The 117500-nt window shown below is 34.8% G+C and overlaps 2 protein-coding genes and 1 long non-coding RNA gene across 7 annotated transcripts in view; 1 reads left to right on the top strand and 2 right to left on the bottom strand.

Annotated features, from left to right (window-relative positions):
• Positions 1-6935, bottom strand: part of LOC125650408 (mortality factor 4-like protein 1) — a 27000-nt gene extending 20065 nt beyond the window's left edge. The window contains exons 1-3 of one of the 2 annotated variants that reach the window (XM_048878701.2): positions 6736-6935; positions 5007-5053; positions 2956-3023 (exon numbers count right to left, since the gene is read on the bottom strand). In XM_048878701.2, coding sequence (XP_048734658.1) covers positions 2956-3023; positions 5007-5053; positions 6736-6763 — 143 coding nt within the window. In that variant the 5' untranslated portion in view covers positions 6764-6935. The remainder of the gene's footprint in view (positions 1-2955; positions 3024-5006; positions 5054-6735) is intronic. The other variant, XM_048878703.2, reaches the window with a different exon arrangement.
• Positions 6936-15582: 8647 nt separating this feature from the next.
• Positions 15583-84611, bottom strand: LOC125650404 (protein PALS1-like). Of its 4 annotated transcripts, XM_048878687.2 has the most exons (17): positions 84419-84611; positions 83782-83818; positions 75632-76088; positions 48940-49049; positions 44564-44624; positions 37328-38272; positions 34685-34971; positions 31894-32043; positions 31405-31480; positions 30892-30977; positions 26008-26097; positions 23471-23673; positions 22728-22840; positions 22201-22362; positions 21870-22072; positions 21132-21248; positions 15583-18479 (listed from the first exon to the last, which is right to left on the bottom strand). In XM_048878687.2, the coding sequence occupies exons 3-17, from the start codon at positions 76077-76079 to the stop codon at positions 18300-18302; spliced, it is 3231 nt and encodes a 1076-aa protein (XP_048734644.2). In that variant the 5' UTR covers positions 76080-76088; positions 83782-83818; positions 84419-84611; the 3' UTR covers positions 15583-18299. The 4 variants fall into 4 exon arrangements, with proteins under 4 accessions (XP_048734644.2, XP_048734647.2, XP_048734648.2 ...); XM_048878690.2 differs by lacking the exons at positions 48940-49049; positions 75632-76088; positions 83782-83818; positions 84419-84611 and adding an exon at positions 44994-45526; XM_048878691.2 differs by lacking the exons at positions 48940-49049; positions 75632-76088; positions 83782-83818; positions 84419-84611 and adding an exon at positions 44770-44903.
• Positions 61039-64868, top strand: LOC125650412 (uncharacterized). Its single transcript, XR_007360987.2, has 4 exons — positions 61039-62610; positions 62812-62878; positions 63604-63733; positions 64531-64868. It is a non-coding gene; the product is annotated as an uncharacterized LOC125650412 (long non-coding RNA).
• Positions 84612-117500: the final 32889 nt, after the last annotated feature.

Below are 117500 nucleotides of genomic sequence, written 5' to 3'. Positions count from 1 at the left end.
TCTCAGAGGATATTTTCGAAATCTTGCAAAGCATTGGAAAAGATCGATGTCGGAAAAATTTCTAAATTCAAATAGTTAAGGGGAAGAGGGGGTAAAAACTCGTAAGTTTCTGTCATCCGACATCGATTACACGTTAGTGGGGAAAAAAGACAACTGACTTTAAAACCACATAATCATACATTTTAATAAACGTTTAATAGTTTCAATGTACACTTTCATTTGTTTTACTTGTTAATCGATTAGTTTCAACATACTTCATATTTAGTTTTGAATTGGGGGGGTGTGTGTCTTGGTGAGAACTATGCGAACTCAGTTTTCTCTAACATTGAATATTTGATCTTGCCCCTAAAATAATTTGTCAGATTAAGTAAGGGCTGTTCCAGAAATGATCAAATGGGGGGGTCGGGCGGCAAATGATATTTTTTTGTGTGGGTGGTCGTATTTTTTCATATTTTAATTGGTCCGTGGTGGGATTGTTAATAAAATATTTATTATGGGTAGTGGGTAGTTTCTATTGTTTTATTTTGTGCCACGTGGGTGTTGAGTTTTCAGAATATTTTTATTGTCGCTCTTGTCATGTTGGTTACAAAACGTCGGAGGGAAAATTGAAAACGTGCTTTCGAAATGCTGCTTTCGAAATCGAAAGTAACATAGAACTATTCAAGTTGTCGCTCTTTGCAGCGCATAACTTTTCCATTCCGGCACTCTTCAAATTAGAGGTGCGTTTAATAGGGTCCCTTTGGACGTGATGGCGGCGAACTCTGTTCTGTAGATTATTACACAGTTTACAGTGCATCGATTTTGGGAATATTTTGAAACCAATAGGTATTCCGTTTTCTAATAAAAATAGGCAAACCTTAGTTGATTTATACGAGGGTACCGATGCGTTATATTTATCAGTCGGTGTGATGGTGATATAGAGGCCTCCAGGCGCGGGCTCCATTAGAAGACGAACGATTCGTGGAAAAACATATCCATACCCATTTCATGATAACAGCATCGTTTGGACTCCCAATCTTTCCAACATTCCCGCCATAGATGCCTTTGATTGTTGATGTGACATCGTTTCTTCAGAACTACTGTGATACAATGTTGCACAGGCATTACCGCGTCATTGACTAGAATGTTTGTCCCGAAAACCTCGCGAGATTTGTACCGTTTTCATTTTTAAAAATATTTTTGTGGTGGGTCTGGTTAGTTTTTTGTTTTTTTTTATTAGATGGGTCATTGTAAAATGAGTTTATTAATTTGATGGGTCATGGGGTAATTTTTTATTTTTTTTTATGGGTGCTTGGTATATACAAAAGGTGCCTCCCGACCCCCCCCATGTATTTATTTCTGGAATAGCCCTAATAAGATCAATAGATATTCTACTTCGAGAAAACATTTATTTTCAACACATGGCATGCTTTGATGTCTTTTGCTGTTATATATACCCACATTTTCGTAAGAAATTCGGAAGTAACCATCGCTAGATACTGTTAATTGAATGAACAACGGCAAGTTCTGTGAATTCTAGCAAAAACTAAATTCCCCAAACCACCCCTCTCCTGTACATGTAACACATTATTAAAGAAATTCAGCATTTCGTTAGCATTCTATAACGTCATAATAAACCACAGCAAAGCCAAAGGTCGATTGTTAATGTTGCGATACTGGCGTACCTTTGAACCTATATCACTGGTCCACCCCTAACTGTATGTCCATAGGAGTTTGAAATTTTATCAATAAAGTTAATCAAATGTACTTGATTGACCAAGCCTTGAGCTATGGTCAATCACGTATATTTTATTAACTTTATTGATAAAATTTCAAGTTCCTATGGTATGTCCATGATTGCGATTACCCGTTGTATGAACGCGACACTCGCTTCGTCAATATATATATATAAAGTCTCTTTTTTGGAAGTAAATTACAGAAAAAACTCTAAACACTTTGTTGAAATATTTCGACTGTGTTACCGGTCTTCTTCACGAAAACACGACTGAAGAAGACCGGTAACCCGGTCGAAATATTTCAACAAAGCGTTTAGAGTTTCTCTCTCTCTCTCTCTCTCTATATATATATATATATAACTGACTCGGCCTAAATTGCAATAAAATCAGTAGCAAAGAAATTTTCAACACTTCGTTCGTGTTCAGACCACAGGGCCTCGTCACGAATTGACCCTCTCTATTCAATATTTACATTTATTTGTAAATATAGAATAGACGATGTCAAATTTTAAAAAGACAAATATTTCGTGACGAGTCCCTGTGTTCAGACGAAATATGCTTCTCTTGGATTTTCTTTGCAGTTTCTTGAAAGTAATTTCCCTAAAAATTTTCTCGCAGTTCTACAAATTAAAGACACCTTTGGTACATTGTCAGGGGTACAAATATTTCTTCTTAATAAATTTTGTCTGATTTCTCTATTAATACACACTTGATTTCTTTTTAATTTCATACTCGATTAACAAAAGTACATCCGGTGTCAGCTTCGTTGGCGACATTTTCGGTGTAAAAGTTCCCATGATTGACAATTTTATAACGTGGCCTTTGCGACGCCTAATTTCTCACTGATTTTACCATAAAATAAACCCTCGGCATGTAATTTTAAAATCTTTTTGGTATTGGTTTTCCCTTTTCGCAGTCTCTTCCATCGTGCTAAAAGATTATGTAATGACACGCTAGTGTAAAGACACGTGTGACCAATTCCCGCCCCTTTAAATATTGGTCCAATCGCAGTGAATGTTCTTTCCTTAATGCATCAACATTGACAGATTTGTTTTGAAACCAACTATCCGAGACCTCGAATGAACTTGAGAAGCTGAGTCGTTCACACTTACTGTAAATTCACAGTAATACACTTTCTTCCTTTACTCCCTGTTCTTATTGTAGTGCATAAAATTGTTAATCCATCCATTTATATCACTGAATTCTAAGAAACCTTCGATGTCCTTAAGCAAAATCTTACTTTTTGTTCCATCCATTGTAGTGGATGAAGTACTGGTTAACTTTGTCTTTGACTTCAAATTTGACACACTAAATAAAAAACAGCATCATATTATCTAAAATTTCTGAACATTGCATGGTACTTTCAAAGGTATTATTGAAAATATTCAGTATAAAACAAGATGTGTTTGTGACATATTGATGCCCGTTTGGCAGCAAAGTTGATAATGGCCAAATTTCAAGCTTTTCAAAAGTAGGTCAAACCCCAAGGTCAAGGTTAATGTTTTTTAAAAAAACATGTCAAACCCCAAAGTCAAAAGATCAAAAGCTTTGCTACCTAAAACAGGCCCATGGGCCACATCGCTCACCTGAGTCACCTTGGCCCATATCTAAAGATTTTCACTACATACTCGCATGTAAAACTTTGATCCTCCGGGGGCCATGATTTTAATAAACTTAAAATCTGCACTATGTCAGGAAGCTTTCATGTAAATGTAAAATTTTCTGGCCCAATGGTTTTTGAGAAGATTAAGATTTTTAAAGATCTTCCCTATAGATTTGTATGTAAAACTTAGAGTCTTAGATCCCCTATAGTGGCCCCACTGTACCCCCGAGGATCATGGTTTTCACAAACTTGAATCTGCACTATGTCAGAAAGCTTTCATGTAAATGTAAACTTTTCTGGCTTGGTGGTTCTTGAAAAGAAGATTTTTTAAAAATGTTCCCTATATATTCCTATGTATAACTTTGATCCCCTATTGTGGCCCCATCCTACCCCTAGGGGCCATGATCTGAACAAACTTGAATCTACTTTATACCAGGAAGCTTTCAGGAAAATCTTCACTCTTATGGCCTAGTGGTTCTTGAGAAGAAGACTTTCAAAGTTTTTCCCTATATATTTGCATGTAAAACTTCGATCCCCTATTGTGGCCCCACCCTACCCCAGTGGTCACGATTTTAACAAACTTGAATCTCTACTATGTCAAGAGGCTTTCATGTAAATCTCAGCTCCTCTGGCCCGGTGGTTCTTGAGAAGATTTTAAATGACCCCACCCTGTTTTTTGCATTTTTGTGATTATCTATCCTTTGAAGGGGGCATGGTCCTTCATTTGAACAAACTTGCATTCCCTTCACCCAATGATAACTTGTGTCAAGTTTAGTTGAAATTGGCCCATTAGTTCTGGAGAAGATGATTTTATTATATATCAGCATGTAAAACTTTGATCCCCTATTGTATCCCCACCCTACCCCTGGGGGCCATGATCTGAATAAACTTGAACCTACTTTATACCAGAAAGCTTTCGGGTATATCTCCACTCTTATGGCCCAGTGGTTCTTGAGAAGAAGAGTTTTAAAAAATTTTCCCTATATATTCGCATGTAAAAAAATTGATCCCTTATTGTGGCCCCACCCTACCCCCGGGGTCATGATTTGAACAAACTTCAATCTCCACTATGTCAAGAAGCTTTCATGTATATTTCAGCTTTCTGGCCTAGTGGTTCTTGAAAAGATTTTTTAACGGCCCCACCCTATTTTTGCAATTATCTCCCTTTTGAAGGGGGCATGGTCTTTCATTTGAACAAACTTGAATCCCCTTCACCCAAGGATGATTTACATCAAGGTTGGTTGAAATTGGCCCTGTGGTTCTGAAGAAGAGGTCGAAAGTATTAAAAGTTTACAGACAGACGACAGACAAAGGGCGATCAGCAAAGGTCACCTGAGCTTTCAGCTCTGAGCCTCAGGTGAGCTAAAAAAAGGTCTTGTCACAAGGAATACACATATGAAATATGAAAGCCCTATCACCATCCATTCAAAAGAATGTCAAACCCCAAAGTCAAGGTCAAAGATTTTGGTACCAAAAGAAAGGTCTTGTCAAAACAAATAAACAAATGAAATGTTAAAGCACAACCACCATCCATTGATGATTTAAAAGTTATGGCCAAGGTTAAATTTTTTGCGGACAAACAGACAGGCAGACAAAATACTATATGTCCCCAAATCTCTTATTACAGGGGCAAAAAGCCCCCTATCCCCCCCTCCCCCCCCCCCCCAAGAAAAGAACTCCATACTTACCTTAGCTTCATATAGCAAAGGACCATGAAAGCAAAGCACTTTCTCTCCTGCAAACACACAATGAATGAAAATTTGAATGTGATGAAAACTCAGATACATATATCAATATATCATTAAAACCAGTAGCTTTGAACTTTTCCTCTAAAGTTATTAAATGAATAGCTGTGACAGAGCAACACAAATGTCACTGCCCAAGGGCCTGAGTTATCCAAATGGACACGTGTAATTATTTGACCTGTGATTTATCTATATCCCAAATGTCCACACGTGACTGAGATAATCAGCAGAAACTGAATTGTTTAAAAGTCTACATCTAATGGGTATAACTCTGCCAAAAAATTATCTGACTGGAACCATAATGTTACTTGACCTGCATATTCTCATTATGTATCTATATCCCATATTTCAATTCAAAATGTCCAAGTAAGACTGAGATAACTAGATATCATTGTGATGGCAAACATAATAAATATAACATCATTTGCTAGGTTCAATGTCCATAACTCTTTTAAAAAGAGGTCAACAAAGTCCAAACTCATTTGATCTGTAACCCATCTGCGCTAGCCTCCCAACTTCCCCTACAGTGTTATCTCGCTAAAACGCGATTATCCCTCTTTAGTGAGAGTAAATATATCCCGTACAACCAAGGAAACACCCATGAAGTACATCTCTTCTTGTTTCACGTGAGAAGAAGAAAAAATGCTGAAATGTCTGATACTTCTGCAAATATATAATTCAAAACAAAAACACTCATGATGTGCACTGGATTTCAGCCTCCTTTCCCTCTTACGCAGCAACATTGATATGAAATTTCTTGACTGTGTTCTCAATTTTATAGAGACAATTCGCTTTGAGTTGATTGTGTGTCGCACTTATTCAACATTGCACGGAACTTGCCATTTTTTCAATAAAACCACCAAAACACCTCTTTATAGTAATGTTACTTTCTCACTAAAGTGGGGTAATCGCATTTTAGCGAGGAGATTTCAGGGAAGTGTTCCCAACCTGTTAATAAACACAGAGTTGATGGTAATCCGAGATTCCTCCGACGCTTTCCCCCCTTTTATATTGTGACAGGTGCGGGGGAGAGTCAGAGCGGACTCCAGATTGAAAAAGTAGAATTCAGCGACACCAGCTGGTGTCGCTTCTTTAACAACCTCTTACAACTTTATTTCGCGGATCTTCCTTCTAAGACACGAGGAGTCAGTTATCGGAAGACAATTCTACAAATAGATCATGATTAATACGATGCTATCCTTGTTTAAACGGCCCTAACACCGACAAATGAAGCATTACTTGAATTAGGTCACCGCCTCGCCATTCTATTTCTTTGCGAATGACGTCCGCACATAAACACACAAAATTTCATCGTTTAAACGGCGATAGCATCGTATTAATCATGATCTATGTGTAGAATAATCTTCCGATAACTGAATCCTTGCGTCTTGGAAGATAGATCCGCGAAATTCAGTTGTAAGAGGTAGGTAAAGCAGCGACACCAGCTGATGTCGCTGAATTCCCACTATTCAATATGGAGTCCGCTCTGACTCTCCCCCGCACATGTCACAATATAAAAACGGGGGTAAGAGAAAGAGGAATCTCGGATTAAGTTGATGGTTGTGTCCGATTGTATGTTACCTTTACTTTTATTCCAGATTTCCAATGAATAGGCCTATGGCCAATTAACTACAAAAACACACTTTCAACTTTCATAAAATATGCAAATTACCTTCTTGGAATTTCATTTTAGGTGGCATGATTGAGAAAAAACAAAAAAATTATTTTACCGCGACTCAAAATAAATGGGTTTAATGCGAAGAACGTCACATCCGGCTGTGTAAAATGATTATGATACAAAACCATAGTTGAAACTATGCATATCCCGGGTTAATCTGATTACGATGTGCATGAAAAAAAACCCTCAAAAAACCAACCAAAAAAAAACACGATACAGTTTTTAAAAAATATATTTAGAGGATTAATTGAGCTGTTCAGCTGGCGGTATTCTCCCCACATATATGTAGTTTGTTTTTAAGGTAGCTCCATCCTCGTGTGACTTATCAATATTAATGGTTAAAAGTGGAAAAACTTTATTAATTTCCACTCAATATAGTTTAATTTAATTAATAACCAAAGAAAATGTATATGTTGCCATCTTTTTAAAGATGTCAGACATACAAAAACAGATGTATACATCAACATCAGAAAATCACACATTTACGTTAAACAGAATAACAAAAATAGACAAAAACTTGTTGAAATGACAAAATTTAAATATCAACAGTTTCAAAAAACTACTAATTCATAAATATGTATAGATTAATTGTGGATATTAGGGAAACCAATGTATAATAGACATCCAGTAGAGGAAATTCCAGCATAGGAGTTATTGCCCTTGTCAACATTTTTTAAATCATAAATAATTGATTATCTATGGAAAATATAAACTTTTTCAGTATCAATAGTTTACCAGATTTTTTATTATATCCAGTGAATAAAATTCCTCAGAAAGATATATTTCTATCAGGCACAAAGTTTAAATTATTAAGATTTTTGCAAAAACCTTTGACATCACATACGGATCGATCGACCTTAATATAGATCAATATAATGGATATTTTTTCCAGCGATCCTCTTCAGAGATATGGGCCTAGCCTACACACAAGATGTATTTTTTTCTCAGTACTCGATCATGAAGTTAATGATTAACAGGCATGGGCGTAACATCAACGGTAGCACAAAAGCCCGAGCCTACACGAAAGCCCGGGCCTATATACATGTATACACAAAAAGTCCAAGGCGGCCCATGCATGGTTCTTCAATGAGCGGCGAGTTCACTACACCGGTACAGAGCCCCAGCAAAAATAAAGTTCAATAATTGTTCATGCATATTCAACATTTTCTGTACCCTGGCATTACTCTTAATTATGTTCCCCAAACAAAGTTTGGGAACATATTGTTTTTACTCTGTTTCTTATTATTATTATTATTATTATTATTATTCTTTTTCTCCGGTACTTTTTTGTCCGGTAGTGTTCTCAGAAACCACAAAAGGGATCGATATGAAACTTTCCAGGATGATAGTATAGCGTTTGTAGATGTGCATAGTGATAGTCATTTTGTTTGCACGTGCATGCACGCGCGCGCACGTGCATTGCAATTTTGGTACAAAAAATGGAAAATCAGAATATTGAAGGAAGCGATATAAAACCTAAATAGGATGATAGTATATCATTTGTACATATGAAAAATAATAGTTATTTTGCCAGCACGCGCACGCATGCGCGTGCACGCGCATTACAAAATTTGTACGCTAACTTTGGAATCAGTCTAACTTTTTTGTTGTTCATTGAAATGGCTTGAAATTCATATCATAGGTAGATATTGAGACCCTTAACTGATTTGCATGGTCAAAATTACCAATTTGCACGCGCATGCACGTGCGCTTCATTTTGATTGGATAATGCTAAAACGTTTGTAACTATCTTATTTATGAAGCGAATGAGATGATATTCACAACATACGTAGACAATATGTGTATCTATATGTTGGTGTAACAAAAAATGCCAACGCTCACGCGCATGCGCGTGCAACGTTTTTTAAATGTTCAATTTTTAAAGGACGATAACGTTTTTGTTTTTCATCAAATTCTATTCATATTAGGGGTTTAGATGTATCTTGGTACTCCTTACAAATTGCTGTGGTTAGAATGACTGCTCAGCACGTGCATGCACGTGTGCTGATTTCTGATTGGACGATTTTAAAATCGCAATAACTTCCTTATATTTGGTGGAAACGTTATGAAATTCATACTGTGGGTATATGATACAAATGCCTGTTGAACGACATCAACAAAAATTCGGAATCATACACGCGTGCGCGTGTATGCACGTGCAACGCTTTCTTTCATTTTTTGGTACTGAAATGACCATATTGAATGTACTACATGTAATTAAAGGCTAAAATAAAATGATTTTTTCCTATAGATTCACAAGGACATCACTTTTTAATTGGGGGAGGTTTGGGGAACATCTGTAACGGTCCCCGTTACAATTAGAACTAGTTTAATTTTCATTTGTTTTGCGACTAGGCTAAAATCAGGGGATTAAATCGTTCCCTCAAGTCTGATTTAATATGAATATAAATATAGCCATCTTAAGGTATTTTAGAATGCTTAAATCCATTTTCGGTAGAGGGCTTCGCCCCTCCCCACCCCCTGGGCCCCCTAAAAGGGCCCTGCCCTGGATCCGACCCGCTGGGACTTTAAACAGTCCTCAGACCCCTTGCCTCTTGGTGCAAAACTTCTATTAACCAAAATGCATACACAATGCTGAGGTTATCCTCATTTTTTACTATGTTATATTTCATATTCATATTCATTACATTACAAACTATACTTACTATCTCACAGACATTAAGCACCTACACAATGGCAGGGGTGTAGCTTCCACTGAGGCAACCGAGGCAGCTGCCTCGGTAAAAAAAAAAAAAAACACCTTTTACGTTGTTAAAATGTCGATAGCTTCTGGGGGGCACAGCCCCCCAGACCCCCTGCCTCGGTAATATTCGAACCCAAGCTACGCCTATGAATTGAATTTCGCAAAAACTTTGAGAAATCCTTGGCCAATGTAGTGACAGTCAACCCAAAAGCGTTTTGGAAGTACACCAAGTCCAAATTGACAGTTAAGAGTGGAGTTAGTTTAATAAGTTTTTCTGTAGCGTATTCACCAAGGAGGACACTGACAATATACCAGATATGGAAGACAGATCAAAGGAGAGCAGCCTACGGGATACAGAATTACAGAAGAATCTATTCTAAAGAAACTTCAGAACCTCAAAATAGACAAATCATGTGGACCGGATGAACATCACCCGAGAGTACTAAAAGAAGTGGCTCAATGCATCACAACACCGCTACGGATAATATACAGGAAGTCCCTGGACACTTACCAGCTCAGTGGAAGCAAGATCAGGTTACGCCAATATTTAAAAAAGGAGACAGGAGTACACCTGGCAACTATAGGGCAGTCAGTCTAACGTCAGTAATATGCAAAGTGATGGAATCATTGGTAAGGGAGGCAGTGATGAAACACATGGCAAGTAATGATCTGTTTTGTGATGAACAACATGGTTTTGTTCCTGGCCAATCTTGTATGACCCAGCTGTTGGTCTCTTTAGATGATCGTACGGAGGCCCTCAACAGAGGAGATCCACTTGACGCTGTGTACTTAGATTTCCAGAAGGCGTTTGACACCGTGCCACACAAAAGACTCGCATAAGATCCAGAGGTATGGGATTGATGGTAAAATACTAACATGGATAACCGATTTTCTGAAAGGTCGAACACAAAGGGTATCAATCAGTGATCATACGTCGAGTTGGTCGAGCGTAACAAGTGGAATACCACAGGGAAGCCTGCTGGGACCAGTACTGTTTGTCATCTTCATAAACGACTTGGCTGATGACATCAGTGATGTTGTGAGTAGTGTAACTCGTATCTTTGCTGATGACACTAAGGTATATGGCCGAACATCTATGGTTCTTGGTAATAAACAATACAATTACCATCTATTCCCTGACAGGGTCTGATTCCCGAGTTAGTAGACCAAAAATCCAAGTGTTTTCAGACAAAATGTTCTACATATGCTGCAAGTTATCATCCTAAAGTAAAGAGGCTTCATTTTTAAAATCCATTGAGAACACTTGCAGACCATAAAAGTATCCAGCAAACGTGTTAGAGTTTTATTCTCATGGGATCTAAAGTTGGTCACTACATCTTGGCAAACCTGAACTAAAATTGGGATATGTGGAGAGGAACGATTTGGTACATAAACATGCAAGGGGGGGGGGGGGGGGGCTGGGCTGTATTTTCATATGTTGAGCAACAAAACATATATATTTAATGAAAACACCATTTTAAAGTCTAAGAAGATCAGGTTATCAGATCAAAGCAAGGAGAACGCATATTCATCAAAATACATACTGTAAACATATTTTCTATCATACATTTGGGGGTGGGGTGGGGTGATAAACTGACCTTTTTATTGTAATTGACAAAATTAATACGGTTTTTTAAAAATCGGTGATAAAATACCCCTGAATATAATAGCTATCCCAAAAATTATGAAAATAAAATCTATATAACTTTACAGGAGTAAGGAGAAGTAAAAGAGATAGAGTCTAATTAAAACCAGACCTTCAAGCGGACATAGAAAAAAAAAGCGGAGCGAGATTAAAGGCCTGGTTATAATCAGACCGAGGATGTAAAGAAACCATTACGCAAAATGCTCTGCTTACAAATCACCTTTGAGTCCTGCGTTTTAGACCACTCGACCAGCTTCCTTACAATACTATTTATACACGATATACCATCTACAATGTAAGGGACTTGGAATATCTTTACAAAACGCTATCATTTTGTCCATCATTAGTGGGTCATTGCTTCATAATTTTGAAGACCGTGTAAAATGTACCTTTTAGTTTAAAATGTCTAGAAGCATCTCATTACAAACAAATGGAGAGTCGACCCACACACGTTGACATTTTACCAAACTTGACTATAAAATTGTCAGATTTGACAATTTCACATTCCAATATTTCATTGCTCGGGGTCCCGTGGGGATCCAGGCTAGAATACGTCCTCAGTATCCCCTTACTTGTCGTAGGAGGCGACTAAATGGGGCGGTCCTTCGGATGAGACCGCAAAAACCGAGGCCCCGTGTCACAGCAGGTGTGGCACGATAAAGATCCCTCCCTGCTCAAAGGCCATAAGCGCCGAGCATAGGCCTAAATTTTGCAGCCCTTCACCGGCAGTGGTGACGTCTCCATATGAGTGAAATATTCTCGAGAGGGACGTAAAACAATATTCAATCAATCAATCAATCATTGCTCGGGTGTTTCATTTACAACCTACGGTAAATAATGCATACTAGTACACTAGTACTTAAAAACTGATTGACGAATTAATTCTAAATCTTTTTGAGAGTAATGTTATTGTCATCTTTCCTATCCATCCACTCGTAGGTACTTTTCTCGCCTTGTTCACCCATCTTCTTTCTGTTACCTGTATTAATATGCTATTTGTCATACCCCCTCCCCGATGGGGGTGTTGAATTGGGCTGAACTGACAACTCTATTCTGTATAAACCCAAGGCGTTACAGAAACTGCAACAACATCATCTGAAAACAACATGGTCACAGAAGAGTCCTCTCGGGTCTTTGGGAAGCCAGTGCATCGACAACTTTTTTGACGACCAAGGCCAAGACCAAGATAGGGACCTGCAACATCCGCATGCAGAACCCTATATGAGACTGGAAAGAGTGCACAAGTGAGCAGAGGAATGCACAGATACAACTGAAAGAGACTTGGCCTGTGCGAGACCTGGAGAACAGGAACAGGAGGCACTAGACTCACAAGTGGAGACACCATCATTTACTCTGGATTGGAAGACGACCAGCCACAAATGCATGGAGTAACGTTGCTGATGACACCCGAAGCAATAAGGGCACTGCTGTCCTGGCAACCAGTGTCACCAAGGACCCTTATTGCAGGATTCAACTCGAAAGGCAGGAAAGTTACCATCTTACAGTGCTATGCTCCCACAAACACAGCAGACATTGATTTGTGGCCGAGAAGTTAGAGCGTTCATCCCGCATGTGCAAGGTCGGGGTTCGAATCCCGGCCGCGACAGACCTAAGTCGTTAAAACAGGTAGTGATAGTTCCATCGCCAAACGCTTGGCATCAGGTGTGAATGGCACGGGTCCTCAGAGATGACCTTAAAAACGGATGACCCGTGTCACAGTAGATATGGCCCGCTAAAGAACCCTCACTGCTCAATGGCCGTAAACGCCGAGCGTAGGCCTAAATTTGAAGCCCTTCACCGGTCTTGGTGACATCTCCATATGAGTGAAAAATTCTCGAGCGAGACGTTAAGCAAGATACAAATAAGAATTTCACGAGCAAGTGCAACACTGGACAAAGCACCAAAGAGAGGTTTGAAGATCCACACGAAAGATCTGAATGCAAACGTGGGATCAGATACCGCAAACCAAGAACTGATCATGGGCAGACACGGAGTTGGAGAACAGAATGAAAACGGTGAGTTCTGCACTTTCAACGACCTAGTGATCGGAGGTACTCTACCCCCCCCCCCCCCCAAGACCACATGGATTTCCCCCTGACGGCAACATCGAAAACCAAATTGACCATATCACCATCGCTAGAACGTGGAGAAGCCTGCATAACGTCAGGATGAAGCGTGGGACAGACACAGCATCGGATCACCACCTGGTGGTAGCAACACTCAAGACAAAGCTGCAAGCCTATAATTACCAGACAGACAGACCATCACACAAGTTCAATGTGCTCAGGCTAAAAGAGACTGGAGAAGAATTCAAGGCAGAGCTAAAGAACAAGTTCAGTGTGCTTTCCCAGCTACAAGAGGAAACAATAGAAGAGCAGTGGCAAAGATTACAAGAAGTCTGGACAACAAGCAACCCTAGGGCAGAAAACAAGGAAACACAAAGAATGGTTAACACAGAGACATGGACACTGATCGCCGACAGAAAATACCTAAAGGGCCAGATCAACCTGGCACAGAATGAAGAGAAGCAAGAGATGAAAGCACGCTACTGGGAGGTGAACCGAAAAGTAAAAAGAAGTGCGAGGAAAGAAAAGAGAAACTTCACCAAGGATCTGACTGAAGAAGCAGAAGCTGCAGCGGGACAAAGGAACATGAAGAGACTATACGAAATCACCAGAACACTCTCGGGTAAGACGGGCAACTCCAGCCGACCTGTCACCAGAAGCACTAAAGGCAGACATCCAGACTTCAACCGAGAAGCTATACCCACTCGTACGCAAGATCTGGGAGCAGGAGAGAGCACCGGAAGACTGGAAGAAAGGACACTTTGTGAAGCTGCTAAAGAAAGATTTGTCATCCTGCAACAGCTGGAGGGAAATTATGCTGCTATCTGTTCCAGGGAAAGTTTTAACAAGGATTATCCTTGAGAGGTCGAAGACCATCTTTGACCAAACACTTCGGCATGAACAAGCAGGCTTCCATCAAGACCGATCATGCATTGACCACATTGCAACACTGTAGATCATAACCTAGCAGTCCCGAGTGACAACCCCCCCCCCCCCTACAGTCTTAGTCTACTTCCAAAAGGCCTTTGACAGCGTCGACAGAGATGTCATTTGGAGATTGATGTATTACTTCGGCTCTCCACTTAAGTTCGTCACAATCATCAAACAACTGTATGAAGATGCCACCTGTCAAGTCTTCCATGAGAGGAAGCTGACAGAACCCTTCACTGTACAGAATGATTCAACACAAATGTGAAGTCTATCCTATTATATGGTTCCGAAACTTGGCGAGTTACAAAGACCAAAACTTTTGGAATAGGACAGGTGGAAACCACTAAGTGACCATGCAGAGAAAAGTATTTAATATCAATATGGTCATATGTGATGTTTCTCAATAATATATAATTTGTGGTTATATTTCATGCACAATTTACTTGCATCACATCTTGATTCTAAAAGAAAAAACAGTTTGGGGTTTCAAGTCTGTTTTAGAGTTAGCATATTTTGATAGTTTTTGGTTGTGGCAAATACATGTAGAATCAACTCTTACGTGTATATATGGACACTACTAAATATATGCAAGTTATTGTCGTAAAGAAGAGGAGAAATTGAAACCTGGGTGACCCAGGACCCTTCCATTACTAGTTAGATGATCTAACCACTACCCGAGTTAACCAGGCAAATATACAAAGTATAGCAATATTACTACAATATAAAAATTAAGCCCATTTCAGAAATCATGACAACTTTTCATATTGAGATAAAAACAGTTTTAGATAAAAATGTTAAGTCACACATGACCACCTCTGGTCTGCTCTCTCAGTATGTGAATTGTCACCACTGAGTGATAAAAAAAAAGTACCTTGGTACTACCAGGCTATCACTAGGAGAGAAGTGCATTAGTACCTTGGAATTCATCACTGGACAATAGAAGAGTGCCTACATGTAAGTGTCCAAGATCCACTGGATGAGAGAAGAAAAGTACCTAGGTTGACTATGATTTTACATTTGCTTCACATCTATATGAAATCTGTGCTGAACAGAATTTGAATCCTGTATCTACCAACACTATGACTATGCTGAACAGAATTTGAATCCTGTATCTACCAACACTATGACTATGCTGAACAGAATTTGAATCCTGTATCTACCAACACTATGACTATGCTGAATAGAATTTCAATCCTGTATCTACCGACACTGACTATGCTGAATAGAATTTCAATCCTGTATCTACCGACACTATGACTATGCTGAATAGAATTTCAATCCTGTATCTACCGACACTATGACTATGCTGAATAGAATTTCAATCCTGTATCTACCAACACTATAACTATGCTGAATAGAATTTCAATTCTGTATCTACCAATACTATGACTGTGCTGAATAGAATTTCAATCCTGTATCTACCGACACTATGATTGTCCATCATGTCACCTTTCCAAGATTATCTCTCGCTGAGATATTAACCACAACACCTCACATTGAATATCACATTCATCTTTAATATCAGGTAAAAATATTCTTTTGAGAAGATACACATTTACATATACATGGAGTAAATATTTAATATATACAAAATGATTATACATAATGATTACAGGAGGGTCTGTTTACCTGCCCTCTTGGTTTCACATTTATAAATCTATATATAGCACCATTGTACAGTATTAATATTGAATAGCATTTCTTTGCAGCTGAATCATTGAGGTATCAGTCTAAATATTAGAACAATGTTGAAATTTGCTAGAGAAATCACTGTCATAAAATTGAAAAGTAAAGAAAGAAATATTTTGTTTGCCGTTAGAAATTAAAGAAGAAAGAAATTTTTTTTAACTTTCGGTCATAACAACATGGTACTTCTTCAGACACACAACCAAGGGAGTTATACATGAATGCCTGTTTTCCCATCATATATGTTATATACATGCATATGTTTCAATCCTTGTGTTTACAATTCTGTATGTCAAATTACAACTGAGTTTATACACATCATCTTAAATATACATGCATGAACTGAGACATCCTTTTGATTTTCTAACATAAATACTTTTGAAAAGACTTGAAGCATAAATATACATTGTTGATACAGTTGTACATACATGCATAAGCATTAACTCAAAATATTGTAATTCAATATTAATGTTGTTAAACTGGATTAAATTTTGTTGGATAACTATATAAATGTAGTTAAATGATGGTGTGATATGTAATATTGACTCAAAATTTACATAAGATTTCTCATCAACCTGCTCTTAAGGATACACATGACGTTACTCAATATATAATTTTTTGTGACATTTCTGGTGCAATTCACCTCCATCCTATCTTGTTTCTAGAGAAAAACTTTGGATTTGTTTTAGAGTTAGCATATTTTGATAGTTCCTGGTTGTGGCAAGTAAAAATGTAAAGTCAGCTCATTGGTTGAATACATGGACATTACTAAGTTATTGTAGCAAAGAAAAATCTTTGGATCAATAGGGAATCGAACCTAGGACGGGGTCCTTGCAGATCTAGCCAATAAGTTAACCAGGCTGATATAGGAAATACGGTAATATTACTACAATATAAAATTTAAAACTATTTCGGAAATCATCAAGAACTCTTCATGTAGAGATGAAAATATTATTTTAGAAAAAATGTCAAAAACGTCACATATGACCTTACACTATAAAACAATGTGGAAAATTATTTTCCTTTCATAAAACACATGGTTTTGATCACTGAAGCTGATGCATGCTGCATAAGAATGGTGGCTATTCTTCTTCCACGTGTCCATAAGCAAGAAATAATGCTGACTATTGGAAGACTACACAGAGAAAACTGAAACTTGGCACAGAGTAGTTTGTGGTCATGCAAAAATTACACATTTTGCATGCAGATGTTCAGACATGTATCTGGCTTAACATATACTTATCACTATTTTGTCAAAAATACATCTTCACATCTTTTTTCTCCACTAGACATGTTAAAACTCTCCCTATTCCATCATGAAGATCAAGGTTTTGAAGTCTACCTCCCAATCTACTATTACACAATTACAATCTCACAGTATGCAGCTATACACACCTTTCATTCTCACATCTCCCTCCCCCTCTAAAATTATTGAAAACTGTTGAGATATGTTTATCCCTTTGAACAATGCCTACAGCAGAGTACTGTTAAGATAAGTCCTGCTCTACTGTACACAGGGACATCATGTTGTATCATACAGCGATAGTTTGTTTAAACTGTCTTACCAGCTGACTGGTGATAGAATTTATTTTTATATGTAAAAATGGCCTGATTAATGAGAAAATGTTACAGATTCTATTAAATCTTTTAAACAATCAGTTTATTAATGATAGATCGTAATAATCAGACATTAAATGTCTCAACTTCACATGGCATGTTGGTAGGTGTACATGTACTTAATCATATTATATTTCATCAATAAAATTACAAGACGTTTTCATTTGAAATTAGTTTGACTGCAAGTTCATCTTCCTATGTTAAATATAATATGTTTTCGGTTGAAATCAAGTTCAATGGAATCTCAATGTGAATTATGGAAAATTTACTCCAAAAATCTCATTGAGAGGCCACATAATCAGTCTCCACATTTTGCAAGAATATACATCTGAATAAATTTGTTGAAAGCTGGGGTTTGAAGGTTGATGCTGTGCAGCACTGAATGTTCAGAAACAAGGGAATGATTCAAATGATGACATGCCATACAATTCTGTGGAATGTCACATAAAGTGGAATATTGCAAATACCGGTAAACATGTTGAATAATTTCTCTCTTTGATTAAGATGACAATGATTTTAAGTACAAATCTTAATATTCTGGAACTGTTTAATTATGAATCTATGGATATTAACATTTTCTAGAATATCACAAAGTTCTGGTCCTGACAGTACTCTTTTAATCTAATTTTGCTGTCACACCTATGATTAAAATAAATTGATATGACAATCTATGTGAATATGATCTTTGATCATGCATACATTGAGGATACTCTGTGATAATTCTAGGATGTGAAGAGGAAAAAAAAAAGACTAGCGGTTGTTTCTGTAAAACACAGACCCCCTTTTTTGTCTCAGAAATTCCATGCTCTTATATCCTTATCACAAATTGCTCTCACAACAAGCCATCCATGTCCTGTGTCATAAACTGGCCACCAAATGAAACAACCGATTTAAGTTCCAATTTCAGTTACTAGCTGTCCACCCACTGAAGCGGAACCCACTGCGGTTCCACTTCCAGTCGATTAACTTCGCTCAACAGTTCACTGTAAGCACGGTCCATATCCTGGTTGACAAGAATATAATCAAAGAAATGTCCATATTTTTCCTCCATCTCTCGAGCACGTTCAATGACATCTTTCAACATATCATCCTACAAAAGAAAAAAGATATTCCTCTAAAAGATGTTCAAGAATCAACTAAAGTAATTCAAATTACACACTTAAATCCACTTGCTTAGACTGCTACACATGGATAATAAAGACATATCTTCATATATATTTGCTGATTACCCTATCACGCCTGCTAATCGATCAATTGCATAACACGAGATTATGTATAAAAAATCAAGAGATCGATTTCCGGTTATGCAATCGATACCCAAATTTCACAAGCATAGATGGTAAGTTGTCTCGATGCAAGCAATTGTTGAGATTTTAATTAAAATGTAAGAATGTGATTCGATGAGTTATTCTATTGTTTTATACTCTTATAAAATGCAAAGGTGGTCGATTAGCAATGATTTTTGTTCTGAAGCGGGGGTCGGTAAAGCGAAAACGCTGTCAGAAAATCGTATTTACCGATAGGAATTTGTGTATATTTCATTTTAAACACAAGTGTCAATGCTCACCATTAGTTTGCAATATTTGCGACCTTTGCAGCAAAATTTGAACTTTGATTTGTGTATTATTTAGCAAATATACGATGAAAATGACGTCTCCTATGCAAGTGATCCAAAAGTTATGAAGGAGAATTTAGGTTATGCATAAGAGTAAGAAAAAAAAGTTTCAAGTCTTAATTTAAGTTATTTAAAAGTAACGGTTAATGTTTTTATGAACTTTATGAACTAACCTTCAGAGATTTTCTAAATCAAAGTACAAGAAATTGATATGTGAGTTGAACTTGTGAAAAATTGAAAGAAAAAGAAGATTAATTAATTATTGAAGTAATTCCGCTTTTATTGTGTGTACTTTTTCAGTCCATCGGTTCAAAGTACATGTATACTGTGTACAATGAAAGCAACATACTTTATTCATTTACTTTTTACTTCATAAACTGTATTTATTTTTGGTAAAGAACCCTATGAAATTTAATGTGTATTCTGGAGACTCGGGCATGGTATGCAGTTAGTGACAGTCTTAGCCTTTAACCCCTCTGATCATCATTAAGGGCCCAGGTAGTATTTAGCATGTCAAAGAAAAAAAAAAGATCGTAATCACGATGCACATAAAAGGTGAAAAAACTTAAAACTTCGATTATATGATAATCGTTTTTTTTTTTGGTTTTTTTTTTTTACCTTTTAATTACAAATTGTTGAATGAAAAAGAAATATTATGTGGTGTTAAGATGTGAATCTACTAGTTTATAAGCAATACAAAATCCTTTTGTGGTTTCTACATGTTGGGCTGGACAGATCAACTTTGTGTTACCTGAAAAGTTTAAAATTAAAGAAATCTAGACTTTCTATAACAATATAGATTGTTATAAGTTTAAAATTCTTAAATTTAGCAGTATGATTTAAGCTCCCCCCATCTTAGTACTAGTGTTACAGCTACAAAAGAAACCTGATTTTTAGGATATTTAATATAGTCACGCATAAATACTCGTGCCGAAAAAATGAAATGAAGAAGCCTGATTAATGAATGCTGTATTTGTAATCAGAGTTAGTAAAATTATACACAAGAATTAATATTGCCAATATCTGTTAAGGTTTCAAAATCCACAGACCTTATATTTCAAACAATATTTATATAAGTATCAATACATTGATTAAGATGCAATATATCAACAGTACTACATAGTAATACCTACTTAAAGTATATTTCACTTAGATTATCTTTACTAGTCAAAGTATATTTAAGAACAAAAGACAACTTACTTTGAAGTGTCATAAATGATGAAAATCCATTATATACATTGTAGAAATATTGAGTGTAAAATAATATGGAATTTTAGTTTCATTCACAAGCAAAAAAACAACAACAAAAACTGTTGGAGGAATGTGGTTGCAAATATGAACTAAAGCCATTATTAGAAAAAAGTGATTGCCAAGAGTTAGTCTCAGAAATGATCTTTGTATATGGCACAAAAGGTTTTTTTTTCTTAACTCTCATGCATAACCAAATTCTCCTTCATAACTTATGGATCACTTGCATAAACGACGTCATTTTCATCGTATATTTGCTAAATAATACACAAATCAAAGTCCAAATTTTGCTGCAAAGGTTGCAAACTAATGGTGAGCATTGACAGTCATGTTTAAAATGAAATAAACACAAATTCCTGTTGGTAAATACGATTCTCTGACAGCATTTTTGCTCTACCGACCCTCACTTCAGAACAAAAACCGTCGCTAATCGATCACCCTTGCATTTTATAAGAGTGTAAAACAATAGAAAATAGAATTACTCATCGAATAACATTTTTACATTTTAATAAAAATCTCAACAATTGCTTGCATCGAGACAACTTACCATCTATGCATGTGAAATTTGGGTATTGATTGCATAACTGGAAATCGATCTCTTTTGATTTCTATACATTATCTCTTGCTATGCAATTGATCGATTAGCAGGCGTGCCTAAGTTTTGCAGGGTTTACTTTTACTGTAACTGTCAGTTTCATAATTGAATTTAAAAAAAAAATCAACTTTACAAATGGTTAAAAAAAAAATTTTCAACTAAAGAAAATGTCAAAGGATCTATATACACGTGTATAAAACACCATCAATAAGCAATCACATGGTTTCATATTTACAGACTGTCTCTGTCCAACTTCAAAATTAACTACATTTATATTCTCTTACCGATACGTTGTTGTCTGGGTAGAAAGTTTTCTGCATTTGGCGAAGTTTCTCCATGTTAGGTGGATACACAAATACGATATAAGGTTTTAAATCTGATGATTTGAGAACCTGTAAAGACTGTGGAAAAGACACATATGAATAAATATATATACTGAAAATCTGTTATACATGTATTTCACAAAGCCCCCCCCCAATGATCTTGCATTGTCAGATTTATCAACAAGATAGAATTTTCACAAGCATTACCAAGTATAGATACAAAATCTCATCAAGACAGCCAATGAATTCATAGGAAAATTTAATTTTTCGTGAATAAAAGGTGATTCACGTACATTATCCTAAAAGATGATATATAAGAAATTAAAAGGCATCACTCTTAACACATATTGTAAGTTAAGAAATACAAATACATGCTAACTTTATAATCTCTAGGGGAATGATTCCAAAATTAAATCTGGTCTCAAAAACCATATTAAAACTGAGAATACTGAAGTCTGAATTTAAAATCCAGCTAACTTATGAAATAAATTTCATAAACAAAGAAAATAATTCAGTATATGTTTGCATTTTAATTTTTTTTAATAAACCTGCAGTTTTTTAAACATATGTGTTACATAAATCTTAAGGTATACGTAATCAAAATTTCAACTTAAGTCTGTTCTCAGTTTATGGTCCTGGGGTCTGGACTTAGTACGTGTATTTGAATTTTTATTTGAAAACATCTTCAATTTCACATACCTCTGGGTGAAGGTTGAGAATGCAGATCTTCCCTGTATTGATAACTTGACGGACAGCGTCTAGACTTGTCCCATACAAGTTCTTCTCATGTTCTCCATGTTCCACGAACTTACTGCTGACAATGTCTGCTTCAAACTCTGCTCTTGTGACAAAATGATAGTCCTTTCCATTCACTTCTTCACTTCGAGCAGGACGACTTGTATCTAAGGGTACAATAAATTCTTTTGTATGAATGCAATCTCGTAGGTAAAGTCAATTGAAGGAAAAAATGACAAAATGTATGGGTATAAACTTTACCTTACAATGTCTGAAATTTGCCTTAAAAACTTACGAGGAACTGCGGCTGCAAATCTGTCAATATCAGATTCCATCAACCTTGACCTCAATTCATGACGACCTACATTTGGAGGACCAATCAATACAATTGGCCTCTTTCTGTTGGGTTGTGGGTAGTACAGCTCCACTTCCTCATATGTTAAGATTTCCTCCGTTTCTGGAAAATGAGGAAACCTAGATGCATTTGTAATTAGCAAATTCCTATTATCGGTACATGTGGCATTGGAGAGGTTTTGTCACAAGGAGAACATTCATTAAATATAGAAGTTCTCTCGGTTATCAAACCCATTTACATATCAAGGCCCTCTACCTCAAGCTAATACTAATTCTAAGGCTTTTAGCTACAGATGAACAGACAGACTAAACAACATCTATGTGCCCTGAATCTTTGATTAACTTAAGAGGACATAAAAACATGTGAGAAAAGTTATAACTCTAGTACCCTTTCTTGCATACTCACTTCTATGAGACTATGACAACTGAGGTAAACGAAATTAATATTTTGTGGTTAATGCTACATACCATAAACAGATTTACGTTTCCTTTTCTTGTTCCTCTGCCCACAAGAACATGTTTGACTTTTCTTCTTGTTTTCCTTGGCCTCATTTTCTAACATTACTTTATTGCGTTCCCTCCTAAAGAATTTGAGAAATTAAAGAAGTTCAAATAGACACACTATGGCTTATTTATTAGTGGAGGGTGGGGGTGGAAGACAATTTCACCATAACTTTTTCAAAGTTTGTTGCATGTTATGAACTATGCAAAACTAATACATTTTAAAGGTGAAAATTCTTGTTTTATCACTATAATTCATAATTTTTGGAGGTCCACACAAAAAACATTCTCTTACATCATGTGATCTAAATATATATTCAAAGTGCAAGTCAGCATGAGAAAAAACAACTCTTTGAATTCCGGATGTTATTCAATGTGCAGTTTGAGAGCAAATCAATAAATTGAAAATGTTTAAAATTTCTGCATTGCTTTGATTTCTATAAATTTATCGGTAAGTGTTTCAAAACACATCACTAAAATGTGGAAAAATAAGTTGTAGTGTCTCTTTTAGAGAGCAGGTATGACAAGGGATTTCCTGAGATGTATGAGATAAATTTCCAACACGAATTCCCAAACCGATGTAGATTAATAGGTTCTTCTAAGTACAAATCTAACCCTTATTTGAATCCTCAGAATTTGAATATGTGTAAATTCTTTCTGTACTGATATTGTATTGATTTTACTGATCATAGATATATGTATACACATACTGCTCCTGGAATGTGCGACTTGGAATGAGTCCTGCCAGTGACTGGTGTTCCTGCTCCCCCTCCCGATAAGCCTGCCACCAGTTGGCATCCTCTGTGCTGATCACGTGAAGAATGTCTCCCTTCATGAAGGATATTCCAAGCTCTCTACAGGGAATGTATATATCTTCTTCTGGGTCATAATTGAAAAGAGCTTTTACATGGATCTGGAAAATGAACACAGAGAATAAATGCAAGGTTCAGCACTTCAATGAAATGTTTTCAGCAATGTGCTATAGTATACAGCTTTCTCCACTTATACCGAAGTCCCTAGTTTGAAATATTGCTTATTTTGAAAATCCCCAGCCTCAATCTGTCATTTTCTTTGCATTAGAATAATAGTTAAATTGAAATCGCTTACATCGAAATATCGCTTATCTTGAAATCAATCTGCGGAGTTGATAATGTGTTGTTTGTGTAACTGTTATATTCAAGTCCCCCTAGACAGTTGTCGTCACTGTTGGTGACATTGCAAGTACACAGCTGATTTGTTTTCATTGCATTTTTTTTTTACCAGAATAAAGTAATAGTGGGGTATGCACACTCTTTTAACAGCTTGTGGGCATGATTGTTTTTGTGAAAATGGCCACCATGACCCACCAAAACGAAAAACTTTCCCGTTGGACACAAAATACGAATTATAAAACCCAATACATAAGAATTTAAAGTCAACACAACAGTGTGTTGAAAATTGTTTTTGCAAGGCTAGTTTTATACTAAAGTCCTAATAACATCTGATGCAGATGACAATGGCTTTACATATGACATGCCACTTGCTGAACTTCACGAATTTTTACAAAAATGTAACCTGCAATCAAACTCGCAATTTGGAAATTGAAAAAACATGTATAGAAGCTATATAAAGTCAATGACAAAATTTTCGAAGACCTGCAGGAAAATGAACTATTCCCTGATAAAATCAGTTCAATATAAAACAAATTGGCTAACAATAAACCCCCCCCCCCCCAAAATCTTTTAAAAAGTAGACTAGTAAATTCATTCTATCATTCAAATGTTGTAAATTTTGTAATGTGATAAATTAATAGTGAACGAGCAGAGCTGCCAACATTATAAAATGGAAAATAGTAAGGCGGGGGTCAGGGGGTCTAGGCGGCCCCCTGCCGCTGGAGATCTTTTATGAATAAATATGTAACCTGAGCAATTTTAGGCACATTTCAAATCCAAATTTAATAAATTTTGACATACTAATTGTTATGCATTTTACAACTGCAAAAGATTAAATACATCTTTTATTGATTTTACTTTCTAAAATTTGTGTAAAAAATATTGTTACATTAGTATAATATTATATAATTTTACAGTCACTGTGTCAGTTATTCTGGCAAGTTTTATATATATATATATATATATATATATATATATATATATATATATATATATATATACATACACATTGTATATATATATATATATATATATATATATATATATATATATATATATATATATATACACTGTACAATTTTAGTTACTGAATCAGTTATTTTGGCAATTTTTTTTAATGTCATTTTCGTCGCCATGAGAAATGTTGAAGTTTGTCAAACAGATTGTACACTTATACAGACTCCCCCTTTCTGACTTTGAAACGAATATACGTTTACAGTGTATTTGCATATTGTTCTTTGAATTTCTAGCTCCATAAGGTTTTCTTCTTTGGGGGAGTATTGTTGTTATTTCCATCAACACATGCTTTACGTTTAGTAGAAGCTGTCATATTGTTTATTTCAAAGCATTAAAATGATCGAGACTCTGTATAGATATAGACTATGCAAACAAATGTAGTAACGACTATAGTTTGTTTATTATAAAAGTAAAAACCAATGATGGACAGCTATAAAAATTTCGAAATGTCAAATAAGCGGAAAATCGGAAGATGTACAGTAAAATCGTAAGGCGTATTTTCTGCCCTAAAATTGTAAGCCTTACGCGAAAATCGTGAGGGTTGGCAGCTCTGCACGAGGCAATTGGTACAGGTTTATATTTTGTTTTTATAATTGAGATGTAAAACAAAGTTTCCAACAAGACTGACATTTTCAATTTCACTTATTTTGAACTTTGGTTACATTTAAAAAAAAAAATAAATGTTGGTCCCCTGAATTTCAGTGTATCATGAGCAAGTTGCATATAAAATCAGTTGATTCTTTTAACGAAGATGGCAGGCATCTTTCAAAAGCATTATGCATTCTCAACCTTATTTCTAACGAGAGCTTGCAACGAGCTTTTCCTATAAAGTCCCAGAGTGACCTTGACCTTTTGACCCCAAAATCAATTGGGATTTTCCTCTCAATAACAAAGCTACAAGTGAAGTTTCATATCAATCGAGCAAAAAATGTGGCCTGTGGAGTATATACATATATCACACTCACCCACACATGAAAGGTACCGTTACTATATCCCCTCTCACAATGAATTGCAAGCAGACAATCACATTCATTTAATAGCTACTACACACTATAACAGAGTTGTATTTCGTGACTCACCATTTCATCCTGTTGGCGAGGTGAAGGCTTAGGGGTATAGCTGCTTCCAGCTGGAATGATCATGAATGTTATAGTCCCACTCATATTGGCCTGAAAAAAATTATCAACACATGTATTCACTTCATCAGATCTCCTTCACAAATGTAGGTTAAACTCCTTTCAGCTGTTTCTTGCGCTGCTAATGCTTATAAATGACAAGGTATGCATTGCGCAAGTACCACTATTCACCAGTTACCAACTATTGCTATTTTGTGTGAAACATCACATACACTTTACTTTACCTTGGCAATTCACAGAATACTATATCTGAATATTTGCGAAAATTTAGTCAATATACAATATGCATTTGTGAATTTCATATTTCTTTCTGCGGGACATTTTAACATGCTGACCTAATATGCCAGTTTCGAGATTAGAGTTCTCCTGTGTAGGTGGTGCATTTAGTGGAACTTTAGATCCTTAAGTAGGACAGAGTGGATCTTACAGTCAGTGAAAAAGATGATAAAATGTATCAAAACCAACTTCTCAATTAAATACTTAATGTAGGAAATATAAAATACTATATAAAAAAAAAATGATTTCCCAAAGTGGGAAAATAAATACAATGCCATATTTGCAAGTAAAATCCTAGATATGATAGGTAGGTGCAACAAAATAATTTGATATAATAAGAATTCCAAGCATTTAATTACTCCTTGAATACTTATCATTCACTTTCATGTAGTTTGTGTATCAGTCGAAATCAGGTGATGAAACTGTGTATGAGAAACTTACTGAGCACATTCACTTATGCAGTGGTGAATATTTGTCCCACTCCCGCATGTAAACAAGTTGTTTTGCGCCTTACTATGTATGAGAGTTCTCCAAAGGGAAATAATTCAGATATATCTTGAAACCAGCGTATTCTTTAACAAAATCTTAAAACTTCTAACTTGTGTGCAACAAAACCATAAAGTCCAGTTTCATGTCATTTCTTGCAATTTGACATTAGAAATGAAGTATTTCTGGGGTTTTCTATTTTCAAAATACTGAGCACATCGGAGAACAGGATTTACCTTTTCAACATATAGACGTACATGTATCTAAAGTAACGATATAAACCCTGTTATTCAATGCACTCTGTGTTTCTGGAAAGGAATACATGTTCAATGCAAAAATTCGAGATTTTTTCATCCAAAAGTTAAAACAAATTCCCCAGAAAACTAATATCAAAACTAATATCTTGGGATCACTAGCATTTCTCTAAAAATACATATGTAACATGCGTCAGAAAATTATGCATGAACTTCCATAAGGAATGTAATAGCAAAGTATGTTTCTAAGATAATAACATAAAACTTGGAGCAAATTACACTTATACTCTAAAGCAAAGCTCATACTGCAAAATGCATCCATCCAATATATTTAGAACTGCAGTAGTAATCAAACAAAATATTAACATTCAAATAAACCATTCTTTGGTTGAAAGATGGCTCTTGATAGTATTCTTTTGGCATTTTCTCTAATATCCAAGAACATTAGTTCTAAGAAGGTCTGTTAAACATCAAATTGAAGAAAAACTTCACTCTAACAAAGTATAATTTACTTAAGAAATATATTTGGCACCAATACCATAGAAACATTTACACCAAATTTGATGACCCTAGACCCTTGACCATACTGACCCTGCCCTTGACTAGGAACCTCTACCCCTTGGGTTGTGAAAAATCACAATTTTGGTACATTCCTTTCTGCTTTTCCAAAATATAATTTATATTTAATATAATATCAGCAAAATTAAAGAAGAAGTCTTTCAAATGATCAAGAAATTTGATTACTATGACCATTTTGGCCCCATCCTGGTACCAAAACCCCTATCCCTGGGATTGGATCATGAGATTTACAATTTTGATAAAGGACTACCTTCTTCTACATATCCATTCTACATATAGTTTTAATTTCGTATCAATAGCATTCAAGAAGATGTTATTCAAAGTTTTACACTTAAACAAAATATGCTAAGTTTGGCCATACCCTGGAGTCAGAACCTCTACCCTGGAGATCATGAAAATAATTTTGGTAGAGGCCTTCCTGCTCTACATCACTATTCAATTAGTTTTTCTTACAGATGTGCGGTTGTAGAGAAGATGATTTTTGAAAACTCTGTTTGGCAGTTTTTGCCCTACCCCAAGGCCCCAGGAGTTTTAAATTTACAATTCATATCCTCCTTATCCCAAAGATGATTCATACCCAATTTGAAAAGAACTGGAAGAGCAGTTATCAAAAAAGTTTAAAATGTCCAATTGTTAACACACAACGGACAACAAATGATGATGGACGCAGTCCAATAGTATTAGGCTATACGAGTGACTCAGGTGACCTAAAAATTCCCATAACTCCATAATGACAAAACCAATAAATCTGAAAATTGAAAGAGGTCTCCACTTTTCCTCCACCTACTCCAAGTACTAGGTATAAAAGTTATGAAAATCTTCCCAAGGAAAACAAGAGGTACTGTGAGCAATGCTCACTAAGAATACCCCCCGCTTACCTCAATCTCCCAAAGGGTGTTGGTAATAGCTAAAACTTCAGTATTATGATCCAAAAGGTATCTAGGAACACAGCATCTCCATGCGATGAAAAAAGCCATTAAAGAATTTAAATGGAAACCATATTGCTACTTTGATGTCCAGAGCGTGTGACCTTTGGACCCCAAAATTGATAGGGAACATCTTCATCCCATGGGTGGTCCATATGTATGATATGGTGACTGTAGGTGGAAAGGACAACGCTTTAGAGCCTGGAAACCATATTGCTACTTCAATGTCCAGTGCACTTGACCTTTGACCTTTTGACCCCAAAATCGATAGGGAACATCTTCATCCCATGGGTAGTCCATATGTATGATATAGTGACTGTAGGTGGAAAGGATAACGCTTTAGAGCCCGGAAACCATATTGCTACTTTGATGTCCAGTGCGCTTGACCTTTGACCTTTTGACCCCAAAATCGATAGGGAACATCTTCATCCCATGGGTAGTCTATATATATGATATGGTGATGGTAGGTGGAAAGGATAATGCTTTAGAGCCCAGAAACCATTGCGTCTACAGACGGACGGACAGACGGACTCCAGTATACCCCCCCCCCCCCCCCCCCCCCACAACTTGTTGCGGGGGGTATAATTAAGCTATCACGTGCTATAAAAAAGTGCTGATTGACATACCAAGTGCACCAATCAAGTTAAAATGTGAACTGATTATGTATTTTTCTGAGAGGGAGGTTGTGACAAAATTTCAGGGCAATACCTGTGTTCATAACAAAAAAAATCTGGAATACTGTTTTACCTACTTTTACCTCTAATTTAAAGAAACTTATATTCCACCGTAAGGAAACTTGTGACTAAATTTCAAGGTAATATCTGTATCCGTAACAAAAACAAGGTTTTTCTTATAAGTGATATGACCTTGACCTTGAAGAACAAAAAGCATCCTCCACTTTGAGGAGTATGTGCACCAAGTTTAACTGTCCTAGTCCCAATAGTTCAGTCTGTATTCTGCCTACAAGTTTTTTTTATTAACTGATACTACGACCTTGACCTTGAACCTTGAAAAACAATAGCCCCTCTCATCATGTTGATCAAATGTACCAAGTTGCAGGAGATTTTTTGACAGGCGCAAAATCAAACTGTGTGTTACAAATGAATTAAATTATATAACACTAATATCATTTTCCAACACAACAATTGACCCAAAATTAAACGTTGGTGACCTACTCAATCCTCCCCATTGAAAACCCATTAGGAAGGTCAATCTAAGTTGCATGGTTGTATCTTGAGTACATTAATCAAATGCATAACTACAAGTATGAGGCCCCCTACCTGATCCATAATTTGTGTTCCATACAAAGCATGATGAAGAAAGCTTTCAAACTATCTAAATGCAAATTCACAACTGAATCCTGCCACCAGCCATTGTATTGGAAACTATGTAATTGTGATACAAAGTCAAAAATTGATTTTCCTTTCAAATAACGCCTGTTCAAGATGGCAGCATTTGAAACAATCTAAATTCTGAACTCTATTTGCTGGCATAATGTAGATTCTTCACACTTCACTCTCTGGAAATGATGTAGCTTCTTTGCAAAGAGGACAAATCATCAACAATAGTGAGAATTCCAATTATATTAAACCAGGCTAGACATGGAAGTGACAAATCTCTTCTGACAGAAATTAATCAAGCTGTAACAATGGTAGAGATAACTGATTGTCACATTAAATCAATCAACAGACAATAACTGAGTTAAAAAGGATGGAAGATCATGTTCCTAAAGGGCAGAAGTGTAGTGCCTTGACTTATATGTACATAAATTTAAAATATTCAGTAATATATGAGTGCAAATTCCTGTAAAATCATTGATTTTTGGGGTTGTTATTGGTTTTATTATTTTTGTAATATGGACATACAGACAAATCTTAATCTTCCACAATCAAGAGTAAATAAATAAATTTCATATTTGAAAATACATGAGGGTATGAACTGCATTGCTTCATGCCGGAATACTTTTCATGAAGCGCTTCATGAAGAATGCGAGCGTGAAGTGGTGCATATCATACCCTCATGTATTTTCAAGAATAAAATTTATTTCCTAAATAAAAGAATAACCACGAAATTTTGGCCACTTTTACAGCGTTATGAATGGTCATACAGTCACTGCACTGCAAACATACAATAAAAAGTTCAGTGTAAATAGAAAAGAATTGGAAACTAGTTTTATATCATACTTATTTACGGATTTCTCATTCAGAGAACTTCTGTATTACTATAACAGCAATGCTATGCATTGATGTCATGTCCATTATTGCTCAACATCTTTGATTCAGCATAAAACTGAATCTGATACTCACCAGTAAGTCAGACACATCATTGATATTTTTCCCTCTCATATCTATTCCATTTACTTCTAGGACTTCATCTCCCTCATGCAGTAGACCTACAGTAGTACTTTGCATCAGATTACAATGAAAGTGCAAGTTACACGCACTTTTAACCGCAATGAATGCAATGTAGCATCATACTTTATGCATTAACTGATTTTAAATGTTTTCCTATCCCAAAACAATATTTTTCAAAAATATGCTTTATTGGCAAAGTTTTCATTCATTGTTCTTTGACATTCTGTACATGTTCAAATGAGTGCATTTAAAGCTGTGTCCATAAATATGAAATGTTGCCAGCATGAACACACTGTTGATTTTAAACAAACAGTCAGATTCATCTGTGTACATTTGTCCATTTGAAATGTTTAGAGGGCTCAATTTGATGAAAATCAGCTCCTCGATACACCCCTTAAAAAAGCGGATCCTGGATCTGATTTTAATCAGATTGTTAGAGGCTGTAAACATGATCTGAACACTAACCACTTTTCTCTGCTGTTCCACCTTTAACAATCCTTCCAATGATAACAGCATCTCCATCATTGCGAACAGTAGCACCCTATAATAATAATAATATTCTGATATCATTAACAGTAGAACACTTCTATTTTACAAAACTTTATTGCAGCAAGTTTGAAGTAAGAGATTTACCAGTGAAACATAATTATAGCAAATGTTTAGTTTGGTCATCACACTGTATATGTGTAAAAATATTCACAAAGAATCTTGTTTTTACAGTAAAATGACTTCACATGAATCTATGTAAAAATAAAAGGTGATTCACTGTACTACAAAACTCGTTACAATCGTCACATGACACTTCCTACTGTTTCTTAATTGTAAGACAAGCATTGACCAACAATTTTTTTTTTTCAATTTAAATTTTAATAATGAGGAATTTAGGGAAAACTTCAAACATTAAAAATCTGATATGACTACAACATAGCAGCAACAAATTGATTATGAATTTACCAGAGGTTCATTGGTCTTCTGAAGTTCAACGATTCTGACACTGTCCTCGCCATAGGTTTGCATAGGATATTGCTCGAAAGCTTCATCTGGGAGATTTGTCACAGGCTTCAGCTGTTGTGCTGCCACTAAATCATGTGCTCGAAAAAGATTCTGAAAAAAATGATCAGTAAATTGCTATATTAAACAGAATTTAGAACATTACCATTCTGAGTCAATACATTATTGTGCTTTAATAGATCATGGCATATCAATATCTACTCAAATTTCAATCCATTCAATCATGGCATATCAATATCTGCTCAAATTTCAATCCATTCAATCATGGCATATCAATATCTGCTCAAATTTCAATCCATTCAATCATGGCATATCAATATCTGCTCAAATTTCGATCCATTCAACCATGTGACAAGAATATTTTGGCACAAATGATGATACACTTTTTTTTAGTCTGAACAAGCGAATTCAAAGAATTGTGGTTACCTGCTTAGAGCTTTTTACATATCGGGGCAACTATTCCTTTAGGAATTAATCAAATGATACTGTCACAAGGAATATACTGTATAAAGGGAAATATTCGTCCCCATTTTATTTTAATATCTTATCTTATTTTATCTCTTATCTTTCTTTTAACTGTGTCTGGGCAAATTTAAAACAAGGCATAAAAAAATCTGCAAGTGTAGATAGGCCATAATCATCCTGTATACAGTACATATCAAATTTATATGAAGCCATAAAAATACTGGGTATTCGTAAAGTTAAGGATATGAAGCTACTTCATGGATACAATTGCTAAATTCAATGAACATCACATGCATTACAACAGTTAACTATATAAAGGTCAGTACTGTGAAGGGAATGTACAACCCACTGTAACTCGATCAGACATGGTAGTCCGAAGACCTAGTGATTAATTACTATACTAGCTCCACTACTGTCTCTCCAACCTAAGCATCCAAAGGCATGGAGTAGAATCAAGAAATAAAAACACTAGAGTGTGTATAAGAGATTCATAGTGGCAGGCCTAGAAATTAATAAAATTTCACTGCCTTAAACCACAAGATTCATATTTGCCACAGTTCAAACTTCATTAATTTACTGCACTATCAGACCAGCGGTTTAACAAGAATAAATAGCCTGATCAATTCTTTCACTGGCCATGGGCAACCAGGCCAAATTAGTATGAAACCTTTAAAGCGAAAAACATTATCAAGGAATTGAACTTATAAAGAGTCTTGCTTGGTGCATCACGGGAAATGGAATGTTAAAATTTACAGGAACATATTTTCTCTGATGAAAGTACAATTATCATAGCTAGGTCAAAATCAACATGCACGTTTGTGTTTGGTGAAAAATGATAAAAAGGATGGAAACCCAATTGATGTTCAATTGCTCATAAGGCAACACGAGAACTGACATAGTGATGGTATGAAGGTGAGCATTACAATTTCTTGTAGCGAGACAGCAATATCATTGTTGCAAAATAGAGCTTGTGGCTTGAAATAGTTTGGCATTTTGAGTAAGTTGTTTGTTACCGTATTTTTTAGGCCAATAATTCTTGTGAACTTCGTGTAAACTATTTTCTACTCGAAAACTGTTCATGAAGCTGACTTCTTTGTAAAGACATGCATCACCAAAACAAAATTGTTGCTGATAAAACCAAGAACTCCAAGTTCCTTTTCAAGTTTTGATAAACATTATCAAAAGAGGATTTTTCACACTGGAAATTAACCACAAATAGGTCAGCATGCTGAACAATAATTAGAACTTAGTTCAACCAGTAATTAAACTCTGAAATTTCAAACAAGTGAGAGTCTGGTAAAGATTCATGATATCAGTTGTGATGTCATAATGAGGCTTAATTACCAAATCTGATTGGCTATAAATAACACACTACAAAAATTGCTGGAAGTTTCAAAGAATAAATTTGAATTTATCTTTGAAACTAAAAGATTTTGTACATCAAATGTTTGACTAGTATAGCTGACAAAAACAATAATTTTGCAGTGCTGTCAACAACATAAGGATAAACTGTGCTGTACACCATTTTAACAAAATTGCAGGAGACTAAAAAGAAGTAGGCTGCACAGTTATTCCTTCATCATATTTTCTTTAGTATCTTTAATGAAGGACCATATTATAAATAAAAGATTTCTAGGTATCATCACTGCACGATACCTCCAATTTAAATACACATCTGTTTTCGAAGACATCAATATTAAACAATATGAAACTTTACTACACCCACTATAGCGATTACAACAGTTGAGTCTTTATAGGTATCACACTAGATCTGAAGTTTATGGAAACTGCTAAGCATCTGATTGAATGAGACAATTACTTTACAGTTATATTGCAATTGGAAATCAAAGGTAATTAGGATCCAAGGTCACCTGATGAAATATCAAAGGTACTACTATGTGAGTGATTCTATTCTAATTATTGCAATTGTTCTATTCAATTAGACTTGAAATTTTATTGATTTATTTACAAAACCTGAAAAAACAAGTCATAGAATTTTTTTCTCATGAATATTGTTGATACATTTGTATGTTGTTACTCTCAATTTTGCAGAAAAGACACATAAACTTCCTTAGTTTTATTTAAAAGGTAATTCATATCTGTCTACCAGGAAATTAACAAAAATCTGGATCTAAATACACATATATCACCAAGCATTGATTTCAAAAAGCATCTGCCTTAAATTTCCTGATCAAATCCAAACAAGACAAAAAAATGTCACCTTGATTTTGTTTAAAACTTTTCTTTAGTGCCTCGTTACAATACTCACTCTGAAGCCCGGAGAGGAAAGCATTTCTAACAGATCTAAGGAATATGGAGACTGGGCATTTTGCAGCTCCTCCATGACCTCACTGGAAGTCTGATACGCATCCGTGGCCTCAGGTTTTGGGGGAGGAGACAATGTGGTGACACTGACCAGTTTCCTATGGATATTGACTGCTTGTTGGAACTGTGGATTTTGGAAGAGACTGGTCAAGAAAGACAACTCATCTCTTTCCTCTGCAGCATTCAGTTTACCACGTAGCTTATTCAGACATGAGGTAATATCTTGTGTTCCTGCAGTACACAAGGTGGTATAAATTTTTAAAAAATAAGCCATTACTTGGCTTCATCAACTTCGATTTGCAAATAAATACAAGTAATTCAATAAACAATTTATTAAAACATTTTAGTACATGTACTCAACATTTCCTTATCTCGATACATGACCTACTGTACCATCTTCAATAAAGAGACATATCTATAAAAAACAAATACACAAAAACATAACTACATGTAGGTCCTGTTGTAGCATGGCTGATTTTGACAAACAATATTTAACCTTGAATTTCCACTTGTCTGGGTCACCTAAATCTTTAAAATATATCCTTGTTTGCCAACTACCATTCCGTATTATAAATTTGTGTACATGGGTAGGTAATATTTTGTTAAACGAAGAGTTTACTGTTAATGGTTACTCCAAATTGGCTCAACACATTTGCTATCTCTTTACTTTAAACTGAAGAAACTATTACACAAATTTTGATAAAAATCATTGTAATGTAAATAAAAAAGCAAGAAGAAAAAAGCATCTTGCATGGGGAGTTTATTTCTGTTGGTTGAATGAGAGCTAACAAACAACTCTAAATTCTGGCCCTAAATATGAAGTTTTATTTCGTACAGTACAAAATTTATGATAAAAGTTTATCGCAATTCACCTTTGAATTAGAATACTTTGGCCGATATAGTATTGCGTTGTGTGACAACACAATTGAATCTGTTTGTAATACAATTGCGAAATGCAACAGAAACTCTCATTGGTCCATATGTATAAGTCCACCCAAATTCCCTTATACGGGAGTAGTCAGCATTTGAAAACATGACGGCCAGATGGAAACAAACTTCAAAGGAAGAAAGAGAAAAAGTTGTATTCTTGTCTCATAAATTTAATATCAAAGAATTCCTAACATATTTTCCTACTATACTTGTGTCCAAACATACCTTCAAATATTTATTATAGCCCCATACAACCCAAACACTCACAGCTTTTGATGATTCCGTTCGTTGACGTAGCATTGTTACATGTAGGTAGCCAGTCAATTTGAATCCCGGTTCATTTCCATACTGGCACAATAGCGTCTAGATGTGAACTATATAATACCCCACAAATATTCTAGCTAAATATTTTAAATAATATATCATCCCAGTTCCATTAAATAATAATTATTCAAATAGCTAAACTCACGGCAATGCGGCTCTCATTAGTCTGGGCGGCTGTGCCGGCCGGCCTCCATCTAATGGGTTTATGTAGCATTTTCGTTAATCAAGAGCTTATTTACCTTTACAAAAACTATATGTTTTAATTTCTATTAATTATTCGTGTTGATAATAAATGAAGAGCGAATACATAATTTGCGACCAATTTTATGAATAGATACCAATAGCAACAGAGTTCGAATTGACCGGCTACCTAACATGGCTACGTCAACAATTGAAATCATTTGAAGCTGCGAGTTTTCGGGTCGTGTGTGGCTTTAATGAATATTCGAAGGTATGTTTGGACACAAGTATAGTAGGAAAATATGTAAAGATTTTTTTATATTGAATTTATGAGACAGCAACACAAGAATACACCGATATCAGGCCTCAACCGTGCGCAGCTTTTTGTGACCCGTAAATCGAAGGTTTTTTTAAGAGGTGGATCTGTAGCTCTCTGTTCCGTCATAATATTTTTTCAGAGAGCTACAGTTTTCCAGCTAGTAATTTTCTAGTCTGTCTACCTGAATTTGCTCGAGAAAGTGGGCAGGCTGTAATCGTCCAATGAAAACTCTTGATGTATTGCATCAAACATGTCATTCAAACTGTTCAATCGTCTCATTCAATTGTGTCGTCACATGACGCAATACTATATTGGGTAAAGCGTTCTAATTCAAAGGTGAATTGCGATAAATTCAACTTCTTACCATGACAAACAACTTTAATAAAACATTAAGTTGAACATCTCATTTAGCTAAAAGATTACACTGTAAACACAGAGACAGGTTGATTGGATATATATAGAAAGCATATTCAATGTTTTGTAGTTGAATATGGAAATTATTTCACTCGTAAGACAGGATTTTTTTTTATTTTCACGAGTCTTAAGAGTGAAATAGATTCCACATCCAACATCAAAGCACTGAATTTTCTGTTTATTATATTTTCTTTGGTTTTAGAACATCTTTATTTCAAATCTTAAAGGATGTATAGTAATACACAACATAATGTCAAAATCAGTTAACATGATGTCACACACAATCAGTTAACATGATGTCACAATGTTATTTTCAATGCAGTGAAAATAACATGTTATTTTCATTGTAGTAAAAATAACGCTATTTTCATTGCAGTGAATTATAGTATTTCATTGTTGAAAATGTAATAAATAGTATACCTAAATTCTTTTTCATGTATCTGTCCTTCTCTGAAGCCCTGGTGCTTCCAAAGCCATCATCCAAGTTGTCCATTTCATCATCATTTTCCTCAAAAGCTGTGTTAACCACGCCCTCAACATTCTGACCTTTGCTCTCCAAAGCCTGTAATTTCTTTGAGCCTCGTAATGATGTGCGTAGAAATTCCTGCTCCCTGGCGATACGACTTTCCTCCTCTCGCCGTTTCCTTAAATCCTCCTGATGTTTCCGTAACCGTTCCAACTGATCAGGAGACACAGGAGCATTCTGCTGTCCATTAGATATCACTTCTGTTTGTGACTTACCATCTGGTAGTTTTTCTATTGACTTGTTCGGTGTGGAGGGGTGAGAGTATGGGGAATGGGAGGCAGGGGGTCTGGGATGGGACTTGACTGTTGCCTGAAAACCATCAGGACAGTCAATGGCCATCTCCCTGTGTGGACCAGGGTCATCCACCTCAAATGAGTTATCATAGGGATAGTTCTCAATATAAGGATGATTGAAGCTGTCGTCCTGTTCATGATAGTAATGTAATTCCTCCTGTGAATGATTCAGTGAGTTCTGACTCCGAGCGTTCTCTATGAGAGGAGTCTCAGTTGTGCTATTCCTTTTGGCCTTGCTGTCTTTACGACCCTTGTCACCTTTACCTTTCTTTGTCATTTCTTTTTCACTGAAACCGTTCATCTCCACTTGCTGTAAGTGACCATTTCCCACTGGTTTGCCTTTGGTATTTACAGGCATGGAGGACTGATAGATAGGATTACTGTCAACCAGACTTTCTTCTGATGCTGTATTTTGATTGCCTAGGGCCAGTTTAGTCATATCAAGAGGAACAATCGTGTGAGTTTGGGACAGTTTCTCCAGCCTCTCTTTGGCAGCATCTTCAACGGCTATCATGTAAGCATCCTGGACATTTTCAAAGGATGAACCTAGAATACATACACAGAAAGGTAAAACTCGCAATGTAAACAATTAACTTTCCATTTTAGATACACCACTAGAGAGGTGACTAGCATACAATTTACATATCAATTTAACAAGGTCAAGTTGACGCCTTTACCAAGGAATTACTCACAGATTCCTGTAAGCATTATTTAAAATAGCCTGAATACTTTACATGAACATTAACATGCTTAGAAATGGTAAGTAAATCAATATTTATTTATAAGGTATGATATGAGGGCTAGATCCTTGTAAAACATGGGAAATGGCACTGGCTCTCTGACAATAACAAAGCAAGCTTTAGATCTATGCCAGAAAGTTTTAAAATTCTTAACAAAAATAGTTTAAATGAAAACAGTCGGATCACAAATTAAGTATCACTTTTAAAATACAGTAAGGAATCCACAGTAATCATGGCCACCTTTAGAAACTTGATCCTGAGCTTGTGGTTGACATAAACATAGAATTTTTCAAGCAGACGCACTTACAAAAAATTGGAAGATGTTCTCATCAATTCATAATATAGTTTTGAAACAAATATAAAGCCCTGTGAATCTTGTCCTCAAAAATCTTTGATGGATAATTGACAAATAGTTCCATTAAATACTGACAACTAATGCATTTTGTGACTAATTTTTTTTGCTGTGTTTTAGTTAATCTGGTCCAAAAAATGACAAGTTATCTAAAACAAAATCTGCCGTGACACATTGCATACTCTAGTGTGACAGCCTGCAGGCTCATTGTTTACATGTCATTTAAACAAATACACAGTTTGCCTGAACCAACAAAGAACAGCAAACATATTTCAAAATATGACTGATCATCCCCCACCGTTTTCCTGAAAATTCTGAAGTACTGCAACTCCATCATTTAAACGAGTTCAATCAATACTAAACTGAATTAGTGGCATGAAATATGTCTCCATTATTGAATCTTACAAAATTATGCCTTCAATAAATTACACGCCTCTTCTGAAAGTAACCTTTCATTTTCCTCTGGCAGTTTAATGAAGCCAATTTAAACTTAAACCTGGCAACAGAAATGTCAAAAAAAGAAAAAGACAGAAGGTTAATTTTTGGTATTTTTGGAAGTACAATATACTCCTATTTTTGCAGCTACAATTACTTACAAAGTGTCAGGCTGTTACATCCCTGCACTTTCCCCACCAAAGCCACATACATTTAACCACAAATCAACAAGTTCAATATCCAAGTGTGTCAGAATATCTCTCAGAATTCGGAGAAGAAGTCAAGCCTGGTGATTAATTCGTCTGATCAATAAAGTGTATTTAGAAGTGTATAGTTATAACAAATTACAATACACGTTTTCAAAGTCAGAAGGGCAGTCCTTAGCTGCTCCATAAAAACCTATTACAAAAGGGGTACATCTCAAAAAACAAAACCTGTAATTTGATCTTGGCAAAGAATTATACTACTGTACATAACTCTGCTCTACATCTTTTTAAACAATCTTTTGTTAAAAGAAACCATAGGAATACATGCAATCTTCAAAACTAAATTCCACTACCTCAATGTAAACATTATATATACTTGTTTCCATTTAGTACAGCACACAAAATTCCATCTAAAAATATTCTGAAACATTCCCCAGGTTTCCTGTCAACTGCATGCATTTGTACCTCCACTAAAGTTTAAAAGATGCAGAGACACTTTTCTCTCCCAAGTAAACAGATAAGCAACTGATAAACAGCATCAAGTTACCACAGAACACCTAAATGATTCATTCAGTACCAGCTTTTACATGTATTTAAAGTATAATCTAGTGTCCCAAGGTAATTCTCATGACAGCAATGACACTGCAGGTGTAGATCTGTTTAGTTATATTGTGCTATATGCATTTCATTCATGTGTGTAATGAACAATGAGAAATATTCCCTATAAATATGACAATGTTGATATGTGCAACACACAAGCATTTACCAATAAAACTTGGGCATCCTACCATGTACTTGACTGCAATATTGTACAGTATCTAATATATATCAATTTAAGGACACGATTATGCCATTTACATTTGTACCTCACTTCCCCTTATAAATCACTGGATGAATCATATTATAAAATTATAATTAAACAAAATACATTAAGCATACATGTGTAAAATAAATATGCATTTAATTTTCTATATTATATAAAGAAATTTCTTAAAATCAACCTCTGAAAACCAGCTATCCTCAAAATTGGTCAATTTTGGAAGTCCCGGTCAGAATATCATACATTCTTTACACAGTAATTTTCACTGAACTTTTTAAAATATAAATTCCCAGACCACAGATATGCAATATGCATCTGTCAATAAAACTGGACATAAATGATGCAAACACCATGCATTCATTCAACAATTTAAATTACCACTGCAATTGATTTATTATGTTACAAAATTAAAAATGCAGATTTTTTTTTTTAAATTGTAGAGTGAATTAAGAGTAATCAAAATAACTTTGACATTACATGCCTGTTAATGATGCAAGTACCATTCTGAGGACTGTCAGTTTTTTAAGTCATCCAAAAAAAAACAACAACAACAAAACATCTTTGATGTCAGAGTATTTATGATTTGTATGGACTGACAATTTTTTTTTTTACAAGAGCATGATGCTCATTTGCAAAATACATCCATTGAATATATTCAGTAGTAATCAAAGAAAGGATAAACACCCAAACAGACCATTCTTTGGTAAAAACAAGAGGCTCATAGACCTTAACAGCTAGTCACTTGAGTATTATTCAACAGCTTTATCAAAAAACATGTTAATTAGTAAATAGTTTCCTTTGCTTTCCAGATTCAGTTTTTAGTAAAGAGGCTCAAAGAGCATTCTTAAAAATTCCTGTACAATGTACTAGATTTTTACTACCTGACCCCCACTCCCTAATGCCTTGATAACTATAGTCCAGAGGACATGAATTCTACAATCTGGTTGTAGTCTTCATGCTTCATAAGGATGTACATATAAATAATATTTTACCACAATATATTGAAGATGATAATTTTACTACCTACTTAAAATGTTATCACCACCTCTTTAGCTCTGCCCTAGAGGTTGCGATCCGAGACACAAGGATAGGAAATATCACAATTCTATAAGAGAGCTACATGCTTTTTATAACCATGTACACAGTATTTCTTCACAAAACAAAGAAGTAATGAACAAGATATTTAATTATCAAATGCATTTCACTATATATCCATTTGGACCCCACCCTAGAGTCTGACCCCCGGCCCAGAAGTTACAAATTTCATAATACTGGTAGAGGGACCCATGCTTCAGAGCTATGCATATTAGTTTTTCCTTCAAGCTGTGCAGAAATATAAGGAGATTTTTAAAGAATTAATGCACTTTCATTATATGAGTTATACAACTCTGTCTGAGCAACAAGACCCTTAACCCAGACATCACGAATTTCACAATTGTGATACAGATCTCTGTGTTCTTTACAACCATGCATATATATTTTTAAAAGAAATAATGCTTTTTCAATATTTATATGAACCACATAAACCCAACCTAAGGTTAGAACCCCGATCCTGGAGCCATAACTTCCACAATTTTGACATCCTCTTCCTGACTATACACATATCCCTTTAAAATTAAGGTTTTGACCCCACCTCTCAGGCCCCAGGTCATATAGATAGTGAAAACGCATTATTTTTTCCCTATATTGATACTCCTAGCCTTATTTAAGTACTGTTTCTCTCTCGGTTTAGGCCTACAGAATTAACCCATGTAAAGGTTTGACCTTGACATTCAAAAATACTACACTTTCTCCTCTAACCATTCAGAGAACAAGCATGACAAGTTAGATTATCCTAGCCTTATAAGTATTGGTTTTATCTGATCCACAAGGTGCTGATAGATGGACAGACACAATGTGTTATACTATATAAACCATCTATAACAAGCTAACAAGCATATAACAAGAGGCCCACAGGCCTTATCGGTCACCTGAGTATTAGTTAAAAGTATCACTAGTGCCAGGGGCTATGAAACCCTATTCTGCATATCTAAGCTAAATTCTAATATTTAGCAATAGTATAAAACAAGATCTATTCTTAAAAACTTAAATGCTCTCAAAAGTGCCTATAGTGATGAAAGGATTTACATGATATATGTAACATTAACACGATGACAAATTTGGATCTGCCCTAGAGTAAAAACCCTAAGGTTAAAAAATTCATAATTTTGGTACATCCTTTCCTGCATTTCCTAAATATGCAGTTAGCATTAATAATTATACCATAATGGCAAACATAAAGAAGTCTTTCAAATAATAAAGACCATAATCACTAATGATTATGGCCCCACCCTGATACCAAAACCGTTATCCCCTGGGATCATGAAATTCACAATTTTGGTAAAGGTGACCTACTCCTTCTAAATATCTATTTAGTTTCAATTTAGTGTCAATAGTAGTGATGGGCAATCGGACCAAAAACCATAATCGATTATAATCGGAATCGGCATTTAAGTGTTTTCCCCTCAAAATACATAATAGATTGAATCATTAAATGTATGGAAACAACATTTGAATTCTTCTTTGTCGCATTTGTTCACAGCTGAATAAATCAGAATTTCAATAAAGGAAGTAATGGAATTTATCTATAATCTCAATGTATCAAAGATATCAGAGATAGGCTCCTTTATTTGACTGTTGGATGCCGTTGTTGTTACTGTCCTTCACATCTCCCGCCATTTTGTTTGCTTATTTTTGATCGGGTTTGACATACAGCAAATAAAATTTGAAAAAAGTTGAAGTGATTTCTGGATTTCGTTTGGTCAACGATGTCAGCAACTTTTATTTTGTAATTGATTAGTAGCATTGTAGGTCTCTGAACGACCGACAATCGATCATTGGCGACAATCGTTTCATCACTAGTCAATATAGCATTAAAGAAGACATCATTTAAATGTTTTATACATTTATACTACATAATACTAGTAGTAAGTTTTGGCCCCACCCTGGTCTCAGAACCTCTACTCCATGGATCATAAATTTTAAATTTTTGTAGACCCGCCTTCTTACACTCTTCTTACTCTACATCACTATGTATTTAATTTTTCTTACACGTGTTATACATACAGACGGTGGAGTCAACAGGTGATCAGAAAAGTTCACTTGAGCTTTCAGCTCAGGTGAGCTAAAAGTACTGATTAGAGATTGAAATACACGACATTCCATGTTAATTTTCATAGCCCCCAACCATTGACCTTTCATTTTGCTTGAACTGAGAAAAGTACATCCAGTTGTAAATTGTTGAGAAATTAACACACTGGAGTTCCAAAGGGTTATCACAGAGAAAACAGCAAGACATGTAAATATATCATTTTGCGAATGAATATGTTGAAACTTCTCAGAATTTACCAAATTCTCAACAAACTGGCCATCCATTTAAACTAGCCATCCCATTCAGTCCAGCAGCTGACCAGTTTAAAAGTTTTATTATATATTTCAGAATTCCCCTTTGGATTTATACATTGTAAAAGTATCTTACAGTCGGCAATTTGGGTACAGTCTTAAAATGGTATTTAAAAAGGTGTAAATATCAATTCAACACCTCGTTAAATCAATCTAAGGTACAAATTAGATCAGCTCTATAGTTCTTTACAAGGAACAATTATACTTATCAGTATGCACTGTGAATGATAGTTTATAAATAATTTGTATTGAATTTCTTTGTCCATGGTGAAAATGATATGAAATCTAATACTAAACATCCACAATTACCCCATTACAGACTTTTCAAATATCATATGAAAGAATTTCTACAAAATATTTTTGGTGGCTACCTTGAACCTGCCTTTTTGGAATTTTAATTCCCAACCTATGTTCCTTAGAATGAGAATAAATTATTCACACATGGTAGAGATTAATAATACAAGAATCAATAATGGTCATAAATAAAACTTTGAATCAATAAATGGACCTCTCCTCAATGTCCACTGGGAAATGTCTTTGTAACAAATTATTCTCATACTATTGTACAACTTAATCAGTAGCAGGCCCAACATACAGAATGTATGCACCATTATTTCTTACTGGGGAGGAAGGTATTAATTATCTATAACACCAAACATATTAACTTTAATCTGACGGATGTTGTATGTAAAATCATGTCCATAAATGATAACATGCACACATATACCTAATAACCTCAACAATACATAAGTCACCTGATACAATGAAAGGTATACATGTATGTCTGTGGGGAACTAGAGAGCCCAGGGCAGGTATTTTTAAAAAAAAAAAAAAAAAGCTTACCTCCTGATTTGTTGTTTTTCCTTCTTTTGACCCGTAACTTTATACACCTTGTTCTGATACACTGCAAATGTAATACATATAAAAATACAATACAAATTTATTGTCTGATAATGACACAATCAAACAATTGACCACAAGTAACAATTTTAGACAGACACAGCGTGAATCACTGGGATAGGCCTGGTCATCAACAGGCCTATACTCACCTGCCAAAATGTAAAGAAGCTAGGTGTCCACTGGGTTTCTTATAACATTGAAAATAAATAATGTTCACCTACAAAACGTACTTAACAAATCTGTACAGTGCTTAAAACTGATAACCGCATACAACATTCCATTATTTTGACTAAAACGACGACTCATCGGTGCATTTCCGACTAGGAAGAAAAAAAGAGATCACCTGGCCAGGTGTGACAACTTTAACACTTACCTGAGTAAGAGTTCAAATCGTGAAAAATAAAATCCAAACAGAGAGTCTTAGATACACAATACAATATTTTTTTAAAAGTACAGTATCAAATCCATAGTGTCCTTCTATTCTCGTTGGGGGGACTTGCATTTAACACCTATAAATATGCCAAATATTCAAGATGGCAGCTTAGGTCATAAGTAGGTCACAAAACATGGGGCCCCTTGTGTCAAGTAAAAATAAAAACATTCCATGCATGAATGATTGATCGATGAAAACCCATTGATGCATCACAATCATTAATAATAAGATAATGATCTGATCACTTGAGCCAACAGAGGCCACCAGCCAACTGTAAATTATACCACGTTGTGTACAATGGAAAAAAAAAAAAGGTGGGAGTTGGCCAAGTTTAATATTAACATTGTGTTCATAAGTATTTCTTTGGTTATGATTAAATTTTGACTTACAAGTGACAGTTCCACTTCAAAATAAAAAAAAACTATAAAAACTAGAGACCCATGAGCCTTAACAGTCACCCGAGCATGTACATTTTTAGTGTTACCTGCATGTATCACTGCTTTTTGTACTAGATGATAGATACATTCAAAACTCATACACAATTGATAATTCACAATTCTCTTATAGGAAAGTCAATTTTACCATAGTGAAATGCAATTTTCTATTTGAACTCTAAAAACACAATGCTCAAAAAAGTTGCACATAGTTTGTGTACTTGATGTACAGGAATAAAGAGAATTTGTTAAAATTGTAAATATATGATCAATACAATCTTATTCTGACCAGGAGTTACTTTTTAACCACGAGACACAGGGGATTGTCATGAATATTTTGTGTGCAGATCTTGTGCTTGATATTCAGGGGAAAAAAAGAAGATTTTTATAGATTTCAAAAAAAAAAAAAAAAAAAACATTCTGTAAGAAATGCATAGCAGTACCTGTTCCCTATACTAAACCCAAGCTAAAGGGTCATGACAAAAGTCCAACTTGATCAGAAATAAAAAGGCTAGAAGACTGACTTAGTCTCACCGAAGGGTCCTACCAAAACCTTAAATTAATTCATATATTACATGAACTAGTGCCAATGACACAGAATATAATAATATTTGTAATGACAGAGTGGAGTGATTATGTTCTTTTCCCAGATCTGCATGTTTATGTTTTAGTCGATAGGTACATGTACAACAAGATATAAAAACTTAATTTAAAAGAAGGTTCTAGTTGTTGTAACCTTCACCTTTGAACTAATGACCAATAAATCTATAGGTTTCTTTCTGTAGTAAGTGAGAAAGTTTCCCAGTTATAATTACATTCGGAAGGTCGGTGGTCTCTTCCCAGGTATATTGTATCTGGGTTCTCTCTTCCACCAATAAAAACTGGGCGCCACCAGATAACTGAAAAATTATTGAATGTGGTGGAAAACAGCCAGCCCCCCCCCCCCCCCCCCCCCCCAAAAAAAACCCCAAACAAACAAAAAAATCAGCTACCTTTGTTTTGTTAAAAACTGTTCATTGACAAGAAATTAAGTCAAAACAAGTGACAAGCAGACAACCAGATGGACAGCTACCCAACATCTATAGGTGTCTTCCTTTGATAAACAACTACCTTTCTGTTAGGGCTGGGTATTGTCTGAAAATTTTGTATTGCGATATTTCTTGTGATATATATTGCAATATTTTCAATAGGAACTAAAATGATCTTTTCTTATTTAGCAAGAAAATAAATGGCCTCCATCAGTCACGTACCTCAACAATCAATTAAGAGTTATGGTGGTGTGATACAAGGTTATAAAATTGAAACAATTAATAAATTTATATAATTTTAGCTGCACAAAAAATATGAAATCCACCTTATGATGACTCACAATAAAAAGCTCGTTATTGCTACTCTTACTAAATCAAAAGAACCTTCACTGATGAATTCACATTAAAACACTTTTTACTGAGAGGTTGACTGAAGGCATCCGTACGGACCCTTAAAATCTAGTTATGGCCCCTGAAAGTCTCCAATATCTGTGTTTAATTATAAGCCTACATATTTTACTTTAATATATCTAAAGACATTGGACCACTTGCATAAGGCTCAATGACCTTTGACCTTCAAAATGAGGTCAAGGTCATCATCAAAATGAAATTTACCAATTTTGAAAGCATTTCAAGATATTTTAAATACAATGGATGTTATTTAACCCTATATAGACCGTTAGATCCTCTTCGACAACAGTTAATTACCTTCCTTTTGATACTTTATGTTTTAACTTTGATACTTTAAACGAACATTATTTATGCATGGTACCTATATATGTGTTATGTTTGTTATTACATAAAATCCACGGAATTTTATACCAGCAGTCCTAAATTGTGTAAGCTATTTTCATGAAAGCAATATGCAACTCAGAAGCAAAATTTCATACCCACAGATCAAACCAAAAATGATAATCCATGAAATTATGACTGGAATTAAATACATTTACAATATTGTCAATACTTTGAAAGATAATCAGCTGGGGTTTTCAAATTCTGGCATCCGTTTCACTAACCGATCATAGATCATAAACATGCTAAGTTTCCATTTGTGTCTACGTTTGCGATTGGTTAGTGAAAAGGCTGCCTGGTTCTTATATCTTTGACATTGAATTTGATGCCAGGTCAAGGTCATCCATTGTTTTGATGCTTTTTAAAAATAAGTTTTTTATACAAATTCTGCATTTTCAAAGTTTAGATGAAGGTCAAAGTCATCAGTCCTTTACAAAGTCTTTTAAACTTTCTTTTAAAACAAAAAGCTTTCTATCACTTTTGAAACCTAGCTGAGAGAGTGGAAAGTGAACAATTAAGATTACTAGTTTATGACTGTTTTAGTGCAGATTCCCTCCAGGAAGTTTTATTTTTGAGGCCACAGTGGATAAAATGTTGATTGATTGATTGTATTTTGTTTAATGTCCCTCTCGAGAATTTTTCACTCATATTGAGACGTCAACGGCGTGGATAAAATTAACACAATTTGTAAGATACTCTGGATATATTATAAAAAATATTTTGCCCACTGGCTTGTACAAAACTTCTGGTAAAAAATTCAAAGAGTAAAAATCATTTTAATAGTATATTATTATCATACTTTTAAGTGCAAAATTTAGTTTTCTGTACCATAGACAACTGGTCTACCACAATTCTAAATTCTAGAGACCCGACTGATTTACTATTGACTAACAAGAAAGAAACAAATACAACTGTACCCTTAATTTTTATTGTATTATTTATTCGTATTTCACTTCATTCATAACTATAGAGACAGATTTATCATTTAATTTTGAACAGCAATCATTCACAACACTTTTAATTATTCTTTGGTGATATTTGGTAAGGTCTAACTCGAGTAGTAGTGGAGGCAATTATAACTGAACAACAGAATGTCAAAAAATGTGTAACTGTTCCGTAGACTGTTTATTAGTTCACTCTATTGACTAAATCCTTCATCAGTACAAAAGTGGAATTAGGAAATTCTGTCGAGGGAACACGATTCGCTGGCTTACCGAGTCCTACACAGTGAAACTTGTTCCAGAAGTGGAATTTCCCTTTCCCACAATGAAGTATTATTTTTATCACATTTTACCCACAGTTTAGTTTCGTACATTCTTAAATTTATCATCTTTGAGAAAATTCAAAATTATCAAAATCCTCATTTGAAACTTCAATGCAAAGACTAATTTGACAGGCAGAAAGAGCATACCCAAAAACTGTTTACACTGTGTTAAAACTAAAAAACTCAAGACTGTCCCCAGAAAGCTACATCAAATCAAGAACAAAACAATACATTTTGCTTTGATGTAATATAAATCATCAAAAATATATGACGTCATTATCAATTAGATCGCAGCAATGTAAAATGGAGAAATCTGACCTGGTTGTCTTACACTTGAAAAGGCTGTCTTACACTGTTACATGTAGTACCTTATGTATGAATGTGATGACTTCAGCATGGGTGCAACTTTCCAGAGATCTTCCATTCACCTCTAAAATTTCATCCCAGATTTCCAAGTCAGCTCTATCTGCTGGGGATCCTAGGGAGAAAAGCCCACACAGAAACATCAATCATATATATATACATTAATACACTGACGCTAAATCAAACATGAAACAGACTAGAATGACCTTAGTGAATACTCTAAACAAGAGGCCCCTGGACCTTAATGATCACCCACATATCACACAATGAAGAACTTAAGTATATAAGATAAGTGTTGCATGTTGATAGTGATAAAGTGCATCTTTAGACTCTGAGAAATGGATTTCCTAACCTTTTAAAACAAAAACTAGACAGAATAAAAGCCAACCTTTGTAATGTTAACAAACAATACAAACAATAGGATGCAACTTCCCCTTTCAAACTATACCAAAATGTTATGGTTTCCTCCTCTGGGGCCCAGCACAGTGGGTCACAATCTGTTTTTGGCCATTACACATTTTTTAAGTTATGGCTGAGGAAAGGATATGAGCTTCTAATGTCACAGTTCATTATAAAGATATATTATCTGAATCAATATATTTAAAACATTTTTACTATTGACATTTTCTTTGACCTTTTTCTCTGGTCATAGATCAACCTTTGTGCTAATTATGAGTTTCTTAATATCTCTCAATAACTAAACTATAACTTAGTCTAAGCTATGGTCCTGACAAATATCTGTAAGTTTTTATAAATGGTGACCTTGACCTTGATCAAATGACATTGGTCCAGGAACATGTAACACTATTGTCAAGTATATGAGTTAAATGTTCAAGGGTAAAGAGTACTGTATTTATTAAGATGTAAATGCATATTCAGTTCACATTCATCCAGGGGCTTTGACAGATGTCTACATTCTCATTAAAAGAATGCACTAAGTTTAGTTGCTAATTTTCAAGAAGTAAAGAAGAGGATTTTTTAAAGACCAAACCATCTTCATTTCCCTCACTAGAGTCTGGACCCCTGATCCAAGGGCATTGAGTTTCACAATTTTGGTTGAGGCCTCTATGTTCATGCACGATCATAACTATTAACTTTGTCTCTTAGATATTCAGGAGTAGAGAAGATCTGAAAACATTTAAAGTAATTCCACCCTCCTGTGATGTCATCAGATTTTGCAAAATCAATGATTTTATCTAGATTTATGCATGATAGGAACATAATTTTGTTGGAGTCTTTTCCTGTTATAAGTTATTGTAAAAAATCTTGTTAAGAATAAAATATTTCAAAAGTAAATCTTGATAAGAATAAAATATTTCAAAAGTCTAAGTTATAGATGAATAATCAATGATACATTTAAAAATATTGAATCCAAGGGCAATAACTCTGTTTCTATTGATTTCTTTATCAAGTCTATTATGCAATGATTTCCTTTAATTTTTACAGATATTTTCTATATTTTTGTGAAGATACAGTTTCATGAAATTGTTATGAATGCTACTATATCATCATAACCAGTTTGTATGGAATTTTAATAATGCTCTTTAAGGAAAATTGTAATTTTCTGACGGCGATATATGATTCTGTTTATGTACGTCTGATCTCTTAAAAAGTGTGATGACCTATGTATTTTATTTGATAATTTGTTAGTTTTAACTCTAATGAATGGAAATAATTTTAATCTTGTATCAGATAAAACTGCAAGTATGGATTGAGTTACTTTAATACAATTAAGGTAATCATTCCTAAGATCATCAAATTTTTACAGGACATTTGTCCTTTAAAATTTATACCTTCATAGAACCAAAAGGAAATTCACTCATCCAAACTAGACATCACTGTGCTGACTATAACATCACATAAGAGTTCTGTTTTGTGGCATTATTTGCCAAGTTCAAGATCCATAGCTCTTTCAAAAATAGGTCAACATGACCCACGTTAATTCCCCTTGATCTGTAACCCATTAATGTAAGATCATGTATAAATTTTCAATTCCTAGCCCAGAAAGTCTGGAAAATGTCAAATCCCTGATATTTGCCAAGTTCAAGGCCCATAATTCTTTAAAAAAAATGTCAGAAAAGCCCAAACTCAAATTCAATTTGTAACCCATAGATATAAGTTCATATATATATTTTCAATTTAATAGTTGCAGGGATAGTAAAAGAAAGTTTGAAAAAGCATTTGCACAGACAAACAGATGCAAAGTCTGATTATCAATAACCGCAGGGATAGTAAAAAAAAGTCTGATTATCAATAACCGCAGGGATAGTAAAAAATAAGTCTGATTATCAATAACCGCAGGGATAGTAAAAAAAAGTCTGATTATCAATAACCGCAGGGATAGTAAAAAAAAGTCTGATTATCAATAACCGCAGGGATAGTAAAAAAAAAGGTCTGATAAAGCATTTGCAAAGACAAACAGATGCAAAGGCTGATCACTGTAGGGCACCTGCCTATTGTGGGACCCTAATAAAAACTCAATAACATATGCTTTAATTCATTTACATTCCCTTTCATATTCATATAAAGTATCCATAATTCAGTCTTTTCTTTAAATTTGTCACAGTAATAATCATTATCATAATTCTTTTTTTTAAAAATCTCATTAAGTGCAGAAGCTTTTCATCCTCAAAGGCATGATCTCTTTATCTTTCTCCCCCTCCCTCTTTCTGCTTTTTTTGTAGCTGCATGCAGCATACAGTTGAAAGTTTTATGCATTGTGGAGGAATGCTACACCAGAGAAATTTGATATGGATGAAAAGTGGAGGATATGTACAACAATATTTTAAAATTGAGAACTTTCAAATTGAGTTTGCTTAGTCAAAAAATGCAGTTTTAGTAAAAACTAATCAGAGAAAAATTAAAACCCCTGCTGAATTTGAACCCACAATCTACAGTCCAACTGCAGCAGACAATGTGCTAACTTACTAAGCTACTCAGCTAGACAATGATATATGAAATGAATAGACAAATATTGCTGATATCTATATTTTCATTCATGTTTTAATAGGAATAAAGTCTGATTTAGTCAGCCATTATGAAAAAGTAGAGTACCGATCCTTATGTACTACTGTCTTGTCAAGAACTGCCTATATTTGAGGATTTGAACACCCAGTTAAAAATATTTCTGTCCCTTTATGCAACTCTTCAGTGGAATTATTCCTGAGATGAGAAATGCAAACAAAACATGTCATGTAAGTAGCACTAGCTGTCCTTGAATTCCAACCATTTGCGACCATTTGTCCAATTCTGGTTGAAAGACTAGACTCCATTATTTCTGCATCCTTAGCAAAGATACTGTATCCTTTCTTTTTTTTTTTTTGTACAAATCAACAAGTCTCCATCTTTTTTCTCCTGGGACTACCCCTTTGAAATAATTCAGATTGAACATGGCACTGTACTGCAACAGTTCTAGTCCCTATTATAGCAAAATCAAATTCACTGTCATAATGACAGCCGTCAGATTTGCAGGTTGATAAAATAGGGAACCAGTTATATTACTTTGTTTCTGTTGTCAGATTCTTCTCTGATTCCGTGGCCATAAATTTCACAGCTTTTGTTCTCCATGCTCAATGTGACTAGGAACTATAAGAACTCAGTTTGTTTTCTAAATATTCAGGAATGGAGTACAGAAAAAGATTTAAAAACATTTAATGCACGTACCTTATTTATATGATCCATATAGCTTTGCCCTGGGGCACCTATTAAACTCAGAAGCCTTGACTTTCATAATTTTAGCAGAGGCTTTTATGCTCATTATCAGTACATATGTATATGCATTTAGTTTAGTTGTTTAATGTCAATAATATAATATTTTTTAAAAGAATGCACTTTTAACTATAAAAGCCATATATAGCCCCAGCCTAGCACAATAATTCATGACCCAGTACCTAGCAATAAATTTCACTGTTTGGGTACAGACATAATTACTATATACTCACTATGTTTAATGTCCTGGCGTCAATATGATTTTTAAATCAATGATGCATTTTCACTATAATATGAGCTATAGTCCCATTTTAATTATCAACAGAATCCTGACCCAGGGGCATGGAATTCGCAATATTGACAGAATTTAAGCCTACTTATTCATCATGGCTATGCACAGTTTGTCTACTAGATGTACCGAAGTAAAGAACGCAATTTCAAAGATTTTTTTGAGGTTTTGACCCTCAGGAGCCATGGACAACAAAATTTACAATTAGTGTTGACCTTACCCTATATGTTATCAACCAAATTTGGTAAAAATTGGTATAGTGGTATCTGAAAGGATGTAAAAAATGTTCAAATGTTAATGCACAACAGATAAAAAATGGATAGGTCACCCGAGTAACGTAAGTGACCTAAAAATAATTTGTATAGTAATAATATTACACAACCAGTTACATTTCAAAGATAACATAATTTTTTATCACAAGAATACCACAAAACAGAGCTAAGACCCCTTGCAACATGACCTGATGACCCACAAATCAATTGGAATCTCCCTCTCATATCATCTCTAAACCAATACACCTATCAACCAGTAATTTAAATTATCCCCCTTTACAGGATCAGCCAACAATCAATTGGTAATAGCCAAGTTTTTCTTTTTTATCCTACCAAATGTAAGGGGTCATAGCTAATTATCAAGTTTTAAGGGTTGCCCTATCCTCAGTCATTATTGTAGTTGACTGCAATTGATGAACAAGAGGCCTTACTCTGGGGAAAATCAAATTTACAATTTTGGTAAAAGACTACCTGCTCTATCCATTTAGTTTCAATTTAGTATCAAAAGCACTAAAGATAATGTAATTTAAGTGTTTTACACATAAACACTATATAACAAGTTTGGCCCCGCCCTGGGGTCAGAACACCTACCCCGGGGATCATGAAATTTACAATTTTGGTAGAGGCTTTCCTGCTCTACATCACTATGCATTTAGTTTTTCTTAAATGTGTGTGGTTCTTGAGAAGATTTTTGAAAATTTGTCATTTTGGGGCAGTTTTTGCCCTGCCCCAGGGGTGCAGGAATCCTGAAATTTACAATTTATGTTCCCTTTGTTCCAAATATGTTTCATACCAAATTTGAAAAGAATTGGAATGATAGTTATCAAGAAGAAGTTAAAAATGTCTATTGTTCACACATTTAATAACTGAACATTTTGGCCCCACCCGGATACCAAAACCCCTACCCTTGGAATAATCAAATTTACAATTTTGGTAAAGGACTACCTGTTCTTTCTAAATATCTCTTTACCTTCAATTTAGTATCAATAGCACTAAAGAAGATGTAATTTAAGTGTTTTACACATAAACACTATATAACAAGTTTGGCCCCACCCTGGGGTCAGAACCCCTACCCCGGGGATAGTGAAAGTTAAAATTTTGGTAGAGGCCTTCCTGCTCTACATCACTATGCATTTAGTTTTTCTTACATGTGTGTGGTTCTTGAGAAGAAGATTTTTGAAAATTGGTCAATTTTGAGCAGTTTTTGCCCCACCTCTAGGGCCCCAGGGGTGCTGGAGTCCTGAAATTTACAATTTATGTCCCCTTTGTCCAAATGATGCTTCATACCAAATTTCAAAAGAATTGGACTGGTAGTTATTAAGAAGTTAAAAATGTTCAATTGTTAATGCACGACGGACGACGATGGATGAAAACTAGTACGGAAGTTCCGAGTTCTCCAAGAGTTATTTCCCTTTGTCGAACTCTTCCATAAATTATGACGTAAAATATGATGACAGTGGGTACATTTGCTAATTACTATCGTTGTATTATTTCGTAAAAGATGATATCCAGAGTTTCTGAGACCATCCTATCTCAGGGGAAAGGCAACTTTAGTGAGTTTATGAGTATTGGATAACAAAATGGCTCTAACAAATACTGTTAATTGCCATCTTTCTTTGATAAAAGCGTCACTCATGTAGAAGAGGAAACGAATAATGATTTAATAGCCAATTTGATGATCTTATTCAAACAGATTATGCTTGATATGGCCAGAATATACATACCAGTGATTGATATAAACAAAAGTTACGCTTTTATTAAATCGTACGTAATCGTTATGTACAATGCCAGTCTACGATATAATGTATACATTGTGTACCCACCATACGTCATAAAATGCGAAAGAGTTCGACAAAGGGAAATAATTTTTGTGTAACTCGGAACTTGCGTATTGCAATAGGTCACCTGAGTTTACTCAGGTGACCTAAAAAACTAAGAATTGTTTTAGCACACTAAAACTGATGTCTCCCCTTCCATTTTCAGTAGTTTTTCAAAAACATTTTTAGGATTCACATTCAATATGGAAAATTAAGAGTTATGGTACACAACAGTCACCTATATGTGCTTCAACCAAGGAACAGTGTTGTGAACATATATGATAGTAAATTAAACTTACCAACATACCAAATATCAAAATCCTAGATTTTCCATATATATTTATACGTAAAAATTTAATCCCTTATTTTGGCCCCATCCTACCCCTGGAACCGCGATTTTAACAAATTTGCATCTGCACTATGTCAGGAAGCTTTCATGTAAATTTGAACTTTCCTGGCCCAATGGTTCTTGAGAAGATTTTTAATTGACCCCACCTTATTTTTGCATTTTCGTGATTATCTCCCCTTTGAAGGGGACATGGCCCTTCATTTGAGCAAACTTGAATTCCCTTCACCTAAGGATGATTTGTACTAAGTTTGGTTGAAATTGGGTAAGTGGTTCTGGAGAAGAAGATGAAAATGTGAAAAGTTCACATACGGATTGACAGACAAAAGGAGATCAGAATAGTTCACATGAGCTTTCAGCTCAGTTGAGCTAAAAAAAAGTTATGGTCCGGATGACAAAAATGCCCCAAAAATTCTATCATTTGACCTTTACATAAAATGTCAAGGTCAAAGGTAATCAAAGATGGCAAGCAGCACACTGTCTTATATATATATTGTATACCAACATACCAAATATCAGAGGCCTAGCCCCAAAAATTATATTATTTGACCTTTACATAAAAGGCCAAGGTCAAAGGTCATCAAAAATGGCACACAGTGTTTGATGTCTGTCAAGTAAAGAATTCTCAAGATATTAAGCGGACAATATCTTCTTAGGTCCACAACAGAATGATCCTTGACCATATGACTTCAAATTCAAGAGAGATGTCATCTACTCCTTACAATGTACCAGGGTACCAAGTTTAATGTCTGTTAAGCAAAGGGTTCTCAAGATATTGATTGGACAGTATCTTAATTTTTATGTCCAGTGTGACCCTTGACCATGTGACCTCATCAAGCATAGGGTTCTCAAGATATTGAATGGACAGTATATCTTTATGTCCAGTTTGACCTTTGACCATGTGAACTCAAAATCAATAGGGGTCATTTACTCCTTAGGATGTACCAGTGTACTAAGTTTGATGTCTGGCAAGCAAAGGGTTCTCAAGATATTGAGCAGATAGTATCTTCCTATGTCCAGAGTGGATTGACCTTTTGACCTCAACATCAATTGGGGTCCTCTTTACTCCTAAGCAACCCACCCACATATGAAATATCATTATGATCAAGTGAATAGTTCTCAGATATTGAGTGGACAACATGTGGTCTATTGACTATTGATATATACAAATGCAAAGCAATATGCCCCTCTTCTTTGAAGGAGGGCATAATAAATCACATTATTAAGCAAGAGATACATGTAGTAACACAATCTCATCTACTCCATCTAAGTGAATTGTTAATGTTTTAAAGTAATGACACATTTTTCCCCATCAAATCAAAAACCCACTTTAAACAATTAACGGAAAATGAATTAAAATGGACGAAGGGCAAAACTCAGCTTTCATAACTATAGCATAATACTATGCCAGCAGGTCCAAAAACATTTTTCTATAGGATAGTCTATTCTAAGGTGATTTAGGTTTGTTGTTTATGTAATACAAATGTCACGTGATATTAACAGAAACTAGATAAATTGTAGCAATTTCATTAACCAAAGAAATTCATTTTGGTGATTTTCTAGAATTCCCTAAAGTCACTGTGCAATCGCAGGTGAGCAGTCTGAAAGCTCTCCTAAATACTATATGGAATCACATAGCCTGTTCCTGTGGGGATCCGGGTTAGAATAGGTCCTCGGTATTCCCTTGCTTGTCGTAAGAGGCGACTAAATGGGGCAGTCCTTCGGATGAGACCACAAAAACCAAGGCCCTGTGTCACAGCAGGTGTGGCACGATAAAGATCCCTCCCTGCTCAATGGCCATAAGCGCCGAACATAGGCCTAAATTGTGAAGCCCTTCACCAGCAGTTGTGACGTCTCCATATTAGTGAAATATTCTTGACAATATAAATATTAAACAATATAAAAAAAAAAATCAGAGCCTGTAGTTTGACTTGTGATGTCAGTATTATTATTTACTGTGATATCATCAATGTGAAATCATTCTGGCATTGTGATGAATGTCATGCAGCAGTGAGTGTCCAAGAGTTAGGTGATAGTAAAAGTCCAAACATTTGTCATTATAATTATCCTACAATAGTAATTAAACATTTCTCTGCTTTCCCTCTAAACAATCAACACATTGTCATATTAAATGGTTGACTTCCTTTTGAAACAAATACCAGCAATACATGTATATACAGCGGGGGATCACTAATGCCTAGCTGGGTAGCTCACTGGGTTAACGAGATGACTGCTGATCGGTAGATCATGGGTTCAAGTCTAGCAGGGGTTTAAATTTATTTTTCTTTTTAGATTATTGTCTACTAAAACTGCATTTCTAACTAAATAAGGTAAATTTGAAAGTTAAATTTCGAACTATTACTGTACATATATATATTCTCCACTTTCCATTCATATCAGATTTCTCTGGTGTATTATCTCTCCTTAGCTATGTCATGTGTTTACTTTTACAGCATATTTCTATCAGTATGTTTGCATCTGCACTGAAAAAAACAAGATGTGTTTGTGAAACATTGATGCCCCCACATTACAACATTTCAGTGAATAATTTTCAAAGTAAGCCAGAGGTCAATTTCAAAGTCACAAGGTTAACAAATTTGGAAATTGGAACCAATGGAAAGGTACTCTCACAATAAATGTACATGCATGCAGCTAAATATGAAAACAGTGTCTCATGATTTTAAAGATATGGCTTATATTAGAATATTCTACAAGATTGCTATGCATAGCCATATGTCCCCCACCGCCGCAAAAAAAGTTGAAGCATACAAGTCTCATAACTCCCGTAACATTTGTAGAATCAAAATTGTGATGGAATATGATTAACTACATACTGTGACTAACAATCCTGCAAAATTTGAACAAAATCCATAGTGGTCACTAAGGAGTTGCATCCACAAAGTATTCCTATAGTGTAGCATGTACAAAATCAACAAAGTACCTTCTAGCTCATTGGCTCTTGAGAAGAAGATTTTTAAAGATATTTCCTATTTATTATATACCCATCGATGTATTGTTCTTTGATACTGTGGATTTCACAGCGTGTGATCTGGTTTTCCGGATCACCACACTGTGATTTTCTGATTCCGTATCAGTATCCTCTGAAACTAATGCCATCACAATGACGTCACAATGCATCAACGCAACGTTATTTGTGGAAAATGTTGACCGCGTCACAAACGAAACTGCGTACACAAAACATAATTTCATGGTATGTCTGTGTTTTTGATAATTTGGATTGCATTTAGTATCTTATATATGTGGATTTAAAAGGCAGAAGAGGGTATATAATAAATTTATCATTACTACAGTAACTTGATCCGAAGAGTCGGATCACGTCTCGTTGACAGGCGCGGATCATCAGATCAAACTCAACGCTTCGCGTCTCGTGTGATCTGATGATCCACGCCTGTCAACTCGACGTGATCCGACTCTTCGGATCAAGTTACTGTAGTAATAATATATATATATTTCTATGTAAAACATTGATCCCCTATTGTGGCCCCCAACCTAACCCTGGGGCACATGATTTGAACAAACTTGAATCAGCACTGTGTCAGAAAGCTTCCATGTAAATATCAGCTTTTCTGGCTCAGTGGTTCTTGAGAAGAAGATTTTTCCTTTGATCCCCTATTGTGGCCCCATCCAACCCCCGGGGGTATGATTTTAACAAACTTGAATCTGCACTATGTCAGGAAGCTTTCATGTAAATTTCAGCTTTTCTGGCCCAGTGGTTTTTAAGAACAAGATTTTTAAATGACCCCACCCTATTTTTGCATTTTTGTGATTATCTCCCCTTTTAAAGGAACACGGCCCTTCATTTGAAAAAGCTTGAAAGCCCTTTACCCAAAGATGCTTTTGGCCAAGTTTGGTTGAAATTGGCCCAGTGGTTCTGGAGAAGAAGTCGAAAATGTAAAAAGTTTACAGATGGACAGAATGACAGGCGGACAGACGACCAACAACAGGTGATCACAAAAGTTCACTAAGCTTTCAGCTCAGGTGAGCTAAAAATATACATAATAAAAAAAAGAAATTATTTTTCTAATGGTAACATACATCCTTCATGATTAAAAAGAATCAAGATGCAACAGGGACAGTGCATCAAATGCTGGCATTAGGAAGAGGAGGATTCATAAATCAAAGAGCCTCCAAGAGGAACTGAGTTAAAATCTTGTCTACTATTCACTTAATTTGTCTGAGATGCTAGCTTTAAAATCCTAAAACATATGAATGTCACAAAAATAAATAGAAGTCAGACTCTGCATGCCATATAAATCTGGGAAACTCGTCAAAGCAACTTCAATTGAAAATGGCAGTATGTTATATGAATATGATGATAAAATGAGTTAAATCAGTCAAATAAATTTTTCAAAAATTGCACTTATTGCATCAAAATGAGAATAATAATTGCATTGGTGTTTTAATTGTTATATTATGATTATACAAACCACCAAAGATTTCTCATAAGCACATGTATTTGTACTTGCAAAGTTCTTTGTTTCAATTAGACATATCAATAATTGGGAATGAAAAAAAGGAGAAAATATATGGATAAATAAGGAGATTAGCATTACCCTAGCTTTTCATTTTAAAAAATTTCCACTTTCACAAATAAAATTTACAAAGTCTTTTTTTTCTTTCAAACTTTCAGATAACTTCTGAAAATTAATACATAACTGCATGATTTCAGTATTTAATTATGAGCTCTACTGACTTCACTGTATGTCTCCGCAAAGGAAATTCAAGAGTTCGGCTACACATTGATAAAACAAAAGGTACTGTGAGCAATGCTCACTAAGAATACCCCCCGCTTACACCAATCTCCCAAAGGGTGTTGGTAATAGGTATAAACTACCTCTTTTCTGAGTGTAAAAAACAAATGGCATGACAAACCAAACCATATTGCTACTTCGATGTCCAGTGCGCTTGACCTTTGACCTTTTGACCCCCAAATTGATAGGGAACATCTTCATCCCATGGGTAGTCCATATATATGATATGGTGACGGTAGATGGAAAGGATAATGCTTTAGAGCCCAGAAACCATTGCGTCTACAGACGTACGGACAGACAGACAGATGGACAACCCGATTCCAGTATACCCCCCATTTCAGTTTACCCTGGATGCCTGTGTTCTAAAATTTCCAATACTCGCATAAATGACAGCTAGACAAAAGAACATTTTGAAACACATAGCAGGTTAAAAATAAAATTTACGTATCATAAACAGCTTTGTAAAATATTCTATGGATTCAAGATCTTTGTAAATTATATTCAAGAAAGACTAGCCTCTGTGATCAAGTGAATGTGATGTCACTTTTTACATCTGAGTATGTAAATCCTTTGATGTCATAGAACATATAAAGAACTAGGATCTGAGGATGGTTGAAAGTCCTGACGTTTCTCTCTAATTGTAACACTATAATCTTGCTCAACATAAATTCTTGTAATAACAATAATCAACTCACGAAAAAGGAAGAAAAGGAAGAAAAAACTAGGAAGAATTGTTTTAGCACACTAAAACTGATGTCGCCCCTTCCATTTTGCATAGTTTTTAAAAAAACATTTTTTAGGGATCATCTTTAAAATGGAAAATTAAGACTTTGGTGCATAACATTCGCAATTCCTATATGTATATGTGCTTCAAACAAGGAACAGTGTTGTGAACATATGATAGTAAATTAAACTTGCTAACATACCAAATAGCAATGGCCTATGTCAAAAGACAAAAAATTATGGTCCGGACAAAAAAATTGCTCCATAACTTCTATTATTTGATCTTTACATAAAACGTCAAGGTCAAAAGACAAAAAAGTTATGGTCCAGACAAAAAAAGCCCCAAAATTCCTATTAATAAATTGACCTTTACATAAAAGGTCAAGGGTAATCAAAAATGGTATGCAACACATTGTCTTATCATAGTATACCCACATACCAAATGTCAAAGGCCAATGTCAAAAGACAAAAGTTATGGTCCGAGCAAACTTTGTATGAGAAGCAGAAGAAGAATTAACACTAAAAATATGTCCCCCCTTCTGGGAGGGGAGACAATTATATCTAACAGAATTTTCATTGTAATTATCAATAAAAAAAAACACCCCAGACCAGTTTTCAACTGCATTGATAATTACTGGTATTTGAGAAAAATCCATTGTATAGTACAATAGTTAAATAATCTAATTAGGCTAAATCATGCTAAATGCTGTCAAGAACAGAAAGCATACCACATTGAATTAAATATGGTGGGATAGAACATTGGGATAAAGTATGTGACTGGACTTCAAAACCGGAAGGGGATTTTTCTGTTTGTTTATCATATGACAGTCACAAAATAGTAATTTCTTTTTACTATCCTGCTAGTTTGCCTATGTATGATTATATATTTTGTACACAATTTCAAGGCTATCCGATAAAGCCATATAGTAAAAGTGTTCACAAGTTATTTTACATCCTCCACCCCTCTTAGATCCACTATAATTTTTAGGAAAATAATTGGATCCTCACATCTCAACAATATGCACATCTACAAATGGCAATGAAGCAATCTACTAAGTTTCAAGTCTATTTGATAAGCCCTATAGGAGGAGAAGCATTCACAAGATTTTGTGACAGATGGACAGGACTGACAGATGGACAGCATGCAAGTACAAAAACAATATACCTCCCTCTTGAAGAGGGGAGACATAAATATGGTTTAGGTTACTTTCAAGCAATTGTAAGAACTAATTCTTTGGAGTGACATTAATATACATGGTTATATTTTTCAATAGATTCTTTTAAAAAATTTGATTCAAAACATATCAATAAACACATCTTTTGTCATTTTAAATTAAGACAACATAATTCATGATGTTCTACAATACTGTCCAGTTTTGGAGGTTTGGTTGATTGATTAATTGAATATTGTTTAAAGTCCCTCTCGAGAATATTTCAGTCATATGGAGAATTCACCACTGCCGGTGAAGGGCTGCAAAATTTCGGCCTATGCTCAGCGCTTATGGCCTTTGAGCAAGGAGGGATCTTTTTCGTGACACACCTGCTGTGACACGGGGCCTTGGTTTTTGTGGTCTCATCCGAAGGACCGCTTAATTCGCCTTCTACAACAAGCAAGGGGTACTGAGGACCTATTCTAACCCGGATCCCCATGAGAATGGAGGTTTGAAAAAACTAAATGCGGCAGAGCAACACGAATGTCCCCCACCTAAAGGCCTAGCTGCCAAAAGTTATCCAACTGAACCCATACAAGTATTTGATCTCACATATTCTCATGATAAATCTATATCTAAAATTTCAATTCAAAATGTTCATGCATGACGGAGATAATGAGAGGAAACCGCAGTGTTTGAAAATTTCCAAGTCCATTTAAGGGACACAACTCTGTAAAAATAATTATTCAACCAGAACCAACTATGAACTTAACCTGGGTATTTTCATGATGTATTTCAGTTGAATATGTGCATCTGAAGCAAAAATGATGTAAGGAAACTAAATTATGACAGGAGGATAGAAGAGGGTAACATATATTTAATATGCCCCAACCATCCATGCTAGGACATAAAAATATCACACAACTTAAGACTGCATTCTCTATAGAATATATTTACATACCATACAATCTGACAGCTCCCTGCTCCTCTGCTAGAAGTATTATATACCCAGATAGGTCAACCATGATCCTCAAGATTTTAATTGCTCAATTATTGATTCTCATCACCATATTGATGCACTTATTTCCCAAGAGGTTTTAAAAATTCTGAATTTGCCAAAATAATACATTAATTCACAGACAAATTCTGAATTAAAAAATTCCAAATAAGTGTTTGTAACTTAAAGCATCACACATATTCATTTTCAGTGAAAATTTTGTATCAAGAATTCCTATAAGCCACATGAGCATTTACGATAATTCATGAGCAAGTCCCTTTTCAATTTCAAAATAAAATTAATCCATCCGTTTATCACAATTGCAGTGCTTTAGTATTCCACTTCAAAAGAAGAACTCTAATACATGAAAACAATTTTAACCAAATTCCAGTGTCCTTGGCATTAATTATGAAGTAAATCATAAAATCCCAGTAAGTGGGGACAAAATGTAATTACACAATTAGGAAATAGATTCCAGTCCAAGTAATATCTGCCCGAGATATTGTCTTGCACCATTTAATGACAAAGAAGCAGGCATCTATATGTGTGTTTTATCTGTGCGATTTCTCATTGGAATTGATTTTCATTTGACAGAATGCTGTTATTCACCTCCCCTTCCCAACTGCACTACATTACTGTGGTGTTCTGGACAAGGATCGAGTCACAAAACGGACGGAACCCTGCCCTGACCTTTTACTCGATCCTGCAGCCAAACAATTCATAGGTAATTATATTATCCACCTTTTCACAGACTATAAACTTTTCCACCTGAGCAGAATTTCACTATCAGACTAAATCAATGTGCAAAAGCAACTGAAAGTCATTGGCTGATTTGTCTCGGAGGAAACATGATATGCATCAACTTTCATATAATTCATGTATGTTAATAATTATGAAAGGGTTTGATGCAAATTTGATATCCCATTTACCAGTAATGAAGTTTGATATAAACAAACTTTCATTTTGCTGTCAATGAATAATGAAATGAGATGAAGAGGAAGCTGTACCCGTAAATGGGATATTATTTGCAAGGATTAATGTCCCAAATTTCCTATGTGACATAAAAAGCATGGCTGAAGTTACGACTCCATCAATACATTAATCTTTCATATCTTCTCTCTATGGAGAAATTTGATCATTGTTTAAAATGAGAGACCTCAGCTTAACATCTAACATGGCTTAGATTGTTTGTCTACTAACATAATAGAATAATATTTTTTGTGACCAAATTCAAATAGTTTTAATTGATTCTATTAAGTAGCCCCTCCCAATAATACTGTAAGACATAGTAAGTGCTTATATGCTGTATATACATAAAAATGCCAGAAAAAGTTTGTACACTTTCAAACCAGAGCTGTGTGACAAATGTAATTTCCCCACAATATGGCTTGTAGGTTGAATATTTCCATTATACAGGCAAACATTAATGTTTAAGTGCAATCATTTTATATGAATTTTAGTATGAAACTACACAATATCTCATTGTTTACCAAATGCTTAGTAGAAACACTTTCTTTGCAGTATGTTTCAGACATGCAGAGGTCATAAGCATATCCCTCTAATGACATTTGACAATGGAAACTTTCTATCCCTACATTTCTATCACTTAGAGGATTTGTGGGAAGTAAATGTCTTTGGGGACAACAGCCTCTTCCAAGGATTATTTACTCATCAGGAAATGCTGCCACTTTGATGTTCATCAGCACACAGTTTCCTCTCAGTGCAGGCCCCATTTAGCACATCAGCAGAGCTTCATCAGCACTGTGGTAGAGGACTGGGTAAACACGGAGACATCTCCTATGCCTGGCAGCCCCAGTCTTGCAGCACTCTCAGTTTATCAATAAATTGTAAGCAATGTTTGTCTCTGACTTGACACTACATCAAATTGTCTTTTTTACTCTTGAGAAGAATCAATCATCTTAAGAATGTTATAGATTTTCGGAAGGGAAACATTGCCTTACCCATTGACTCTGTGTTTAGGTATTCAGCTGCACTTGATGAAATATACATGATTACATTACAAATTGTAGTACTATAACAGAACACAAGTCTTCACATTTCCTTTGCAATAGGAAAAAATAAACAAAAGATGCACCAGGCAAAAAATTGTAAATGTTTTGAACATCAAAATACCTCATTACAGAACTGAATACAAGTATGGACTTTTTGTTTTAAAAATCCTGAACACAGAACAGAAATATATACACATGGAAAAAAATATTGCATTACCAAGTTTTTTATTCTTTTAGCCTAAGTAAGATGATTAATTTCATACTATAAGATGAATAACAATTTTCCAGTTAGGATATTTTTAAGAGCATCATCTGATCTCTAGAAATGTATAAACACCATCAGTAAACATATTCAATGTCATTCTTTTCCAAAGGTTAGAAGACTTAATATTTTGATGAACGTTTATAGGAAATATCTATCTATTAATTAATTCAATGTCTATTATGAATGAAATTTTAAATAAGATTAAAATGTTGTAAACTTCAAACTAAACAGTTTTTTTCCAGTATCTAGTGTAACTTCCATTCACACAAATGATGGACTCTAGTGGTCTTCTCAAGACTGATCAAACTACATTGAAACTGATGTAATAGAAGAGCTTGCCACTCCTTGCCAACGTTGAAACCTAGCCATGACATAATGCACTAACCATCAGGGTTTTTGTTCGTTGTTTTTCTATCCCATTTGCCCATCAAGGTGAAAAAGAATATTCCGAAAACTTACTGCACATCTAAAGGAAACCACAAATCGTCTCCCAAACAATGATTTGGCTACAGCAACAACATAAACTGTAACAGTTCAGGGAACCAGGTTTTTCTACAGAAAAACATAATTTTTTAACCCCCAATTTTAAAACCTTATTGCACATTTATAGGACTTACCACCAATTACCTTCTAAAACATGATTTGTCTACCGGAATGTGTAAAATGTAAGAGGAGTTCTGGGAACATGGGGTCATTCAACTGATAGTACATGTAATACCAAACTGTTTCAAAATATTGAGCAGACAATATCTTCCTATGTCCAGAGTGGATTGACCATGTGACCTAAAAATCAATAGGTGTCATCTACTCCTTATGCTGTATCAGTGTACCAAGTTTGGTGTCAATCAAGCAAATGATTCTTAAAATATAGAAGACATTATATCACTATGTCCAGTTTAACCCTTGACCTTTGACCAGGTGACTTCAAAATCAATAGGGTCATCTACTCCTTAAATTGTACCAGTGTACCAAGTTTGATGTCTACCAAGCAAAGGGTTCTCAAGATATTCAGCAGACAGTATATTCCTATGTCCAGTTTGACCCTTGACCTTTGACCATAAGACCTCAAAATCAATAAGGGTTATTTTCTCCTGAGGATGTACCAGTGTACCAAGTTTGATATCTGTCAAGCAAAGGGTTCTCAAGATATTAAGTGGACAGTATATTCCTATGTCTAGTTTGACCCTTGACCTTTGACCATGTGACCTAAAAATCAATATCAAGTTTGATGTCTGTCAAGCAAAGGGTTCCCAAGATATTGAACAGACAGTATTTATCCCTGTTAATTTTTACCCTTGACCATGTGACCTAAAAATCAATTGGGGTCATCTTCTTCTGAAGATGTACAGTGTACCATGTTTGATGTCTGTAAGCAAAGGGTTCTCTAGACATTGAATGGTCAGTATATTCCTACGTCCAGTTTTACCTTGACCTTTGACCTCAAAACCAATAGGGATCATCTACTCCTTAGGATACATGTACCAGTGTACCAAGTTTGATGTCTGTCAAGCAAAGGGTTCTCAAGATATTGAGCAGACAGTGTCTACCTATATCCAGAATGGATTGACCCTTGACATGAAAATTGATAGGGGTCTTCTTCTACTCATAACCAACCCACATATGAAATATCATTACGATCAAGTGAATGGTTCTCAAGATATTGAATGGACAACATGTTGTCTACCAACCGACCAACATACCGATCGACAGGTGCAAAGCAATAGGCCCCCTCTTCTTTGAACGGAGGCATAAAAAACAAGAGGTACTGTGAGCAATGCTCACTAAGAATACCCCCCGCTTACACCAATCTCCCAAAGGGTGTTGGTAATAGGTATAAACTACCTCTTTTCTGAGTGTAAAAAACAAATGGCATGACAAACCAAACCATATTGCTACTTCGATGTCCAGTGCACTTGACCTTTGACCTTAAAATCGATAGGGAACATCTTCATCCCATGGGTAGTCCATATGTATGATATGGTGACTGTAGGTGGAAAGGATAATGCTTTAGAGCCCGGAAACCATATTGCTACTTCAATGTCCAGTGCGCTTGACCTTTGACCTCAAAATCAATAAGGAACATCTTCATCCCATGGGTAGTCCACATATATGATATGGTGACAGTAGGTGGAAAGGATAATGCTTTAGAGCCCGGAAACCATTGCGTCTACAGACGGACGACCCAATTCCAGTATACCCCCCCCCCCCCCACAACTTGTTGCGGGGGGTATAAAAACCGTCATATTTCTACCACCAAGATGAAAATGAAATTCTGAAACCTTATTGCATATTTGCAGGATACCACCAATCATAATCCAAAACATGATTTGATTTGGCTACTGCGTAAATTGTACGATGTTTTTTAAAGCTAAAATACATATGTAACATCATTTTTTAACCCCCATTTGGGCCCCAAAGTGAAAATGAAAATTCTGAAACCTTAATGCACATCTATGGGACACCACTAATAATCTTCCAAAAGATGATTTGGTTACTGCATAAAATGTAAAAGGGGTTCTGGGAACCAGGTTTTTTTTTTGTTTTTAGAAAAACATCATTTATGACCCCTCTTAGGTCTACAAAATCATCTAAGGGAAGGACAACCCCAACAGAAAACCACTGGTCCTCCGGGTTCAGGGGGTTATGCTTAGGGCCAGCAACCCTAACATGTTAAACAAAAGACGCTACAGAAACCTTAACCAGAGAACAAAATGAGGGAAGAAGGATTGACACCATTCAGGACACTGGAAGTATGACGGGTGAATCATCCATCCCGATAGGAGATGTCCTTCGACCGAAAATAACCCGTAGAGTGGGCTGCTGGAACGTGCGGACCCTCTACCAAACAGGAAAACTAGCACAAGTGGTGAGAGAAATGGAGTATTACAAGATCGAGCTCCTAGGAGTTAGTGAAGCCAGATGGACAGGTAGTGGATCAAAACAACTAGTATCAGGACATCAGATACTCTACTCTGGAAGAACCGACGACCATCATAGCAAAGGCTACCATTATTACAACAAAGGAGGTCCACAGAAGTCTTTTAGAATGGAAACCTGTGAGTGAGCGAATAATAACAGCAAGGTACAACTCAGCCTTCGCCAAATTGACTGCTGTGGTTTGCTATGCGCCAACAGATGATGCAGAAGATGAAGAGAAAATATCTTTCTATGACAGCCTACAAAAGGTAGTAGACGACACCCATCTCATGATGTTCTGCTTATCCTTGGAGACTTAAATGCTAAAGTTGGAAAATGCAACCAAGGTAAAGAAACCATCATGGGCCAGCAAGGAATAGGAGAATGTAACAACAACGGAGAGAGATTATGCACTTTCTGCCAAGAAAACGACCTAGTAATCGGTGGAACTATATTCATGCACAAAGACATCCATAAGACAACATGGAACTCACCAGATGGTCATACAAAGAACCAAATTGACCATATTATCATGAACAAGAGATGGAGAAGTAGTCTTCTCGATGTGGTTGCAAAACAAGGGGCTGATGTGGGAAGTGACCACTCTTTAGTACTGGCAAAAATCAAGTTAAAACTGAGGAAATCAAGGAAAAAAGATCAAAGACCACCTCCAATCAACATCCAAAAACTCAAAGATACAAAAACCCTGAGATCTTTTCAATTAAAAATCCAAAACAAGTTTTCAACACTCATGGAACATCCTGATGAAATTGATATGGAAACTTTTAACAAAGTATTAATAGAAAATAGTCAACAAATACTTGGCCCAAAGAGAAAGAAAAAAGAAGAATGGATTTCAGATAAAACATGGAAAATAGTAGAAGAACGAAAAGAGAAGAAAATTAAAATCTTATCCACAAAATCCAAGAGGCAAAAGGACCAACTCCAGGCAGAATATCGGGCTATTGACAGGGAAGTAAAGAGGAGTGTAAGAGCTGACAGAAATGCATACACTGAAAAGCTAGCTTATGAGGCAGAACAAGCAGCTTCTAAACAAGACATGCAGACCCTCTATCGAATTACAAAAACATTAGCAGGCAAATTTCAGTCATCAGAGCTACCAATTAAAGACAAACAGGGAAATGTACTATCAAAAGAAGAAGACATACTGAAACGCTGGAAGGAACATTTTGAAGAAGTATTTAATATGAAAGACCCAGAGAAGGAGGCAATAATATTACCAGCCACGGACACATTAGATATTGATACTGATCCACCAAGTATAGAAGAGGTAAAAAAGGCAATCACCAAACTTAAAAATGGAAAAGCTGCAGGCATTGATCAGATACATGCAGAGCTTCTCAAGGCCTAAGAATACTGGACACCTACAATTTTGACAAATATCCAACAGAAGATCTGGGAATCAGAAGAAACACCATCCTTCTGGAAAACCGGCCTTATAGTTAAATTACCAAAGAAAGGAGACCTCTCAAATTGTAACAACTATAGAGGAATAATGTTGCTTTCCGTTACCATGAAGGTTCTATGCAGAGTGATACTGGACAGAATTGCAGAAGTAACAGATCCCTTACTGCATCAAGAACAAGCAGGCTTTAGGAAAGGGAAGTCGTGCGCTGATCAGATATTCACTCTCAGACAAATTCTAGAACAAAGCAATGAATGGAACTCCCCATTATACATCAATTTCATTGACTTCACCAATCTTTTGATAGTGTTAATCGCCTAGCCCTAGAAAGAATCCTTCGTCATTATGGAATCCCAGATAAAATCATCTCCATCATCAAGATGCAATACACTGAACTTAATGCCAGAGTTATCTGTGGATCAAGCCTATCAGAGGAGTTTAAATTGATGACAGGAGTGAAACAGGGATGTCTGCTCTCTCCTCTTCTCTTTACCTTCTGCATTGACTGGATTATGCGAAAAACAACTAGAAGCAAACGAACAGGGATTACTTGGGGTATGACAGAAGTACTTGAAGACCTTGATTTTGCGGACGATATTGCACTGTTATCTCACCGTCATCAAGACATGAAAGAAAAAACCACCCAGCTCGCAAAAACAGCTGAAACAATTGGCCTTCATATAAACACCTCCAAAACTAAGATCATGAAGGTCAATACCATATCAGAGGAACCTATCTCTTTAAATGGCACAAACATAGAAGATGTCACCAACTTCCCATACCTAGGAAGTAAGATCACCACTGATGGGGATTCAGAGGCAGATGTACAAGCTCGCATTTCTAAAGCCACAGGAGCGTATGCTGCTCTGCGGAACATCTGGAGGTCAACAAAGTTTAGCACCAACACCAAAATTAAGATCTTCAAGAGCAACGTGCTTGGGGTCCTACTATATGGTGCTGAATCTTGGAAAGTAACCAAGTCTATTTCCAACAAGCTGGATGTATTTCAGACCCGATGTCTCCGCAGAATATTGCGCATCTTCTGGCCTAACACCATCTCAAATGACGAACTGTACAAAAGGACAAACACCACTCCTCTATCCCAGACGATCAGAAAGAGAAAATGGCTGTGGATAGGACATGTATGCAGAATGTACCCAAATTCCATCCCAAGGATTGCTTTGAAATGGTCACCAACTGGCAAGAGAAAGAGATGAAGACCAAGAGAGACCTGGAGAAGATCGGTGGAGAAAGAAATGAAAGATAACAACTGGAGTTGGGGACAGGTCCAGAAATGGGCGAAAGACAGACCAACATGGAAGTCTCTGGTGACGGCCTTATGTGCTGACCAGCACGAAGAGGACTAATATATAATATATTAGGTCTACAGGGTGAAAATGAAAATTCCGAAACGTTATTGAATGTCTAGAGGACACCATCAATCATCTTTCAAAAGATGATTTGACTACTGTGTAAAATGTAAAAGAAGAGCTTGGAACCAGATTTTTTAAAAGAAAAACATAATTTTCACTCCCATTTGGCCTACAGGGTGAAAATGAAAATTCCACAACATTATTGCACATTCTGAAACCTTATTGCACATCTATAGGACACCATCAATCATCTTCCAAAATATGACTTGGTTTTTGCATAAAATGTATAAGGAGTTCAGAGAACCAGGGTTGTTTTTGTTTTATCCCCATTTTGCCTCCAGGATAAAACTGAAAATTTTGATACCTGTACATCTTATCATATTCCAAAAGATTAATTTATTACTGCTAAAAATAAAAGAAATGTTTGAGGAAGAAGAAAGTATGACAGACAGAACAGGTTAACAACAATATACCAAAACTTTCTTTAGACAGAGTGCGTATAAAAAAAAAGGCCTTTCTTTTGACATCGCTTTGTTAACATGTGACAAGTTATCTTGTCGAATAATAAAACGAAAGACAGTGACACTTTACTTGCATCACTATAATGCACTGCATATTTTGAGTTGTGAGTAAGATAGACAAATCTGGTACAGGACCAATAACTCTACCTGGTCACCAGCCCTGTGGACCATAGGGTTAAAATACTAAGCTGTGAACACTGGACACTTGATGACCAATTTATCATTTAATAACTTTCAAAGTGATAACTTAACAACGATGCTGATTGGATGAAAAATCCGTTTGATTTCTGTGTCAAAAAAAAAAATTGTTCAGAGTTCATCTGCACAAACTAAGCACGCGGGACTACTTTTCTCTGGAATGCGTCTTTCCCGTTAACGTTTGATACATGCATCAAATAAAGAATTATAAGTTTCATTTCTTAAGTCACAATGACATACCTGCTTCCCTCATTCCAATGACATACCTTCAGATTGCATGTGGGATTAATTTGCAGAAGACCCATAATTTGGATGTGCAAGAAAAATAAACCTGATCTGTCAAACTGAATGGGTTAGATAAAGAGCTAAAGCACTGCGTATAAAACTCACAATTTTTTGTACAATTGTTGCACAGGTGATTCTTGGTCAAAAGAGTGGACAGTAGATCAACAACTAAATACTGGTATATTGGAAACAAAGGTACTGGCTGAATTGCAATTATTGCTCTGTTTTCAAATTTTTTTTAAAAAAAAGAATAACTTTGGTGTTCCAATACTTTTTTCCATGTGTATATATTGAAAGAAATTTTCTAGAATATTTCCGGGTCTCCAAATACAGATATATGATTCTGAGTTTGATTACAGCAATTATGTCTTCTTGGAAAGGCCGTAGAACAAAAGGTTATCAATTTAAGCCTTTAACTCGTGACAATTATAAAAAGTTTTATATTTAGAAAGATGCTCAGCTGGAACATATCCTACAAATAGCGGTAAAAAGTAAATTAATAAAAAATGACTGACTATAGCAAAAGGCAAAACATTTACTTCAAATGCAGTTTCTTGAACTTGAAGTGATAAGTGCCAATTTAAGCACAGTGTCCGTGCTTCCATGATGAAGTAATAAAATGAAGAAAGTTCATCATACCAAACAGACAATTTGCTTAGAAACTCCATGTCTCTTGAGGCTTTAGATATGGTGATTACAGTGGGTAAAATGCAGTTAAATTACACTTCTCACCTAAGAAGATGGGTGAGCTTGGCGAACAATAAGCCTATTCATGATTGGGCACCGATCACGGGAGTTTAATTTCTGCATTGATGTAACCTGAATTTACAATGGATACAATACTGTACTAAAACGCTACGCAAAATATTTAAAAACAAGAGGCCCACAGGCGTTAATTATCGGTCACCTGAATACTAGTTAAAAAGTATCACTTATCACTATTTCCATGGGCTATGAAATCTAAAAAAAACTTTCATACAGGGCAAAAATGACAAATTTTCAAAAATTTTCTTCTCAAGAACCACACACATGAAAGAAAAACTAAATGCATAGTAATGTAGAGCAGGAAAGCCTCTACCAAAATTGTAACTTTCATGATCCCCGGAGTAGGGGTTCTGACCCCAGGGCGGGGCCAAACTTGTTATATAGTGTTTATGTGTAAAACACTTAAATTACATTTTCTTTAGTGCTGTTGATACTAAATTGAAAGTAAAAAGATATCTAGAAAGAAGAGGTAGTCCTTTACCAAAATTGTAAATTTGATGATCCCAGGGGTAGGGGTTTTGGTATCAGGGTGGGGTCAAAATGTTCAGTTATTAAATGTGTGAACAATAAACATTTTTAACTTCTTCTTGATAACTATCATTCCAATCAGGCCCCAGAGGGTGCAAGAATCCTGAAATTTACAATTTATGTTCCCCTTCTTCCAAAAATGTTTCATACCAAATTTGAAAAGAATTGATATGATAGTTATTAAGAAGATAAAAATGTCTATTGTTCACACACTTAATATATGACCATTTTGGCCCCACCCCTATACCAAAACCTCTACCCCTGGAATAATCAAACTTAAAATTTTGTAAAGGACTACCTGTTATTTCTAAGTACAGTAAAACCCTGATATAGCGAATTTCTGCGGACAGTCTATAAAAATTCACTATAAACGTAATTCGCTATACACTTATAGCGAATTCATAATTTAAATATAACGAATTCGTTATAAAACTGATTCTTCTACATGTATATCATTTGTATAAGAGAGCAGCAATCGATGTACTAATATTGCGTTTGTATTGTCTCTAAGAGAAATTAAGCCTATGTATTTTCGAGAAGAAATATTTTTATACAAGAATTATACACACTGATTTATTTATGATAAATTTTCTTGAAGGATTATTAAGTTACGCAAGAACATGTCGAAAGAAAAATGTCAACAAAATTATGTGCAATACATACAAACAGTTTATCACAGTTGTCATTTAGTTGTTGCTCTACACAAATAAAGGAGTGTACCATAAAATAAATGCAATCAAACTTCAAATTTAATTAACGAGAATAGTCAACAATACCGACAATAAATTTGCTAAACGTATGTGTAAGTACTGTTTTGCGTTAACAACCTCTTTTGAAAAATACAAACAGAAATTTCGTAATAATGTGTGCCCTTTATGGCAACGGAAAGCGATTGTTACAAATTACAAGTTTAAAATGAAAAACGATTCATTATAAAAGGTGATTTTTATGTTCATTTTTAATTCAAGGGGAATAGAAATTTAATTCGTTATATCCGTAAATTCGCTATATCCGTGTTCGTTATAAACGCAGATTTTTATATAAAATATATAAATAATTTGCCGGGGAAATCGATTTCACTTCGCTATAGCAGTAATTTTGCTATATCCATGTTCGCCATATTCGAGTTTTACTGTATATATTCACTTTCAATTTAGTATCAATAGCATTAAAGAAGATGTAATTTAAGTGTTTTACACATAAACACTATATAACAAGTTTGGTCCCGTCCTGGGGTCAGAACCCCTACTCCGGGGATCATAAAATTTACAATTTTGGTAGAAGCCTTCCTGCTCTACATCAATGTGCATTTAGTTTTTTGTTTTTTTTAACACGTGTGTGGTTCTTGAAAAGATTTTTGGAAATTTGTCATTTTTGAGCAGTTTTTGCCCTACCTCTAAGGCCCCAGGGGTGCAGGAATCCTGAAATTTACAATTTATGTTCCCCTTGTTTCCAAATGTGTTTCATACCAAATTTGAAAAGAATTGATATGATAGTTATCAAGAAGAAGTTAAAAATGTCTATTGTTCACACACTTAATATATGACCATTTTGGCCCCACCCTGATACCAAAACCTCTACCCCTGGTATAATCAAACTTAAAATTTTGGTAAAGGACTACCTGTTATTTATATATATATAAATATTTACTTTCAATTTAGTATATATAGCATTAAAGAAGATGTAATTTAAGTGTTTTACACATAAACACTATATAACAAGTTTGGTCCCGCCCTGGGGTCAGAACCCCTACTCCGGGGATCATGAAAGTTACAATTTTGGTAGAGGCCTTCCTGCTCTACATCACTATGCATTTAGTTTTTCTTACATGTGTGTGGTTCTTGAGAAGAAAATTCTTAAAAATTGGTCAATTTTGGGCACCCCATGGGCCTCAGGGGTACGGGAGTCCTGAAATTTACAATTTGTGTCCCCCTTGCCCCAATTATGCTTCATACTAAATTTGAAAAGAATTGAACTGGTAGTTATTAAGAAGAAGTTAAAAATGTTCAATTGTTAACGCACGGCGACAGACGAAAACCAATTACAATAGGTCACCTGAGTAAACTAATAAATTTCAATTTTAAATTCATGAATTGCCATACAACTGTCCAATCAGTAATGACTTTTAACAACAAAGAACACATATCTTCACTGACCAATAATTTAAAAGGAGGAGCAAATCATCATCATTCATGGCTAGTGAAGATGTAATCAATGTGTTCTATTTTGAAATTATTTCAAGGAATTGTCCACAACTGATAATTCAGAATGGACAGATTGTGAAGTGTATAACTAATAATTCAAAACACTTTTCATGACTTTCCATACCATACCTGGTGCAATGTCATCAATCCTTGGAGGAAAGCCCTCATCCAGTCCACCCATGACTGAGAACCCAAATCTCTTTTCCCCAAGCCTCATGTCCACCATGACCTCAAACACGGTTTCATAAACATCATCCATCGACCAGATGGGCAGGGTCCCACTTTGACTGTAGGTCTCATGATGGACATTATCCAGCACTGTGTTACCACTGTCAAGTAACTGTAACCTATCTGCACTCCCCAGATGAGAGGAGGGAGCACTGTAGTCAGAAGCAATCTGTCTCATGTCATCCACACTTTCCCATTTCTTGTTGAAGGCTTGAAAATCCTCCAGACTGCCCCACTGCAACATCCCCATACTGTGGGAACTAAACAAGGCAGCGTTTCCCACATCGATAGGAAGCAAACGAGAACGAGATGTGGAGAAAACATCAAATGTGGCCTCCTCCACCTCCATAGTGTTAACCTACAAAATTACACCAATAATGAAACATTTGTACCACAGACTGTACAATGGTGTACTCAGTTACAAAATCATTCAAAAATAAAATGGATTGAAAAAAGTCAATTTAATCTTTCAATTTACATATTTCTTTAGTCAGCAGAGACAACCAACATCAATGATCCAAGTTATAAAACTTTTTTGAGCACATTTTCATACTCAAACTCTGCTAAAAAAAAACTATGGGAAAACTATGTGAATTTAGTTTTCTGTCAGACATTGAACTTTTGATCTTGCTCCTAAGAGATATTGGCAGAATGGCCCCCATTCCACTCTTTTAATGGTAGTTATGAATGGTAAAAACATAACAATGAAAGAACTGATGAATTGATGGACGAATGCTGCCCCCCCCCCCCCCCCCCTTCCAATTTCAGAATATGAAGTTTGGGCAAAAGACCAATTTCTAGGTTCCTTTTCTGCTCGTCAACAATTTTAGAAGACAATTTCTCCTCTGACTATCCCAACACTTTGAAAAATGATGCAACATGTCAGCACACTATTCTAATTCTTTAAAAAATAATCACTCAGCAGTACAAAGTAAACTGTTTTGGAAATTGGCAGCCGCCATGTATAAATTAAGTGGTGGCCGCCACATAAAATAAATGGTGACCACAAGTTAAATGAACATCAATTTTATACCCTGAGAGCTACCAGCTTCTGTACATACTTATAGATTCACTCAATTCTGATTTCAGATTTCAACTGATGCAGCTAGGAAAGTATGTATATGAAGGGTTGAAAAAAAAGGAGTTCACTTTCACACAATGAATTGCAACATTTATATATGATTTTCAACTTTTCATATTTCTGCTTTTGTTTTGCTGTGTCACCATGTTTGAATTTTAAGATTATGCTGTTATACATGGTGATACACATTACACATTTAAAAGCTAAGCATTTAGTAACATTACATGATAATAAATCTGTTAAGGTGGATCGCTACACCAATATTCTATTCAATACCTCATTAAAGCATCTCATATGAAGTATGACTTCACCATTGAAAGAGTGATAGTCTTGAATATTTTATAAGAGTTTTTTGGGGAATAATATAAAAGAATGTTTTGTCTGCAAATCAAGAAATTTTAGAGTCCAAATTTTCTTGTAATTTATGCATGATATGAATATCTACTAAAACATGCCTAAAAGACTCATGTCGATATTCTTATTTTTTAAATGAAAAAATATATATGAAAATTTGTTGAATATTTTTCATATCTACGGCTAAAATCTTAAAAAAACATGTCAATTAGAAAAAAGATATATCAGACAAATGTATTTCTAAAAGAAATTTAAATGAAATGGCCAAAATTCAGAAATATTGTTAATTTTTCAAATTTGAACCAATTAAGCCCGATCAGAATAATAAAAAAGAAGTCACAGAGAACATTGTAATAAAAACAACTACATTCCCTTGATGAAAAGTGTATAAAATTAGCAACAATATGATTATTTTAGTGATTTCTATACCAATTTTGATCAGGATTGGTACTTTGTTCTCTGGTTTGGTTCAAATCTTTACAAAATAGCAATATTTCTTTAAATTGGTCATTTCATTTCAATTTCTTTTTAAAATTCATCATCTAATAAAAAAAATTTCCCAAATGATGTGCTTCTTAAAAGATTTTAGTCATAGATTTAAGAAATATTAACAAAATACCACTATAATTTTCATATATTTTTTATTTGAACATCTTCTTCACAGGTAACTTGTCAGATATTTATATCATGCATCAAATCAAAGTGAAGTTTGGATTTTAAATTCTCTTACTTGCGAACAAAAACCTTTTGATTTATCATTCCAGAAAAAATCACCAAAAAAATTACATAAAAAATCAATATATGCACCCAGGGGTGCCTGAGCCGAGTTGCATGGGATACATTGTAAAGTCAGGAATGATCCTTCACAGAAGTCACAGACTGGAGTTAATCCATTATGTCATCCAAATTCCGAAGTAACATACTAGTACACGATTTCTTTTTCTTTTATTCTCGGTTGACATTTTGGCTGATTTCCCGAAAATCAATAGTCTTCCCTGACCTTTTATCTATTTTCTCCAAAATCTATAGTGGTCTTCCTTACCTGATACCTCACCCACCCAACAATACCTCCAAATTTCAATTGATTCGGATTTAAACTTTTAGAGTCATCATGCAGATCCAGATATTTCTAAAATTTTCAATCTTTTTTCAGGACTGTGACCTTGACCTTTTTTCTCCAAAATCAATAGGGGGTCTTCCTAACCTGCTATCCAACAATATAACCAAGTTTCATTTGATTCAGTTTTAAACTTTTTGAGTTACTGTCCAGAAACCATATGTCTGAAGTTTTCAATCTATTTTCGGTCACTGTGACCTTGACCTTTGACCTTTTTCTCTCCAAAATCAATAGGGGCCTTGCTTTGCTGGTATCCAACAATATATCCTGCAAGTTTCATTTAATTCAAATTAAAAAAATTTCGAGTTATCCTCCTGAAACCAATTTTTTTTGGAATTTTCAATCCATTTTTCAGTCACTGTGACCTTGACCTTTGACCTATTTTCTCCAAAATTAATAGGGGTCTTCCTTACCTGGTACATAACAATATCTTTATGTATCATTTGATTCGGATTTAAAATTCCTGAGTTATCATCCGGAAACCAAATTTTTCTAAAATTTTCATTCTATTTTCGGTCACTGTGACCTTGACCTTTGACCATTTTTCTCCAAAATTAATAGGGGTCTTCCTTACCTGGTACCCAACAATATATCAAAGTTTCATTTGATTAGATTATAAACTTTTCGAGTTATCATCCGGAAACCAATTATTGTTGATGCCCATCCGCCCACATCACCAAACCAATAGCCGAGTTCAACTTCGTTGCAACTCGGCTAAAAAGTAGTCAAGCTTGTATCACTCTTTTGAGGGTGAATGAGGTGCTTAAACTAGCCATTAAATAAAATCTTAATGCAATGAATTCATGACACAAGAGGGATAACTCTCTTTACAACTGAGATATGTGAAATGAAATAAAGCAAAAAGCTTCTGCAGGGTTTGACATTTACTTTTTGACTAGTCGGGCTACTTCAAATGATTTTTACTAGACCTGACCTTGCATCCTCTAGCCCTGACCAACTTTCTGATAGTTTCTCCATATTTTTAAATACTTTAAAACACAAAATAATTACAAACATTAATTTTAAACTAAAATGTATTTAATTGTCTCATAAAAAATCTTTAGTCTCATCATTGGTGCTTTTATTTTAAAATACATCATTTTCTGTCTCTTTAAATTCTGCCTGGCATGGAAATTCTTCAGTCCATTTAAAATAATTAGACCTCGACCATTTAATAAATTTTTTTTTTATTTCTATTTCATAAGCCTACTTTTTTCTTCTGTGTCTTTTTTCTCTCTTGGGACATCTTACTGTGAAGCAGAGAAGTCGCTTTTGAATAGAGACATTCCCTCATATATGTCAACACCGAAAAATTGCTGTTTACGACTTTAATTTATTAATTTGATAAACTCTCTCTCACACTTAATTCAAATAAACTGTTTTTTAAATTAAATTTAATTCAATTTATATCTATATTTATCCGAAACAAACTTTACACACATTCACATTTTTAATTAACATTGAGTAGATGACATAAAAAAAATCACTTCCAATAACTTATTTGTTACAGCTAAGCCTAAATCATCATTAAAATTGTTCGCAAAGTTTTACAGTTATTTTTTTGTCATTAGAATAAAATATGTTATGGTTTAAAATAAAGTTTCTTGTTTATTTTTTCAACATGACCAGTCGGACTAGTAAACCCACATTTTACCTGACCGGACCTATCATTTAGTACTAGGTCGGTCGGACGTGCCTTAATTAGTGTCAAACCCTGGCTTATGTAATTTGTCCTTGATTTCTTCCAGTGACAAAAGCATATTAAAGCACAACTTAAGGTTGACATGTCCAATGTTAAGTAATGTAATATATTAAATCGACTCTGAACAATAATCTCATTAAAGATTTACTAATATGTTAAGACTTAATGTAACAATGGTTGCAATACAGAATTCTGCATAGAATTATACCTGTTAAAAGTTACCTGAAAAAAATCTAAGTTTTGGATAATGATATCATTATCTGCTCATTTTGTGGACACAGCTTTACTTTGAACACATTCAAACAAAGTATTGATAAATTTTATATACCAAACAATATATATATATATATGTTGCAAACAGCACAGATTACCATCTTTTGAGGGTGTATTACAATATATTAGGATGAAATATGAAATTGACATTTGTATATTTTCAAAAAACTGTAATATAAAAAAAAATTCAGTAAAATCTGGACTGTAAGGAAAAATATTTTTGATTAATGTCTTTTCCACTCTTTACATGGTTACTATCAACCTTGATATCATATAATGATTATACTAACATGTGTGGATGTATATATGAATGCATTATCAGATACTAAATTTAAAATAATTCATATCTACCACATTCAACACATTTTTTCAATGAGATAAAAAATAATGAGAAGAGAAAGAATATATCATACAAACATGCAAAATGAAACTGCATGTCCATAGAATACCCCACATGTGTGACATTTGTAATGCAATATGGAAAAAAAAAACCAACCAGGGATTTATCAGTACTTTCTCATGGCCTGATTTTCTGCCCCATTCACAATGGAAAATAGATGGATTTTTTTCATTTTGTGAGAAAAATCAAAATACTGAACCCTTTTTATTTTTTCATAGAAAATTATACCGATTAATGATGACCCCAGGGGGAAATATCTCCTTCATGTAAAAGGCTTTATACCTTTTCAATGGAGAGAGAAAGTTGCACTTCATACTTTTTCATTCACCTTATCAATGAATTAGAAGAGAAATGCAATGCTTTCTCAAAAGGGAATTCACTTTGTTGTGTTAGTATCAGATATAAAACCTTTAGTGAACTTAAGTCTGGTATGGTGCTAGCTTTTTATACAGGTAAATCTTTAAGTTGTGTTAAAGTCATATCACAAATGTATACAATATAGAGAACCTTTGAAACACTATTGTTATTTACTCTAAAAGCTTTAATACAGTTAAATTTCAGTTGTTTACAAGCCATATCACACATACAGTCAACTCTCGATAAACCGCCACCTTTTGTTCTTATGAAATCATGGCATTATAACGAATTTGGCGATGAATTGAATTACTGCTCTTTTATATGTAAGAGTTATCTTTTGTCCTGACTTGCGTAAACCACATAAACAACGCCTTTTCTAAGTCAGTATTAAGTGCACTGCGGTGCCGTTTCCTGGCAGGCGAGCCTTCAGAGATTGGGTCAGGGTCTGCAAGAATTGCATCCTTTGCTGCTAAGATGTCGCCCACTGTCCTTCTTTTTATAGACTTTTCCCATAAAACAAAAAAAATGATTTGCAATATCCTGATGGGTACATTTTGGATGATGTCCTTGGTACGTAATGATTTTTTCTCATCGAAATTTAACAGGACCCTCTTTCGTGGCGAAGCCGCTAAATTGAAATGTGTTTCTATGATGTATAAACAACTTGACTACAGTTCATCTCGAGTAATTTTCTTGTTTATTCAATATGTACAGCAATTACTGGGATCCTTCTGTCCAGGTGTACGCCGGAGATCGATAATGACCAATTTACTACTTCACTGACCATGTGCACCTATGGCGGTTTATCGAGATAATTAACATGTTGAAATAGACTTTTGTAATGAAAACACTGTGGCAAATGGCGATAGCGAATTTGGCGTTTTAACGAGAGTTTTAAGTAACAGGAAAAATGTTTCTAGAAAAATGCGGCGTTATAACGAAAATGGCGATGAATTGAGTGGCGATAATTCGAGAGTTACCTGTAAATAAAAAAGAAAACCTCTCAAACACTCCCCCTTATCAATCTAATGCATTATTTCTATGGCAAAGTGATATGTTCTAATTAAAAAATGGTCACATTTTTTCAAAATGTTTTTTTTTAATCTTTAAACTTTTTGAATCAATTAAGTATCACTCACTCTGAATATCATTCTTTATCAAAATTTTAAGAAAATTGCAACATACATGTAGATAAATAGCAATTGGTTAAATGTTCCCTAGCTATCAGTAGAAAAATCATCATTATTCAAAATTACTTCTATTACATAAGGGGATAAAAAAAACAATTTATACTAAAACATGAATTTTATACTAAAACATGAATTTTATACTAAAACATGAATTGCTGATCCTTATTCATATACATGGATATCACAAATGGACATGACAAACACTATCACGCCTCAGACAAAATTGTTGAAATCTAATTGGTCAGATCTTGATCACATGATGCGCCGTGAAAAAACCATATCATGCGAGAAAAATCTGTATTAAGTGAGTAATTTATTGTCGGGTTCAACTTGCAGCTGTGACAAAATTGGCGAAGCGATAAGTTGTATGATATAGACTCCCACGTATACAGTTAGAGGTCTTCGATGAGATAAATTCGTTACACAGTTAGTACTACGGAAAAATACATGCTGTGGAAAAAAAACCTGTATCAGGCGAGGCGATACGGGTTTTCTTTTCACACCATGTATTTTTCCTTATCACGCCTCAGACAAAATTGTTGAAATCTGATTGGTCAGATCTTGGTCACATGACGCCGTGAAAAAAACCGTATCATGCGAGTAAAATCCGTATTGGGCGAGTAATTTTATTTATCGTCGGGTTCGACTTGCAGCCGTTTCAAAAGGAAAGACATTTGACTAAGTTGTATGATATAGACTCCCACATATACAGTTAGAGGTCTTCGACGTGATAAATTCGTTACACAGTCAGTTAGTGACCTGATACGGAAAAATACATGGTGTGAAAAGAAAACCCGTATCGGGCTCAGCTTCGCCTCGCCCGATATGGGTTTTCTTTTCACACCATGTATTTTTCCGTATCAGGTCACTAACTAACTGTGTAACTAATAGTATCAGGTCACTAACTAACTAATAATAATATGCCCAGGCCATATTCATAAAGGGACAAAAAAAATTGAAACTGAGCTAACCATGGAATAAGAAAAAGTGAGGTCAAGGTCACAGGGAAGGTCAAGGTCAAAAAATAATGCCACAGTTGAATAGCTACCACTAATACAGTATGTATCAGTGTAAGAGTTTTCATAAAGATATTGTAAATAGTTGCTTTGAAATGGAGTTAAACACCATATAGGGATAAATGAGGTCAAGGTCAAAGGAAATGTCAAGGTCAAAAGATAAAAATATCTTGAACAGTTTCTTTGAAACTTAGCTGTTACGCAAAGTGTGATGGAAGGACAGAGGGACTGAAGACCGACATGACATACTATCAGCCCTAGCCATATTCATGGCAGGGCATAACAAGGGGATGTGACTACATTTGATTAGCATACTGAAATCTTTTACATTATTTTTTTCTTTTATTTAAACTTGACGTTCATTCAGCAACAAAATTAATACATTCTTGACACAGTATGAGAACCATGTACTTGTCAGATTAAGGACCCCCACACTCCAGGGCCAACACAAATGTCACTGTCCCACACATAGACTGACAATGACAGACACTTTTGTAGATGCCCCCTGGTAAAAAAATAACAACACAAAAAAACCAAGACAACCAATAGCAGGAAATTTACCTTCTATTGCATTCTTTGCATTCACATCCTCCATCTCCTACAACATGCAAAATAAAGAAAACATTTGTCAAGAAACTAGAGCTTTTTCATTATATTGTGATTTCATTAATTTGCATGGGAATCAAATTTCAAGGGTTTCGAATACACATACAGCTAATCCTTGTTTATTTCTTTCACATAAAAGCTGTATTTTTTTTTGGATCGCTTGATTTCTCAGTTCTGTTCAAACACAAAATCAACACACAAAAATTGGTGTTCAAGTTGGATAAATTGATGAAACCAGTGTTTATAATTCTAAAACCTAAACTAATTATAATATACTTCATTAAAAGCATAACAATTATCAGAGTTCTAGTGGTAGTATTATATCATCTTAATATCCATACTTATCTTGACTATGTCATGAACTATACAGGTCCCAATGCCTGTAAACACATCAGTTAGGATAAACATATTGAAGTTTATATCAATTGTATAAGAAAGTTAAACACATGTACTATGTTATTGTGTTAAAACAATGCATAAACAATAACAAAGTCCAAAATATGCATCTATAGTGCTTTGTACTTTTAGTATGTTATCACTACACTGTATTACAGATGATGCTCGATCACATACACGATATAAACTAGCTTACCTGTCCAAAGTATTCACACAGGACATTTAACCATATTTTCCTGGATCATTCCAACTCAATATATTTTGAATCAAATCACAAATAAATTCCTAGGACAAATCACAACAAATATTGAGTGGACTGACCTGAAATCTAAATGACCAGCTTTACAATTATAAAGCTATTTAAAGTTGTCAGAAGGTGATAACACTGCAAATCCACTAATACTTTGATCCCTAGTGGTATGTTAAGGACACCTAAGTATTCACATACCAGGTATCACACTGTCAGATGTCTCCATTCAGTAAAACAAAAAAACACACCCTTCCATTGAATTTCATGACTTTTTTCATGTATTTTTTTTTTTACAACCAAGATTGCTTGTACACAGTTGGTCAATCATGCACATTAATTCATAAATCCAGAAAATGAAATAAAGATCAACGAAATGGACAGACCTTCACAGTCTTTATGTCAAACTTTCTGCCTTAGTTTCTACCATGGCCAGCACAAGAACGCAGTTCTACACGTTATCTAAGCAGCATATTTCCTGTTTGATGTTCTTCTTTACAACAAGTGTAATTACATTTCCTCTTGAAAAGAAACAAGCAGTGAAATTCACACTTTACACCTGTAAATGTTTTTAATGAGTTTTCTTATTTTATTCAAATGGAATACACAACAAGAATGTTTTAAGAATGTACAAAGTCAAAAAATAAATTGATTGGCTTTAATATCCCCCCAGTTTTCTAATACAGGTTCAAGGGAACAAAAAATTTAGCCTTCTAAATACAATGTAGAATGCAATTACTGGGGCTTTTTATGACCATTTTATTGTGTGTCCTAAAAAAAATGGAGAAGTGTCAATGGAGCTCCACAACACATCTTTCTGGGTCATCTGGGATTTAATTTAGTTTAAATTGAACACTTCAAAATGGTGATGTACTAATAAAAAGGGTAGGAGAAAAGTATCTTTAAAAGGAGTTTAAAAGGGACCCACAGTATAAAGATCACAAACAGTTCATTGTACGACACCGTCTGTATGTCATGATTAATTATTACACAAACACTATTTACACACTAAATGTTCTTCAATTTATTTTGGTTTTTCTAACATTTGCATGCAAGCAATAATGTATTTTAAGTATATGTACATATATATATATCAAAGCTCTATCACTTACTGTTCAAAAGTTATTAGCAAGGTTAAAGTTTTCAAAAAGTAGGTCAAACTTCAAGGTCAAGGTCACATGGTAAAAAATGTTAGTACCCACGGAAAGGTCTTGTCACAAGGAATACTCATGTGAAATATCAAAGCTATATCACTTATTGTTCAAAAGTTATTAGCAAGGTTAAAGTTTTCAAAAAGTAGGTCAAACTCCAAGGTCCAAAGATATTGGTACCCACGGAAAGGTCTTGTGACAAGGAATACTCATGTGAAATATCAAAGTTCTACCACTTACTGTTCAAAAGTTATTAGCAAGGTTAAAGTTTCAGACAGAATGACAGAATTACAGACAGGACAAAAACAATATGCCCCCCGATCTTTGATCTCGGGGGCATAATAAAAACTAAGAACTACAGAAATATTCACAATTTAGAGCAATTACATGAGCAACTACTGCAAAGTTGTAAAATCATGATAAGAAACCACTGACATTTCCAGAATTATTGATCTACATTTCATCTATATTTGACCTGAAATATCTTACTCTTTATAGAGATTTTTTTTTCAGAAGATGATTTAATATGTGGTGTATATAATTCTACCATGGTCATTGCAAAGATCAAAGGAATGCTATGGTCATTATTCTGCGATATACCTTCATACATAGTAACTGATTACGAGGAAATTGATACCCATTTCACTTGCATTTCGTATTTTGCTAATACAACATTTATGAAGTCAATGACTGATAATTCAATTTATAGCCATAAAAGTCAATTAATATATATTGTAAAACAAATTCATAAATTATTGAAGAACATTTGTCATTCAATATAAATCAATCATCTGCATTCCGAGAGCTAAACTGTGTATTCAAATTGATATAATCCATTAACTAAATACTTGAAATATTTTTCGAATACCCCTACCATCTCTCCTTTTTTGTGACCTGCGAAAAACAATGTTGGCCGTTTCAGAAACTGCCATGACATCACAGTGACCTAATTCCTAGCTATATAGGAAAACAATCGGCTGTATATTTCTGAGCCATAGTAGAATAGAAATTAAGTTCTTGTTTTCATGTATGTTGCAGAATAACCTCCTTGGTCTCGATATAACTGTTGTTCTTGTCCTTGGAGGTTATACTTTTTATTTCTTAAATTAAATATATATTAATAATATATATATATATATATATATATATATATATATATACATGTATATATATATATAAATAGAGAGAGAAGTGGGGGGGGGGGAGAGAGAGAGCTATTAGTTGGTGAACTATTTTCTCTACACTGAATTAACAAATGTATCCTTGTAACACATGCTACATTATACAAATAAAAACAAATACACAACATTTGTATGATAGAATTATAATTCATCAGAATAATTCTAATAGATCTAGATTCACTTGGTAGGGCGGGCGTAATCACATATAAATTATATAATTAATATACTCAACATGGGGCATAAAAGAGCATCAACAAGTATATTCATTGGGGAGGGTTATTCTTAATTCACATTGATACAAGGCTTGAAATCGAACAGCTTTGAGAACCTTGTGCTGCTTGCGACCAATTCTGGAATAAGTTCCTTTTAAATCTCGAATTTCACCGCAAAAAGTGTTTTTCAACCGACTTTCTTTAGTGGAGAGAGAGGTGTATCAACAAAATTAAATAAACAAGTGCCTGAATGTGTATGCATAACATTCACTGATTAACTGGAGACATTTTGAGGTGAATATCGTTTTCTTGTGAAAAATCAAGAATATATTCAGCTATCAGCAGCTCAGCTTTCAAAATTTAGTTACAAGCCAGTCATGTTTCTTTGTTTGATGAAATCGTTATACAGTTTTATCTCCATAACAATAGATATGTCACAATCCATGGTTGAATATTACTGTACATATAAATGTTACCTCAAAAAATAGCATGAATGGTTAATGGTTGTCAAAGTTGCCGCGGATCTGTCGTCTTACATAAACCCGCTTTTCATTGGACAAGAAATGAGATACTGAATTGTAGAAGCGTATCGATCAAGATTATATTTCCGAACTACTATGAAAAGTAACTGTCGCACTTGCAGATGATAAATCTAAGGTAAAGGAAAAACATTCGTTTTTGCAAAAAACAAATAACTGTAAGTTTTGTAGAGATTTTTACTGAATTAAGAGTTTGAGGGATTTTAACCCTACTTAACTGATATGCACCTGGGTCCAGTTGCACAAAAGTTTAACAATCTAAATGTCTATGAAATAATCATGTTATTGGTAAATAGGTGGGATGGACAACCTCTCACAAACTAGGGAAAATAAAAAATTTTGGGATTTGCTATCAAGACATGAACGGATCCAGCAAAGGTGAATTTAAAGAAAATGCCATTGATGTTTGATTTTAAGGGTCCCCACCCCCACCCCACCCCCAACATTTTCCCGACCTAGCTTCGAACTGCCTACCATTGACCGCCGCTGAAGAGTTAGTTTGATCGACCTTGTGAACAAGATTTGTCAACGGACTTGGTGTGACATTAGGTATTTATGGCCCTAAAATATTAAATTTCTTTTTTAAAAGTAAGTTATTTCCATGTTGAAACAGCCAGAAAGTATTCTATTTTCGATAATTATGTCACGAAGTTGATGACTTTAAATGATACTTTACTCTTTTATTTATCTATAATGATTAGCTGAACGTGCACGTAGAATCAGGGGAGGGTAAGGGAGCCCCCCCCCCCCCCCCGGACTTTTTTGAGACCTGCAAAGTTAGTTATTTTCACATTAAAATAAGATATATTGGGTGACTGCCCACACAAACACGCACGTATACACTTTTTGCATAGTAAGAGAATGTAAGGTTGAACTGATGAATTGAACCCATCTAGTGAAGCTAGGAAAACGCGCTCCCCCTCCCGATTTTAAGATTTTTGATCCATAAAGGAAGTATGGGCTAAAATATTTCAAAGGTTTTTAAAAACGTTTTTGCCCCCCCACCCCCGATGATTATAGATATCTATTATTGTTATTTATTTATGTATTTTTAATTTGCTAGTCCAAAAATGTTAAACAACTGCGAAGTCAACTCCCCCCCCCCCCCCCCCCCCCCCCCCTTGAAAAACGATGTTATGTGTCCGACATATACATGTAGGTAATTATTGTGTTGTACAAGCAATCAAATTGTGGTTTCCTTTAATGTATGCAAAATTGTGAAGGAAGAGTTCTATATGCAAAAAGTAGGGACAAAATGTTACGGAAATGATAGTTACTTTCTGGTCAAAGGACTATCTGGTAAATGTACATGGCTGGAATCGGTGATTTAGGTGTACCCAGATGGTTTAGGTCTTATTTTGGTTTGAACATATTTCATTGGATTTAAATGATCAGTTAAGATTGAATACAAGTTTTTAGCTCACCTAGGTTAAGATTGAATACAAGTTTTTAGTTCACCTGCTGCTGAAAGCTCAAGTGAGCTTTTCTGATCGCCTGTTGGCCGTCGTCTGTCCATCCGTCTGTATTCTTTTTACATTTTCGACTTCTTCTCCAGAACCACTGAACCAATTTCAACCAAAGTTAGCAAAAAGCATCCTTGGGTAAAGGGCTTTCAAGTTTGTTCAAATGAAGGGCCATGCCCACTTCAAAGGGGAGATAATCACAAAAATGCAAAAATAGGGTGGGTTCATTTAAAAATATTCTCAAGAACTACTGGGCCAGAAGAGCTGACATTTCTTGAAAGCTTCCTGACATAGTGGAGATTCAAGTTTGTTAAAATCATGACCCCCGGAGGTAGAGTGGGGCTGCAATAGGGGATCAAAGTTTTACATACAAATATAGAGAAAATCTTTAAAAATCTTCTTCTCAAGAACCACTGGGCCAGAAGAGCTGACATTTACAGGAAAGCCTCCTGCCATGGTGAAGATTCAAGTTTGTGAAAATCATGACCCCTGGAGGTAGGGTGGGGCCACAATAGGGGATCAAAGTTTTCAATACATCTATATATAGAGAAAATCTTCTTCTCAAGAACCACTGGACCACAAGAGCTGAAATTTACTTGAAAGCTCCCTGACATATAGTGCAGATTCAAGTTTTTTAAAATCATGACCCCCGGTGTAGGATGGGGCCATAATAGGGGATCAAAGTTTTACATACAAATATATAGGAAAAATCGTTAAAAATCTTCTGATGAAGAATCACTGGGTCTTTTAAATGTTTACATTTAAATGAAAGCTTCCTGACACAGTGCAGATTCAAGTTTGCTAAAATCATACCCCTGGGGGTAATGTGGGGCCACAATAGGGGATCAAAGTTTTACATACAAATATGTGCGGGTGTGACCGGTCAACAGGTAATGCTTACTCCTCCTAGGCACCTGATCCCACCTCTGATGTGTCCAGGGGTCCGTGTTTGCCAACTATCTATTTTGTATTGCTTATAGGAGTTATGAGATTGATCACTGTTCGTTATCTTCACCTTGCATAGAGCAACTCTTTAAAAATCCTCTTCTCAAGAACCATTGGGTCATATAGAAGTTTACATTTACATGAAAGCTTCCTGACATAGTGCAGATTCAAGTTTGTAAAAATCATGGTCCCTGGGGTAGGTTGGGGCCACATTAGGGATCAAAGTTTTACATGAGAACATGTAGGGGAAATCTTTAAATATGGGCCAAGGTGACTCAGGTGAGCGAACTTTTGTAATGATATTCTGAATAATATCCACAATACATTAAAGTTGAATGCTTAGAAATATTTACTCGATCACCTAGCAAAGGTACATGTGTAAGGGACTTGCTCCGATAAGAGTCATTTCCGGCCCTGTAATTCAACATTCTTTAATTTCTCTGAAATTCAGTTGTTTCCAGGCTGAACTAGTTAGAAATCAAAAGCTACAAAACATATTTCCTCACATCTGATTCCGTCCATGTATAATGGTGTAAAAATGTTGAAATCTTCTCCTGAAGATGTACCAATGTACTAAGTTTGAGTTCTCTCAAGCAAAGGGTTCTCAAAATATTGAACGAACAGTATATTTCTATGTCCAACTTGACCCTTGACCATGTGACCTCAAAATCAATAAGGGTCATCTACTTCTTAGGATGTACCAGTGTACCAAGTTTGATGTCTGTCGAGCAAGGGTTCTCAAGATATTGAGCGAACAGTATATTCCTATATCCAGAGTAGATTGACCTTTGACCTTTTGACCTGAAAAACAATAGGGGTCCTCTTCTACTCATAACCAACCCACATATGAAATATCATTACGATCAAGTGAATTGTTCTCAAGATATTGAGCGGACAACATGTGGTCTACAGACCGACCGACATACCGACCGACCGACAGATGCAAAGCAACATGCCCCTCTTCTTTGAAGGGGAGCATGAAAAAAACTCAAATATATTGATATTAAATATAGTAAATATAGTGAATTCTATTTCCATTAAAATGCATGTTTGAATACGCATGTACATGTATATTGTATGGGTTTATGCATGATTTATATGCTAGTAGTTGCTTCGTCAATGATATCGACTATTTGAAGTGCTATTCAATGGGTATATTTGTAAGTAAACGTAACGAAACCAACCCCCCACCCCTCCACCCCCACCCCATTTTTATGAGACAGAGCTTCAAACACTCCTATAAGAAGTCAAAAGATGCAAAAAAATTACTTTTTTTCAAACTCTCTTCGTATTGTATGATATACAACATTTCATATTTGGGGGAACATTTCAATCGTTTATATTCAATATTCTTAAAGATAATCTGTCATGAAAGGGGGGAAAAATAAATAAAAAAGGAAAAAACAAAATAAAAGTTATAAACTGATATAGCGAAAGTACCTGATTGCAATATTACAGTCGCTTGCTTATTATAAGAGTTATCTCTCTTTTCATTGCAGATGTCAGATAGGGCTAGATAACCGAATTGGTAGAACACCTGACTACAGATTCAGGGGGAGCCAGGTTCGAATCCCGGTTTGGTCCGTAACATTTTCACCCTTTCTGTTACATTTGGTGCCGTAGATCACCCCCTGGAACTGACAGGTGAAAATGCCTGTCATGGGATTAAGAGCATGGGTTGATGTGTTTATGGTGTGAAGACATTGGAGAAACGTTTTTGATCGCCGGTGCCAGATTACAGGTGATGTGGGTAGGACTTCCGGTACCCCCTTCTTGTATTTTAGAATGTTCAATTCCTTGGGTATTTTGAGTATATTTTTTATCAAATATGTAACTTCAGAGTGTATCTATGTCAAAGGAATACACAAATTTCGCATAGTCTAAACCGTTTTTTAAAATGTCATATCCCGATCATGATATAAATTCATATACATGTATTATGAAATGATAAATTGCCACTTTCCCTGTATATTTGGATGGTGGTTGTGACCGGTCGACAGGGGATGCTTACTCCTCCTAGACATATGATCCCACCTCCGGTGTGTCCAGGGGTCGGTGTTTGTACAACTTTTAATTTTGTATTCCTTATAGGAGTTATGAATTTTATCACTGTTCGTTATCTTCAACTTTTCAATTCTGCTCACAACGATTTTGAACATTTATACATTAGAAATTGCATTTAGGGTGACAGATATAGAACCATTTGATATAGACATGCAAATACTTTTGAGCTTATCATTTAAGAAAGTTTGTACAAAATATATCTAACTTCATAATTCATCACTACAGAAACTTGTTATCCAAAGACATCAAAGAATTGACAATGAAGAGCACTATCACAGAATATTATTTACAGTATTTATTTAGCGCATTATATAATAAAAAAAAATTACTCTAAGCGCTTTACATTAAAACAACAATAAACTACAATTAAAAATTGAATCTAAAACAGTGTAAAAAAAATAAATATTCGTTTCATTAAAAGAATATGAATTCTAGCACTGGCTTACACAAAATCGTGATTAAACTACAGAAATTACATACAAAAAGGTTTCATAAAAAAGGAATATTAATATTGTCACTGGAAATGGCTTACATAAAATCGTGATAAGCAAGTCTGAAGAAGTAAGTTTTTAAATTTTTCTTGAAAAGTTCGAAAGATATTCGTTGTGGATGTAACTTGGAAAGTTATTCCAGAGTGTAGCGATTGCTTTGTCAAACCTTCTGTCGCCATACGTTTTGGTCTTAACTCTTGGTGTTTGAATAAGCATGGTGTATTGATGGATTGTGTGGACTGATCAGTTCTTCAAGGTAGACAGGTGCAAGACTGTGGAGAGCTTTAAATGTGTACATTAACAGTTTGTACTGAACCCTGAAATGTACTGGAAGCCATTGGAGTTTCACTAAAACTGGTGTTATGAGCTCATTTTTCTTAGTTCTGGTAATCGGCCTGGTAATATACCTTTCCTCGGGGATTCATTTCTTTGACAATCTAAAATGAAATGCATCTCATTGTTAATCTCAATTAATGAGCATTTTGGGACAAATTCTTTCATCACGTGGAATTCCAAAATATTTACCTTTCAGATTTTCTCAATCATGATATTATGATATCTTGGTAGTCAAGACCAATTTATCGACTTTCAAAAGCACTGCTTACTGCACACCCACAGTAAATGATTTGATAACATACCAAAATTGGTGTGATGTTTCATATTTTGAAATCAAACAAAGAAAATTAAAAAATTAAAAAAAATTGCCGATGGACAAACGAAAGACTCCAGTTTGCCCCAAAACAAAATGAAGGTGAAAGTGCCCCTTGACTTCCAGTGATTGTAATAAGTGGCGAATTAGGTGAATATATCATGTACTTTAGGCGTTTAGGTAACTTGACTCGGTGAGAGTTACCCCTCCTCTCATTGTAGCCAATTTTGTCTGATCATCGGTGTCAGGAAAGCGCACCCGACTAGAAGCACTTTCTCCCTACCTGTTACATTTAATGCTGTAGACCAGCCCCTACATCTCTGAAAGTTACCGCTAGGGAATAAAGATCCTGGGTTGATGACATTACATAATGGTGTGAAGACATTTACATGTAAGAATGGTGGTCAATCTCCTCGTTGACAAGAGACCCATGGGTCACACCGCTTACCTGAATCACTCTGGTCCTGCTGTTATTCGGATGTTATGATTTTTAAAAGAATTTATTTCATTCTTTATTCTCATGAAAAATTCAAATTGTCGCGACATAACTGAACAATGGAGATGCCTCAACAGCAATATGACTAATGTGATCTTGCTGTTCTGGGAGGTCAAAGTTAGATAAATCATGGTATGAAATGAAAGGTCTTAGCATAAGAAATCTATATACAATGTATAACAATGTATAACAGTTCTACCTTAAATAGTTCAGGAAATACTGAATAAGTAAGATTTTTTAAAAAGTAAGTCATACACCTAGGTCATGCTCCCAAGGTCAAACACTGTGGTATCACAATGTCTTGCCATTAAGAATCAATATACAAAATATTTAAGCCCCTTCTTAAATAGTGTAGGGAATATTCAATAGGTTACGTTTTCTTAAAAGTAGTTCAAACTCCAATGTCACAAGGTCAAATATTATGGTATGAAATGAAATGTCCTGTAATAAGATATCTATATACAAAATATGAAAGATCTACCTTAAAAATTGTTCAGGAGATATTGAATAGGTAAGGTTTTTAAAAAGTAGGTTAAACTTCAAGTCTTGCCATAAACATGTATATACAACATACGAAAGCCCTACCTTAATACATATAATTGAGGAAATATTTAATCGGTTACATTCTCTTAAAAGTAGGTCATACTCCAAGGTCAGGACCACAAGGTTAGAAATTTTGATACGAAAACAAGTTTTGTTACAAGGAATGTATATAAGATTATATATACATGTATATATACGAGGGCTGGTCAATATGTAATGTGTATTGTACGATTCCTTCAAACACATCCCTAAAAAAAACATCCCTTCAAAGTATTCTTCGCGGTTTGAAATACATTTCTTGGGATTATTTATTTAGAGTATTATGCTTTTTTAATTTTGGAGAGGGCATACAAAAATGGGTAAAGTTATTTTACACAAATATTATGACAGCAATAAACCAAGGTGGGAATTTATCAAGGTGGTTTTTCAATGGGAGAAGCTGTAGACAAGGAGACCTAATATCCCCTTATTTATTTTTACTATGTGCAGAAATTCTAACGATCAAAATACGAAGTAACAAACAAATTCAGGGTATACACATTAATAATGAAATGTTTCTTATAACACAATTTGCAGATGACACTTCTATTTTCCTTGACGGTTCAAAAATGTCATTGGAAATAACACTACAAGAGCTTCAGGATTTCAAACTTCTCTCGGGTCTTGCAGTTAATTATTCAAAGAGTCAAGTTATATGGATCGGTAACAAAAGGTTTTGTGTGGAAAAGATAGTGAATAACACAGAACTGGTTTGGGGAAATAAGACATTTCAAGTTCTTGGAATTGAATTTGATATTGATTTGGAACAAATGGTTAAAGCAAATTATAACGAAAAGGTCTTGTCTATCCAACTTTTATTAAATCAATAAAAAAGAAGAAATTTAACACCAATAGGGCAAATAACGGTTGTTAAATCCTTAACAATCTCCAAAATAGTACATTTATTCATTTCTTTACCAACTCCTTCGATTGATTGATTGATTGATGGTTTCCGCCACACTCAACAATTTTTCAGTTATCTGGTGGCGCCCAGTTTTTATTGGTGGAAGAGAGAACCCAGATACAATGTACCTGGGAAGAGGCCACCCAACTCCTTCGAAAGACATAATGGAAAAGTTAAATAAATTATTTTTTGATTTTGTATGGAAAAGCCCGGTGGCTAAAAAGTAGTTACTCAAGAATACATAGATGGGGGTTTAAAAATGGTAGATATTGAAAACTTTGATGCAAGTATGAAGATTTCATGGATCAAAAAACTGTTACAAACTACAAGTACGCCAAAGTGGCAGAATATTTTAGGATCAAGCATAGATATTTACAAAATAATTAAATTAGGACCAAACTTTGCATTAAAAAACATTAAAACCTTTAACAATCATTTCTGGATGGATGTTTTTAAATACTGGAGAAAACTCTGCATATGTTTTGATAAAAACAATGCTACTAAAGAAATATTTAAAAGTGTAATATTGTGTAATCACAATATACAAGTAGATAATAAACCTATTTTTTTTAAAATCATGGTATGAAAATGAAATTTTTTTGGTAAACTCATTGATCAATGAGAATGGAACATTTTCATCATATGATCAATTTACAAATATTTATGTTGGGGTGCATACAAACTTTTTAGAATTTTTTAGTGTGTTACAAGCAGTTAAGAAACATTGTAAACATGTTGCTCTTAATCATTTGAGCAAAGAAGATGAACCTATTATGCCATTACATATTTTACCATTTGCCTTTGCTAATGCTGGAAATAAGAAAATATACAAGATTTTCAATTACAGTGATGAAACACCAACAGGTCAAAAGAAATGGAACAAAAAATTTACAATTACAGACCAAGAATGAAAAAAAAATTAATCTAAATTAATGTTTTTAAATTTACAAATGATAGAAAAATACAGTGGTTACAATATAGAATAAACCAAAGAATATTAACTACAAATACTTTCTTGAAAAAAAAATTAAAATAATCAATCATGACATGTGCAGATTTTGTGTTAGAGAAAAAGAAACACTAGAGCATATTCGATATGAGTGAAAAAGTGCAGAATGTTTTATGTATTGTTTATATATGGTTTTTTGAATCTTTTACATTTGATATTGTCACAGATAAGAAAGCATTTTTACTTGGCTGTTCAGAGAATGAATTGATTAATATCATAAATTTTCATTTGAAACATTATATATATTCTTCTCGATGTAAAGAAAGTCCACTGCTTCTAGTAAAATTTAAAGAATATCTGGATAAATGTATATCATACTGGAAGACACATAGTTCTTAGGAAGAATTGCATAGAACAATTTGAGGAAAAATGGAAATTGTTTAAAAAACTGAATGAATGATTTTATATTACATTGTGTATAAAAATATTATAGGCATAGATGCTACATTACATCAGCATAATTTGTGCATGAATATATATTTCTACTGATTTTGATACCAACATTTTAAGACTTTTAGACTGTGCACAGGGTAAACAAAACAACATAACCTATGTTGGCAATTTTTCCCCCTTATTGTAATGTATTTGTTCAGCAGCCAGAGTAATTTTTCCCTCTATCTTCTTACTCTTTACTTCTATCTTATTATGAAAGTCTATCATAAGTGTGAAAGTGAGTATTTGTGTAAATAACATTGAGTCCCCATACCCGCTGGTCAGGTTGGGATGTAGGGGCAGTTGTAAAAATCCTGACTAAAAGAATTGAATAAATGTGTTGAACCAGAAAAAAAAAGATCTTGGACATGTATGAATCCATACAACTTGGGAACATTTGCATTTGGATTTGAGTTAGTGTGGCCCTGCTACTTTGAAAAACAATTTGTTTTGACCAATTTCCCGTATAATTCTATAAAAAAAAACTTTGATCCCTTATTGTTACCCGACCCTACACCCGGGGATCATGATTTGAACAAACTTAAATGTAAAATGTAATAGAAAACTGGGTTGTCATTTATGATACTAAATCAAATTAAAGAATGTGGATGCGGGTGTCCATCAAGGTAACATTTTCGGCCTACTGTTTTTCCTTATATACATAAACGATCTCGTGACTGATATATAATGCAATATCAGATTATCTGCTAATGATACTTTGATTTATATAACTGTCGAAAACGCATCTGTCTCAGCGGCTGTACTAAATCACACAATCAAGTAACTATTGTACGTAAAGGATAAAGTCCGAAAACTGTCCATTCTGTGAGAGAAAGAATTGTTCGAGGCCCGAAGTGCGGAGAATGGTTTTTTTCTCTATCACAGAATGGACAGTTGGAGGACTTTATCCTACTTAAACAATTTTCTCTCTTGTTAACTTAATAAACTGTCCCAGGTGATTCTTATTTTGAAACACTTGATTGTCTGGAGACTGAGTGACATAACAAAAGGGTAAAAATAAAGGTGTATTGTTGAACTTGATAGACAGTACTAGGTAAATTTAAATGATAACTCACTTACTTTCTATGTAAACTTTCATGAGTGAAGATGTCCTCATCGTATGGAGAAAATACTAATATATTTCTAACTCGATCAAAATGCAGAGATCCTGAGGAAAGCGTCGATACAGATGGTATTTTGAGTGTCATTCTAGATATGGATAAAGAAAATTGCAGACCACAGCCAAAACTTTACCTAAATCTGGATCTGTATATATATCGTGTGGACTTTAATGAAATACAAAAAGCAGAACAAAGATATACTACAAATAACTTCACATATTCTTTTACTCAGTATTTTGTATAAATTTGAATACTCTTTGATTGTAATTGTACTGTTTTGGATAGGTTAAGTGCTACAGTGTTTACTTTGAAGGATAAATGATTGTACTATTTCAAAAATCTGATCATTTTCGGTGTCATGGGGATCATTAGAACCATACATCAATACATCAACGTCTGTTAAATGTGTAAGTCTATCTAAAAGTGTTGGGTTACGTATCATAGTATATTTTGGACACTTTAGATAATGATAGGTAGTTTCAACTAAACAAGTGCGTAAAGAGGAGTCGTAACGATTCTTGTGAAACATGTGGAGATTAAGGGCGCTATATGTGTACTGAGTATGTAGTATTTGACCTCTTTTAGCTCCTGCATTGTAGTCTTCTGGAATCTTTATTATGTTCCATAGACTTGTTTTCACTCTGTTTTTTGTCATCATGTTCCCCAAACGAAGTTTGAGGTGCAACTTCCCATATTTACGTATCAATAGTCTGTTATCACCTGTATATAGTGTTTACAAATGTATATCTCTTGACTAATTCGATACGCACGATCTAGTTCTGCATATGATCAGTTTTTAAATCGAGGCAGGCTTCTGAAAAATAAGTTGATATTACAGGAGTTTAATTCAACACAGTCTTGTTTAAAGTCAACATTTCGTAAATTCTATGGTTGTTATAACGATCTAATTTACCACTACTACCTATCATTGGGTAAAATGCTGTATGACGTGTTTCATGCCAATTGTTAGACTTTTCTTTACACATTGATTTTGACTACGGATTACACCATTTACCTCATCAAGATATAGGACTCACTGCGGATATGACCAGTAAATGGGGGGGTGCTTATTCCTCCTACCTCTGGCATGTCCAGAGGTCTGTGTTTGCCGTACTCTATATTTTGTATTCTTTATGGGAGTTATCAGATAGATCACTGTGCATTTCTGATTAGTATCAAGGTTATATAAGAGATGGATTAATATAGACCTATTGGCTTGTTTACTGATCTTTTTCTCATATCTGTACTCTATAATCTTGAATGTATACATGCGCATGAATAATGAATAAAACATTGTTTAAAGTAAGTAGTCCTGATCGAAACCTAATTACAACACTCAATACTGATTCTGTTTTCCAACAAACTGAGCTACAAACGAAATAAAAAAAAAATCAAATCAGAATAGTCTTTGAAATAGGCATTAACTTGTAATGACTTTGTAATTCGTAACATTTCAGTCCGTTGTCGATATAGATGATTGATGGGTGATGGAATTGGCGACTATTTCACGCCGACAGCTAATTAGATTATTTCTAGACAATAATGCACACATAAACTCAGGATTTTTCTGATTGTGTATGATTGCCCTTTGAAAAAATTAATATATATTTGTGTATTCAAACATTATCATATTATGGTATTATATCGTTATATTTACATTCCAGTGTTGATGCCGTTGATATCTTTACAATTTGTAATGATGAACAAGCTGCTGTTGTGAACAATGCGCGTATAAAAACAGATGAATACAGCATGTCTATTGCAATGGCTGTGAATTCGACAGAAATGGAAGTAAAATGTAAATATTGAAAATCAATTTTATTTTTGAAAATACGTGATGGTACATGTATAAACTGCAACGCTTCACGCCAGAATACCTTTTTTGCAAGCGTTAACGCGCTTCATGAACTCTGCCTGCGTGAAAACGCCGCGGTGCATACCTTTACGTATGTTCAAAAATGAAATTTAATACGCCGGTTTCGAGATACGTTCGAGTTATTTCCCTTTGAAGAACTCTCGTAGATAGTAAGGTGCGAAACAACTTGTATACATGCGGGAGTGGGACGAATATTCATCACTACATAAGTGAATGTACTCAGTATGTTTCTCATACGCTGTTTCATCACCCAAATTCAACTGATACACAAACTAAGTAATTGATAAGTATTCAGGGAGTAATTAAATACATGGAATTCTTATCATATCACGTAATTTCGTTGATTGTAGGTATCATATCCAGGATATTACTTTCAAATATCACATTGTTTTTATATTTCTACTTTAGTAAAACATTCTTTCGATAGTATTTTGTATTTCATACATTTACACATTTAAAGAGAAGCCGCTTTTAATACGTTTTATCGACTGTAAGTTCACGCTGTCCCACTTAGGCACTCAAAGTTCTACTAAATGTACCTCCTACACAGGAGAGCTCCTATCTCGAAACTGGCGTATTCTTACGTGATCATGATCACCTCCGGAAAATACTACATGTATATCAAAATATTTTTATCATAGATCCTTACCATGCCTAATTTTTCTTGGACTTTTATGCATACGGACAGGTTATAATTTAGTGTTTTGTATTTTAAAATCTGCAGAATTTTATTCATTGATCGGTACATCTTTCTGAAAGCCCCCCCCCCCCCCTCCCTCTCATGTTTAAACCGCAAACAGTTGACCCAAAGTAGAAAAGATACCATAAATGGATGTGTAAATTATATTAATTCATGAATGAAATTATTTCAATTAAAGGAAATATTGAAGTTGTTTGAATTGGCAAGAAATTGCCACCTTGTTTATTATTAAATAGATAGATTTAAGAACGATTGATGGAAGTTGTTTCCCTTGATAATAGTATAATTCCATGGAAAATACCTCCATAGTTTTTATTCAATTAGGGCATCGTTTGCGGCATATAAAAGGCGCGGTTATGTCCCTTCTGTACAATTATGTTATTTTAGTCTGAATTCCACGTCTGTGGCCTACAGTGAAGAGGAGACTGTATATAGTACATCATACTTTATTCATTGGTTTTCGACAGTTTTGATTAGGCAGCAGAATGATTATAACGCAAATTAAATATATATACATCTATACCTTTGACGTAAATATGTTTTCCTTCACAATGAAACAACAACAGTTCGGTGTAGATTTAAAAGAGCCGGTAGAAAGTCGATAATTTTTCGCGAATTCTTGCATTAATTAAGTTATCTCCAAATCAGTGGACAACTTTGTTCTATTGATGAGATTTGATCGTCCATATTATGAGATGTTGTGAAACGGTTACTCATGTTTTCAATCAGTTGCCGACTATACGGCCCGCATACGATTGTGATAGATGGTCCGCCGCCATCTAAAGTTACAATCCCGCCAAATACACACCCACTAAAATTGATAGTTGATCAGAAATTCGTCAATTTTAATCATTGAAATTAATAACCCCTTTGATAATTGAGGGTGATAAAATTTCACTTTCAATAGTGTTGTGTTGATCTTAATTCACTTATTGCATTAAGTAAACAGCAGTACTCTGACGGACATTGAGATAATTCGGCTTTTATCGGGAACGACAGCGATATACGGGTCTCTCTACCTGCGTTCCAATTAATTGCCTACTTTATAGGCAATAACTCTTCCTACCCGGACTTGTTTAATTACGCAGAACACGGAATTGTAGAATGCAGAACCGATAACGGTAGGTATTCGGTGAATCCTGTTTGCAGTTCTGCTTGATTGCAAAAGTAGTTCGAACGCCTATAAGGCATGACGTATCAACTGATTCCAAGACGTGGTGAAGAATGTGATCTATGTGTACAGTTAAAGGTTTTAGAATGGACTAACCATTCTGTAGTGCTACACTTGCCTACAGTGTTCTCACAATACTACTCATATTACATTGCTAATTATACTTAAAATGTAACATTCACAAAGACTACGAGATAATTATTGGTTGAAAGACAATTTTGAAATTAGAAAGATACGTTCCTAGACTACATCACCCCTGGCTGCGCACGCAAACGTTGACCACAAACTGAACGGTACGACCAGTCTAAAGAATGCTTTTGGTTGAAAAATCCAGCAATCTTAAACAGTGCCAAAAGGTCCAAACAAACCGAGGGTGAAAAAACACCTGTTTGCGAGTCAAGATATTTGTACAGCAGCTATGCCATTAAAATGGGTGAATGTTTCAGCATTTGTGCAGTCTGTTGGGGCATACGTACAGATAAACGGGTACTCGAGGTCTGATAGAGTCGACTTTTATCGCGAACTAAGATAACACGCACTCATTAATCACACATTATCTAAGAATTATGACATTTGGTAAACATCCAGTATCTGAACTGCAGAGAAACATCTTTTTACATGGACCTATTGGTGTCTTGAAGGAAACACATCATGAAATCTGCGTCCAGATTAGATGCTTATGGTATACAGTTGCAGCCAGTGATCCTGTATATAACCTGATAGAGGTATTATCTGATTGTATACAGTAGAACGATCACAAATCACCTCAACTAGTGCAGAGGGAAATTCTTAGGTTTTTTGATCTGTGAAAAAACAACTTTTGTACATAACTTTAAAATCAAATGAAGAAAAAAACCCTGAAAAGTTGACAATAAGACATCTTGTGTCATCCTTTCGCTTGTCTTCTTTTCACTGACCCAAGTTTACAAAAAAGGCGCGAAATGTGATACACAATCTTATTATCTACAGACGTTGCACAGCTTACGACTTTGGTGCGATTCCCTTATGGACATAAATTGATGCAGCCTCTCCTGACGGGAAAAGTGCTGAGAGGCGCCCTTATCTACTGGTAGCCAGTATTTTATTACACAGGGTTTTTGTTGGTACTGTTAAAAAATAAGGAAATTTTAACGATGTTTTTACATCATTCAAAATTATAAAAGTCAGTGAAAAATATTTATCGTCAAATTACATAGAAACATGAAAACAACTTTAGACACATCCCACACAATGTTTAAATGAGCTTGTAAACCACCCACTCTCCTGATGGATTCTATATTTCATCTTGCAGAAAAGCGGCGTTTGGGATAAAAAGGAATACCATATATAAAGATATATATATGGGTGTATATACATATACATGTATGTGGCATAAAGATTTTTCTGATTACTAAGGATTCTAGTCTTGAATATACACTTATAAACTGAAATAAGATGTCATTTATATAACATCAATAGAATATGTAATGCAGATGGTCACATGATCAAATCTACTATAATGACCGTGAAATACTAATTGCATTTTACTTTGCAATGACGTTTTAGAAAGGTGAAGATAACAAACAATCTCATAACTCCTATAAGCATTACAAATAGAGAGTTGGGCAAACACGGATCCCTGGATATACCAGAGGTGGGAGCAGGTGCCTAGGAGGAGTAAACATCCCCTGTCGACCGGTCACACCCACCGTGATCCCTATATCTTGATCAAGTAAACAGAATTATCCGTAGTCAAAATCAGTGTGCCATGATCGGTCTAACAATCGATATGAAACACATCAGACAGCATTTGACCCAATGATAGGTTATATCGGCAAACTAGATCGTTATAACAATCATAGAATTTGCGAAATGCTGACTTTAAACGAGACTGTTGGAACCCCTGCACCATCAAATGATATTTTTGTTTACATGTATGATACTAGTATATACGAGTATCTTTACATCATTTCTTATTACTTGCAGATTACTGCTTCGCAACCAATCAGGAGGTCCCGAGTTCGATTCTCGATCCCGGAGCTGTGTCAACCTTTAGACGTTTAACATAGGTAGTGATTGTTCGTTCGCAAGACACGATAAAGATCACTCACTGCTACGACCTTGAGCGTCATCCGTGTTTGCCCAACTATCTATTTTGTATTGCTTGTAGGAGTTATGAGATTGATCACTGTTCGATATCTTCACCTTTCATGCATACATGTAGGTCAAAGTATGTGGAACTTAATCAATAGCTGGTAACACCCGTTCAGATACGATCACATACGTTTCATAAGATTGCCCCGATCAAGTTCACGATTGACCTTGATCTCATAATGCGCTATGTTGCGATAGGATTCGATTGTGATAGCGATGTCTTTCACGAGCAGGAACGAGGGTGATCACGTTTTGAGCTACGATTGGACTCCGAAAGGTATATATACAGTCTGACTGACTATTGGCTTCATTTTTTAAACATCTAGAAACTGAACAATACAACTCGCATCCACTGAGAAAGGCGGAAGTTGAGGTTAATGACAACGTAGCATTTGCAGCATCACTGTATGCTTATATTATAACTACCGTGACAGATCGTGGGACATCGCAACATAGCATGATGTTTATCTTGTAAAAGACCGGCAATGGTGACGTTAAACAATATTCAATCAATCAATCAACTGACCGGGATCATCACGATTTGGGAGCATGATTACAAACGATATTTTGCGCATTGGATCGATGCGATACGATCTGATGCGATTATAACGACTGAAAATTAATCATGTTGATCGTAGCAAAAATTTTGACAGTCAAAACATTTTCTACGATCAACACGATTGTCACGACTGACGCCAAGATTAGGTCAGATTTGATGCGATCACCACGATTATTTTACGATGAAGACCACGATTTCAATCATGCCGCGAATCATGATAGTGGGAACGTAGCATTAGATCTCTGAATGGGTGCAGAATTCTGGAATACGACATAAAACAACAAACAAGCAAATAAACAGACAAACGAAGGCATGGATGATATATAGATTACTAGTTACAGCACCTTAGACAGACAAACGAAGGCATGGATGATATACTGACTACTGGTAACAGCACCTTACACAGACAAACGAAGGCGTGGATGATATACAAATAAACAGACAGACGAAGGCATGGATGATATACAGATTACTGGTTACAACACCTTAGACAGACAAACGAAGGCATGGATGATATACCGATTACTGGTAACAGCACGTTAGAATATTGGGGAGGTAATTGGAACTTCGGGAAACTGCGGGTATCGCTCCGTCATAACAACTGTAATAAACTGTTACAATTTTTACAGGGAGTACTTCCAGTGAAGTCCGTATCTCTTCTCAAAGCAAAATTAGAGAAATAGTTAACAACGCAGGCGTCAGTGTAACGTTCTTATTGTCGACAGTATACTCAGGCAAGACCATCAGAGCTCAAAATTACAAGAAAAGGTTGCAGGGTATACACACGCTGATTCACCACTGGCGATATTTTTGCATGTAATGTAACGCTGATTTAGTCATTTTGCTAATAATCGGCATATATGATGTTGACAGATAATGCCTGTTTAATCATAAAACCACGCTTTTCCATCGAACAGGGAAAACGTTTAAGAAATAAAAAATTTCATTTTAGAAATTACATGAGAGTACGAACTGCGGCGTTTCACGCTGGCGTACTTCATGAAGCGCGTTAAAGCGTCATGAAAAGTATGTTGGCGGGAAGCGTTGAAGTTCATGTCCTCATGTATTTTGAAGGATAAATTTATTTCTTATATTTACATTCTACTTTCATGTAATTTTGTCGGAATTCCCATTCGCTAAAATAGACGCACTATATTTATCAAAATCCATACGCGTGTTGTTCAGAACAGCGTCGCATCCATGAGGAAATGACTATCATTACAAATAGTAAAGATAAGAAAGGCAAAAACATTCGAAATGTAGATATATGCAAATATTTACTAATCAATAATTTATCTTTAGAATAAATGTTAACAAATGAATATAAAATCATTTTGCTACGTATTTTGTCTCATCAAATGTTTTAATGCTTATTAGATGAAAGATTTTTCTTAGCTCTTTTTTAAAGCTTTGCAATACACTATAATGAGAACGTGACATTTCATTAATTCTGCTAGAATCCATTTTATAGAGAAAAGAAAACCAAACACTCCAGTCCTCCCTTGAATATCATCACTGTATTTCAATGAACTGCTTAAATATCCTCTCACAAAGTGCAACGTTTCAGTAAATATTTAATGACATGTTTAATGTAAATACTTGTCGGTGCTCTTAACACATTTTTCATACAATTATTACGCGATATTTTTCTTCTATTCACACCAAATAATAACTTCTCCCTTGCTTTATTGTTAACGTGTTTACCCCTCGTGAATTTAAACAGGAAGTCGTTCGGATAAGAATGGCATCATATGCGCATACTTAAGCTGGTAATGGCTTGGAAAAAGTTTTAATATTTTTGGACAGATGAGAAACTGGGAGGCAGAACCACATGTCCTACTATTCTAACATTGTGGAAACTGGAGTGCCTCTTTGCATAAAAAAACCAAACTGTCAATTAAACTTGAATCGATCATTCGGGTATCACATCATGTGTCAGGGCGATATTAAATCCCTATGTTCGTAAATCATTTTATTACCATGGTAAATTACCGAAAACTGCTTTCAAATTCAATAGTCCAGAAAATTATAAAACGTGCCTGAGGTAAAAAGGCGTAGAGTTTTATGACTTTTTGTGAAGACAAAGGCATTTTCTCAAGATGTTTTGCCGCGTAAAAGACAAACTCCAAACCAATCTTCTGTAAAAACACAAAAGGAGGATTAATTATCCATATATCACGTGAGACGAGAATATGCAAATATACCCTCCATTTTGTTAAATATGGTTATACTAATGAGAACACCGTGTGTTCGCCCACGTGATTCACTACACCAGGACTCAGACTTAACGTCAAACAGAAATAATTATGCAAGAACGATAGTGTACGAGGGATATATTCGATCGTCTGTGAGTTTAGGATGTGATTTTTATGCAGTAATTGTAATCTCAGTCCTTTGCTGTTGAAAATCGAGTGATTACCTTATACATATGGTAATATTGGAATTTAGCAAAGCACGTTAACTTAAATTGTTCACAGTGACAATTACTCTTTTCATCTAGTTGTTCGATTTACTTCAAAAGTATCATTTAGCCCATCTTATATTTTAAAACATCCGGTAAATATTTTTGTTCTATCCGAAATGAGGCAACCGCACTTGAAAATTTTTACATGACATGCGACAAAATATTACGTTCTTTTTAACGACAGATCAATGGGAATGAATTTTAAAAAAAACTCTTTTGGCCGAGGCAGATAAGAAACCCATTGACACCCTTTTAATACATTTCAGCAGTCCAAGACACAAAATTTACGATAATCCGCAAATTCCAAATTAAAAAGCATTATAAAATTCTTTTTAGTTTGGTTCGGATCTGTCTTATAAACGCAATAAAACATGGAAGCAATCTTTGATGTTGGTCAAGAAAAAACAATTAAAGGTGCAATGTCAGTACAAATATGATCTCCATGAAAAGAGGGTCGGAAAGGATATTACAGATGACCCGGGTTTATATCTTATCTCTATGTTAACCTTGATGAAAAAGGCAGGGCATTGTAAAGAAATGGTTTTACAACCCCTACATCATTTCTAGTTACTCTAACGACATTATTGTGTTGTACAAGTACTACGTCACCATGAAAGTATTTCACTCACCAACAATTACATTAAAAACTATGGAATGGAATTTCTTCTTTCTTTTACATGGAATAAATAAGACCAGCATTCCTTATTTTTAGATTATTACACCCGCCTATCAAAATTTATGATTTTCAAAGATTTATTTTCGTTCGCGGTAGCTCAGTGGTAGAGCGTTCGTTTCGTAACCTGGAGGTTGTGAGTTCGAGCTCCGCTCGTGCCATGGCCGCGTCAAACATAAAATGTTAACATAGGTAGTGATTGCTCCTTCCCCAAACGCTCGGCTTTTAGAAGTGAGAACCACGGGTCTTTTGGATATGACCTTAAAAATGGAGGTCCTGTGTCACGGCAGGCGTTGGCACGATAAGGATAAGAACCCTCACAGCTACGACCCTGATCGCTAAGCATAGGTTTAAATTTGTGGTCTGTCACCTATAGCTGATGACGTCTCAATATGAGTGAAAAACAATCAATCAATCGTTCGCACGATGTAAAAAAAAAAAATGAGTAAAGGATATTATTTCTACCTCCCATGGAACTCGTTGCGTTCTTGTGAACCTAACAATTACAAAACGCTGGCCTAATTCTTCCTCTAGTATCCATTAAGTTAGATTGAATAAGTATTTAAAGGGGCACAGAGTACACGTGTGTCATATATGTACTAGTTGTATATATATTTGTATTCTTATGCATCCTATTAGTAAATTTGTTTTGAATTTTTTTAATTCTTAAACTTGTAATAGTGGTATCCCTCCATGAACAAAAGAAACTGAACTACAATATCAAGAATAACTAGTTAACCAGGAAATCAAATATCCACGAATATGCCTATATTTCACAAGTCAAGAAAATTTGACCCCACGAAAATAAGAGATTTCACTGTACATTCATGTTGGTCAACTGTGCATGCATTGCAATATCACTTGCATCATTGCAACATCACTTGCATATAGCACATTTACAGTTACATGCAGATACACTTCTGGGAGAAACTGAGGAAGTCTGCAGAATGCCAAATTATTGTTTCTCCTATAGCGCAAAACTGTAATTTCTACTCAAGGACTCGGTCATACGAATAATAAAAGGGCAATGATAAGTCATATCAGGAGTCGTGTACAAGGTGCAGCACGCTTCTTCTCTTCAGAGAGCAGCATACGGTATCTAACGTGAAATCTGAAGACTACATGCAGTATACATGTACCAATCAAGTTTCATTGAGTACTCACATACTACACAGTAAACACACATGACACTAGGAATTTTGTAGATAAAGTTGATTTTTGTCATAGGAATCCTTCCCTGACTTTCAAAACTATTGTTTCGTTCGCTCTGGAAAAAAAACAAACTGCATTCTGAATTCAAATGAAAAATTCATCCTTTCAAGTTGTTTCTTGTTTAACAGAAATATTTTTACCTGTAAGTGTAGCAAAATATTTACAGCATTACATGGTCGCAAACAACCCAAACGGCATTTCATCTGCTCTCTTAGAAACCACCGAAGTCTTCATTCTTGTATTTATGATCAGTGAACAATGTCATATTTGACAATTCGATTTCAATCCTTGAATTATCTGTTCTCCTCTGTACTGTCAATATTGAAATGAAAGGAATTCAAGTGCATAATGGTGTGTTTGATACCCAAAATGGTGGTGCAGCCCGGTGTTAGAAGCATGCCGCTTGTGTAACCGTCGTTCATTTCTCATTACTTCTGATTTAATTCAGAGATTGCTACTTGAACCTAGTGCTATAAGACTGTAAACATGTTTGTCCTCCTTTGTAAACTTCCCATACTCGATTGTACATATATTTCATTTTTTTGTATTTACTACTGTTTTTATCTATATAGGTATATATCACACCTGTAAGTGGTTTGAGTGAAATGAATGAACTTGAACTTAAATGAAGTGTATGCGGGATATTTCTTTGCAGTTTGATTATCTTTAGATAATTGTTATTTGTTGTTGTATGATGTGTTCTAGGTGATGTACAATTTCCACTGCCAACTACTATACGTTATCATGCAATTCTCCGCAAAATGCTGCATTCACAACAGAGGTTTTCAATATAAGCAGCTTGTTCATGATGGTTTCTTGAATTGTTAGCTTTGAATTAATAAAAATCAAAATAAATTTTGATGTACATGTATATTCATCTTAGATTTACAATCAATGTATATTTAAACTTACATCTACCATTGCTTTATGTGTAATAAAGTCATGACGTTTCAATGTATATTGTTTCTCGATAAAAGTACTGACCTTCCAATTTGAATTAAAGAAAAAAAATAAATTGAAGATCTTGGCACCTTAACCGAATAATAAAGAGTATTAGAGGCAAATTTTAAATCTTGTAATACACAAGTAAAAGCAAAAATATGTACAATCTATTCTTCCGTGTATGAGATAGATTACATGAGGAATATGCACTAATTTCCAACATACAAAGCTTTTAATAACGTAGTCTAATTTTTAAGGCTGATTATTACAATTGTATTTTAATTTAGCTTGGCTTTAATTCTTCAAATTTACGTTTCCGTTTTAAAAAATTAATATCTCAGTCAATGGGACGAATGAATTTGAGTTACCATACCTACATGTATACTTGATTTTAAAAAAAAACTTCATAAAAATCCTTACAAAGATACATCGCATGATCCAGTAAACGTTCTACCAAGCATCTATCTTTACTCTTCAAATACCACCGAGTATTAACTGCCGGGAAGGAGAAACTTCAAACGCTGTACTACAACACATTCCAGAAGTGGTGTACATGTATATCAAATGTGGATTCTAAGAAATTCCAAAAGAAATGTTAGTGTATATAGTATTAAATATATTTGAAATCATAAAACGTTTTGAAAATCAACAGTATCCAAACGTACGATTTTCAGCCACTTTATACAACCACTCCTCATAATAAACCGAAGACTAAACTTTTGATATCATAGACAACTACTTCTTTAATAAAAATGCAGCTCTGATATTTTCATCTCTTGTGATCAGCCCTCCAAAGCTTCTTTTGTTAAAAATCAATCTAATTTTACGCAAAGTAATCTGAGGTCGGTATTAAAAATATGCTGGAATTTTTCCTTGATAATATTTGTAATATTTGGTGACCAGGTGTTCCAACAGTCTGTTGGATTTCCATGAGCACAAATTATGCTCCTTTATTAGTTGACCTGTTTTTTGTTTTTTTATGAAGCAGAATTTATTGAAAGACTTTTACATGAGAAGAAAAAGCTTACTGTAACATTCACCTCGGCATATTAGATACTTTGACGATGTTTTATCTATTAACAATATTCATTTTCATTCATATGTCGATTCAATTTACATGCACTATTCCAGTGATATCGAAATAAAAAAAAATAACATAACAGAGTCCACCACATGTGTTGTACATACTAACTAATCAACATCACAGAGTCCTCCACATATGTTATACAAACTATCAAATCAACATCACAGAGTCCTCCACATGTGTTATACAAACTAACTAATCAACATCACAGAGTCCTCCACATGTGTTATACAAACTAAGTAATCAACATTACAGAGTCCTCCACATGTGTTATACAAACTATCAAATCAACATCACAAAGTCCTCCGTATGTGTTATACAAACTAATTAATCAACATCACAGAGTCCTCCACATATGTTATACAAACTATCAAATCAACATCACAGAATCCTCCACATGTGTTATACAAACTAACAAATCAACATCTAAGAGTCTTCCATATGTGTTATACAAACTAACTAATCAACATCACAGAGTCCTCCATATGTGTTATACAAACTAACTAATCAACATCACAGAGTCCTCAATATGTGTTATACAAACTAACTAATCAACATCACAGAGTCCTCAATATGTGTTATACAAACTAACTAATCGACATCACAGAGTCCTCCATATGTGTTATACAAACTAACTAATCAACATCACAGAGTCCTCCACATGTGTTATACAAACTAACTAATCAACATCACAGAGTCCTCCACATGTGTTATACAAACTAACTAATCAACATCACAGAGTCCTCCACATGTGTTATACAAACTAACTAATCAACATCACAGAGTCCTCAACATGTGTTATACAAACTAACTAATCAACATCACAGAGTCCTCCATATGTGTTATACAAACTAATTAATCAACATCACAGAGTCCTCCACATGTGTTATACAGACTATCAAATCAACATCACAAAGTCCTCCGCATGTGTTATACAAACTAATTAATAAACATCACAGAGTCCTCCACATGTGTTATACAAACTATTAAATCAACATCACAGAGTCCTCCATATGTGTTATACAAACTAACTAATCAACATCACAGAGTCCTCCATATGTGTTATACAAACTAACTAATCAACATCACAGAGTCCTCAACATGTGTTATACAAACTATCAAATCAACATCACAAAGTCCTCCGCATGTGTTATACAAACTAATTAATCAACATCACAGAGTCCTCCACATATGTTATACAAACTATCAAATCAACATCACAGAATCCTTCACATGTGTTATACAAACTAACTAATCAACATCACAGAGTCCTCCACATGTGTTATACAAACTAAGTAATCAACATTACAGAATCCTTCACATGTGTTATACAAACTAACAAATCAACATCACAGAGTCCTCCATATGTGTTATACAAACTAACTAATCAACATCACGGAGTCCTCCATATGTGTTATACAAACTAACTAATCAACATCACAGAGTCCTCCACATGTGTTATACAAACTAACAAATCAACATCACAGAGTCCTCAACATGTGTTATACAAACTAATTAATAAACATCACAGAGTCCTCCACATGTGTTATACAAACTATCAAATCAACATCACAGAGTCCTCCATATGTGTTATACAAACTAACTAATCAACATCACAGAGTCCTCAACATGTGTTATACAAACTATCAAATCAACATCACAAAGTCCTCCATATGTGTTATACAAACTAATTAATCAACATCACAGAGTCCTCCACATATGTTATACAAACTATCAAATCAACATCACAGAATCCTTCACATGTGTTATACAAACTAACTAATCAACATCACAGAGTCCTCCACATGTGTTATACAAACTAACAAATCAACATCTAAGAGTCCTCCATATGTGTTATACAAACTAACTAATCAACATCACAGAGTCCTCCATATGTGTTATACAAACTAACTAATCAACATCACGGAGTCCTCCATATGTGTTATACAAACTAACTAATCAACATCACAGAGTCCTCAACATGTGTTATACAAACTATCAAATCAACATCACAAAGTCCTCCGCATGTGTTATACAAACTAATTAATCAACATCACAGAGTCCTCCACATGTGTTAAATGGGGTCCAACAGTGTCATGTAAAGTCAGCATTTCGCAAAGTCGTTGGATCTAATATTGTCTGGCGTGTTTCCTAGACTGTTCCTTTTACTAGTTGAAGACAGGGGGCACACAGTGGATATTACCGGTTAACAATTGATGCTTACTCCTCCTAGGCACCTGGTCCTATCTCTAATGTTTTCAGGGGCCCGTGTTCACTGTGTTCTTGATTTTGCATTGTTCATAAGATTTATGAATTCAATCACTGTTCGTTCTCTTCACCTTTTTCTATAATCTTTGGAATATAGATAATAGAAATAAACGCCAAGGTTGTTTAGATTATGAGAGATATAAAAACCAGAGAGTCTACATAATAGGACTCCATGTTCCATAACTGTAATAGGGAGTACACTGATTCATTTAAAGCAGAATAAAGTACGTTGTATAATTGAATTTAAATTAAATACCTGCTATACAAAATTGCTAGTCTAGCAGAAAGACATGTTTACCTTTGTGTACTAGTATATATGTGCTAAGATGCTCTATTATCAACTCTTGAAATTCTTATCAGAAATGAATCAAACCTTTATCATGCAGCCTGTCAAATTTCAGAATTTCAGTTCCTGATTTCAAATCTCTTGTCGGCGAAACAAATCAAAAATATTTCCAAACAAATAAAATGGAATGCTAAAACATTTTACAATCTAATCCCGCATTATTCTACAAGAAACTATGCCATATTTTCATTTTTCGATACGTCGAGTACATGCAATCTTGCAGTTGTACACTAGACGTAATTGAACCAAACCTCTTAAGGGTAGAAGTGTTTCTAATTTGTTTGTATGAAAGACCAGTTCAAACAAATCAGTGGACAGAAGTAGCTCGCTGTTTCCAGAATCGTTCTATTAATCCATTCGAATTCTGCAGTCCCCTAATTGATTGATCCCAAGTAAGAGCACGGTTTAAGCTACTTGCGGAAATAACGTTTCAAGCAAACTTCTTCCATGTTTTCAAATCAATAGTCCGGTTAATTTGAGAACCAATATAATCGTGTATTAAATATATGACACGAAAGACGATTTTATCGAAACAAGACAAGCAATTTTTCCTCACCAAATCCCCCGTCTCTAAATTGATAGTTAATATTTGTTGCTAATAAGCAGCGCATGGCACAAAACAGCGCAATATAATCTTTATCATTTATGAGTTTGTCGATTTGAAAACTTTATTGCAATTAATTAGACATAGAAGGAATAAGCATCGGAGACGACGTTTCGGAGTCAGATTAACGTTATTTATTGAGAGTCTCGGCGAGTTTTATTGTTTTGGACGCCATCTACCGTCTTTATTCTACCCTGATATCTTCTTTAAGGACTCCATTAAGAGGAAGCATCGCGTTAAGGGAATATTAAACCTCTAAAGTGCCTCCTGTCTTCGTTTCCAGGTAGGGGAACACGTCACGAAGACGTCCAATTGAATTTAAAACAATGATACAAACAACTCTCCGTCAATTGAAACCATCCAGAATGGTAAAGCGGCATCTCAATATAGAAATATTGTATATGCTACTTGCTGACGGTTGACAACGGATTAAATAAAACTCCAAGTTTGATGATAATTCATAATACCTTTAAATATCTCGATACAATTACATTAAATGATTCGTCAGTGATTAATCTTCAATCTAAAGTTTGAAAATTATTCCATTAATTTATCACGTAATCATTTTTCACGCTATGTTTAAAAGAAATTTTAAAAATGTATGATCACCTGACAAACTACTGTTTTCAGATCTATAGATTGAAAATTTGTCAAACTTAATAGATGGATATTAACATTTGATTTTATTATAAAAGTACAAATTTGTTATAGACCAAAGAAATCGATGTTTGTACAAAACGTTTTATGCACCCAGAATTATCTGTTAAACTGGCATTGATTCTCGATGTAATGTTGCCATCTTAATCGTAATATCACAAGTACTTGATATACAGTTACATTTGGAAGGGAGGGAAATATTCGGAATATATATTAATACACGTTAAAAGGAAACATTGAGAAAATATACCCTATTCCAGTAACCAACTTTCATCATATTTACTGGTAAATTAATTAATCGGTCACTCAATTAATTGTTTTTTATATTAAGCTAATATTTGACAACTATCTGAATCATAAAGACATTACCATGATTATCAACTGTCCAATCATTTAATATCGATCGGGCGCGACATTCAAGTGTTAGTACAACAAGTGATCCTGTGTCAGACATTTTGTTAATTTTATTAACGGAAGAAAAAAATTACTCTTTAAACCTGTTAAAATAAACGCCTTGTATAATCAGGACTTCGTTCGGAACTGTCAGACCCAATCAATTAAAAAGGTTTTATTTTACCTATTACAATTTACAATAGAGATGATCTGCTAGTTGTCACGTGTCATCGATAGAGGGCGGGTTGTTGTCTTTAATTTGGTGTCTTTTTCAATAGGACACATGGGGATTTCGTTAAGTGATAGATTTATAATTTGGATGGATATTTGATTCTTCGATCGGAACATTTTCTGGCACCATGCATTTGTTCTCTCATTTCATTATTATATCAGATTATTAACCCTTTCTATATTTTCCTTTCTGGCTTTATAAAGGTACAAATGATGATCATGGTAAAGTAATTCCAAATATAGTTAATAAACTATATGTCTTTTTTTATATATATATAATATTGTCTATTTAATGATGTACCTCAAAAGTAAGGAACCGGTCGGTGTAGATTAGTAGTTAGAGCATTTGCTTCGTGACCGGGAGGTTTTGAATTCAAGTCTTGCTTGTGCCATGACGGAGTTAAACCTAAAATGTAAAACTAGGTAATGATTGCTCACTTCCTCTTTCGTTTACTACCTTAAAAACGGAGGTCCTTTGTCAAGGCAGATGTTAGTATGGTAAAGAACCCTAATTTCTACGACCATAAGCGCCAATCATACATTTAAATTTGTGGTACTGTACACAGTTAGTGACGTCTTAATATGACTGAAAATTTCTCTAAAGGAAAAGAAAAAAAATCAATGGGAGGAATACTGTGAATTTACATATTACAAATAATTTTTTGTCAAAATCACTTTCCCGTGACAGAATTGCAATAATCTATACTTTTCACATTTCATGCATGTACCATTACAAAAGTGTTATTGAAATCAAATATCTCGCAATTGCTCCCATGTAACTACAATCAGACTAGCGGGGTAGAATGAGAGATTTTATTTTATTCAGACTATCATCATACAAATATATGTACTATCATTATCTTTCAAGTTAACGCCTTATACATTGAAACCCTTATTCGTTCAAATGACCACGTGGAAGGGAAACAAGTGCTAAATAAAATACAGAATTTAAATTGATATGGGACGAAAATTTCAGGGTAGGACGAGTGTATTCCGGCTGTGATTTCCTGGTCGTTGTGTACTCTGTTGTAAGTATGTGTCAATATGATTGTTCACCACAAGGACTAGATACTTGATGCGATACTTATCCTGGAGTACTTCTTCAGGGGTTTTATTGAAACTGAAGCGATTCTACGGAAAGCTGTTGCAATTGCCTCGTTGAACAGTCATTTAAATAAAGAGAGTTCATTAATAGATACTTCATATGGAAATATTCAATAAACACTTATCAGTGATTTGTCGACGTCGGAATTCAATGAGGCGCGCTAGAGCAACTAAGGATCTTCACTGTGATAACTCTCCGCGTGATGATTAAAGCAATATTCTTCCGCGTGAAAGATAGGACAAAATCTTACTTTCTGTGTGTGCACAGAAGAAGTTTACTTTTCATCTTGACAATGAAATTTTTGGTTACGTGTACTAGGTATCTATGATTGTAGCTGCGCCCAAGTTTACAGAGAGCAAACATTTAATGTCTTCATCGACGAAACTCAATATGCAAATAACCATTACTGGACTAAAGCATAATGTATGTCTTTAAAATCTTTCCGTAGAATCTTTAATTTATACAGTAATTTAGCTTTATTACGCAAATATCGGATCCATTACGGTAACGACCCACGTGTTTATTCTTCTGCACACGCGCGTGACAGTTCCCCTGAATCTATTGAACTCTACATGTTTCGTCTAATCGCCCGATCCCGGCTAAAATATAAAACAAACAACTCTCAGTAAGATAAATGACGAATCGTGTGGCCATGTTATTCTTTGAATTTTTAATCTCATTTTGATATACTAAAATGGAATATACGTTTACTTGCGGATAATGGGTTTGACAACAAACAATTGTGTATAAACATCGTCCAGGAAAGATGATTGATTTCCAAAATTAATGCATTATTTGTTTAGCTCTATTGCAGATCCAACTTTGATTTGGACAATTTGATATCCCCAAAGCTCTCTCGTGCATGCGGGCGACTTTAATGTGAGGATGTTTAAAGGAATCCTGGCTGCAGTATCGTTTGATAGACCCTAGATAGACTCCCCTTAACATCACTTTGAAGTTTACCTGATTGCTTTTATGTTTCTACTTCGTTTAAATATGTGGCAAAATAGAAAATTTACCAGAGAATAAAATTTAAGGAGAAAAATCATTGATATCTTTTTCATTACGTAACCTTTCCCTCATGATTTTAGATTCTTCATGAAGGAACATTTTATCAAAGTTGCACGTGAAAAATGCAGTTATCAGAACTTCCTATTTTGATGAACTTTGCAATAAATGTAAATGAGCCAACAAGTCAATAGGTATCAAATTTATTTTTATTCATTGCTGCTTTCTATACAATATGTTCTACATTGCTTGGGAGGTGTTTGCAATTTTTGTAACATAAAAGATAATTACTTGAAAAGAGAGAGAGGAAAAAAAATCGGTCGTTTCCATTTATTGATTGATCATAATTTCAATTATTTCATGTAC

The sequence above is a fragment of the Ostrea edulis genome, chromosome 5 (genome assembly GCF_947568905.1).
Source record: "Ostrea edulis chromosome 5, xbOstEdul1.1, whole genome shotgun sequence".
In the NCBI taxonomy this organism is placed as follows: domain Eukaryota; kingdom Metazoa; phylum Mollusca; class Bivalvia; order Ostreida; family Ostreidae; genus Ostrea; species Ostrea edulis.
The sequence above is the reverse complement of the archived record's forward strand: the minus strand, read 5'-3'. Positions and strand labels throughout refer to the sequence as shown.

Coding starts and splice junctions, on each gene's coding strand:
- LOC125650404 (XM_048878687.2), bottom strand. CDS start 76,079: ATGGAGGTGGAGGAGGCCACATTTGATGTTTTCTCCACATCTCGTTCT. Junction 44,625..48,939: donor TCATCACATTCATACATAAG/GTACTACATGTA, acceptor TTACATTTGCAG/TGTATCAGAACAAGGTGTAT. Junction 23,674..26,007: donor CTCGCCAACAGGATGAAATG/GTGAGTCACGAA, acceptor TTCATTTTCCAG/ATCCATGTAAAAGCTCTTTT.